Source organism: Hordeum vulgare, chromosome 5H (assembly GCF_904849725.1).
Source record: "Hordeum vulgare subsp. vulgare chromosome 5H, MorexV3_pseudomolecules_assembly, whole genome shotgun sequence".
NCBI lineage: Eukaryota > Viridiplantae > Streptophyta > Magnoliopsida > Poales > Poaceae > Hordeum > Hordeum vulgare.
In genome coordinates, this window is record NC_058522.1 from 140,612,655 (window position 1) to 140,756,833 (window position 144,179).

A 144,179-nucleotide genomic window follows, 5' to 3' on the forward strand; every position below is an offset into this window, starting at 1 on the left:
GGTTCCTCAATACCAGCGGAAGAATCTGTCAAGAAAATCCCTTCACCAAAAGCTTCAATGGTGAAGAAAATGACTCCTCTGCATCAGACGTGAAGAAAACCAGGGCTGCTGAGAAGGAAGCCAAGAAGAGAAAGGCCTCCTCAGCAGAAGAAGAAACAGAGGCCAAGCGCCTCAAAGCACTTGAAGAAACTGCTCCTCTGGACCCTGTGCCACTGAATGTCGCTCCTTCCTATGAAATGGTCATCATTGATGATCCAGCGAAAAAGGCAGATGAGGAAATGAAGGATGCCGCCTCTGAGGAACACACTGATGAGGAGATTCAGATAGACGAAAGTCCTCAGCCTCTCATTCCTCAGAAAGACACTGTTCAAGCATCAGCTGATGAAACAGCATCTGCCACCAAGCCAGCTGAGGAAGAACAAACTGAAAATCCTCAAGCTGATGAAATTCAAAGCTCTGAGCAGAATCCTCAAGATGAGGAACATGCTGACCCAACTCCTCAAACTGAGCAAGAAGAAGCTATTCCTCAGCCTGATGCACAGCCAGAGCAAGCCCCTCAACCTGAAGAACCAGCCGCTGAAATTCCTCACCCTGAGGAAAATGCTGAGGAGAATGCACCTGACCAAGACAATGCATTCATCGTGCTCAACCCAGAGACTGCCATTGTTGTCTCCCCTCCAATTCCTCAGCAAAATCCTAAGCCAGTTCAGCGTCAGCCATTCTCCAAGCGTCCTAAGATTCAAAAGGAAAACTTCTTTGAAGAACGCATGTACTTCATTGGAGAAAACCCATATGACAAGCCTCAAATGAGGCATATGAAGTTTTGGACTAGGACTCAGATGAACTACTATGCCTCTGTGCTCTGTGGACGAAACAAGATATTCCAGCACAGACATATTCCTCATGTTGAACTTGAAGCTATACCGTGCTTAGAGCCAGTCTTTAATGTACTCCATGATGTTGGTTTACTCCCAATGTGCTCCGACATCTCTGACTGGAACAGCGAGCTAATTCTTCAGTTTTATGTCACTCTTCACATATCCGGCAACCCTGAAGACATTAACACTTGGGTGTTTGATTGGATGACACAAAACACTCACTACAAGGCTCCTGCTACTGAACTCCTCAGAGAACTGCCTGTGCCAATTCCCTCAGAAGAGGCTGTGAAGCTTTATGGTGAGCGTGAGCTGCTCAATGGGATGATGGAAGTCCTCATGAAACCTTTGGCTGAAGGAAAATCTCCAAGAACAACCTTCCTCGTCCACGAGCTCGAGTACACACCCAGGTCTGTTTAAAGAATCCTCTACAGTGTGCTCGCACCGATCAAAGGCCATGATGATGAAGAAGACGTTGTAGGCCTCATGAAGAATATCCTCTTCAACATTATCCACGGTATTCCTATCAACATCCATGATTTCTTCTTGAGGACTTTGGTTGACAATGCTATGTGTCCTTTTGATCACAAGATATATGCCCCATGGATCATGAGATTCATCAGGACAAGGACATGCATCAACTTCCACGCTGAGTGCCAAAACCATGTTGGTTATATGCCTCCTATCCGGGTCAACAAGAAGACTTTCGATCCCATTGAAGGAAAAGGCAAATCAGTGATTGAAGAAGGCAGTAGGCCCCTTGATGGCCAGTTCCGAGAGCTAGAAGCTTATTCTTCATGGGATGATACTGAGACTCGTCCGGCAAGCCCCGTTCCTCCTCGCGTGATGAATACAAGAGAGCTCCTCCTCAGTCTTCACCAGAAGGTGGATCGCAATCACAAGTGGGTCAAACGCCTGTTTGGCGCCATTGTGAAAACCCTCACTGAAACACAGAACTATGTGAAGCTCAACCATCACTATCTGCATGAGGTTTTTGATCGCACCTGGGCTACACTTGCACATCTGAAGACTCAGACTAAGCTTGAAGAAATGGACTTTGAGCGAGACTTTGAATGGTCATGGCCTCCCAAGAAGAAGTTCAGGCCTATTCCAGTGCTAGACCTTGAAGACAGCTCCTTTTCTTCATTCCGCACTGCTGAAACTGATGAAGAACAACTCGACACTGCTACCGGTCCAAGGAAGAAGACAATTCCCAAGAAGCATCACGGCTCTTCCTCAACTGCCACGAAGTGAAATCTTCATGGGCGTTAGTCCTCAGTTTGTCCCTTTTTGTCACTTGATGACAAAGGGGGAGAAACTTGAGAGTTAGTCTTCAAGCGGGATATTTTTGGGGCTTATGAACTATATTTAAGTTACAAACTCTTGGCTCTTCTGAAGTTTTTATGAAATGAGTTGTAACTTAAGCCCGATGGTACTCTAACGCTTTTGAACGTTTTTCTTCGCATGCTTATTCCTCAAGTTTTTATGCACGCATGCTGGAATTCGTCAGATACCATTTGTCATCATGCATATTCATTTTCTTCATATGAGATGTTACATGTATGCATGATTTATAAGACTCGGGGGAGATCTCCATGATATAAATCATCAATGTGCATTTGCTGTGAAAAGCAAAATCTTCAAGATATGCACATCTTCAGGGGGAGTCTCTCTGAATCTTGATTTCAAATTCCTCAAATGAGTATTTACACTTCATATTCTTGATCCCTGTTGAAGACTTAACCTAATTGTCATCAACCACCAAAAAGGGGGAGATTGTAAGTGCATCTAGTGCCCCTTAGTGATTTTGGTGGTTTGAAGACTTATAGGTTAAGTATCTAATGTGTTTGTGAGTGTACACAAGATCTATAAGTCATTGAGGAGTTTGAGATATTTGAAGAATATCGACCCCTAAAACTATATGTCTTTAGTTGAAGAATTTGGTCTGAAGCTGAAGAAATGAATCGCGAGGAATCTGCGATGAAATTGATATTCCTCATGAAGATACTGATATTGAGGAATCCGGTGTGTCTTGAAGAAAATCACTCTGAAGAATTTGAAGCATGAAGATTTACACTTTCTGTTTTATTTTCTTTGCATTTGAGTAATAGGAACACCGTACTGTTAAAGGGGGTCGAAGTTACACTATGGAATGAATTTCCTCATGATGCTCAACCCAAGCCTAAATCCCACCAAAAGCCTCAAGTGAGGAATACGAGTGACATGAGGACTCTCACAGTTGAGGGTCCCGACCGTTTCGATAGCCATGCCAAGTCATTGGTCTTATCCACTCCAACGGTCATATTATTAAGGGCATTAGTGTCAAATCATGTCGGGATGCTCGCAGGCTATAAATAGCCACCCCCCACAACCATTAGCTGGTTGGCTGCTCCGTTAGAAACTGACACTTGTCATAAGAGCAACCCAATTCCTCAGAGCTTTCGAGAGTAATTCATTAGTGAGGAAATATACCATACACCGAAACCACAAACCGAACCTAGTGATTGAGCATCACTGTAGAAGTTGTTCCTGTGTGGGACTGAAGCCTTTTACCTTTGAGGACTGTGCATCCTCCAGACTGTTAGGCATCATGGTCTAGAGCTTTCCAGCATTCAATTGTGGATCGCCGGGTGACCAAGATTGTGAGGGTTTGGAAGTCTGCTGTGAAGACTTACCACGAGGGCTGAGCGAGGACTGTGTGTCCTTAGCTCAAGGAGAATACGGTAGGGACTGTGTGTCCTTTGGTTTCAATACCAAGCCGCTCCAAACCAGATGTACGACTGTCACATCAGTTGGAACTGGGTCATCAACGATTGTCTTCACTAAGAAACTGGTTCTAATTCCTCAACTTCTTACTTTCCTCGTATTATGTGTTGATGACTTTCACTGCAACCGTTTGAAGAATTTGCTGAAGACTTTCTCTGAATTTCCTCAACCCCAAATTCTTCACGCCAGTTAATCGACATCTATATTCTGCGTGCCTGCTCAATGTGCAATCTGTTTTCACATTCTTCACTCTGAAAAACTGCTGTTGTGAAACTTTGCACTTCTGATCCTTTACTGTTTCCGCTGTAAGTTAGTCATCAGTGAGGAATTTCCTCAAAAGGAATTTCCCCGGTGATGAAATTCTAAAAATCTCCTATTCACCCCCCTCTAGTCGATATAACGCACTTTCAATTGGTATCAGAGCAAGGTACTCCCTTGTTCTATGTGATTTTGGTTTAACCACGTGGAGTTTTAGTTATGTCGACTGCAGGCATGTTTAAGGTGACTGTAGCATGTCCTACCTACGAAGGAAAGAACTTTCCCTTGTGGAAGAACAAAATGCAAATGCATCTATAAGCAATTGATAATGATGTCTGGTATATTGTGGAACATGGCGTCCCCATCATCTCTGCCAGTGTCTCTGCTGCTGATGTGAAGAAATTCAAGCAACTCGATTCTCAAGCGAAGAACATCATCTGTGGCCATCTGAGCCCAGGCCAGTTTGGAAGAATAAGTGCCTTGGGCTCTGCAACACTGATCTGGGAGAGACTGTGCAAGGTAAATGAAGGAGTATCAACCCAGCGTGACTCTCGTGTTGATATTCTTCGCAATCTCTTCAATCGCTTCAAGAGACATGACAATGAAAGCTGCCAAGACACCTTTGATCGCCTCACTGACATATCAAATGAACTGCAAGCACTGGGAGCTCGAGACATCACTGATCACGAAGTTGTGAAGAAACTGCTGATATCTTCGGATTCTTCATTTGATACTTTAGTTCTGATGATTCAAGAAAGACCAGATTACAAGATGTTTGATCCAGCTGATATACTAGAAAGGCTAAATACTCATGAATTCCAACTAGAAGAAAAGAGAGATCTATATGGACCAAACTATTCCAGACCACGTGCACTGAAGGCTAGATGTTGTTGGTTGTATGTTGTAGTGCTTCTTGGCCTCTTTCGTGTCATGCCTTGGTTGAGCATATTGGGATTGTGTAGCTCATAGTTGTGGGGTGTGGAAAATTCTATGTGGCTGATTTTGGCAGATTGTAGTGATTTCTTGTTTAGCTCGTAGTTGTTGAACCGTAGCTCCGTTTTGATTGTGTCCTATATGACTTGCTTAGAATCTCATGTAGTTTCATTTTATCTTGCTGGTTCTATGTTTTGAGATGTTGTGGTTGCCATTTGCACACATATTACATTCATGCCATCATATCTTGCGGTGCTTGTATCTTTTGACCCGTAGCTCCGTTGGAGATGTTCTCTATGTGTAAATTTCTTGTAACGACGCGTAGAATCACGTGAACGTATTTGTTTTGCTGTTTAACAACTAATTAAACGTGTTAGTTCAGATCTGGACAGAATTGTTAATTAACTTGTGAGGTCGTCTCGGAGATGCTATATGTCATCTCCGACCTCATTTAAAATGCCTAGATAGGTAGATTAATTGCGCTTCACCTCTTGCCATGTTTAACAACATTTAATATTTCCGTGTACCTAATCGGGATAGAACTAAATAACTCGTATGTGGAGTTTCGTCAATATGCAACTCGTTGCATATTGAGCTTCACTTAATGTGTAGTGTTTGAGTGTTGTGAATTGTCATGCCGTGTCTTGCATGTATTCAGCTGCTCATGCATCATTTGTGTTATGCATTGTGTGGTGAATACCGTGTGTTGATTCTTGTTTACGGTTTCCTTCATCTCGGTAGAGTTCCGCAAGCGTGTCGGAAAGTGAGGACTCGTTCGTCTACATCAGTTCGTCTGCTTCACGGAGTCATTCTTCTTCCAAGCAGGATCTCTGGCAAGATGACCATTTCCCCAGATGCCATTACTATCATTGCCATGCTAGTATTGTCGTTTCCGTCGCTATGTCTCGTTGCCTACCACATGTTAAAGATCAGCCTCTGAACAATGCCGTGAAACCTTCAACCGTTCACAACCTAGCAAACCACTGATTGGCTATGTTACTGCTTGCTTAACCATGTGTTAGCGTTGCTAGTTGCAGGTGCAGTTGCTTCCTTGTGTTTACATGGGTTCCTTGTTATATCACCCTATTAAATGTTATAGATTTGTTTTAGATTAAAGCTGGTTTGGCAAGGCCCAACTTTGGTACTACATTTGCCTAATAACCTAATAAAATTGCATAGGGACTTTCCAGACCCCGAGGATAATTAATCGACCCCCGGGCCAGTGCTCCGCATGAGTGTTGGTCCACCCAGCTAGTAGTAGGCGGTGCCACCTCGGGGCAACTCGAGGTTTGGCTACCATCCACTATGCATAGACGGTGTGTCCTGAGAACGAGATACGCGGCTCCTATCGGGTTCGTCGACACACCGGGTGGCCTTGCTGGATTAGTTTTACCTTTGACGAGATATCTTGTGCATCGGGATTCCGATGATGCTTTGGGTAATCTCAGAGTTGAGGTTTTCCACTAAGGAGTCTGACGAGATCGCGAGCTTCGTGATCGAGGATTTCGATGCGGCTTGTGGTAATTTGTGATGGCCTAGTTGGAGAACCCCTGCAGGGTTAAATCTTTTCGGAAAGCCGTGCCCGCGGTTATGTGGCAACGTGGAAACTTTGTTTAACACTGGTTCTAGATAACTTGAAGTTAACTTAATTAAAACTTGCCAACTGTGTGCGTAACTGTCTCTTTCGTGAGCTCCTTCTCCGATCGAGGACACCGTGTGGTTATGTTTGACGTAAGTAGGTGTTCAGGATCATTCATTTGATCATCAGTAGTTCACGTCCTCTATGCGTAGTTCACCCCCTCTTATTTCTTGTACTCGTAAGTTTAGCCACCAAATATATGCTAAGCCGCTGTTGCAACCTCACCACTTAACCTTACCTCACCCATTAAGCTTTGCTAGTCTTGATACCTTTGGAAATGAGATTGTTGAGTCCCGTGTGGCTCATAGATTAGTACAACACCAGTTGCAGGTACATGTAAAGGTTACTTGACGCGAGCGCGTTGATTGTTCATTTCGAGTTGCTTCTTCTTCTTCTTCTTCTTCGATCTAGGATGGGTTCCAGGCCGACACCCTGGGATAGCAAGGATGGATGTCGTTCTTCTTTTCTCTTTTGTTTTTCGTCCGTAGTCGGACCCTGCTCTTCTTCATGATGTTTATGTATTGTACTGTTGTGTCTCTGATGTAGCTTGTGGCGAGTGTAAGCCAATTCTATACATATATCTCTTCTTTTCAGTACATGTACTTGTAACGATATCCATTCTTGCGACACGACGAGATGCGCTTCTATCCCTGACGAGGCCCTCGCGCCACATTGAGGATAGGGTCGCATCTTGGGCGTGACACTGCACCAGTGGGCCACAATCCCGCACGACGCGGCCACCCGCCTCGGCGCGCCCCATGGCTTGTGGGTCCCACGTGGGAGCCCTTCACTTATTCCACCACCCATCCACTTCGTGTTCCTCCAGAAAAAATCCCACCATTGTTCAAATCCGTGTTTTAGCTCATCTTGCTGCCATTTTAGATCTCCTTGTTCAAATCTCCATTTGCAAAACTATTTTAGGGGATTGTTCATCGAAGAAAGAAAATATGAGGAGATTGTTGAGAGGCTCTTCAAGCCGGGGTCCTAAAGAAAATGAAAATGAAAAGCCAAGATACAATATTTCTCGCATCACGGAAGTTCGACCATGTGAATGGCCAAGTGAGTCATTCTTGAGGGCGGCCAGAATTTATGAAGATTTCTACTATCTAGCACAAAATGCAGGCATCACCGACTTCCTCAATGATAAGTGTGTGACATCCTCAACTGTTGCTACAGTAACCTCTGTAATTAAACTACAGTAAACCTATGCAAAGGATGCCACAACACCATGTTTCCTATCGTTGATGTTGCGTTAGTTCAAAACAGTTCGAATTTAAATCTAAATTAAAGTCAAGCGATAAAACTTTTCGAATGTTAAAATAAAAATGTTCGGGTGTGTCGGATATTACCTAGGAAAATTATCCTTTAGGAATTATTAATTTTAGAAGTAATTATTGCACTACAATAAATTAAAACAAAAAACTGTTAATAATAAAAGAAAGTAATTTAAAAAAAACAAAAGGCCCCGGCCCGATTGGGCCAACCTGCCCAGCCGGCCAACCCCACAGCCCACTCTAACCGGGGGGTATACCCCCCCCCCCCTAGAAAAACTAAGGCGCTCCTCTCCCGAGTCCCGCTCGCCCACTCCCTGCCGCCAGACCCCCTGGCCCCGTCACTCCCCCCTCTCTCTCGCTAGCAATCCCACCGCATGCACCGAATCCCCTCGCTCGCTCCCCAGGGCGAGCGCTCCACCCAGCGGCTCCCCATCGCCTCCCCATCGCTCGGTCTCACCTTCACACCTCGCCACGAGCCACGAGCCCCTCGCTGCGCCCCTCCCTCGAGCCAACCATAGAGCCAGCCCCTGGCTCCCTCTCCTCCACCACACCGTGGCACCTCCTCACCCTGCCGCGCCAGCCCTCACCACCCTCGCACCACCACCACCCACCGAGGGCCACCCACCAGCGCCGGCCCGCACCGCCTCGCCCAACATCGCCCGGCGCCCCGTCGTCGCCCTCCGTCGGCCGGCCCTTCGGCCACATTCTTCGAGAGGCTGGGCCCCTCCTCTTCCGACCAGATCTGGTCAGGCTGACCACCGGCCGGCGTCTCCTCCGACGTCCGCCTCGCCGACCGCCCGCCACTGCCTCCTCGCCGGACCCCCTCCTCAACGTTGCCGGCCTCCTCCACCGACGCCTCCGCCGCCACCGGATCCGTCACCTCCACGTCGTCTCCTCCTCGCTGGAGCACCCCCCCACCGGAGCTTCCTCGACGCCGATGCCGACCTCCACCGAGCCCCCCTCGAGCCAACCTTGCACACCTACAAGGCTCGGTGAGAACGCCCCTTCCTTCTTTCCCCCTCTGGTGACCTCCACCTTGCCCGGCACCATTTTCCCTCCTGCTAGTCACGAGGAGGAGGAGGAGTTGCCTCCTGTGAGATGTAGAAGAAAGAACAAAAAAAATGCAATAAATAAAAGAAATGTGTACGTACGTATGTGGGCAGATTTGTATGTATATGTATATATGTAGATGATATGTATATATATATATATATGTGTGGATCTGTGATTTTTTTGGTATATGTGTGTATGTGTGCTTTTTTGTAGAGGTTGTGAGTGTGTGTGTGAGATGTGTGTGCGGCCGAAGGGCCATTGCCATGTGGGGCCAACCTCCCCACTCCGAGTGACAGGGAGGCCCCACACAACCTTGTCTAAAAATATATATTTAATAAATAGTTTAATTAATTAATTAGTGAATTTATTAATTAATGAAGTTATTAGTTAATATATGATTATGAGTAAATAGATAAATTAGTAAATCTGTTAATTTGATAATTAGATGATCCTAACAGAGTATGACACGTGGGTCCCCCCGACTAATTAATCTGATAAATTATTAGTTAATCTAAACATTTAAATTGTGCCTACAACACATGGGACCCACTGGTCAGTTTGACCAGTCAAACTCCGTTGACTCCTGATGTCAGCATGCCATCATGTTGATGTCATAATTACATTTAAATTGATTTAATTTAATCTGTTTTAATTCCAGAATATTAACTAAACTCTGCAAATTAATATAAAATAAACCGTAGCTCACATGAAAATATTTTCAACATGAAAGTTGATCAGCATAACGAGACGAACCCGGATACGTTATCCGTTCGTCTGTCACGCATCCCTAGCATAGAAAACGTGGAACTTTTCCACCATTTTCATCTGACCGGTAGTAGCCATTGACCCGAGAAATATCGTTAGATATTTTTCCGACCCATCAATGACGAGTAGCACTGCAGTAGCTCATGCCTAGCCCTAATTTGACATGTCATGCATAGTGTTTCATCTGTGTTTATATTTTTTGTTTCTCCCCCCCCTCTTCTTACCGGTAGACCCCGAGACTGACGCTACTGCCGGGTACATCTCCCCTCTTGACGACCTGCCCTTTGCCGCAGAGCAACAAGGCAAGCAAACCCCCTTGATCATTCATATATCGCCCATTTGTTTCTCCCTCGTGCTTGCATTAGAATTTTGCTACTATTGTAGTTAGTTCCTATATCTGATGCATAGCCTGTTTTTGATGAACTGCTACTTTCAGTACCGCACTTTTAAACTGTTTAGTATAGGTGGAGCAGTCATCCCCTATGATCCCTTAGTCCAGTTGCCCCGCTTTATTGTCGAGTCTCGATCCATGATCGACGAGCCAAGACCTGACACAAAACTTACACCCCCTTAGTTGTACGAGCTGCACAGCTACTATTGGTACCGAGGGTGACACCTCGCGAAGTTCTCATGATGATATCTCTGTAGTGCAGCTAGTCAGTCATGGTTATCGCGGGTGATTCCTCCTTCATCTTGTTTTTTATCAGAGCATCTGATTATGATACACCAACCTGGAAATCCTAAATTCCTTTGGTATTTAAGTATCGATATTATTCAGATGTTCTATAATCCGATGCCTTGCATATTACCTCCCTCTGATTGAGTATCTATACTCACATCATGTCCATTCTAGACTGCCATACCTATTGTTGGGTTATTATCCGACGACATCCTTTGCTTTCAAAAATTCTTGTGATATTCTTCCCCTGATATCTGATTTCGTTGGTAAATTGTGTTTTCTCCCTCTGATAAATTGTATCCTATGCTTTTGTGGGTCATGCTTTGTTGTCAAGCATGTGTTTATTACTCTTGAAGTTTGCGGTATATGTTCCTAAGATGCCCCGACGGGTTGAACCTATGCCTTCCTAAATCAATGTTATCCTAAGAGTTTTTCACGAGTCTTGCTCTTCTGGTGTTTTGCCAGATAATCTTTCCAAACTACAACGTGGTCAATGGCGAGGAGTAAATGGCAGGTGATGCATTGATGAAGTGGGAGTCGACCTTGAACTTTGTGTCATGCCCATGGAAATGACGTTGATCTTAGCATAGAAACTTCTCGTATCAATAATCATTCATTATGTGGTTTAATATGGTATCTGTGATCTTGTCCTTTGCAATCATGGTTCCGGCCATGTTGTCCTACCTTGATTTCATTCTCACGCAAGTTAAAACACTTGTCTTCTTCAGATCAATATATCAGTCCAAGCCTTAATGTTGATCTAGCTTCGAGTATTACCCTTTGTAGCTCAAGGATATCACGGAGCTATATTACTTCTTGTGAGCTCCTCATCAACTATGATATTTTTATTAATTCCAGTTTTCCGCGTGTTTTGAGTTATTGGACACTCAAGGATACCGATAACTGAATCGAGTACGCATTGCGATCCAACAACTCTTAGTAATCTTCTTTGTTTATGAGTTTGTACTTGATCATGTCATTCCAAACTATTAAGCTACATCATCATCATCATGTTGGAGCTTGACCATGCTATTTATGTCCTCCATCTCTGGAACACATTTCCAACTATGCTTTAAGCTCACTTCGAGCTTTCATATCATATTGGTTGTTTTGAAAGGCAATTTAAATTCTGAGCTAGCAATCTTATTTGTGGTTCCAACAGCCTTTTTCGCTTCACCATTCCTTGCTTGATGTCGTCGCTGAACGATTACATCTTCATGCAACTTCTTGACAAATGTGTCGTGATCATCATCAGCATCCTCAACTCTTTTAGGGTATCAATCGAATGCATGATGAGAAATACAATCATTGCCTCTCAATGATCGGTGTTATCATCGACAATCTTTTTGCTTTTCCTCCAACACAAACTTGATCACATTTTCTGTTGTCCCTTGAGTTCCCTGCTATACAACTTATGTTAATTTCTACCTTGGAGTATTACCATTTATCATGTCAAGAATATTGTGAGCATTGTTGCACCTCTTAAGTAATTCTTGATATAAGTGATACTTCTTGCCATCACCATCCATTTCGTGGTCCCGTGTTCTTTCAAACTCGAATACCGACAAGTGAAATCGGGTGTGATTCCGATACTTCTGACAACCCTATCATTTTGAAGTTAATGATTGATAGTTTCATTCTTAGTGTGTCGGATGTCGACTCACCATTCTAGCAATGGTCGTGCTACCCATTCAGTATTTCTGAGCACACCATTCGACCAGTGTCAAATTGTTGTTGTTCCCTCGAGCATACGTCAATGTATCATTTGATCCCACAAATGCTATCTCCTTGATCTGGTAATTTCATCCCCAAAAAATTCTTGAGGGATTGTTGCGGAGCCCATCGACCACACCCTCAACTTCTCCATGGTTCGTAATAAAGCTTTTGAATCCACTGTCTTTGTGCCTAGCTCATGAAGAATATAATTCATAAGAAGAAGTGTTTTCCCAAGGTTCACGTGCATTCTTGCCGCCATGAATATGTTAAAGTTTTGTTTTGCTTCCTCTAGGATCATACCAACTCATTCACGCATGTGCGAAGTGTTATATGTTTTGAAGATGTGTTATCTTCACTCCATATAATTTCTCTTAGCACCCCAAGCCACTGACTGATTTGATCAGGGAAAATAAGTTCCTTCATAAGAGCTAATCGAGGCTTACACAAGGGCCTTGATATCCTCGATGATGGTTCTTAAATCAGAACTCAGTTGCATGTTGTTGTAAGGATTCCAAGTGGGCACGAATGTCTTGACATTGTGTTCATGTGCTTTACAATCCAACTCATAATCCAATACGTGCTTCCGTAGTTCATATCCCAAGAATCTTGCATTATCATCTCGTCTGTTTTTGGTGGCCCCCTTTTTTCTTCTCAGGCACCCTAAGACTGAGTTATCCTAACACCAATCAGATCTGAATCTCGGGCAGATATTATGGTTGGAACTTTTCGCAATAATTGTAACTTTGGTCTTTATGTAACCTGGTATGGTGATGTATTGTCTAGCACACTAGGCCGATGGACCTATTGTTACAAATTCTTCCATATGTAAGATTCACCATTATTCCATGCGGAAACTATATGACTTATTTCGTAAGTCATTCCTCATGGACCCTCTTTGTATACCCATAGGTCCGACCTTTATCTCGTACTTGATGACCTATCACGTATACCATACCCTATTTTTCCTTGGGAATGGTGTACTCTAATACTTGTGTGTGTGAACACATTTTTCCTTCCCATTGGTGAGTTTAACCTTTCTTGAATCTGAACTTATCTAAGCAGTGCTAATTCCCTGCTTAGGTAAAAACCCTCGGTGCCACCGCTATCAGTAAGGCCCTATTACTATAGAGGGTAACATTCCGGTAGCCGCCGGTGGACGAGAACTTTGCCTATTGGTCCACCTCATTTCAACGAGCAGGAAAATGGTTCTATTCCTCCTCCGCCCTTGGGACGGACGTTGTTGCCAATATAACTGACATGCTATCCACTGACATGTCTTGCTACCAAGAACGTGCAAGATGTCATCGCTGTGGCTACTCTTGGCACACATGGTGGACCCATAACCCAAATTCCATAGGATCGAAACCTGACTCTCCTGGACATCCTTGAGTCTAAAGTATTCTTTACATTTGGCTTCATATGAAATTCCAGAGCCATCGTCCAATGGAACGGTCATCCTTCATTCTGGATATTAGCCAACATGCTAAAGATCAAGCCTGCATTATTCATGACAATCTGAAGGCTGCTTAGTCTCGTCAGAAAAGTCAGTATGGCTGTCATAATCGAGATATGGTCTATCAATCTGGCGAAAAGGCTTATCTTCACTTCACACCAATGAGAGTTGCACACCGTTTTGGGATCAAGGGCAAGTTAGCTCCTCGCTATATTGGTCCATTCACTGTTCTCAAAAGACGTGGAAAAGTTGCTTATAAATTGGAACTACCGGCGGACCTTTCTCAGGTTCACGATGTCTTCCATGTGTCTCAGATCCGCCGCTGCTTCAAGGATCCTATTCAAGCAGTGGATCATGATATGCTTGAGCTGCAACAAGACCTCTCTTACCAAGAGCATCTGGTCTACATTCTCGATCAGGCTGAACGTCAGACTCGTCACAAGGTTACCAAGTTCCTTAATGTGCAGTGGTGAAATTATTCTGAAGATGAAGCCACTTGGGAACGCGAGGATCATCTTCGTGATGAATAACCCGAGCTCTTTCCTTCTACCTCTAAATTCTCGGGACGAGAATTTTATTAGTAGGGGAGAGTTGTGACATCCTCAACTGTTGCTACAGTAACCTCTGTAATTAAACTACAGTAAACCTATGCAAAGGATGCCACATCAAAGTGTTTCCTATCGTTGATCTCGCGTTAGTTCAAAATATTTTGAATTTAAATTTAAAATTAAAGTCAAGCGATAAAAGTTTTCGAATGTTAAAATGAAAATGTTTGGGTGTGTCGGATGTTACCAAGGAGAATTATACTTTAGGAATTATTAATTTTAGAAGTAATTATTGCACTAAAATGAATTAAAGCAAAATACTTTTAATAATAAAAGAAAGTAATTTTTTTTAAAAGGCCCCGGCCCAACTGGGCCAACCGACCCAGCAGGCCAACCCCACAACCCACTCTAACCGGGGGGGGGGTTACCCCCCCCCAGAAACCCTAAGGCGCTCTTCTCCCCACTCCCTGCTACGAGAACCCCCTGGCCTTGTCGCTCCCACCCCTCTATCTCGCTAACGGTCCCACCCCACGCACCGAATCCCCTCGCTCACTCCCTAGCGCGAGTGCTCCACCCAGCGGCTCCGCATCGCCTCCCCCTCGCTCGGCCTCTCCTTCCCACCTCGCGAGGAGCCACGAGCCCCTCGGTGCACCCTCCCTCGAGCCAGCCATCGACCCAGCCCCTGACTCCCTCTCCTCTGCCACCCCGTGACACCTCCTCACCCTGCCGCGCCGGCCCTCCCCACCATCGCGCCACCACCACCCACCGAGGGCCACGCACCAGCGCCGGCCCGCACCGCCTCGCCCCGCATTGCCCGGCACCCTGTCGACTGCCTCCGTAGGCCGGCCCTTCGGCCACCTTCTCCGGGAGGCCGAGCCCCTCCTCTTCCGACCGGATCCGGTCGGGCCGACCACCGACCGGCGCCTTTTCGACGTCCGCCTCGCTGGCCGCCCGCCACCGCCTCCTCGTCGGACCCCCTCCTCAACGTTGTCGGTCTCCTCCACCGGCGCCTCCGCTGCCATCGGATCCGCCACCTCCAAGCCGTCTCCTCCTCGCCAGAGCACCCCCACCCCCACCGAAGCTTCCTCGACACCGACGCCGACCTCCACCGAGCCCTCCTCGAGCCCACGTTGCACACCTAGAGGGCTCGATGAGAACACCCCTTCCGTATTTCCCCCTCTGGTGACCTCCACCTTGCTCGGCACCATTTTCCCTCCTGCTAGTCAGGAGCAGGAGGAGGAGTTGCCTCCTGTGAGATGTAGAAGAAAGAACGAAAAAATGAAATAAATAAAAGAAATGTGTATGTAGGTATGTGGCAGATTTGTATGTATATGTATATATGTATATGTGGATATGTGAAATAAAATTGGTATATGTGTGTATGTGTGGTTTTTTGTACAAGTTGTGAGTGTGTGTGTGAGAGATGTGTGTGCGGCCGAAGGGTCATTGTCATGTCGGGCCAACCCCCCACTCCCACTAACAAGGAGGTCCAACACAAACCTTTGTTAAAAAAATAAGATAAAATAATATTTAATAAATAGTTTAATTAATTAATTAACTAATTAGTGAATTAATTAATTAATGGATTTATTAGTTAATATATGATTAAGAGTAAATAGATAAATTAATAAATCTGTTAATTTGATAATTAGATTATCCTAACAGAGTATGACACGTGGGTCCCCTAGTAATTAATCTGATAAATTATTAGTTAATCTAAACATTTAAATTGTGCCTATGACACATGGGACCCACTGGTTAGTTTGACCAGTCAAACTCTGTTGACTGCCGATGTTGGCATGCCTTCATGCTGATGTCATAATTACATTTAATTGATTTAATTTAATCTGTTTAATTGGAGAATATCAATAAAACTTTGAAAATTAATATAAAATAAACCGTAGCTCACATGAAAATATTTTCAACATGAAAGATGATCAGCATAACGAGACTAACCTCGATACATTATCCGTTCGTGTGTCACGCGTCCCTAGCATAGCAAATGTGGAACTTTTCCACCATTTTTCGTCTGACCGATAGTAGTGAGAGACCAGGGAAATATCGTATGATATTTTCCCGACCCGTCTATGACGGGTAGCACTGCGTTACCTCATGCCTAGCCCTGCTGTGACATGTCATGCATAGTGTTTCATCTGTGTTTATATTTATTGTTCCCCCCTCTTCTTACCAGTAGACCCCGAGACAGACGCTGCTGCCGGGTACATCTCCCCTCCCGACGACCATCCCTTTGCCGCAGAGCAACAAGGCAAGCAAACCCCCTTGATCATTCCTATATCGCCCATTTCTTTCTCCCTCATGCTTGCATTAGAATTTTGCTACTATTGTAGTTAGTTCCTATATCTAATGCATATCCTATTTTTGATGAACTGCTACTTTCAGTACCGCAGTTTTAAACTGTTTAGTATAGGTGGAGCAGTCATCCCCTCTGACCCCTTAGTCTAGTTGCCCCGCTTTATTGTCGAGTCTCGATCCATGATCGACGAGCCAAGACCCGACACAACACTTACACCCCCTTAGTTGTACAAACTGCATAGCAACTATCGGGTACCGAGGGTGACACCTCGCGAAGTACTCGTGATGATATCTCTATAGTGCAACTAGTCGGTCATGGTTATCGAGGGTGATTCCTCCTTCACCACTCCCGACGACGACTCTGTCGTGTAACCCCTCAAGTGTGAGACCCTCAAGGGTGATTCCTCTAAGTCCACCTTGACGGTTACATCGTTCGGAATCAAATGAGGGTGATACCTCGGATTCTCCCTGATGTTACAACCAAACGGTTACTTGACCTTATTACTGGGATCATTGATGGATAAGGTTAGGCGGGTGGATTCCCGCGTGGATATGTCGATGAGTTAATTAAAATGTTAATGGATTTGGGTATTTGATCTGGGTTGGTCGGAGACCTTTGCGCACTAACCGGCTACGCGGGAGAAGTTATGGGTACTTGGCGTCATGGTATCAGCCGAAGCTCTTCAGACGTCAGCAATGGAGCGATGCGTGCCCAAGTGATAGCGAGATGCATCGTGCTTGTATTAAGTGGTGCTAGGACTGACATCGGCCTGTCGGGACCCTATCCTAAGTCATAGGAATCCAGCCTGTTACACATCGCATCTCTTTGCGGTCTCACGCACGGTTAACTCCACGGCTGCAACCTTACCTTAGCCGGGACCGTTTGCGTCATTTGACTCACATATGCAATAGTGTCGCTAGCATTCCAATGTCAAAGAACCCGGATCGACAAGTCTAGTCACAAACCACAGTGGCAGTACCGCACAAGGACATGCATACATGACCCAACAAAGCAGGTGTCGGTCACCAGCGAGTGTAGACGAGTCGTAGCAAGCTACAGGGACTCCATTACATCGCATGACATTTCCCCAGAGGGGACAGACACAGTAGCTAAGAAGGACACATGCCGGTCAACCAATGTGTCCGGAGCAGTAGCGAACTACCAAGGCTCGTTGGATCACAAAGGGGCATTTCCTTGTAAGGAGTGCTACTAAAGTTCACTTCTTGGTAATCGAACCCTATACATATCAAGTACGACAAACGTACGCATGGCATACCAATATGTATAGATACATCGATGGCATCACAACATAACCATAAACATACAAGCTATATTTAAAGGCTCGGAAGAGCCTCACACATAATATTACACATTAAGGGTCTCACGACCCATAATAGCAGTCATTCAATTAAAAGCGAGCGGAAGAGTTTAAAGCTGTCTGAGTACAGACAGGTGCAACTAAAAGGGCACATGGCCTGACTATACTACAGACCCAACCTAGGGCCAGATCGTAGCTGGGACACCAGCTACTCGTCGTCGTCGATGTCTACGAAGAACCCTCCATTAGGGTCATTAGCAACCTCTGCAACATTTATTAAGCAAACATGAGTACGAAGGTCCTCAGCAAGACTTTAGGATAACTAACTACTCATGCAATGTATCAACAAGGTATGGTGGGGTTTCATGCGTAAAGCCAGCATTTGACTTGTGGCTAGACAACTTGCACTTTTTAAATAATTTTGACAACTTGATTTCTCGCACACGAGGCCACTATCACCACAACAATACACCATCGTGGAATCATTCCGTCTCCATACAGAAATGCCGTCCACGACACTCACGCTTATCTTGAAAATTTTATGAGTAGCCATTGAAGTTATCTATGAACAACATATGTCTCCAAGTAGTCCATATCCGCGGACGCGGCTATTCGAATAGATCATAACCCTGCAGGGGCGTACTTCGTCACAAACGCTCTCGCCACTTATCGCCATGTGCACGTCATGCACCTCGGCAACTTTCAAGCGGAAGCCTAGCGAGGGAGTCGGCCACGACCGTTAACCATACTAGTACCTAGTCCAGGTTTATCGCCTATCTGAGAGTAACCCGAACGGAAGTCTGGCCGAGGTTTCCGCCACGGCCTCAAACGATGTGCGCAAGGTTCCCAAGCCCACCATCCGGGTGCCACTTGGTACACCATGCCACTTCCTACCGCATCATAGCCCACCTCTCAGGTCAGCACTATGCACGGCCTGCAGCATGACTATAAACACCAGAAACTACTTGCAACTCCTGGACCGAGTACTAAGCGATTAATAGGCCGAGCGGAGTCATATTTCAGGGCCCAACATGTGGTAGTATCTAGTCTTGGATTACATACACGGAACTCAGTTCCTAAGGACGGTTCCAATGAAACAACCCGCCATGTACTCCTACACAGCCTTTCACCGGTACCTTTACCAAATCTGGTTCAACACACAACCTTTGCTTACCGAACACATTCTCACAATTCTGTTCATCTTCCAGATGACAGACCATACACAACTCTAAGCATAGCATGCATAGTAGGATAAGACACATCATGGCTCAAGCAACTACCAGGTATGCTAGGTTGCAAGGTTCGGCTATTTATTGTGACAAGGATAGGTCATGCAAAGGAAGTGGGTTCAACTAACGTGGCAAAACAGTTGAAGCATTTGATCCTAATGCAATAAACAAGTGCAGGAGCAAGAACATGGGATTTATCGGGATGATCAAAATGGTTGCTTGCCTTGTTGCTCAGAGGAGTGACAATATCCGTCAGACGGATATTCGGTGGAATCCGGGGGTGCGGAGCCTACCGAAATGAATGGCAACAATCAATAACAATCATATGCAAACAAGATGATGCATGAGCATGGCATGAGAATGCAAGGTGATATACTATTATAATCAACATGTATTAGGTTTGAAGTTGATTTGAATTAAATTCAAATATCACCTCAAATGAGGTATTCTCGGATACCGATTTAATTGATTCGACCTAATGCTCAGATCAACTTGATGTTAACATGCATGGGATGTCATGTTAAGTTGCTGGTTTGTTATTATAACAATGTTTGATCATGTCAAACAAAAAGAAATTTAAATACTTTCCATATTCCATTTATAAAGTATTTATAAGAATTGACTTATTCATTAATCTACATGTTTGGGTTCTGTAACTTTTTCAAACATGATTGAAAATAGCATAATCAGATTCCTTGAATTTTTGTGATACTTTTTCATATATAAATTATTTTCATTGGAGTTACAGATTAATTTCTATGAATTTTTGAAATTTTAAACATTTCTGGAATTATTCTTATACTGGAAAATACTTTTACTGCATCAGCATGACATCAGCAGGTCCAACTGGCCGTTGAAAGTCAAACCTGACCAGTGGAACCCACTGGTCAGTGTCTCTGGTCAGTTTTAGATTATAATTAAACTTAATTAGCTGATTAATCCTACTGGACCCACATGTCAGTGTCTTATTAATTTATCTGATTTATTTTTATTATTTCTAAACTATCCAGAGGCTGGCCCCACACGTCAGTGGCTCAGGCCAGCTGAGATCCACCGGCGGCGAGGTCGTCCTCGCCGTTGGGGAGCCTCCGGTGAGCACCAGAACGTCGGGGGGGGGGGGCGAAAACGGCGCACAGAGGGCCAAACGCTGCGCGAAGAGCACCAGAAGAACAACACTTCTCCCGCGGTTCCATTTCTGCACTTAGCCGGGGCTGATCTGGCCGAAGATCACGCCAGCGACGAGCTTGGCGGCGGCCAAGGTTCGGGCGTCATCGAGGTCATCGATACAGAGGGAGTTGCGCACGGGACTTAGCTCCTACGACTTCTACTCGACGGCCTGAAGCTGCTGGTGCCCTCAGAAGGACGAGCTGATCACCGGAGGGTTACGGGCGACGAGCTGCAGCGGAGGATCTTGTCGGGCTCCGGTGGAACTAGGCCTAGAGGAGGGGATCGACGGGGAGATCTTAGGGGAAAGACGCGCAAGCTCACGAGGAGTGCAGTGGTGGCGCTAGTTTGCTCGAGGACGGCCTGGAGAGGGAGAACACCGGCGACGATCTTCGGTGACCCGAGGAAGAAGACGACTGCTTCTCGTCGTTTCACTGCATCTGGGCGTCGGGCTCATGGCTAGGGAGCTTCAGGGGGTTGCGGCGGAGCTAATGCGTGGCTCAGAAGGAAATAGGGGAGGCTAGAACGACGGCGAGCTCGAGCTCTGCTCGGGCTCCAATGGCGGTAGAAGGAGGGAGGAGAGATCCGAGAGGAGGGGGGGAACTGGCGCTGGGAATGGATAGCCACGGGCTCGGGGAGCTTATCCCCGTGGTTGCCAGCGCGAGGCGGCGGCCAGGCAGGCGCACAGGTGCGTGGCCGCGCCGGAGTACGCGGGGGCCACCTCCTCCTGCCCACTGGCGGGGGAGGAAGACGACAGGAAGGAGATGGGTCGGGCCAGGTGAGCGTCAGGTAAGTTTTTCCCATTTTCTTTTCTGTTTTGTTTCTGTTTTTGCTATTTCATTGTTTTACCATTTATTTTAACTCCCAAATAGTTTGTAAAAACTATTTTAAACACACCAGAATATTTGTTGGAATATTTCCAACCATTTTCACAGTTTTCAACATTTTTGAAAGTTTAAAGTTTCTGATTTCAAATTAAAAACTTGAAACCAGTAGCTTTTTGCATTTATTTAAAATGCTTAAAATGTCAAGAAAATGGTTTTCTTCATTGCTCATTTACTTTCATGATTTATCAGAAAGTTTGAACTTTTCTTGAGGCCACTTTGGGTTCACTGATTTTAACTAGTTTGAATTTTCCCTCATTTTGAGAAGTGGCTAGGGTTTTAGCATTTTCCTTCATCATTTGCTTTGTTCTTGTTGAGAATTTCCTAGATGCAATGCAAAGAAAAACATGAGCACAAGCTAACTTGCTTAAGGTGTCAGGGATGTGACACGGCCGCCCACGCATCATGCAGGAGCACAGAGGGCAAGTGGGCCCACGAACCCTTTGTGCTTACGATTTAGACCGGCGGGCTGGCCTCTGTGTTGAGTGTAGGTGGGGCTGCGATGTGTCGATATTCCGAGGTCGGGCATGACCCAGAAAAGTGTGTCCGGCCAGAGTGTTATCGAGCATGACGGGAAACTTGGTGCACCCCTGGAGAGATGAAAATTAACTATCCGGATAGCCGTGTCCACAGTTACACGACGACTTGGAGTTGTGCCCCGATCTTATACAACTACAAATGTTACTTAACTAGAATAGTTGCTCCAGCATTGCGTCCTTGCAGGGGAGTCGAGAGAGAATCTCTGGGCGTGACCTCATATTAATATTGCTGCAATAATATGACTATTTATTTGTGTTACCTGTTCTACTCTCGTCTATTGTTGCAAGACCCGTGAAGATGCTAGTCTTCGATAGGACTAGGCCTTCTCTTTATTCTCGCATTACTGCTTTCAGTCCACATATAAACCCCTTCTTTTGATACTGATGCATACTTAGCATAGTTGTGCTGTGAGTCCTGCAAGTACTTTGGATGAGTACTCATCGTTGCTTTGCTCCCCCTTTGTCCCCTTGATCCGTTGCTGCGACCAGATGATGGAGCCCGGGAGATGGAGTATCCCGCCGACGACGAATGCTACCCCGACGATGCCTACTACTACGTGGAGGTTGCTGAAGACCAGGAGTACTTAGGAGGCTCCCGGGTAGGAGGCCTCGCCTCGTTCGATCGTGTATCTTTTGTGCTAGCCTTCTCTAGGGCACCCCATGTTTAATGTATGTACTCAGATATTGTTGCTTCCGCTGACTCGTGTGTTTATCGAGCTTTTGTATTCTAGCCTTTGAGGCCACTTGCTTGTAATACGAAGCTTGTATGTTTTATTTGTGTCTAGAGTTCTGTTGTGAGATCTTCTCGTGAGTCCTTGAGCTTGGTCGTACGCATTTGCGTGTATGATTAGAGTACGATCAAATCGAGGGCGTCACAAAGTGTGACCAGTATCTTCTACTTACTAATACTTTCGTGCAAAATTTTCACTTTTATCCTAGGAAGAATCCTCCCATGGTAGAATTTCATTTATATGATGTTCCTAAGGAAATATCACTTTACAGTTTTTGCAATGTTTGCAAAATACCTCTTGAGGGCAGCATGGGTGAACCACGTCCTAGAGACATGGAGGATTTTATTTCCGCAATCACTTTAGGGGAAGAAACAGGGTTGGCAAAGGCAAGAGCGACCAGCGTACATTTTCTTGTTCAACGTTATTATTCATTATTTGCAGGGAGATGTTTAGTTGGTTGCGGCGAGAGTGGGAGCCTCAATGCTCCCGACCTCGCTATTCTGTGCCATGCTTTGTTTGCTGATAGAACTTTTAGTCTTGGCGCTATAGTGGCCCAACGGTTGAACTTAAACCGTTCGAAGGGCCCTATATTCGGAGGTATCTATGCATCTCGTTTAGCTACACTTTGAGATACCTTTTAGGCTTGACGAGGAAGAGGAAATGCTACTTCCTATAAGATATTTAGATTATGATGGGATGGTAGCACATGATTTTATTAAGAAAGATAACTATAAGAGGTTGCTTTATAACTTAGTATTTAGTTGGGGTACTTGTGAGATTATTACTTTGCCTGCTTATTCTTTGTTCGATATCCATTCAAGCATGTAAACTATTATGCTCGAGGACATTTACAAATATTGGGGCCTGTCGCAACCCCCATTACGTGAACCTGCACCAGCCCTCGTTCCGTATCACGTTCCAGTTTAACGGTGGGAGCCGCACGAGCTCGCAAACCAATGGAACCCTCAGTATCCTCTAGAGTATCCAGGAGAGGGTTATTTCCAAATATGGCCTTAGACCAACTTAGGCCAAAAGCCTAAGCTTGGGGGAGTACGTATTTCTCACCAACATTACATTCATGTTCACACACTCATTCCAGTTGACGGTGTTCGCACTTTTTCATTTTACCATCCATGGTAGTTTATTTCTTCTTTTTGTTTTCTTCTTGTGTGTTTCATTAACCTTGAGAAAATCCGAAAAAATACTTCTAGCTTTACCTTCTAGTTTGTTCAAGTTTTAGTGTTAAAAGAAAACCCAAAAAGATTTTTCATTCTTCTTTTGCTTGTTGGGGGCTTTCCCGTGTAAATAGTTTTTCTTTCTTCTTTGGATTGTAAGGAGAAGACCACGATGACATGGTGAGTGGCTCTCATATGCATTATCTTTTCTCTATCAGAGATCCCATATTACCTATTGCTTGCATATTCCAGCTTAGTCTAGTGCATGTGCACTCTTATTATTATTATTCACGCCGTTCGTGTCACATCCCTCGATTCCCTGTTAGGGCTTAACAACTTGTGCTCATGTCTTATTTCATTCCATTCAAGAAATGAAAATAAACCCAAAAGAAGTGGTGAAATCCAAAGCAAAACCCTAGCCACTTCTTATTCAAAAGAAATCCAACCATTGTCAAAATCAATGAATCCAAAATGGACATTAGAAAAGTTCATCTTTTCTGATAAATATAGAAAACAAGATATCAGAGATGAAACCTATTTTCAAAATACTTTTGGCATTTTAAATTTAAGCTAAAATCTACTGAAATCAAATATATTTTTGATTTCAAATATTTCAAAGTTTCAAAAATGTTGAAAACTTTATGAGTTGTTGGAAATATTCCAACTAACACTGTGGTATTTTTCAAACTATTTTTAGGAATAGTTTGGAGCCAAAAACAAATGAAACAATATCAGAAAGAATAAAACAGAAATAGAAAAGAAAAGAAATGCAAAAAACCTTACCTGTCGCTCACCTGAGGCCAACCCACCTAGCGTGTGTCGTCTTCTTCCTTGCCAGCGAGCAGCAGGAGGTGGCCGCCGCTCGTTCCGGCGCGGCCACGCACCTATGCGTCTTCCTGGCCGCCGTATCGCGCTGGCGCAACGGGGATAAGCTCCCCGAAGGCCTCCCCGTGCTCATCCCCTCACCATTCGCCCCTGCTCTCTTCTCCTCTTGGCCGCCATGACCGCAAGCTTGAGCTCGAGCTCGCCGTCGTTCTCGCCTCTCTTCCTCTCACCCGAGCTGCGCGTTAGTTTCGCCGTGATCCCCTGAAGCTCTCCAGCCAGTTGCTCGACGTCGAGAAACTCTGAAACGCCGAGACGCCATCATCTTCCTCCTCGGGTCACCGGAGCTCGCCGCCATCGTTCTCCCTCCTCAGGCCATCCCCGAGCCCACTCTCGACGCCTCTGCACTCCCCGTGAGCTCAGGGTCCTTTCCCCCAAGTTTTCCCTTCGATCCCTTCCTCTAGGCCCCGATTCCATCGGAGCCCGACGAGATTCGCCGCAAAACCTCGTCGCTGGTAGCTCTCCGGTGATCGGCTGGTCCATCTGAGGCCACCAATGGCTTCAGTGCATCGTGTAGTAGTCGTAGGAGCCCAACCCCGCGCGAAATGCCCTCTGTTTCGATGATCCCGACATAGCCCGAGCTTCGGCCGCCGCCAAGCTCGTCGCCGGCGTCATCTCCGGCCATTTCATCCCATGCCGCGTGCAAAAATGGAGCCACGGGTGAAGTGTCGTTCGTCTGGTGCCCTCCGCGTTAAGTTTGGTCATCGGAGATGCATTTCCGAGCCCCTCCGCCGTCTCTGTGGTCACCGGAGGCTCACCGTCGGCGAGATCGACCTCACCGCCGGTGGATATGACCCCCCCTGAGCCTATGGGCCAGCTCCTGGCTAATTAAGTTTAGTAAAAATAAAAATAACTTATTTAATTAACTTAAACGGACACTGACAGGTGGGTCCTACTCTGATAATTAACTAATTAAGTTAAATCTAAATTAAAACTGGCCAGAGTCACTGACGAGTGGGTCCCACTGGTCAGGTTTGACTTTTAACGGCCAGTTGGACCTATTGATGTCATGCTGATGCAATAAAGCCTTTTTTGTTTAAAAATAATTCTAGAATAAGTTCAAAACTTTGGAAATTCATAGAAATTTGAATATAACTCCAAATTTGACAAATAATATATGTAAAAGGATCAGAAAAATTCAAGGAATCCGATGGTGCTATTTTCATGCATGAAAAACAAAGTTATGAAACAGAATCACGTCAAATCAATTAAAAGAATTTGATAAGTTATAATTCAAATGATATTTGAATTATGATTTCAAATCAAGATCACCCCAAAGGGTTCTGCTAGTCATCTCAAAACATGCTACATTGCATTTCATGCATAATTTTGTTGCATATCTTTGATATTGATTGATTGTTTTTATTCCGGTAGGCTCCGCCCCTCCGGATACGTCTGATTATCCGACTGACGGATATCACCCCTCTGCTGAGCAACAAGGCAAGCAACCATTTTGATCATCCCGATAAATCCCATGTTCTCGCTCCTACTCTTATTTATTGCATTAGGTCAAAGTGCTTTCAATGCTTTTACCACGTTAGTTGAAGCCACTTCCTTTGCATGACCTGTCCTTGTCACAGTAAATAGCTGAACCTTGCAACCTAGCATACCTGGTAGATGCTTGAGCCATGATGTGCCTTATCCTGCTATGCATGCCATGCTTAGAGTTGTGTATGGTCTGTCATATGGGTGATGAACAGGATCGTGAGAATGTGTTCAGTTGGTAAAGGTCGTGAGTTGAACCTGATTTGGTAAACGTACCGGTGAAAGGCTATGTAGGAGTACATGGCGGGTTGTTTCATTGGAACCGTCCTTAGGAATTGAGTTCCGTGTACGTAATCCAATACTAGATACTACCCCACGTTGGGATACTTAATTTACCCTCTCTACTTATTAATCACTTAGTACTCGGTCCAGGAGTTGGAAGTAGTTTCTAGTGTTTATAGTCATGCTGGAGGCCGTGCGTAGCGCTGACCTTAGAGGAGGGCTATGATGCGGTAGGTAGTGGCACGGTGTACCAAGTGGCACCTGGATCGTGGGCTTGGGAACCCTGCACACATCGTTTGGGGCCGTGGCGGAAACCTCGGCCGGACTTCCGTGTGGGTTACCCTTAGATAGGCGATAAACCTGGACTAAGTATTAGCGTAGTTAACGGTCGTGGCCGACTCCCTCCCTGGGATTCCGCTTGAAGGTTGCCGAGGTGCATGACGTGCACATGGCGATAAGTGGCGAGAGCGTGTGTGAATAAGTACAACCCTGCAGGGTTATGATCTATTCGAATAGCCGCGTCCGTGGATATGGACTACTTGGAAACATATGTTGTTCATAGATAACTATGATGGTTACTCATAAAATTGTCAATATAAGCGTCATTGTCATGGAAGGCATTTCCGTAGGGAGACAGAATGATTCCTCGATGGAGTATTGTTGTGGTGTTAGTGGACTCGTGTGCAAGGAACATAGTTGTCAAAACTATTTAAAAATGCAAGTTATCTAGCTAAGAGTCAAATGATGGCTTTCCGCATGGAACCCCACAACTCCTTGTTGATACATTGCATGAGTAGATAGATTTCCTAAAGTCTTGCTGAGTACTTTTGTACTCATGTTTGCTTAATAAATTGTTGCAGAGGTTATTAATGACCCTAATGGAGGGTTCTATCTAGACGTTGACGACGACAAGTAGCTGGTATCCTAGCTACGATCTGGCCCTAGTATGGGTCGTAGATAGTCAGGCCATGTGCCTTTATCTTTCCATCTGTCTGTACTCAGACAGTTTAACTCTTCCGCTGGTTTGTTAGACTCATGTGTATGAATTGTGATGATGGGTCGTGAGACCCCTGTCTGTGTAATATTATGTGTGTGGCTCGTATGAGCCCTCTAAATAAAGTTTGTATGTTTATGGTTATGTTGTGATTGCATCGATGTATCTATACATATCGGTATGCCATGCGTATGTGTGTTTTACTTGATATGTATGGGGTTCGAATACCTAGTCGTATGCCTTAGTAGCACTCCTTACGGGGAAATGCCCCTTTGTGATCCATCGAGCCATGGTAGTTCGCTACTGCTCCGGACACATAGGTTGACCGACATGTGTCCTTCTTAGCTGTTTTGTTTGTCCCTTTGGGAAATGTTAAGCATTGTAATGGAGTCCTTGTAGATTGCTACGACTCGTCTACATATGATGATGACCGACACCTGCTTTGCTGGGTCATGTATGCCTGTCCCTATACGGAACTGCCACTTTAGTTTGTGACTAGACATGTCGATCCGGGTTCTTTGTCATTGGATTTCTAGCGACACAATTGCATATGCGAGTAAAAAGGCGCAAACGGTCCCGGCTAAGGTAAGGTTGCAGCCGTGGGGATAACCGTGCGTGAGACCGCAAAGAGATGCGATGTGTTACAGGCTGGATTCCTATGGCTTAGGATCGGGGTCCCGACAGCGTTGGTATCAAAGCCTGACTGACTGTAGGATTACTAAGCCAAACTGGTCGCAGTTGAGTCTAGAATTGCTTTAGTTATACATAAGGGAATTGTTTGTGGAAGGGAACGTAAGACTCTTGATTCTCTTCTGAAATTATTCTATTCTGGTCATCCTCGTCATTTCTGCGGGGATTAAGGACTAGGTTACTTATCTTTCTCTTAGGCTCGTGTTTCTGATCGGTAGATGATAGGACAACGAGCTGAGAGTTACTTCGGGTTTCTTTTATTCCAAGGAAAAGAAAGTAAGTTTTGATGACCATGGAATTGAACTTGATAGTTGAGTGGTTATGCTATCCTATCTTGTGGGTTGTCTCAAAATTGTTTTTGAGCATTTACAGCCGTTATGCTGCTCAATTTTTGTCTTGAGAGCTCTAATGCTTTCTGCATTACTCTCTATTTTCAGATGCCTGGCCGTCCTTCTCGTCAGGTGGTCCGTTTGACTAGGTTCATTGATGTGCCACGTCAGGATGATGTCAGTAGCCAGTTACCGCTGGTACCCAGAGTACACAGTGGAGGAGCAGTACTGGGATTTTAATCAGAGTCAGTACGTCTGCACTGTTAGGGTATTCCCAGATTACCCTGGAGCTGAGGAGCCGATCCATTGGTCTTATGGATTGGGGGTCACTGTTGACATGGCAGTACAAGATGCTGCCTATTCAATGCCGACCATCATGAGGGCCAGACATGCACTGTTGCAGAATTCAGAGTTCTGCTATGTTCCTGCCTCTCAGCCAGGAGAAGAAGGATACCTCAGTGGGGTCTACTTTGATTCCTCTATGGAGGATCTGTTGCTGCAGTCCACTGCTGAGATGCTAGAGAATAGAGACAGGGATGCTCGTGCCCTTCGTATGGAGCTCTATGCTACACGTGCCCGTCAGTGGACGACTTTGACACAACTGGCACCTGTAGTCCAGACAGGGTATGGAGATATGGAGATGCTGAACCCTGTTAGGACCCATCTTCCGGCTCATGTTGACTGGCCTGCTATAGGAGGAGTCACCCCTCTTCGGGGACCTCTACTACCACCAGTCAGGGGACCAAGGCCACACCCGTGTCCTTACGGTTCCCAGGGGTCTCAGGCTCGAGTGTTTCCTGATCCGCAGGTTGAGCTTCCAGGCCATGGAGGCAACCTTTATGAGATGTTCTATGCGGATGCCTAAACCCGTGAGTGGAAGGATAGTATGGTAGTAGTTGTACTTCCACAGTCCTGTGTGTCTTGTGGAGTATGCTTATGTCGAGACATGAATTCCGGAGGCATAGGTAACTAATGTATAGGAAGCTTGGAAAGCCTCTGATGAGTTGTGTCATATTTTCAGTAGTTTGCTCTTCGGTTAAGGTTGTACTGAACTATGTAATGGTGTGTATGAACCATGGTGTATATATAGCAGTTGCTTGTTACCATGTTGTTCGGATGTTCATTTCCGCATTCCATGTGTTCAGTGCATTCTTAATCCATAGTTAGTGTTGATGTTGATATTGGTCTAAGCTGTGAGTTTGTTTGTCATGATGGTGTTCACCAGGTTGAACCGTGCCCCTGCTCAAGAGCAGGGTAGTCAAGCATCGCAGGAGGAACTGCCTTACCCGCCCTCTCTGGCGGAAGTTATGCTTGAGGCAGAAAGAAACAAAAGGGAGACCAACCGTCTGTTAGAGCGTATTGAGCAAAATACAGCTCGTGTGCCTAGGAATGATGCAGTGTCCCTCAATGACTTCGTGAAGCTGAATCCTCTGAAGTTCCATCACTCCATCGATCCCCTCGACGCTGATGACTGGTTGTGCAGTATATCACGCAAGATTCGCTCTGCAAATGTTTCTGAGGCCGACAAGGTGACCTTTGCGGCGTACTTTCTAGAAGGACCTGCCAATCTGTGGTGGGAGAATTTGAAGCTACGTGTCCTGTTGAACCAGTAGCCACATGGGCAGACTTTAGTGCAGCCTTCCGTCTGCACCATATTCCATAGGGTCTGATGGATAGAAAGAGAGAGGAGTTATGTGCAATCACCCAGGGAAAATTGACCGTGGATGCCTATTGCCGCGAGTTAGGTAACCTCGCCCGCTATGCTATGGAGGAGGTGTCTACTGATGCCAAGAAGCAAGCAAGATTTCGTAAGGGTCTGAGCCCTGAACTTCGTCGTGATTTGCGCCTCCACGAATGTACAAGCTTTCAAGCTCTTGTCAACAAGGCGATCAGTGTCGAGACTGGTCATACCGACTATGAAGCCACAAAGAAGCACTCCCGTGACTCTGGCTCGTCATCTAGTTCCGCATTCCCAAAACGTAGGTTGTGGGTTCCAAATAGTTCTCTGCCGCCAAGATACACTCTGAGGCCATCCTATGGGGCGCCTCAGACGAATCAAACCAACCCTCCAGCAAAAACCTATGGTGGTCCAGCTAGCAATGCTGCACCACGTGCCAATCAGGTGATATATTACAAGTGTGGAGAACCAGGGCACTACTCCCGAGAGTGTCCTCAGAATATGGGTGCCAAGCAACCCGGAAACTCCGTTGGGCAAGGCAAGTCGAGCAAAGCTTACTATGTGAAGCCAACTCCTACACGTGGCCGTGTGAACTATGTTTCAGCAGAAGAAGCTGCAAAGGATCCCGACGTCATTTTGGGTACGCTCCTTGTTAATCATCACCCAGCGTCTGTTCTTTTTGACACTGGGTCATCTTATTCCTTCATTTCAGAAAGTTACGCACAGTTGCATAGCATGTATTTGTGTGATATGCCAATCCCATTGGTTGTCCAAACCCCTGGTAGTAAGTGGCAAACCTCCAGGATAACCTATGACAATGAAATTCTAGTCGACAGACTAGTTTTTCTAGCATCTTTGATAGCCCTGAAATCTTCAGATATCAATATCATCTTGGGTATGGACTGGATGTCAGCTCATTATGCCAAGATTGATACTCATTCTAGAAATGTTCAGCTTACCCATCCCTCGGGTGAGATAGTCAATGTCTCTACTCGAGTTGCCAAATGTCAACTCTATGCCCTCAATGCCAACCCTCTTCAAGAACTTGAAGACATTCCGGTAGTCCGTGACTTCCCGGATGTTTTTCCAGAGGAACTTCCAGGAATTCCACCTGACAGAGATGTAGAGTTTGTGATAGACCTTGTTCCAGGAACTGTCCCAATAGCCAGAAGACCTTATAAGATGGCACCCCTGGAGCTAGCCGAACTTAATAAGCAACTAGACGAGGCTTTGAATAATGGTTTCATTCGTCCTAGATCTTCACCTTGGGCTTGTCCCGTCCTCTTCGTTAAGAATAAAGACGGAACGGATCGGATGGTTGTAGATTACCGACCAGTTAACCTAGTCACCATAAAGAACAAGTATCCGCTCCCCAGGATCAACGATTTGTATGGTCAGCTCGTTGGATCCTCAGTCTTCTCCAAAATGGATTTGAGGTTGGGATACCATCAAACCAAGATCAAGAATGGGGACATTCCAAAAACGGCTTTTGTCACTCATTTTGGCCAATACGAGTACACCGTCATGTCCTTTGGTTTAACCAATGCCCCAGCCACCTTCTCTCGCTTGATGAATTCAATCTTCAAGGAGTATTTGGACAAATTCGTCGTAGTATACCTCGATGATATTCTCATCTACTCGAAGAACGAACAAGAACATGTCGAGCATCTAAGGCTGGTATTGATGAAACTTCGAGAGCATCGCCTTTATGCCAAGTTTTCAAAATGTGAATTTTGGTTACCAGAAGTGACCTATCTAGGTCACGTAATCTCTGGTAAGGGTATTGCTGTCAATCCCGAGAGAGTTCAAGCTGTCCTTGATTGGACTCAACGTGAATCGGTTAAGCAAGTTAGGAGTTTTCTTGGTCTAGCGAGCTATTGTCGCTGCTTTGTCGAGAATTTCTCCAAGGTTGCAAAGCCTCTAACTGAACTCCTCAAGAAAGATACAAAGTTCGAGTGCACACCACAGTGTGAGCATAGTTTTCAGGAACTGAAAAGACGCCTGACTTCTGCACCTGTGTTGTTACCACCAGATTTCTCTAAGGACTTTGTTATCTACTGCGACGCCTCGCGACAAGGATTAGGTTGCATTCTCATGCAGGATCGTCATGTGATTGCATACGCATCTCGACAATTGCGTCCACATGAGGATAATTATACCACACATGATCTTGAGCTTGCAAAAGTAGTCCATGCACTTAAAACCTGGCGACATTACCTTCTTGGTAATCGTTGCGAAATATTCACTGATCACCAAAGTCTAAAATATATCTTCACCCAGCCGGATTTGAATCTCACGCAAAGACGGTGGGTTGAGTTGATCACGGATTACGACTTAGGGATAACTTACACCCCGGGGAAGGCCAATGTTATGGCTGATGCACTAAGTCGTAAGTCTTATTGTAAGAACCTGATGCTACAACGAGGTCAACAACATCTCTATGAGGAATTTCGGAAGTTAAATCTTCACATTGTTCCTCAAGGATTCCTTTCTACCCTGGTGGCAAAGCCTACTCTTAGGGATCAAATCATAGCCGTGCAGGCATATGATAAGGGTATATTCCGGATCAAGGAGAATATTGCTAGCGGAAACGCTAGGGATTTCTCTATCAAGGAGCAAGGTGTTGTGTTCTTTCAGAACCGTCTAGTGGTTCCTAAGAGCAAACGTCTGCGGCAATTGATCCTTAAGGAGGCTCATGATTCTCCTGTCACCATTCATCCTGGTAGTACTAAGATGTATCAGGACCTATGCCAGAGGTTTTGGTGGACTAGGATGAAGAGAGAAATTGCTGAGTTCGTTGCTAACTGCGAAGTTTGTTGTTGAGTTAAGGTAGAACATCAAAGGCCTGATGGCACCCTTCAACCTTTAGCTATTCCTGAATGGAAATGGGATAAAGTCAGTATGGATTTCATCACCGGTTTTCCAAAGACCAAGAAAGGAAATAATTCTATCTTTGTGGTCATTGACCGTCTTTCCAAAGTAGCTCATTTTCTTCCAGTTCGTGAGAGTATAACAGCTAGCCAGCTAGCAGAGTTATATGTCTCTCGAATAGTGTCTCTTCATGGTGTTCCTCTGGAGATTAACTCAGACTGTGGAAGTATCTTTACTTCTCGCTTCTGGGAGAGTTTTCAGAATGCCATGGGGACTCACTTATCTTTTAGCACTGCTTTCCATCCTCAATCAAGTGGTCAAGTAGAAAGAGTGAATCAAGTCCTAGAAGATATGCTCCGAGCTTGTGTTATATCGTTCGGTATGAATTGGAAGAAGTGCCTTCCATTTGCCGAATTTGCCTATAACAATAGTTATCAATCTAGCTTGGGCAAAGCTCCTTTTGAAGTTCTCTATGGACGAAGTTGTCGAACACCTCTTAATTGGTCAGAAAACGGACAGAGGCAACTCTTTGGTCCGGATATGATCCAGGATGCAAAAGAGCAAGTTCGCATTATTCGTGAAAAGTTGAAAACAGCCCAGTCTTGTCAAAAGAGCCAATATGACCGTCATCATAAGGCTGTGACCTTTGAGGTTGACGAGAAGGCTTACCTTCGGGTTACACCTTTGAAGGGTACCCATCGATTTGGTATCAAGGGCAAGTTGGCTCCTCGTTACATTGGTCCTTTCCGCATTCTTGCCAAACGAGGAGAAGTTGCCTACCAATTGGAACTTCCTCCGCATCTTTCCAAGGTTTATGATGTATTCCACGTCTTGCAACTCAGGTGTTGCTTTTGGGATCCTATCCGCAAAGTGGACCACGAAACGCTTGATCTCCAAGATAACCTTTCATACCGAGAATACCCTGTGCGTATTCTTGATCAAGCTAAGCGTACCACTCGACATCAAAATCTCAAGTTTCTTAAAGTTCAATGGTCAAATCATTCTGAAAAGGAGGCAACATGGGAAAGAGAGGATTGTCTCCGACTTGAGTATCCCGCGCTATTCCCGACGACTTCCAAATCTCGGGACGAGATTCTTTTGAGTGGGGTGAGTTGTCACATCCATGGATTCCCTGTTAGGGTTTAACAACTTGTGCTCATGTCTTCTTTCGTTGCATTCAGGAAATGAAAATAAACCCAAAAGAAGTGGTGAAATCCAAAGCAAAACCCTAGCCACTTCTTATTCAAAAGAAATCCAACCATTGTCAAAATCAATGAATCCAAAATGGCCATTAGAAAAGTTCATCTTTTCTGATAAATATAGAAAACAAGATATTAGAGATGAAACCTATTTTCAAAATACTTTTGGCATTTGAAATTTAAGCTAAAAGCTACTGAAATCAAATATATTTTTGATTTCAAATATTTCAAAGTTTTCAAAAATGTTGAAAACTTTATGAGTGGTTGGAAATATTCCAACTAACACTCTGGTATTTTTCAAACTATTTTTAGGAACAGTTTGGAGCCAAAAACAAATGAAACAATATCAGAAAGAATAAAACAGAAACAGAAAAGAAAAGAAATGCAAAAACCTTACTTGTCGCTCACGTGAGGCCCAGCCCACCTAGCGCATGTCGTCTTCTTCCTTGCAAGCCACTCGTTCCGGCGCGGCCACGCACCTGTGCGTCTGCCTGGCCGCTGTATCGCGCTGGCGCAACGGGGATAAGCTCCCCGAAGGCCTCCCCGTGCTCAACCCCTCGCCATTCGCCCCTGCTCTCTTCTCCTCTCGACCGGCATGACCGCAAGCTTGAGCTCGAGCTCGTCGTCGCTCCCGCCTCTCTTCCTCTCTCCTGAGCTGCGCGTTAGCTTCGCCGTTATCCCCTGAAGCTCTCCAGCCAGTCGCTCGATGCCGAGAAGCTCTGAAATGTCGTGACGCCATCGTCTTCCTCCTTGGGTCACGGGAGCTCGCCGCCGTCGTTCTCCCTCCTCAGGCCATCCCCGAGCCCACTCTCGATGCCTCTGCACTCCCCGTAAGCCCAGGGTCCTTCCCCCAAGTTTTTCCCCTCGATCCCTTCCTCTAGGCCCCGATTCCACCGGAGCCCGACGAAATCCGCCGCGGGACCTCATCGCCGGTAGCTCTCCGGTGATCAGCTGGTCCATCTGAGGCCACCAATGGCTTCAGTGCATCGTGTATATGCCGTAGGAGCCCAGCCCCGCGCGAAATGCCCTCTGTTTCGATGATCCCGACATAGCCCGAGCTTCGGCCGCCGCCAAGCTCGTTGTCGGCGTCATCTCCGGCCATTTCATCCCCTTCTGCATGCAAAAATGGAGCCGCGGGTGAAGTGTTGTTCATCTCGTGCCTTCCGCGTGAATTTTGGTCATCGGAGATGCATTTCGAGCCCCTCCGTCGTCTGTGTGGTCGCCGGAGTATCACAGCCGGCGAGATCGACCTCGCCGCCGGTGGATCTGACTCCCATGAGCCTATGACAGGTGGGGCCAGCCCCTGGCTAATTAAGTTTAGTAAAAATAAAAATAACTTATTTAATTAACTTAAACAGACACTGACAGGTGGGTCCTACTTTGATAATTAACTAATTAAGTTAAATCTAAATTAAAACTGGCCAGAGTCACTAACCAGTGGATCCCACTGGTCAGGTTTGACTTTCAAGGGCGAGTTGGACCTGCTGATGTCATGCTGATGCAATAAAGCCTTTTCTGTTTAAAAATAATTCCAGAATAAGTTCAAAAGTTTGGAAATTCATAGAAATTTGAATATAACTCCAAATTTGACAAATAATATATGTAAAAGTATAAGAAAAATTCAAGGAATCCAATGGTTCTATTTTCATGCATGAAAAACAAAGTTATGAAACAGCATTAGGTCAAATCAATTAAAAGAATTTGATAAATTATAATTCAAATGATATTTGAATTATGATTTCAAATCAAGATCACCCCAAAGGGTTCTGCTAGTCATCTCAAAACATGCTACATTGCATTTCATGCATCGTTTTGTTGCATATGTTTGATATTGATTGATTGTTGTTATTCCGGTAGGCTCCGCCCCTCCGGATATGTCTGATTATCTGACTGACGGATATCACCCCTCTGCTGAGCAACAAGGTAAGCAACCATTTTGATCATCCCGATAAATCCCATGTTCTCGCTCCTGCTCTTATTTATTGCATTAGGTCAAAGTGCTTTCAATGCTTTTACCACGTTAGTTGAACCCACTTCCTTTGCATGACCTGTCCTTGTCATAGTAAATAGTTGAACCTTGCAACCTAGCATACCTGCTAGATGCTTGAGCCATGATGTGCCTTATCCTGCTATGCATGCTATGCTTAGAGTTGTGTATGCTCTGTCATCTGGGTGATGAACATGATCGTGAGAAAGTGTTCAGTTGGAAAAGGTCGTGTGTTGAACCTGATTTGGTAAAGGTACCGGTGAAAGGCTATGTAGGAGTACATGGCGGGTTGTTTCATTGGAACCGTCCTTAGGAACTGAGTTCCGTGTATGTAATCCAAGACTAGAACTACCACACGTTGGGATACTTAGTTGACCCTCTCGACTTAGTAATCGCTTAGTACTCGGTCCAGGAGTTGCAAGTAGTTTCTGGTGTTTATTGTCATGTTGGAGGCCGTGCGTAGCGCTGACCTTAGAGGTGGGCTATGATGCGGTAGGCAGTGGCACGGTGTACCAAGTGGCACCCGGATGGTGGTCTTGGGAACCCTGTGCACATCGTTTGGGGCCGTAGCAGAAACCTCGGCCGGACTTCCGTGCGGGTTACCCTGAGATAGGCGATAAACCTGGACTAAGTATTAGCATGGTTGACGGTCGTGACCGACTCGCTCGCTGCGCTTCCGCTTGAAGGTTGCCCAGGTGCATGACGTGCACATGGCGATAAGTGGCGAGAGCGTGTGTGAAGAAGTACACCCCTGCAGGGTTATGATCTATTCGAATAGCTGCGTCCGCGGATATGGACTACTTGGAAACATATGTTGTTCATAGATAACTATAATGGCTACTCATAAAATTGGCAAGATAAGCGTGAGTGTCGTGGACGGTATTTCCGTAGGGAGATGGAATGATTCCTTGATGGAGTATTGTTGTGGTGTTAGTGGACTCGTGTGCGAGAAACATAGTTGTCAAAACTATTTAAAAATGCAAGTTGTCTAGCCAAGAGTCAAATGCTGGCTTTCCGCATGAAACCCCACAACTCCTTGTTGATACATTGCATGAGTAGATAGATTTCCTAAAGTCTTGCTGAGTACTTTTGTACTCACGCTTGCTTAATAAATTGTTGTAGAGGTTGTTAATGACCCTAATGGAGGGTTCTACCTAGACGTTGACGACGACGAGTAGCTAGTATCCCAGCTACGATCTGGCCCTAGGATGGGTCTGTAGATAGTTAGGCCATGTGCCTTTGTCTTTCCATCTGTCTGTACTCAGACAGATTAACTCTTCCGCTGGTTTGTAAGACTCGTGTGTATGAATTGTGATGATGGGTCGTGAGACCCCTATCTGTGTAATATTATGTGTGTGGCTCGTCTGAGCCCTCTAAATAAAGTTTGTATGTTTATGGTTATGTTGTGATGCCATTGATGTATCTATACATATCGGTATGCCATGCGTACGTGTGTTGTACTTGATATGTATGGGGTTCGAATACCTAGTCGTATGCCTTAGTAGCACTCCTTACGGGGAAATGCCCCTTTGTGATTCCATAGAGCCATGGTAGTTCGCTACTGCTCCAGACACATTGGTTAACCGGCATGTGTCCTTCTTAGCTGTTGTGTCTGTCCCTTTGGAAAATGTCACGCGTTGTAATGGAGTCCTTGTAGCTTGCTACGACTCGTCTACATACGCTGATGACCGACACCTGCTTTGTTGGGTCATGTATGTCAGTCCCTGTAAGAAACTGCCACTTTAGTTTATGACTAGACATGTCGATCCGGGTTCTTTGACATTGGATTGCTAGCGACACAATTGCATACGCGAGTCAAAAGGCGCAAACGGTCCCGGCTAAGGTAAGGCTGCAGCCGTGGGGATAACCGTGCATGAGACCGCAAAGAGATGTGATGTGTTACAGGCTGGATTCCTATGGCTTAGGATCGGGGTCTCCACAGTTCAGTCGTGCAAGTGAAAGGCAATAATGACGATCTATGATGAAGTGACACAGGTGGAGAAAAGCTGGTATGAACTCAACCTATCTTGTTTTTCTGAATATGATTAGCTCATCATTCTGGATTCGGCTTGTTATGGATTGAACATGTTTGCAATGACAATTAGAGATTATAGTTACTTATGCTATGATTAATTAGCTAGGAGTGAATAATGGTTTGTCTTGAGTGCCAACATGCATATTAAAATGGTTGTGATGTAGTATGATAGAATGATATCCTCCTCCGAATGATTCGAGTGCCTTGACTTTGCACATGTTCATGCATGTAGTTGAAACAAAACCAACATAGCCTCCACGATGTTTATGTTCATGGTGATTTATATCCTACTCATGCTTGCATTCAATGTTGGTTAATCTCAACGCATGTTTATGACTGTTGTCGCAGTCTAGTTGGTCGCTTCCCGGTCTCTAGCTAGACTCCACTTGTACTAAGCAGGAATACTGCTTGTGCATCCATTTGCATAAACCCAAAGTTGTTCCATATGAGTCCACCATACCACCTATATGCGGTATTTACCTGTCGTCCCAAGTAAATTTGCATGTGCCATACTCTAAACCTTTAAATAAACATTCTATTTTGTATACCTGAATCGCTCATGTATTGACTAGGGGTTGTCAATATCTTCCATGCTAGGTGGGTTATTCTCAAGATATGTGTTGATTCACTATCATTCATGAGAATGTGACTAGTAATCGTGATGCCCACTTCCATGCTCAAAAGTCAAATCAAAATAATGAAACAAAACTCCCCCAGGATTGTTGTTTGTATGGACGGTACCCGTGGATTCGGCCCGCCGTGGAGTGTGATCGATTGGTGGAGGGCGAGTAAAAACTTTACTATTCTATTTGGGAACCGCCTAAAATGTATCTAGCATGGAAGATATTGAGATCTCTTAGTTTTTATGTTGACAATTAAAGCATACCGCCCAAAATTATGATTCATCCCTGTTTTAAAAGCTTGAGCTCTGGCGCCTCGATAAATCAATGCTTCCCTCTACGAAGGACCTATCTATTTTACTTTACTGTTGAGTCATCATCTTCTTATAAAAGGCACCAGTTAGATAGCACCTCCGTCATTTGTGTGCTTTGTTATTTATTGATATTGAATATGAGTATGGCTTGATCTCTTTTACCATGAATTACAATGTCTAGTCAGTCCTTGTTTTTCAGAGGTGCTCTGCATTTATGTGTTGCGGTCTGAGAAAGGGCTAGCGAGATACCAGTTTATCAAATTGTATTATGATTGTTTTGATAAACTTGTTGTCATACGAGACTTATTATTATTTCTCACTAGTTGATTGTGTCACTGATATAAGTAAATATGAGACCTAAATATTATTTAGGATGTGGTTAGTCTATAATCCTAGCTGAAGATCTGAAAATCAGTTAGGCATATTTACAATAGCAAGATCAAACACAGTTTGTAAAAGTTTTTCTTTATCACTTTCAATTTATCAACTGAATTGCTTGAGGGCAAACAAAGGTTTAAGCTTGGGGGAGTTGATACGACTCCAACGTATCTACTTTTCCAAACTCTTTTGCCCTTGTTTTGGACTCTAATTTGCAAGATTTGAATGGAAATAACCCGGAGTTGACGCTATTTTCAACAGAATTTCCTTAGTGTTATTTTTGTGTAGAAATAAAAGTTCTCGGATTGACCTGAAAATTTACGATGAATACTTTTTGAATTAATAAAAAGAATTGGAGAAAGAATCAACCGGAGAGGGGCCACCACCAGGCCACAAGCCTGTAGGGTGCCCCCCTAGGGTGCGCCCCCTTTCTTGTGCGGCCCATGTGGCTCCACCGACCTCGTTTCCACTTATATATATTCCTATTCGGGGGGGGGCAAGTTCATGGAGAAGATTTCATCATGTTTTATGATATGGAGCCTCCGCCACCTCATGTTCTTCCTCGGGAGGGCAGATCTGGAGTGTGATTTGGGCTCCGGAGAGGGGAAATCGACGTCGTCGTCATCACCAACCATCCTTCATCACCAATTTAATGATGTTCTTCATCATCCATGAGTAATTCAATCGTAGGCTTCCTAAATGGTGATGGGTTGGATGAGATGTATCATATAATCGAGTTAGTTTCGTTAGGGTTTGATCATTAGTATCCACTATGTTCTGAGATTAATGTTGCTATGACTTTGATATGCTTAATGCTTGTCACTAGGGCCTGAGTGCCATGATTTCAGATTTCAACCTATTATGTTTTCATGAATATATATGTGTTCTTGATCCTATCTTGCAAGTTGTAGACACCTATTACGAGTTATGATCCGCATCCCCAAGGGTGACAATAAATGGGATTCTTTTCGATCGTTACCGTAGTTTGAGGAGTTCATGTATTCACTAAGTGGTAATGCTTTGGTCCGGTTCTCTATTAAAAGGAGGCCTTAATATCCCTTAGTTTCCATTAGGACCGTGTTCCCACGGGAGGGTAGGACAAAACATGGCATGCAAGTTCTTTTCCATAAGCATGTATGGCTATATATGGAATACATGCCTACATTACATTGATGAATTGGAGCTAGTTCTATATCACCCTATGTTATGACTGTTGCATGATGAATGCCATCCGATATAATTATCCATCACTGATCCATTGCCTACGAGCTTTCCACTTACTGATCTTTGCTAAGTTACTTTTCTGTTGCTATTGTTACAATCACTAAACAACTGCTACTATCACGTTTTCCACCGTCTTCCACATTACTTTGCTACTAAATACTTTGCTGCAGATATTAAGTCTTTTAGGTGTGGTTGAATTGAAAAATCAGCTGCTAATACTCGAGAATATTCTTTGGCTCCCCTTGAGTCGAATCAATAAATTTGGGTTGAATACTCTACCCTCGAAAACTGTTGTGATCCACTGTACTTGTGGGTTATCACTCGCGATGACCCCCTCGTCCTTCAAATGTAGTTGGTCGGTTGTTCATTTGGATGTGTCACCGTAGAGTGTTGTGTATCCCTTTAGATTCTTCAAGACCAAAGCTTTGACATGAACAACTACCGTCGACCTCCGAAGATCGTGGATTCGTCAAGTTCCTCTCCAATAGTGTACGACTATCGTCGCCGAAGACCCGTGTACCACTACTTCAACTACCGTTGCGGGAAGGACTACTTCCACGATGCCCACGACAACCCTTGTACATCTACGCCGCAACGACTCGGTCCACCCCGAACGCACACTTCAAAGGTATAACCTGCAAGACGGTCACCTGTGGACCGAATGCATTCTTGTATGAGAGGCGTTGTTGTCCGTTTCGTAGATGCCATGTTAGTTGCAGGTACCACGTATTCATGCTCTAACACATGGGAACCTGGGAACCCGGATCACCCCATCATTCTTTGGCATGACACGCACACGCTCACAATTCGTTGGCACCGGTATCTCGTCGAGTTATCGGGACCGGAACATTGCCGAGGCATCGCTTCCGTTTTGCCGCCATGGTTCCCTTTCTTTCGCCGTGAAGACACATGCTTCATATCCTTCTTGCCATGTTTTCATAAAATTGCATGCATGTTGCATTCATGGCATAATATCTTGTGTTGCTCATATCTTTTAGACCGTAACTCTGTTGAAAATGAGCTATATATGTAAACTGACTAGTATGACGTGTAGAATCACATGCTTCACCTTTTTCCATGTTTAAAACAACATTTAATATTGTTCTGTACCTAAACAGAAGTGAACTAAATAATTCGAATGTGGAGTTTCATCAATATGTAACTCATTGCATATTGAGCTTCACTATATGTGTAGTGTTTGATTGTTGTGAACTGCCATGCCATGCCTCACATAATTGAAATGGACATGCATCATAATTGGTTGTACATCATATCGGGCATGTGCCGTGGTGAATATGGGGTGTTGATTCTATTTTCCGGTTTCCTTCTTCTCGATGGAGTTCTGCAAGCGTGTCGGAATGTGAGGATCCGTTCGACTATGTTGGTTCGTCTGCTTCACAGATTCGTTCTTCTTCCAAGCGGGATCACGGGCAAGATGACCATTTCCCGAGATAACACTACTATGATTGCCATGCTAGTTGTTTCATTTCTATCGCCGTGTCTTGCTGCCTACCAATTAATTGTCAGCCTCCCAACATTGCCATGAAAAGCCCCTAACATTTCGACAACCCAACAAACCACTGTTTGGCTATGTTACCGCTTGCTCAGCCTTTTGATAGCATTGCCAGTTGCAGGTGCAGTTGCTTCCATGTGCCAACATGGGTACCTTGTTATATCACCATACTATTGCTAATTAAATTAATGCACCTATATACTTGGTAAAAGGTGGAAGGCTTGGCCTTCTAGCCTGGTGTTTTGTTCCACCTTTTTCGCCTTAGTTTAGGCTACCGGTGTTATGTTCCATCAATGAGCACTCCTAACATGCTTGGGGTTGTTATGGGGACCCCCTTGACTTTCCTTTTGGGATAAAACTGGTGTGGCAAGACCCAACATTGGTATTATATTTTCTCAACATAATAATACTGATATTAATCTGACGCATCGGGAGTTACCGCTACCCGAGGAGTAATTCAACATAATACACGGGGGTCCACTCTGATGGTGTTGGTCCCAAACAAGAGCACCGTGCGGGCTACCTCGGGCAACCCGGGACTTCAGTTATTGTATGCTTAGCTCATATGTCATGTCCTGAGAACGAGATACGCGTCTCCTATCGGGATCGTCGACACGCCGGGCGGCCTTGCTGGACTTGTTTTACCTTTCTCGAGCGTCTCGTGCATGGGATTCCGAGGAAAATTTGGGCTATCTCGAGGTTGAGGTTTTCCAATAAGAACCCGAGGAGACAACGGGTTTTCCCTGATCGAGATCATTCCTGCACAGCGTGTGGTAGTTTGTGATGGACTAGTTTGTGGGGACCCCGACTTACTAGTCGAGAATCGCCATGCTCAGTGATCCCAGAGATCGATGCTCACCGAACACAGATACCGAATAAAAGAGTCTTACATCCAATTACCGATTATTACATCACATGACCGAAGGGTCAAGTTCACAAGATAGGGCCTAAGGCCAAATCACTCGGATACACTAATAGCGGAAAGCAAAGGGCTAAGCGGGTGCCCATGCCATCAAGCCTACACCGACAGGCATTCTGACTTGGAAGCGTCCTAGTTCGGAGGGGTGTCTCCGAAGATAAACTCATCTCCAAACTACGATCCTTCCATGTCTGGTCAATAACATAACCAGTGACAAGCCAATGAGTACTTTGAATGTACTCGCAAACGGCCTATGATATAATCAACGAAAGTGAAGGATAACAATATCATGCATCTTTATTGTAACTCATATGGGTGGAATGATCACGAATATGCATCAAGTTAAAGAATTAGTCTTGAAGAACACGTTACATATATCAATATATCTGTCGAGCGCTGAACCATCCGGGTTCACCCTATATGCCAAGTCACCAAACTTGGTCATGTCATTGCTATCATAGCAACACCTTTCTCATCACCACACACACACACACACTCACACACACTTGGTTTATGCAGAAACAACTGGACGTAGTTTAAGAAGGATTACCCAACTTTCCTTGACCGTGGACATGGCTATTCGAATAGTTTACACTCTGCAGAGGTAGTACACTGGACCCACGAGATCCGGGAAACTTCCGTGTCATCCACGACTCGCGGTATATCACATACCTGAGGTAAGTACCCGATCAATGCCTTTCCCCTGACGATACTAGACAAAGAGATCCACTCGATTGGTACCCAGCCCACATGTTGTACGTCTTACGAGCACCAACTCTGGACAGCACCAACCATGCGGGGACCAACGGTGTGACTGGAACTCATAAAAATGGCATAGTCGTCCTACCCAGCACGACCCCATCACGAGAGTGACCACACATCACTCCCGCCACTAGTAATGTGGCTCTTTGCGAGCACCGACCAGAGTAGTTAACATAGCCCCGTCCATAAGGGGTAACGTGGTCGTACCGGTAAGGTTGGGATGGTCGACACATCATAAATCTCATCCCATTTCCGAAACTATACTCACACAAATACCGGGTGCATCACTTCACCAAAAGTGACCACCTAACTCATCATCACCCTCGGGCATTAGTGGCACCCGACGGGGTTTTCATAAACTCTTGCTTTATGTCAACAACATGCTCATCATGAATCTACATCTATCTTTACTTGTCAACATGGTATTAGCAGGACCCTCAAGGGTAGGGTCAAGCTCAATGCATGTGCTCCGGGGGAGCCTTCGGTAAAATCATATCAAATGATTACCGGCACTTATGATCATATGCAACGGGAATACTTGCTAGTTTAACATGCAAAGTAACATATGCTAAGTCATGGTCAAAGGGCTGCTTGCCATGGTCAGCTAAGTATCTGGGGTCATCGAGGTCTTCCGCTCGATTCCCTCGTCACACAGATTTTCTATCGTCGATAAAACAGTAAATAAGAAATAGCTCACACAGAAACAGTCCACAAAGTTATTTTAAAAAATGTTCTCCATTACTGATAAATCTAAGGTATCATTTAAAAAATATTTGCCTTAGTATTCCTTGAAGGAATATTTTTTAAATCAACCAAACAGAAGCAAAACTATTCCAATTTAGTCCTATTTATTAATATAAAATAGAATAGTTGTTGGAAAAATTCATCTAAGCACAACATTAAATACTACACATTTTTTTAGATGAATAACAGTAAAGGAATTATATTTTTACACTGGTTAAATGTTTTTATAAAAATCTTACAAATGAGGGTTTAAAATTAAAAGAAAAACAGGCTAATTCCCGGCCTGGCTCGGCCTAGAGCTGGGCTGGCCCATGGCCAACCGACAGCCTGCCCAGGCGCGCGTTCCCTCAGGATTGAACCTGACGCGCGGGGCCCTGCGGTCAGTGGCCGAGGTCAACGCGGGGGAGGAGGCTGGGCCACCGAAAGGTGGGGCACACCTGTCGGGGTCGTCTCCTACCTCCGGCCAAAGAAGAGGAGGAGGACGCCGACGAGGTTGCCGACGCGCTCATGTCCCAACGAGCACAGGAATGGGTTCGCCTTGCTGTCGCCTACCTGCTGGTGGTCGAAACAACGTCGGGGAGGCAGGGGTTTGCCGGCGACGAGGAGGCCGTGGCGGAGGAGTTTCGGGAGGTGGTCGAGGGGGTGGCTAGTGACACGGAAAAGCTCGGGCGAGTTGGGGGAACGCTTCCTGGGATCGAGGGGGTTAGTTTGGTGGGTCGAGGGGCGCAGGAACCATCGTGTAGCCGGAGATCGACCGGAGCTCCGAGGCGGAGGGGCCTCGGTCGATCTCGAGCACCGGGGCTCTGCTGGTTTGCTGGGGTGGCTAGGGAGGTACTAGTGATCGTGGTGAAGCTATCTGAGGGGTGCTGGAGCGAAAAGGAGGGCTATTTATAGGCCCGCGACAGTGAGCAGATTCGGGAGCACCGGTGACTCACCGTGGCGCGCATGGGGGTGCACAAAGAGGTTGGGGTCGAAACCACGGTCTCAGGACGTGGTTTTGGACTGCCCGAACCATCTGCAGCAGAGAGAGAGAGAAGTCGAGCATTCGTGGATGTGCAACCTTGGCCGGTTCTGGTGAGCGCAGGCACGCGTCGCGCGAGCTCTAGCGCGGGAGAGGAGGGGCCCTGAGGCTTGCTCGACACAGAAGGGTTGTCGGAGAAGAGGTTGGACATCTCGGGGGAAGCTGGAACTGGCCGAGGGGGTCGCCCCCACCTCGGTGACTCCTTGTAGCGCGCCGAGAGCATAGTTTTGGCATGCCACAGCATGCTGGTGCGCTCTGAGGCAGTTTGGACGTGTCTAGCATGTCCTGGCACTGGTTGGGGGTGTGGCTAGCCGTTTTTTTCTTGTGGGAGCTTCGACTGGTCAAGGGAGGCAAGAAATATCGGTGCTGTCAGTCATGAACTGAGATCTAAATTTGGGTTTTTTGCCTTTCCACTTTGAACCAGTGAGGGGCCAGTTGACTGGAGTAAGGCACATGTGCTGGCCACTTAATCTAAGAGTTTGAAGCAAAGGAGTTTGGTTTAGCTGTGGCTAAGGTGGCTTTTTCCTACCTGTCAGAAGGTGTTCGACAGTGGGTTTAGGGTGTTGCACCTCACCACTGGTGCTGCAACTTAACAAGTTCGGGTTTGGTGGTAAACCATAGAGTTTCACCAAATTTGAGCTCCAAAGGACAAGTTTAGCTTTGTAAACTTGAAAACACTCCAATATGACCAGATCTGTTCCTTCCAAAGCGAGTGTGGGCAAACTAAGTCCCACAAATCCCATTTTTGGTGTGGAACCCACATTTGAAGTATTAGGCACTCCTGCGAAGTTTTAGCATTATTGGATAAACTTTGTTATGAAGAGTTGCTCTAACTTGATTCTGGACAGACAGGGTTTTAGGGTTATTTGGGGTCCTTATTCACCTTTGATCAAGGTGAAACTTTATGTGGACACCAAACAAGGCTTAGGGATATCACTGGAATTTTCTAGGAATTTATTGAGAATATTTCCTTTGGAAATATTTCAAAATGCCAAAACAGACAGAAATAGCTTTTATAGTTTTATCAATAAATACAATATAAAATGGGGTTTGAAATCCTATGTATGGAAAATATATGTCCTTGTGATCCTCTCTAAATTTAATCAGATTTTTCTAAAGCAGAAAAGTATTTTTCCATGATGGAATACCAATTCTGGCCTTAGAAATGGACAGGTTATTTAATTAGGAAAATAATCACAAAAATAATTATTTTTGTGGTTTTGAAATATAAAGATAGGTAAATATCAGATTACCAAATATGAGTAGAAGCACTGCTTGCTATCAAGGACATGTAGTGCAACTCAAGGTGGTTTTACATTGGTCAGAAATAAGCAAGGATTTTTGGAAATCATTATAATACCAAAGACTTTTAGGGTTTTAAAACCTCACATGATCAAGCATACAAGCATACAATGTCAATCAGGGCACTCACAACATTAGTTTTGAAAAAGTTTTTAACAAGCTCAGATTTTTACAATACAGACAAGTAATAGCAAAAAGAGGTTGTGACAGACCTATCCCCCTTACTAGAATCTCGTCCCCAAAATTCCTAAGCTAGGTGCTAAAAAGGTCTCAAAACTTAGATCGGAGATAGTCTTCAATCTCCCATGTAGCTTCGGCTTCGATGTGGTTGCTCCACTGAACCTTGAAATACTTGATAGTGCGGCTCCTGGTGCATCTCTCTGCTTCATCCAGAATGCGGATTGGCCTCTCGCGGTAGGTGAGATGAGGCTGAAGGTTAATGGCTTCATGGTCAATGCCCTTGTAAGGATCGGAACGACATGGCGCTTGGAGACACTTTTGAAGTTGTGACACGTGGAAAACGTTGTGCACACCCGAAAGTTCCGGAGGTAACTCCAACTGATAAGCAACCTCTCCATGCCTTGTCGTGATCTTAAATGGACCAATGAACCTGGGTGCGAGTTTCCCCTTAACGTGGAAACGCTTGGCTCCCTTGAGAGGTGAGACACGTAGGTACACCAGATCTCCGGGAATGAACTCCAGAGTCCTGCAGCGAGAGTCCGCATAACTCTTTTGTCGTGACTTGGCTACCTTCAGATTTTCTCGGACTAGTTGCACCTTCTCTTCTGCCTTGTGCAAGACTTCTGGTCCGAAAATCAGCCCATCACCGGTTTCAGACCAGTTGAGCGGGGTGCGACACTTTCGTCCGTAGAATACTTCGAACGGGGCCATCTGGAGACTGGACTGGTAGTTGTTGTTGTATGAAAACTCAGCGAATAGCAGACAGTCTTCCCATTTGGCTCCGTGTGCTAGGACGCATGCGCGGAGCATATCTTCGAGTATCTGATTCACCCTTTCCGTTTGTCCTCCCGTTTGCGGGTGGAAGGCGGTGCTAAAAGAGAGCTTGGTACCGAGGGCCTCTTGAAGTTTCCTCCAAAACCTTGAGGTGAACTGCGTGCCTCGGTTAGATACAATCTCCTTGGGAACTCCATGAAGGCTTACTATGTGCTCGATATAGAGACTAGCCAACTTGTTCCCTTCGTAAGTGGTGTTGACAGGGATGAAATGGGCCACTTTGGTCAAATGGTCGACAACAACCCATATCGAGTTATGGCCCTTGCTAGACCTTGGTAAGCCGGTAACAAAATCCATGCCTACCTTGTCCCACTTCCATTCCAGCACCTTGAGAGGTTGTAGCAGCCCTGCGGGTCGCTGATGCTCAGCCTTAACTTGCTGACACACAACGCACTTGGCCACATATATATCTTGGTGCCGTGCCACCAGAATCTTTCTCGGAGATCTTTATATATCTTGGTACCACCGGGGTGAATGGAGTAGGGTGTATCATGTGCTTCCCGCAGGATCAGATCCATAAGTTCAGCCTTGTTGGGTACGCATAAACGTTTCCCAAACCACACCACTCCTTGATCATCCTCCAAGAATCCTGGGGCCTTGCCTTCTGGAATCTTCTTCTTGATACCTTCAATGCTTTTGTGACCCTTCTGGGCTCCCTTGATGTCGTCTTCTAGCGTTGGTTTGACTTCGAGGTTGTCTAGGAATCCAGATTCCACTAGTTCCAATATGAAGTTTTCCAATTCTTCATATAAGGCGGGCTGCCTTTCCTTAAGCATGACGTTTAAGGTGCTGGTCTTCCGGCTCAAGGCACCGGCCACCATGTTAGCCTTACGGGGGTGATATTGAATGTTGAGGTCGTAGTCCTTGATTAACTCCAACCATCTCTGTTGCCTTATATTCAATTCCCTTTGGGTGAATATATACTTCAGACTCTTGTGGTTGGTGTATATTTCACATCGCTTCCCCACAAGGTAATGTCGCCATGTCTTCAGGGCATGCACTACTGGTGCCAACTCGATATCATGGGTGGCATAATTCTCCTCATGCGGGCGCAGTTGCCGTGACAAGTATGCCACGACTCTACCATACTGCATTAGAACCCCACCTAGCCCGGTCCTTGAGGCATCGCAATATATCACGAACTCCTTGATGATATGTGGAGTGGCCAATACTGGGGCGGTTGTTAGCCTCTTCTTGAACTCTTGGAAGCTTGCCTCACATTCCGTCGTCCATTCGAACTTCTTGCCTTTCTTCAAGAGCTGAGTCATAGGTCGCGCGATGCGGGAGAATACTTCTACAAACTTGCGGTAATAACCCGCGAGTCCGAGGAAGCTCCTGACTTCCTTCACGTCGATTGGCAATTCCCAGTTGGTTGCCATGGTAATTTTAGACGGATCAACTGCCAATCTCTTGTTGTCATGGTATGACCCAGGAATCCAACTTCGTTCAGCCAAAACTGGCATTTGCTGAACTTGGCATACAGTTGGTGCTCTCGAAGCTTTTCCAATACTAACCTCAAGTGTTGCTCATGCTCTTCTTCAGACTTGGAAAAGATTAATATGTCGTCAATGAATACGACGACAAACTTGTCCACGTATTCCATGAAGACCTTATTCATGAGGTACATGAAGTAAGTTGGGGCATTCGTCAATCCAAAGGACATGACAGTGCATTCGTACAGACCATATCGAGTCACAAATGTCGTCTTCGGAATGTCTTCGGGTCAAATCTTTAGTTGGTAATATCCATATCAGAGGTCGATCTTGGAGAATACCTTGGCTCCATTTAGTTGGTCGAAAAAGTCTTCGATCTTTGGGGGTGGATACTTGTTCTTGATCGTGACCTCCTTGAGAGAACGGTAATCGACGCAAAGTCGGATCGTCCCATCCTTCTTGGACACGAAGAGAATAGGTGATCCCCAAGGTGACACACTTGGACGAATAAACCCTTTCCTGAGTTGCTCATCCAGTTTCTTCTTCAACTCCGCTAGCTCTTCGAATCCCATCATATAAGGCTTCTTATAGATAGGCCTTGATCCGGGCATGAGTTCGATGATGAACTTGATGTCTCGGTCAGGAGGCATCTGTTGATGCAACAAAAGACCTTCCAACGGCGCTAGAAACACGTGCTGACGGGAGACTATTCTTCTCTTGATTCTCCTCAGCAACGGCACCAGGAATCCTTCTGCTACGGCTACGCCTTTAGGGACTTCCTAGGCAAATATGCAAAGGATTTCCCCGTGGCCTTGGAGCCTTGCGGTGGTGTTCCCTCAAAGCGGAAAGGGTGATGTAGCACAGCGGTGGTAAGTATTTCCCTCAGTTTTGGGAACCAAGGTATCGATCCAGTGAAGGAGTATCACAAGTGCCTGCACAAACACAAAAAGCTTGCTCCCAACGCTATGAAGGGGTTGTCAATCCCTTATAGATTGTTTGCCAAGTGAGAACTGAAAGCAACAAAGTAACAAAGCAAAGTAAAAGCGGAGGTGTAAACGATAGGTGTGAATAGACCCGGGGGCCGTAGTGTTTACTAGTGGCTTCTCTCATGAAAGCAAGTAGACGGTGGGTGAACGAATTACTCTCGTACAATTGATAGAACCGCGCAAAGTCGTCACGTCATCTATGGCAATGATTATATCTACAGGCATCACGTCCGAAACAAGTAGACCGATACTTTCTGCATCTACTACTATTACTCCACACGTCGACCGCTATCCAGCATGCATCTAGTGTATTAAGTTCAAAAGAACAGAGTAACGCCTTAAGCAAGATGACATGATGTAGATGGACAATCTCATATCTACGACAAAGCCCACCTTGTTACCCTTGATGGCAACAAGACGATGTGTTCCTTGCTGCCCCTACTGTCATTGGGAAAGGTCAGCACACGGTAAGAACCCAAAACCAAGCACTTCTCCCATTGCAAGAATCATAGATCTAGTTGGCCAAACAAAACCCAAGACTCGGAGAGACTTACGAGGATATCAAATCATGCATATAAGAAATCAGAAAACACTCAAATATATATCATAGATAATCTGATCACAAATCCACAATTCATCGGATCTCGACAAACACACTGCCAAAGAGGATTACATCGGATATATCTCCATGAAGATCATGGAGAACTTTGTATTGAAGATCCAAGAGAGAGAAGAAGCCATCTATCTACTAACTACGGACCCATAGGTCTGAAGTGAACTACTCACGAGTCATTGGAGGGGCGATGATGTTGATGAAGAAGCCCTCCGACTCCAAAGTTCCCTCCGGCAGGGCACCGGGAAGGGTCTCCACATGATATCTCGCGGAAACGGAAGCTTGCGGCGGCGGAAAAGTGTTTTCGTGGACGCCCTAATTTTTTCTGGATTTTTAGGGAATATATAGGCGAAAGACCTAGGGCAGGGGAGCGCCAGGGAGGCCACAAGCTTGGTTGCCGCGGCCTCCCCCCTGGTCGCGGCAACAGGGCTTGTGGGTTCCCCGTGGGCCCACTTGCTTGGCCCTCAAGCCTCCTGATCTTCTTCCGTTCTGCAAAAAATCATTTTGGGGATTTTATTCCGTTTGGACTCCGTTCGAAAATCAGATCTGAAAAGAGTCAAAAACACAGAAAAACAGGAACTGGCGCTTGGCACTGAGTTAATAAGTTAGTCCCAAAAAAGATATAAAAGGTAAACAAAACATCCAAAGTTGACAAGAGAACAGCGTGAAACCATCAAAAATTATAGATACGTTTGAGACGTATCAAGCATCCCCAAGCTTAACTCCTGCTCGTCCTCGAGTAGGGAAGTGATAAAGAATCATTTTTTGATGATTTCATGCTACCTAGCATAGATGTCCTTTGTAACTCCTCTTATGTGATGTGACTGTTCAGATCCATTAGATTCAAAACAATAGTTTGCTATTGACGTGGAAACAATAATACTTCAAGGAAACTAGCAAAGTAATCATGAACATTCAACATAACAAGGCCAAAAGAAAGTTATCCCTACAAAATCATATAGTCTGGATATGCTCTATCATCATTGCACAACGAATTTAAATCATGCACAACTACGGTATTGGCCAAGTAATTGTTTTCACACCTTTACTTTCTCAAACTTGTTCAACTCTCACGCAATACATGAGCGTGAGCCATGGTTTTAGCACTATAAGTGGTGTGGAGTGTGGTGGAGGTTGCAAGACAAGAAATGAGAAGATGATCACATTAACTAGGCATATCAATGAGCTGTGGAGATGCTCATCAATAGATATCAATGTGAATGAGTAGGGATTGCCATACAAATGATGCACTAGAGCTATGAGTATGTGAAAGCTCTTCAAGAAAACTAGTGGGTGTGCATCCAACTTGCTTGCTCACGAAGACCTAAGGAAATTTTGAGGAAGCCTATCATTGGAATATACAAGCCAAGTTATATAATGAAAATTTCCCACTAGCTATATGGTGGTGACAAAACAAAAGACTCTCAATCATGAAGATCATGGTGCTTAATATGCACAAGTGTGGAAAAATGGTAGCATTGTCCCTTCTCTCTTTTTCTCTCATTTTTTTAATGGGCTCTTTGGCCTCCTTTTTTTGGGTGGGCATCTTTGGCCTCTTTATTTCCTCACATGGGACAATGCTCCATCAATGATGATCATCACACTTACAACTCAAAACTTAGAGCAATGATGACTATATATGGAATGCCTTCGGTAGTGTACCGTGACAATGATCTAGCATGGCATAGACATAAATGGAAACATCATGCTAGCTAATTATGATCATGCAATGGAAATGTAGACGTGGTGGCACATGTCATGGTGGTAGTTGCATGGCAATATATCTCGGAATGACTTTGAAAAAGCCATAGTAGGTAGGTATGGTGGTTGTTTTGAGGGAGGCTAATGGTGGGTTTTGTGCACCGGCGAAAGTTGCACGACACTAAAGAAGATAGTGATGGTGGAAGGTGAAAGTGCATCTAAACCATGGACTCAACATTAGTCATGAAGAACTCATATACTTGTTGCAAAAGTTTTATTAGTAATCGAAACAAAGCATTCAACGCATACTCCTAGGGGAAGGGTTGGTAGGTATAAACCATCGCGCGATCCCGACCGCCACACAAAGGATGACAATCAATAGACTAATCATGCTCAGACTTCATCACATAGCGGTTCACCATACGTGCATGCTACGGGAGTCACTAACTTCAACACAAGTATTTCTAGATTCACAACACCTTACTAATATAACTTCAATATTACCATAACCACAACTCAAAACTAGTTGAGATGAATCAAACTTCTCTAACTATTCAATGCACATGAAGGTGGAAGTTTTTGTATCCCTTTGGATAACTACCCCTTTTGAGACTACTTTCATAGCATAGATCAACTACCAAGCCACGCACCGCCGTGATCTAAAAGATATAAGTGAAGCACATAGAGCAAAATCAACTAGCTCAAAAGATATAAGTGAAGCATATGTGAGCTGAATTGTCTACCAAAGGATATAAGTGAAGCTCGACAAAATCACGGTGAGTGCACGTCTTTCTCTCTCTAGGTGTGCAGAAAGGATGATTGTGACACAACAAAAATAAAAGACTCCTACGATACAAGACGCTCCAAGAAAAACACATAACATGTGGTGAATAAAAATATAGCCCCAAGTAACGTTACCGATGGATTGAAGACGAAAGAGGGGATGCCTTCCTGGGGCATCCCCAAGCTTAGGCTTTTACAGCATCCTTGAATCTCTTGGGGTGCCTTGGGCATCCCCAAGCTTGAGCTCTTGCCACTCTTTATCTTTTTGTCCATAAGAACTTCACCCAAAATTTGAAAACTTCACAACACGAAACTTAAACATAAACTCGTGATAACATTAGTATAAGAAAGCAAACCACCACTTCCGTAGGTACTGTAGCAAACTTGAATTATACTTATGCTGATGTTAGGTTACTGTGTTTTCAATCTACCATGGCTAATACCCCCCGATACTATCCATAGTTTCATCAAAATAAGCAACCAACACAACAAAAACAGAATCTGTTAACAGCACACCAGTCTGTAGCAATATGTATACTTCGTATACTTCTGGTACTTCCAAAATTCTGAAAAATTACGAAGGTCTGAATAATTTGCGTAGCAATCAGCATAAAAAAGAATCAACTCAAAATATCTTACATAAAAAAATGAAAATGCTTTTCGTGAGTAGAAAGTTTCTGTCTTTTCCAGCATGACCAAACGATCATCCCCAAGACTAATCATAACGGTTTTGCTTGGCACAAACACAAAAATAAACTCAAAAAACACAATCATAAGAGAATTATGAAAGTGTGGAAAACACAAAACAGAAGGAAAAAGGATATTCGTTAGGTTGCCTCCCAACAAGCGCTTTTGTTTAACGCCCTTAGCTAGGCATCAATGATGCTCACACAAAAGACAAGAATTGAAGCACAACGAGAGCATCATAAAGCATGTGAAAATCACATCTAAGTCTATCATACTTCCTATGCATAGGCATTTTATAGGAAAACAAATTGGCAAGACAACCAATAGTTACCAAATGCAAGGAAAAAGAAAGAGACAATATCAATCTCAACATAACGAGAGGTAATTTGGTAACATGAAAGTTTCTACCACAATATTTTCCTCTCTCATAGAAATTACATGTGGGATCATATTCAAATTCAACAATATAGCTATCCAATAGGAAATTATTTTCATGATCCACATGCATGCAAAGTTGACGCTCTTAAAAAATTGTGGGATTATTATCAACTAAAGTCATGACTTCTCCAAACCCACTTTCAATATTATTGCAAATATCATATTCATCATGAGGTTTGAAGAAATTTTCAAGATCATAAGAAAGATCATCACCCCAATCATGATTATTGCAACAAGTAGTCGACATAGCAAAACAAGCATCCCCAAGCTTAGGGTTTTGCATATTTTTAGCATGATTGTCACTAATAGGATTTATAGTGAAACCATTGCAATCATGATTTCATTCAAGGAGCCCTCGTGAATCACTTCATAAGTTTCTTCATCACGATTTTCAGATTCACACATCTCAAGCAAAACTCCATAGAAAAAGTCAAGTGCACTCAACTTACTAGCAATTGGATCAACATAATTGGATCTCTTAAAGAGATTAGAATGTGGGTGAGGATCCATATCACTAGATTTTCAGCAAGCGAAGATGCAAGCAAATTGAAGGCACATGGCACACAAGCGAACAGAAAGCAAGAGAGAGAAAGGGGCGAACGAAAAGGCGAACGAAAAAGGCACCCGAAAAAGGCAAAGGAGAAAGGCAAATGAAAACGGCAAATGTGAAGTGGGGGAGAGGAAAACGAGAGACAACTGGCGAAAAAAAAGTAAATGCAAGAGATGAGTTTCTGAGACCTACTTGGATAGATCTCTCCTTCCCCGGCAACGGCACCAGAAATACTTCTGCTCATGCAACAAAAGACCTTCGAACGGCGCCAGAAACACGTGCTAACGGGAGACTGTTCTTGTCTTGATTCTCCTCAGCAACGGCACCAGGAATCCTTCTGCTACGGCTACGCCTTTAGGGACTTCCTAGGCAAATATGCAAAGGATTTCCCCGTGGCCTTGGAGCCTTGCGGTGGTGTTCCCTCAAAGCGGAAAGGGTGATGTAGCACAGCGGTGGTAAGTATTTCCCTCAGTTTTGGGAACCAAGGTATCGATCCAGTGAAGGAGTATCACAAGTGCCTGCACAAACACAAAAAGCTTGCTCCCAACGCTATGAAGGGGTTGTCAATCCCTTATAGATTGTTTGCCAAGTGAGAACTGAAAGCAACAAAGTAACAAAGCAAAGTAAAAGCGGAGGTGTAAACGATAGGTGTGAATAGACCCGGGGGCCGTAGTGTTTACTAGTGGCTTCTCTCATGAAAGCAAGTAGACGGTGGGTGAACGAATTACTGTCGAGCAATTTATAGAACCGCGCAAAGTCGTGACGTCATCTATGGAAATGATTATATCTACAGGCATCACGTCCGAAACAAGTAGACCGATACTTTCTGCATCTACTACTATTACTCCACACGTCGACCGCTATCCAGCATGCATCTAGTGTATTAAGTTCAAAAGAACAGAGTAACGCCTTAAGCAAGATGACATGATGTAGATGGACAATCTCATATCTACGACAAAGCCCACCTTGTTACCCTTGATGGCAACAAGACGATGTGTTCCTTGCTGCCCCTACTGTCATTGGGAAAGGTCAGCACACGGTAAGAACCCAAAACCAAGCACTTCTCCCATTGCAAGAATCATAGATCTAGTTGGCCAAACAAAACCCAAGACTCGGAGAGACTTACGAGGATATCAAATCATGCATATAAGAAATCAGAAAACACTCAAATATATATCATAGATAATCTGATCACAAATCCACAATTCATCGGATCTCGACAAACACACTGCCAAAGAGGATTACATCGGATATATCTCCATGAAGATCATGGAGAACTTTGTATTGAAGATCCAAGAGAGAGAAGAAGCCATCTATCTACTAACTACGGACCCATAGGTCTGAAGTGAACTACTCACGAGTCATTGGAGGGGCGATGATGTTGATGAAGAAGCCCTCCGACTCCAAAGTTCCCTCCGGCAGGGCACCGGGAAGGGTCTCCACATGATATCTCGCGGAAACGGAAGCTTGCGGCGGCGGAAAAGTGTTTTCGTGGACGCCCTAATTTTTTCTGGATTTTTAGGGAATATATAGGCGAAAGACCTAGGGCAGGGGAGCGCCAGGGAGGCCACAAGCTTGGTTGCCGCGGCCTCCCCCCTGGTCGCGGCAACAGGGCTTGTGGGTTCCCCGTGGGCCCACTTGCTTGGCCCTCAAGCCTCCTGATCTTCTTCCGTTCTGCAAAAAATCATTTTGGGGATTTTATTCCGTTTGGACTCCGTTCGAAAATCAGATCTGAAAAGAGTCAAAAACACAGAAAAACAGGAACTGGCGCTTGGCACTGAGTTAATAAGTTAGTCCCAAAAAAGATATAAAAGGTAAACAAAACATCCAAAGTTGACAAGAGAACAGCGTGAAACCATCAAAAATTATAGATACGTTTGAGACGTATCAGCATCCCTGGTGGCTCATCGGGAAATACGTCTGGGTATTCACAGACTACTGGCACTCGGTCGAGTCCTTCCTCTGACAGCCTGTTGATTCGAGGTACTCGAGTGGGTACTGGCTCAGAGACATACTTGACTTTGACCCCTTGGTCACTTGTCATGGTAATGGCCCTGTTGGCAAAGTCCAAGATGCTTTGATGCTTGGCCAACCAGTCCATGCCGAGAATTACTTCTAGGCCTTGCGACTTAAGCACAATGAGATCCGCTGAGAAGCTCGTCCCATTGATAACTATCCCGACCTTCCTACACCCTAGGTTGGTCCTCAAAACTGCTCCCCGGTTTGAATTGCCATATGCCCATGAAGCAAGGTTGGTTCTAGACCACACTTTTCTGCAAACTTTTGCGTTACAAAAGAATGCGAAGCACCACAATCAAACAATACTGTTGCTGGGGTAGACTTGACGAGGAACATACCCAGAATGCAGTCCGGGTCTTCATGTGCCTCTTCTGTGGAAATGTGATTAATCCGCCCCTTGCTGTGATACTGCTGATTGCGGGGAGCCTGGTTCCTGCCTGGTGCTCCTTGGCCTGGATTTGGCGCATTGGGGCGCGGAGCATCGGGTTTCTTGTTGGGGCATTTCCTGGAATAGTGCCCTGGTTGTCCACACCCAAAACAGGTAACTTGCGCTGGAAGATTTGTCTTGCCCCCATCGTTGTTTGTCGGAGTGCTTGCTGGCTTGGCGTTGACTTGCTGCTGAGGTTGGTAATTCTGGCGGAATGTTGGATGCTTGTATTGCTGCTGCTGATAGTTGGGTCTTGCTGGGGCTGACTACCATGGTCGTGGTTTCGAGCTAATCGGTCCTCCACTACCCATTAGCTTGCGCTTACGGGTGTCGTCCATTGCATGACGCTTGTCTTCCAACATAAGAGCCTTATCAACCAGGTCAGTGAAGGTCCGACATTCACAAACAACCAGCTGATACTGGAGTGACTGATGCAGTCCTTCCATAAAGCGTTCCACTTTGGCAGCCTCAATGCTCACGTCTTCAGGTGCATATCTTCATAGGAGGTTGAACTTCTGCAAATACTCCTTGACAGATCCACTGCCTCGCTTTAAGGCTCAGAATTCTCCCTTCTTAATGGTCCTCATTCCCGGAGGTATGTGAGCGGCGCGGAATCCATCCTTGAACACGGCCCAAGTGATAACTTGCCCGGCTCGCATGATCTGAAATCCATCCCACTAGGCTCTGGATGTGCCTCCGAGATAGTGAGTTGCATAGAGGACTTTCTCATTGTCATCGGTGCACTTGACCAGCGCGAGAAGGTCTTCAATAGTGCAGATCCAATCATCGGCATCCAAGGGTTCGGTTGTCTCCGTGAATATGGGTGGCGTAGTCCGCATAAACTCAGAGAGAGTTGAGCGACCATTGCCATTCCCGTTCTGCGGTGGGTGGTTCGCCAAACTTTGAGCCAGTTGCCGGATAGCGGCATTGTTGGCTTGACGCTCCTCTCGAAGAGCTTGAAGGAACTGAGCCATGGTCAAGCTTTCGGGGGGAGGCGGTGGCGGTGGAACATCGTCTTGCTGCGCGTGGTGATCTCCAGCTTGAGCTTCCCCTCCGGTTCCTTGTTGCTGTCCTGAAGAAGCAGAGCCGGGGTTGCCGAAGGTGCTGTTGCGAGTTGCATTCACCATCCTATCAGGGGAGTAGACATGTCAATTTTTTGCCGAACTGGTTGCACTTGAAAGGGATGACATTCTAGTAAAGAGGGGGTCTGGTGTTGTGCTAGTGTGCAAGATTTTTATGACAATGGTTTTGAAAAGATCTACTGCATTAAATTTAGAACAAGTGATGTAGTCGCTCACAAGCTACCTAAGGCAGAATGCGACTTGCATCTGACCAGTTTACACAACATCCGGGGTCATAAAATCCTGATACAAGAACTCCTATGCTCGGAATCCTACGCTGCTAAGCGATTGACTAGACGGTCTCATAAGCCGACTCTGTGGGATCTTCGTCTTCATCTTCCTCTCTATCTTCATCTTCATGAGTGCTTCCCCTCCTTGAGGGAGTAGGGGAAGGAAGCGGACCATCTCGACGTCTCTTGGTTGGCGAGGTAGCGAAGAGTTCGGTGTACTCTTCTGTGGTTAAACGACGACTCTGAAGAGGAACGGCCTAAAGCGGGGGTATTCCTCCTCGGAAAGCAAAGCCTGGTGATATTACGGGTTCTCCTTCTTTCTTCACCTTGCGGTTCTTCATCTTCTCCATACGAAGTAGGTCCTTGACTTGGTTCAGCTCTTGGCGGATCCTAGTCGACTCCTTGATCAAAAGATGCGTCAAGGTGTCTGAGGACAGGCTGAAGTAGGTCTGAAACCTCAATGGCGTCCCGTCCTCGGATGAGGGGTTGAGTGTCCAACTCCCGTCTACCTTATCCTTAACAAAAGGTAGGTGACGAGTAGCTGGCTCATCCGCCATCTCAGGAAGGATGTCACGGAGTCGCACGAGTACCTCTCGTGCTGTAGTCTCCACGGCCAACATCAGATCCTCCATCTATGGCCCTTCAAAGAACCATCTAGTTGGTGAGTCGTTAGCCTTCACTATCACGTCCACGTGATACTCCTTGGTGTCGGCATTGACCCAGTGTTCGTGGTAGAGAAAGACGGGCGTGCGAAGCACTTGACACTTCTCGAGGCTATCACTCAAAAGCAGAGGAAAGCCCGTTTCCAAAAGCATCTCGGGTACGGCGGCCATCTACAAGGTGTAGAGGAGAGGGTTAGAAATATTTAGTGGGTGCGGTTCTCAGGTCAATCTATGTGCACTAATCGTTTCGGCTATCGCCCATGCTACCTAAGGCTTCCTATAGTTAGGATGGCTCTGATACCAGCTCTGTGGGTACCCCGACTTACTAGTCGAGAATCGCCGTGCTCAGTGATCCCAGAGATCAATGCTCACCGAACACAGATACCGAATAAAAGAGTCTTACATCCGATTACCGATTATTACATCACATGACCGAAGGGTCAAGTTCACAAGACAGGGCCTAAGGCAAAATCACTCGGATACACTAATAGCGGAAAGCAAAGGGCTAAGCGGGTGCCCATGCCATCAAGCCTACACCAACAGGCATTCTGACTTGGAAGCGTCCTAGTTCACAGGGGTGTCTCCGAAGACGTACTCATCTGCAAACTCCGGTCCTTCCATGTGTGGTCAATAACATAACCAGTGGCAAGCCAATGAGTAGTTTGAATGTAGTCGCAAATGGCCCATGATATAATCAACGATAGTGAAGGATAACAATATCATGCATCTTTATTGTAACTCATATGGGTGCAATGATCATGAATATGCATCAAGTTAAAGAATTACTCTTGAAGAACAGGTTATAGATATCAATATATCTGTCGAGGGCTAAACCATTCGGGTTCACCCTATATGCCAAGTCACCGAACTTGGTCATATCATTGCTATCATAGCAACACCTTTCTCATCACCACACACACACACACTCACACACACTTGGTTTATGCGGAAACAATTGGACGTAGTTTAAGTAGGATTACCCAACTATCCTTGACCGTGGACACGGCTATTCGAATAGTTTACACTCTGCAGAGGTACTACGTTGGACCCACAAGATCCGGGAAACTTCCGTGTCATCCACAACTCGCGGTATATCACATACCCGAGGTAAGTACCCGATCAATGCCTTTCCCCTGAAGATACTAGACAAAGAGATCCACTCGATTGGTACCCAGCCCACAGGTTGTACGTCTTACGAGCACCAATTCTAGACAACACCAACCATGCGGGGACCAAGGGTGTGACTGGAACTCATAAAAATGGCATAGTCGTCCTACCCGGCACTGCCCCATCACTAGAGTGACCACACATCACTCTCGCCACTAGTAATGTGGCTCTTTGCTAGCACCGACCAGAGTAGTTAACATAGCCCCATCCCATAAGGGGCAACATGGCTGTACTGGTAAGGTTGGGACGGTCGACACATCATAAATCTAATCCCATTTCTGAAACCATACTCACACAAATACCGGGTGCATCACTTCACCAAAAGTGACCACCTAACGCATCATCACCCTCGGGCATTAGTGGCACCTGACGGGGTTTTCATAAACTCTTGCTTTATGTCAACAACATGCTCATGATGAATCTACATCTATCTTTACTTGTCAACATGGTACTAGCAGGACCCTCAAGGGTAGGGTCAAGCTCAATGCATGTGCTCCGGGGGAGCCTTCGGTAAAATCATATCAAATGATTACCGACACTTATGATCATATGCAACGGGAGTACTTGCTAGTTTAACATGCAAAGTAACATATGCTCAGTCATGGTCAAAGGGTTGCTTGCCTTGGTCAGCTAAGTATCCGGGGTCTTCGAGGTCTTCCGCTCTGATTCCCTCGTCACACGGATTTTCTATCGTCGATAAAATAGTAAATAAGAAATAGCTCACACAGAAACAGTCCACAAAGTTATTTTAAAAAATGTTCTCTATTACTGATAAATCTAAGGTATCATTTAAAAAATATTTGCCTTAGTTTTCCTTGAAGGAATATTTTTGAAATCAACCAAACAGAAGCAAAACTATTCCAATTTAGTCCTTTTTATTAATATAAAATAGAATAGTTGTTGGAAAAATTCATCTAAGCACTTCATTAAATACTACACATTTTTAGATGAATAACAGTGAAGGAATTATATTTTTACACTGGTTAAATATTTTTATAAAAATCTTTGAAACCAGGGTTTAAAATTAAAAGAAAAATATGCTAACTCCCGGCCTGGCTCGGCCCAGAGCTGGGCTGGCCCATGGCCAGCCGACAGCCTGCACAGGCGCGCGCGCCGTCAGGTTTGAACCTGACGCGCGGGGCCCTGCGGTCACTGGCCGAGGTCAGCACCGGGGAGGAGGCTGGGCCACCGACAGGTGGGGCACACCTGTCGGGGTCGTCTCCTACCTCCGGCCAGAGAAGAGGAGGAGGACGCTGACGAGGTTGCCAACGCGCTCATGCCCCCAACGAGCACAGGAATGGGTTCGCCTTGCTGTCGCCTACCTGCTGGTGGTCGAAACAACCTCGGGGAAGCAGGGGTTCACCGGCGACGAGGAGGCCGTGGCGGAGGAGTTTCGGGAGGTGGTCGAGGGGGTGGCTAGAGACATGAAAAAGCTCAGGCGAGTTGGGGGAATGCTTCCTCGGATCGAGGGGGTTAGTTTGGTGGGTCGAGGGGCGCAGGAGCCGTCGTGTAGCCGGAGAGCGACCGGAGCTCCGAGGCGGAGGGGCCTCGGTCGATCTCGAGCACCGGGGCTCTGCTGATTTGCTGGGGTAGCTAGGGAGGTACTAGTGATCGTGGTGAAGCTATCTGAGCGGTGCTGGAGCGAGGGGGAGGGCTATTTATAGGCCCGCGACGGTGAGCAAATTCGGGAGCGCTGGTGACTCACCGTGGCGCGCATGGGGTGCAGAGAGAGGTTGGGGTCGAAACCAAGGCCTCAAGACGTGGTTTTGGACTACCCGAACCATTTGCAGCACACAGAGAGAGAGAGAAGTCGAGCATTCGTGGCCAAGCAACCTTGGCCGGTTCTGGTGCGCACGGGCACGCGTCGCGCGAGCTCTAGCACGGGAGAGGAGGGGCCCTGAGGCTTGCTCGACGTAGAAGGGTTGTCGGGGAAGAGGTTGGACATCTCGGGGTAGGCTGGAACTGGCCAAGGGTGTCGCCCCCACCTCGGTGACTCCCTGTAGCGCACTAGAGCGCAGTTTTGGCATGCCACGGCATGCTGGTGCGCTCTGAGGCACTTTGGACGTGTCTCACATGTCCTGGCACCGGCTGGGGGTGTGGCTAGCCGTTTGGTTCTTGTGGGAGCTTCGGCTGGTCAAGGGAGCCAAGAAATACTGGTGCTACCAGTCATGAACTGAGATCTAAATTGGGCTTTTTGGCCTTTCCATTTTGAACTGGTGAGGGGCCAGTTGACTGGGGTTAGGCACATGTGTTGGCCACTTCATCTAAGAGTTTGAAGCAAAGGAGTTTGATTTAGCTCTGGCTAAGGTGGCTTTTTCCTATCTGTCAGAAGGTGCTCGACAGTGGGTTTAGGGGCTTGCACCCCACCACTGGTGTTGCAACTTAACAGGTTTGGGTTTGGTGGTAAACCATAGAGTTTCACCAAATTTGAGCTCCAAAGGACAAGTTTAGCTTTGTAAACTTGAAAACACTCCAATATGACCAGATCTGTTCCTTCCAAAGGGAGTGTGGGCAAACTAAGTCCCACAAATCCCATTTTTGGTGTGGAACCCTCATTTGAGGTATTAGGCACTCGTGCAAAGTCTTAGCATTATTGGATAAACTTTGTCATGAAGAGTTGCTCTAACTTGATTCTGGACAGACAGGGTTTTAGGGTTATTTGGGGTGCTTATCCACCTTTGATCAAGGTGAAACTTTATGTGGACACCAAACAAGGCTTAGGGATATCACTGGAAGTTTCTAGGAATTTATTGAGAATATTTTCTTTGGAAATATTTCAAAATGCCAAAACAGACAGAAATAGCTTTTATAGTTTTATCAATAAATATAATATAAAATGGGGTTTAAAATCCTATGTATGGAAAATATATGTCCTTCTGATCCTCTCTAAATTTAATCAGATTTTTCTAACGCAGAAAAGTATTTTTCCATGATGGAATACTAATTCTGGCCTTAGAAATGGACACGTTATTTAATTTGGAAAATAATCACAAAAATAATTATTTTTGTGGTTTTGAAATATAAAGATAGGTAAAAATCAGATTACCAAATATGAGTAGAAGCACTCCTTGCTATCAAGGACATGTAGTGCAACTCAAGGTGGTTTTACTTTGGTCAGAAATAAGCAAGGGTTTTTGGAAATTAGTATAATACCAAAGACTCTTAGGGTTTTAAAACCTCACATGATGAAGCATACGAGCATACAATGTCAATCAGGGTACTCACAACATTAGTTTTGAAAAAGTTTTTAACAAGCTCAGATTTTTACAATACAGACAAGTGATAGCAAAAAAAGGGTGTGACATAGTTGGAGCACCCCTGCAGGGTTAAATCTTTCAGAAAGTCGTGCCCACGGTTATGTGGCAAACTTGGAAACTTTGTTTAACATCCGGTTCTAGATAGCTTGAAGTAAACTTAATTAAAATATGCCAACTGTGTGCGTAACCGTGACTGTCTCTTCTCGTGAGTTTTGTATTCGGAAGAGGACATGATGGGGTTATGTATGACGTAAGTAGGTGTTCAGGATCATTCATTTGATCATTATTAGTTCATGTCCTCTATGCGTAGATAATCACCCTCTTTTATTCTTGTACTCGTAAGTTAGCCACCTCAAATAAATGCATAGTCGCTTGCTGCAACCTAACCACTTAACCATACCTCGCCCATTAAGCTTTGCTAGTCTTGATACCTTTTGAAATGAGATTGCTGATTCCATGTGGCTCACAGATCACTACAACAACAGTTGTAGGTATAGGTAAAGCAATACTTTGACGTGAGCGCAATGATTGTTCTATTTGTATTTTCTTCTTCTTCTTCTTCATCGATCTACGATGGGTTCCAGGCCGACAGCCTAGGATAGCAAAGATGGCGTCATTCTTTTATCGTTAGTTTTCGTCTGTATCTAGTCCCTGCTCTTCTACATGATGATTGACTATGTTGATGTATTGACGTGATATTGTTCTATCTTGTGGCGAGTGTAAGCCAATTCCATATACTCATCTCTTCTGTACATGTACTTGTAACGATATACATTCTTGTGAAACGACGAGATGCGCTTCTATCCCCATCGAGGCCCTTGTGCCAAAATAAGGATAGGATTGCATCTTGGGTGTTACAGATGGGCCGCAAGTGATGCGAGGCTAGGCTGGCAGGCCGGCTCGGGGGGCGCGCTAGGCCTTGCGCTCGGCTGGGCTCACCTCGTGGTTGGGCCGCACGAGAGGGGTTCGTCGACCTCCCGTCAGCCGTTGGGATGAGGCGAGGAGGCCATGGCGGCGCCTCCGGCGAGGCGCAAGAGACCGGCGGAAGGGGGTCTTCGGGCCGGCCAGATCCGACCGAGATCCGGGCGACGGCTCGGGTGGAGAGCACCCACGATCACCGGCGGGCACAGGACGGCAAGGATGCGGCGGCGCAGCAACTCCATGGAAGGAGAGCTTCGACTGCCCCGGCATGGATAGCGTCGGGAGAGAGTTAGAGATAGGAGAAGTAAGTAAGGAAGAAAAAAAGAGACAGCGCGGGGCTCGCCACCGGCAACTCCGGTGGGGCTCGCCTCCGGCAACTCCGGCGAGGCTCTTCGGCGGCACTGCGGCGAAAGGCTGGAGGGGCGGACCGCACGACGGCTAGGGTGCGGCTGCGTGCGATGGCGCGCGCATGACTGCGGTTGCTGTGTAGTCGCCCGGACGTGTCTGGTTTGACCGCGGACATGTGCGGTAGGTGGAGATTTGGGCTAATCCGAGCCCTAGATCAAGATCCAAGGGGTGAAAATGGCTGGGGAGGCTAGGGCTGACGGATTTGGAGGTTGTGGGTTGCAGGTGGGGTTTTCTAGTGGGGTGGCTGCAATTTTGGCTAGGGGAAACCCTAGTGGAGTGAGAGGCTCTCTCCAAGGGGTGGGTTTTGTTGGAAATATGCCCTAGAGGCAATGATAAATAGTTATTATTATATTAATTATTTTCAGCGTGTCAAGTATTTATTCCTATGACCATGAGATCATATAACTTACTGGCACCGGAGGAATACCTTGTGTGCATCAAATGTCACAATGTAACTGGGTGACTATAAAGGTGCTCTACAGGTATCTCCGAAGGTGTCCGTTGAGTTAGTATGGATCAAGACTGGGATTTGTCGCTCCGTGTGACGGAGAGGTATCTCGAGGCCCACTCGGTAATACAACATCACACACAACCTTGCAAGCAATGTTACTAAGTGTAAGTCACGGGATCTTGTATTACGAAACGAGTAAAGATACTTGTCGGTAACGATATTGAAATAGGTATGCGGATACCGACGATTGAATCTCGGGCAAGTAACATACCGAAGGACAAAGGGAATGACATACGGGATTATATGAGTCCTAGACACTGAGGTTCAACCGATAAGATCTTTGGAGAATATGTAGGATCCAATATGGGCATCTAGGTCTCGCTATTGGATATTGACCGAGGAGTACCTCGGGGCATGTCTACATAGTTCTCGGACCTGCAGGGTCTGCACACTTAAGGTTCGATGATGTTTTAGTATAGTTGAGTTATATGTGTGGTTACCGAATGTTGTTCGAAGTCCCGGATGAGATCACAGACATCACGAGGGTTTACGGAATAGTCGGAAAACGAAGATTGATATATAGGACGACTTCATTTGGTTACCGGAAGGTTTTTGGGCATTACCGGGATTGTACTCGGAGTGACGAATGGGTTCCAGAAGTTCACCGGGAGGGGGCAACCCACTCGCGGGAAGCCCAATGGCCTTAGGGGTGGCGCATCAGCCCTTAGTGGGCTGGTGAGTGATACGTCTATTTTGTTGTTGTAAATATGCCCTAGAGGCAATAATAAATTAGTTATCATTATATTTCTTTGTTCATGATAATCGCTTATTATCCATGTTATAATTGTATTGATTGGAAACACAATGCATGTGTGGATACATAGACAAAACACTGTCCCTAGGAAGCCTCTAGTTGACTAGCTCGTTGATCAAAGATGGTCAAGGTTTCCTGACCATAGGCAAGTGTTGTCACTTGATAACGGGATCACATCATTAGGAGAATCATGTGATGGACTAGACCCAAACTAATAGACGTAGCATGTTGATCGTGTCATTTTGTTGCTACTGTTTTCTGCGTGTCAAGTATTTGTTCCTATGACCATCAGATCATATAACTCACTGACACCGGAGGAATGCTTTATGTGTATCAAACGTCGCAACGTAACTTGGTGACTATAAAGATGCTCTACAGGTATCTCCGAAGGTGTTCGTTGAGTTAGTATGGATCGAGACTGGGATTTGTCACTCCGTGTGACGGAGAGGTATCTCGGGGCCCACTCGATAATACAACATCACACACAAGCCTTGCAAGCAATGTGACTTAGTGTAAGTTGCGGGATCTTGTATTACGGAACGAGTAAAGAGACTTGCCGGTAAACGAGATTGAAATAGGTATGCGGATACTAACGATCGAATCTCGGGCAAGTAACATACCGAAGGACAAAGGGAATGACATACGGGATTATATGAATCCTTGACACTGAGGTTCAACCGATAAGATCTTCGGAGAATATGTAGGATCCAATATGGGCATCCAGGTCCCGCTATTGGATATTGACCGAGGAGTCACTCGGGTCATGTCTACATAGTTCTCGAACCCGCAGGGTCTGCACACTTAAGGTTCGACGTGCTTTTATGCGTATTTGAGTTATATGGTTGGTTACCGAATGTTGTTCGGAGTCCCGGATGAGATCCAGGACGTCACGAGGAGCTCCGGAATGGTCCGGAGGTAAAGATTGATATATAGGAAGTCCTGTTTTGGTCACCGGAAAAGTTTCGGGCTCATCGGTAGTGTACCGGGAGTGCCGGGGACCATTGGGAGGGGTGTCACGCCCCAAGGGGTCTCATGGGCTATGGGAAGAGATAAACCAGCCCCTAGTGGGCTGGAATAAGTTCCCACTAAGGCCCATAAGGTTTGAGAAGGAAAAAACACAAGGTGGAAAGAGTCTCCAAGTGGGAAGGTGGAATCCTACTCCAAGTAGGATTGGAGTAGGACTCCTCCACCTCCAATTTCGGCCAAACCTTGAGGGTTTGAGGCTGCCTCTTCCCTCCCCCTCCCTCCTATATATACTAAGGTATTAGGGCTGATTTGAGACAACTTTTGCCACGACAGCCAGACCACATACCTCCACGGTTTTTCCTCTAGATCGCGTTTTTGCGGAGCTCGGGCGGAGCCCTGCTGAGATTAGATCACCACCAACCTCCGAAGCGCCGTCACCCTGCCGGAGAACTCATCTACCTCTCCGTCTCTCTTGCTGGATCAAGAAGGCCGAGATCATCGTCGAGCTGTACGTGTGCTGAACGCGGAGGTGCCGTCCGTTCGGCACTAGATCGGAGCGGATCGTGGGACGGATCGCGGGACGGTTCACGGGGCGGATCGAGGGACGTCAGGACGTTCCACTACATCAACCGCATTCACTAACGCTTCTGCTGTGCGATCTACAAGGGTACGTAGATCGGAAATCCCCTCTCGTAGATGAACATCACGATGATAGGTCTTCGTGCGCGTAGGCAAATTTTTGTTTCCCATGCGACGTTCCCCATCGGTGGCATCATGAGCTAGGTTCATGCGTAGATGTCTTCTCGAGTAGAACACAAAAGTTTTTGTGGGCGGTGATGTGCGTTTTGCTGCCCTCCTTATTCTTTTCTTGATTCCGCGGTATTGTTGGATCGAAGCGGCTTGGACCGACATTACTCGTACGCTTACAAGAGACTGGTTTCATCGCTACGAGTAACTCCGTTGCTCAAAGATGACCGGCAAGTGTTGGTTTCTCCAACTTTAGTTGAATCAGATTTGACCGAGGTGGTCCTTGGATGAGGTTAAATAGCAATTCATATATCTCCGTTGTGGTGTTTGCGTAAGTAAGATGCGATCCTACTAGATACCCATGGTCACCACGTAAAACATGCAACAACAATTAGAGGACGTCTAACTTGTTTTTGCAGGGTATGCTTGTGATGTGATATGGCCAACGATGTGGTGTGATATATTGGATATATGAGATGATCATGTTGTAATAGTTAATATCGACTTGCACGTGATGGTACGGCAACCGGCAGGAGCCATAGGGTTGTCTTTAGACTAACGTTTGTGCTTGTAGATGCGTTTACTATATTGCTAGGACGTAGCTTTAGTAGTAATAGCATGAGTGGCACGACAACCCCAATGGCGACACGTTGATGGAGATCATGATGATGGAGATCATGGTGTGACACCGGTGACAAGAAGATCGTGCCGGTGCTTTGTGATGGAGATCAAGAAGCACATGATGATGGCCATATCATGTCACTTATGAATTGCATGTGATGTTAATCCTTTATGCACCTTATCTTGCTTAGAACGACGGTAGCATTATGAGGTGATCTCTCACTAAAATTTCAAGACAAAATTGTGTTCTCCCCGACTATGCATTGTTGCGACAGTTCTTCGTTTTGAGACACCACGTGATGATGGGGTGTGATAGACTCAACGTTCACATACAACGGGTGCAAAACAGTTGCACACGCGGAACACTCGGGTTAAGCTTGACGAGCCTAGCATGTGCATACATGGCCTCGGAACACATGAGACCGAAAGGTCGAGCAAGAATCGTATAATTGATATGATTAGCATAGAGATGCTTACCACTGAAACTATTCTCGACTCACGTGATGATCGGACTGGAGATAGTGGATTTGGATCATGTACCACTCAAATGACTAGAGAGATGTACTTTTTGAGTGGGAGTTCTTAAGTACTATGATTAATTGAACTAATTGTCATGAACATAGTCTAATGGTCTTTGCGAATTACGATGTAGCTTGCGCTATAGCTCTACTGCTTTTACATGTTCCTAGAGAAAATTTAGTTGAAAGTTGATAGTAGCAAACTTTGCAGACTGAGTCTGTAAAACCGAGGATTGTCCTCGTTGTTGCGCAGAAGGCTTATGTACTTAATGCACCACTCGGTGTGCTGCACCTCGAACGTCGTCTGTAGATGTTGTGAACATCCGACATACATGTTTCTGATGACTACACGATAGTTCAGTACAAAATACTTAATGGCTTAGAAGCAAGGCGCCGAAGACGTTTTGAAACGTCACGGAACATAAGAGATGTTCTAAAGAGATGAAATTGTGATTTCATGCTTGTGCCCTTGTTAAGAGGTATGAGACCTCCGACAAGATTCTTTGTCCACGAAGTAAAGGAGAAAAGCTCAATCGTTGAGCATGTGCTCAGATTATCTGAGTACGACAATCGCTTGAATCAAGTGGGAGTTGATCTTCCAGATAAGATAGTGATGGTTCTCCAAAGTCACTGCCACCAAGCTGTGAGAGCTTCGTGATGAACTATAACATATCAAGGATAGATACAATGATCCTTGAGCGATTCGCGATGTTTGACACTGCGAAAGTAGAAATCAAGAAGGAGCATCAATAGTTGATGGTTAGTAAAACCACTAAGTTTCGAGAAAGGCAAGGGCTAGAAGGGATACTTCGTGAAACGGCAAAGCAGTTGCTGCACTAATGAAGAGACCCGAGATTAAACCCAAGCCCGGGATTAAGTGCTTCTGTTATGAGGGGAACGGTCACTGAGGCGGAGCAACTCTAGATACTTGGTAGATAAGAAGGCTGGCAAAAGTCAAAAGAAGTATATTTGATACACATGATGTTGATGTGTACTTTACTAGTACTCCTAGTAGCACGAGGGTATTGGATACCGGTTCGGTTGCTAAGTGATTAGTAACACGAAATGAAAGCTACGGCATAAACGGAGACTAGCTAAAGGCGAGGTGACGATACGTGTTGGAAGTGTTTCCAAGGTTGATATGATCAAACGTCGCACACTCCCTCTACCATCGAGATTGGTGTTAAACCTAAATAATTGTTATTTGGTGCTTGCGTTAAGCATGAACATGATTGGATCGTGTTTATTGCAATACGATTATTCATTTAAAGAGAATAATGGTTACTCTATTTGCTTGAATAATCACCTTCAATGGTTTATTGAAACTCGGTCCTAGTATTACACATGTTCATGATATTGGTGCCAAAAGATACGAGGTAATGATGATAGTACCACTTACTTGTGGCACTGCCGCTTGAGTCATGTTGGTATAAATTGCATGAAGAGGCTCCATGCTGATGGATCTTTATACTCACTTGATTTCGAATCACTAGTGACATGCAAATCATACCACATGAGCAAGGCCTTGTTTTCATTGAGATGAAACAAGATAGTAACTTATTGGAAGTGATACATTTTCATGTATGCAGTCCAATGGGTGCTGAGGCACGCAGTGGATATCATTATGTTCTTACTTCAATGACGATTTGAGTAGATACAAGAGTATTTACTTAATGAATCACAAGTCTGAAATATTGAAAAGTTCAATTCTGTTTCAGCAGTGAAGTTCGTCGTAACAAGAGGATAAACTGTCTACGATATGATCATAGAAATGAATATCTGAGTTACGAGTTTTGGTACGGAGTTAAGACAATGTGGAAATTGTTTCACAGTTCATGCCACCTGGAACATCATAGTGTGATGATGTGTCTGAACGTCATAGCCACGCACTATTTGGTATGGTGCATGCTATGATGTCTCTTATCGAATTACCACTATCGTTTATGGGTTATGCGTTAGAGACAACCGCATTCACTTTAAATAGGGCACCGCGTATTTTCGTTGAGATGACACAGTATAGACTGAGGTTTAGAGAAATCTAAACTGTCGTTTCTTGAAAGTTTGGGGCTTCGACACTTGTGTGAAAAAGTTTCAATCGAATAAGCTCAAACCCAAAGCGGATAAATGCATCTTCATAGGATATCCAAAACAGTTGGGTAAATCTCCTATCTCAGATCCGAAAGCAAAGTGTTTGTTTCTAGAAACGGATCCTTTCTCGAGGAAATGTTTCTCTTGAAAGAATTGAGTGGGAGGGTGGTAGAACTTGATGAGGTTATTGAACCATCATTCAACCAGTGTGTAGCAGGGCGCAGGAAGTTGTTCCCGTGGCGCCTACACCAACTGAAGTGAAAGCTGATGATGGTGATCATCGAGCATCGGATCAAGTTACTACAAACCTCGTAGGTTGACAAGGTCGTGTACTACTGCAGAGTGGTACGGTAACCCTGTCTTGGAGGTCATGTTGTTGAGCAACAGTGAACCTACGAGTTATGGAGAAAGCAATGGTGGGCTCGGATTCCGACAAATGGCTGGAAGCCATGAAATCCGAGAGAGGATCCATGTATGAAAACAAAGTGTAGACTTTGGAAGAACTACTTGATGGTCATAGGACTATTGAGTAAAGATGGATCTTCAAAAGGAAGACAGATGATGATGGTGATAAGTCACTATTAAGAAAAGCTCGACTTGTCGCAAAGATGTTTCCGACAAGATCAAACAGTTGATTATGATGAGACTTTCTCACTTGTAGCGATGCTGAAAGTCTGTTAGAATTATGTTAGTAGTTGTTGCATTATTTATGAAATATTGCACATAGGATGTCAAAACATTGTTTCCTCGACAGTTTCCTTGAGCAAACAGTGTATGTGATACAACCAGGTGGTTTTGTCGATCCTAAAGATACTAGCAAGTATGCAAGCTCCAGCGATCCTTCAATGGACTGGTGCAAGCATCTCAGAGTTGGAATATACACTTCAATGAGATGATCAAAGATTTTGGGTTTGTACAAGGTTTATGAGAAACTTGTATTTCCAAAGAAGTGAGTGGGAGCACTATAGAATTTCTGATAAGTATATGTGGTTGACATATTGTGGATCAGAAGTAATGTAGAATTTCTGTAAAGCATACAAGGTTGTTTGAAAGGAGTTTTTCAAAGGAATACCTAGATTGCGCTACTTGAACGTTGAGCATCAAAGATCTATGGAGATAGATCGAAAGCGCTTAATAGAAGTTTCAACAAGATGCATGCCTTGACAAGTTTTTGAAGGAGTTCAAAATAGATCAGCAAAGAAGGAGTTCTTGGTTGCGTTGTGAGGTGTGAATTTGAGTAAGACTCAAAACCCGACCCCGGCAGAATAAAGAGAATAGACGAAGGTCGTCTTCTATGCCTTGGCCGTAGAATCTGAAGTATGCCATGCTGGGTACCGCACCTGATGTGTGCCTTAACTCAAAGTCTGTTGAGAGGTACAGAGAGTGATCCATGATTGAATCACTGATCAGCGGTCAAAGTTATCCTTAGTAACTAAATAGAATAAGGAATTTTTCTCGATTATGGAGGTGGTTAAAGAGTTCGTCGTAAAGGGTTACGTTGATGCAAGCTTTGACACTAATCTGAATAACTATGAGTAGTGAAACGGATTCGTATAGTAGAGTAGATATTTGGAGCATTTCCGAATAGCACGTAGTAGCAGCATCTATAAGATGACATAAAGATTTGTAAAGAACGCACGGATCTGAAAGTTTCAGAACCGTTGACTAAAACCTCTCTCACGAGCAAGACGTGATCAGACCCCAGAACTATATAGGTGTTGGATTTGTTGAAATCACATGGTGATGTGAACTAGATAATTGACTCTAGTGCAAGTGGGAGACTGTTGGAAATATGCCCTAGAGGCAATAATAAATTAGTTATTATTATATTTCTTTGTTCATGATAATCGCTTATTATCCATGCTATAATTGTATTGATTGGAAACATAGTGCATGTGTGGATACATAGACAAAACACTGTTCCTAGTAAGCCTCTAGTTGACTAGCTCGTTGATCAAAGATGGTCAAGGTTTCCTGACCATAGGCAAGTGTTGTCACTTGATAACGGGATCACATCATTAGGAGAATCATGTGATGGACTAGACCCAAACTAATAGACGTAGCATGTTTATCGTGTCATTTTGTTGCTACTGTTTTCTGCGTGTCAAGTATTTGTTCCTATGACCATGAGATCATATAACTCACTGACACCGGAGGAATGCTTTGTGTGTATCAAACGTCGCAACGTAACTGGGTGACTATAAAGATGCTCTACATGTATCTCCGAAGGTGTTCGTTGAGTTAGTATGGATCGAGACTGGGATTTGTCACTCCATGTGACGGAGAGGTATCTCGGGGCCCACTCGGTAATACAAGATCACACACAAGCCTTGCAAGCAACGTGACTTAGTGTAAGTTGCGGGATCTTGTATTACGGAACGAGTAAAGAGACTTGCTGGTAAACGAGATTGAAATAGGTATGCGGATACTGACGATCGAATCTCGGGCAAGTAACATACCGAAGGACAAAGGGAATGACATACGGGATTATATGAATCCTTGACACTGAGGTTCAACCGATAAGATCTTCGGAGAATATGTAGGATCCAATATGGGCATCCAGGTCCCGCTATTTGATATTGACCGAGGAGTCACTCGGGTCATGTCTACATAGTTCTCGAACCCGCAGGGTCTGCACACTTAAGGTTCGACGTGCTTTTATGCGTATTTGAGTTATATGGTTGGTTAACGAATGTTGTTCAGAGTCCCGGATGAGATGCAGGACGTCACGAGGAGCTCCGGAATGGTCCGGAGGTAGAGATTGATATATTGGAAGTCCTGTTTTGGTCACCGGAAAAGTTTCGGGCTCATCGGTAGTGTACCGGGAGTGCCGGGAGGGGTGTCGGGGACCATCGGGAGGGGTGTCACGCCCCAAGGGGTCTCATGGGCTATGGGAAGAGATAAACCAGCCCCTAGTGGGCTGGAATATGTTCCCACTAAGGCCCATAAGGTTTGAGAAGGAAAAAACACAAGGTGGAAAGAGTTTCCAAGTGGGAAGGTGGAATCCTACTCCAAGTAGGATTGGAGTAGGACTCCTCCACCTCCAATTTCGGCCAAACCTTGAGGGTTTGAGGCTGCCTCTTCCCTCCCCCTCCCTCCTATATATACTGAGGTATTAGGGCTGATTTGAGACAACTTTTGTCACGGCAGCTCGACCACATACCTCCACGGTTTTTCTTCTAGATCGCGTTTCTGCGGAGCTCGGGCGGAGCCCTGCTGAGATTAGATCACCACCAACCTCCGGAGCGCCGTCACGCTGCCGGAGAACTCATCTACCTCTCCGTCTCTCTTGCTGGATCAAGAAGGCCGAGATCATCGTCGAGCTGTACGAGTGCTGAACGCGGAGGTGCCGTCCGTTCGGCACTGGATCGGAGCGGATCGTCGGACGTCAGGACGTTCCACTACATCAACCACGTTCACTAACGCTTCTGCTGTGCGATCTACAAGGGTACATAGATCGGAAATCCCCTGTCGTAGATGAACATCACCATGATAGGTCTTCGTGCGCGTAGGAAAAATTTTGTTTCCCATGCGACGTTCCCCATCAGTGGCACCATGAGCTAGGTTCATGCGTAGATGTCTTCTCGAGTAGAACACAAAAGTTTTTGTGGGCGATGATGTGTGTTTTGCTGCCCTCCTTAGTCTTTTCTTGATTCCGCGGTATTGTTGGATCGAAGCGGCTCGGACCGACATTACTCGTACGCTTACGAGAGACTGGTTTCATCGCTACGAGTAACTCCGTTGCTCAATGATGACCAGCGAGTGTTGGTTTCTCCAACTTTAGTTGAATCGGATTTGACCGAGGTGGTCCTTGGATTAGGTTAAATAGCAATTCATATATCTCCGTTGTGGTGTTTGCGTAAGTAAGATGCGATCCTACTAGATACCCATGGTCACCACGTAAAACATGCAACAACAATTTGAGGACGTCCAACTTGTTTTTGCAGGGTATGCTTGTGATGTGATATGGCCAATGATGTGATGTGATATAGTGGATGTATGAGATGATCATGTTGTAATAGTTAATATCGACTTGCACATGATGGTACGGCAACCGGCAGGAGCCATAGGGTTGTCTTTAAACTAACGTTTGTGCTTGCAGATGCGTTTACTATATTGCTAGGACGTAGCTTTAGTAGTAATAGCATGAGTAGCACGACGACCCCAATGGCGACACGTTGATGGAGATCATGATGATGGATATCATGGTGTGACACCGGTGACAAGAAGATCGTGCCGGTGCTTTGTGATGGAGATCAAGAAGCACATGATGATGGCCATATCATGTCACTTATGAATTGCATGTGATGTTAATCCTTTATGCACCTTATCTTGCTTAGAACGACGGTAGCATTATGAGGTGATCTTTCACTAAAATTTCAAGATGAAATTGTGTTCTCCCCGACTGTGCACCATTGCGACAGTTCTTCGTTTCGAGACACCACGTGATGATCGGGTGTGATAGACTCAACGTTCACATACAACGGGTGCAAAACAGTTGCACACGCGGAACACTCGGGTTAAGCTTGACGAGCCTAGCATGTGCAGACATGGCCTCGGAACACATGAGACCGAAAGGTCGAGCATGAATCGTATAATTGATATGATTAGCATAGAGATGCTTACCACTGAAACTATTCTCGACTCACGTGATGATCGGACTGGAGATAGTGGATTTGGATCATCACATCCAGACTTGCATCTAATCTATGTAGATGATGTTTGTGCTTTATTTAAGCTTGCAGGTGTGCACGAGGATGAGGTCAAGAAGAATTTATTTCCTTTATCTTTGAAGGATAAGGCATTGACATGGTATAGGCTATGTGATGATACTGGATCATGGGACTACAATCGGTTGAAGTTGGAATTTCATCAGAAGTTTTATCCTATGCATTTAGTACATCGTGATCGAAATTATATTTACAATTTTTGGCCTCGTGCCAGAGAAAGCATCACTCAAGATTGGGGGAGGCTTAAATCAATTCTATATTCATGCCCCAATCATGAGCTCTCGAGAGAAATTATCATTCAGAACTTTTATTCTTGGCTTTCTCATGATGATCGCACCATGCTTGATACTTCCTGTACCGGTTCTTTTATGAAGAGAGATATTGACTTCAAATGGAATATATTGGAGAGAATTAAACGCAACTCTGAAGATTGGAGCTTGAAGAAGGTAAGGAGTCAGGTATGGATTTCACTTTTGATTGCATTAAATCCTTTGTTGAGACAAATACTTTTTGTGACTTTAGCGCTAAGTATGGACTTGACTCTGAGATAGTAGCTTCATTGTGTGAATCTTTTGCTGCCCATATTGATCTCCCCAAAGAGAAGTGGTTTAAATATCATCCTCCTTTAGAAGTCAATGTAGTCAAACCCACTCCAGTTGAAGAGAAAGTCATTGCCTATAATGATCATGTGGTACCCAGTGCTTACATTGAGAAACCACCTTTCCCTGTTAGGATAAAGGATCATTCTAAATCTTCAATTGTGATACGTAGAGGCTATATTAGAAGACCTACACCCCCTGAGAAAATTAGAGTTGAACCTAGCATTGCTATTATCAAAGATCTTTTGTCTGAAGAAGTTGAGGGACACAATATTCACTTTTGTGAAGATGCTGCTAGAATTGCTAAACCTCACGTTAGCGACAAACATAGGCCTGTTGTTGGCATGCATGTGGTTTCTGTTAAGATATGAGATCATTGTTATCATGGTTTATGTGACTTGGGTGCTAGTGTTAGTGCAATACCTCAATCCTTATACGATGAAGTCAAAGATGAGATTGCACCTGTTGAGATAGAACCTATAGATGTCACTATTCAGCTTGCCAATAGAGATACTATCTGCCGTGTGGGAATTGTTAGGGATGTTGAAGTCTTGTGTGGTAAAACAAAGTATTCTGCTGATTTCCTCATTCTTGCTACCGCACAAGATAGCTTTTGTCCCATCATATTTGGTAGACCTCTTCTTAACACTGTCAATGCTCATATTGATTGTGAGAAGCAAAATGTCACTGTTGGCTTTGAAGGTGTGTCACATGAGTTCAATTTCTCTAAGTTTGGTAGACAACCTCATGAAAAGGAGTTGCCTAGTAGGGATGAAACTATTGCCTTAGCTTCTATTGCCATACCTCCTACTAATCCCTTAGAGCAATACTTGCTTGAGCATGAAAATGATATGCATATGGATGAAAGGGATGAGATAGATAGAGTTGTCTTAGAACAATATCATATCCTTAAGAATAACTTGTCTGTTGAACTGCTTGGGGATCCACCCCCACCAAAGGGTGATCCTGTGTTCGAACTTAAACAGTTGCCTGATACTCTTAAGTATGCCTATCTTGATGAAAAGAAGATATATCGTGTTATTATTAGTGCTAGCCTCTCAGAGCAGGAAGAAAAGAAGTTACTAAAAACTCTGAGGAAGCACCGTGCTGCTATAGGATATACTCTTGATGATCTTAAGGGCATTAGTCCCACTCTATGCCAGCACAAGATCAAAACTGATCCTGAATTCAAACCAGTTGCTGATCATCAAAGGAGATTGAATCCTAAGATCAAAGAAGTAGTAAGAAAAGAAATACTAAAGCTCCTGGAAGAGGGTATTATCTATCATGTTGCTCATAGCAATTGGGTGAGTCCGGTGCATTGCGTTCCTAAGAAGGGAGGCATCACCGTTGTCCCTAATGATAAGGATGAGTTGATCCCACAGAGGATTATTACTCGCTATAGGATGGTGATTGATTTTAGGATGTTGAATAAGGCCACTAGGAAAGATCATTACCCTTTGCCTTTTATCGACCAAATGCTAGAAAGACTATCCAAACACACACACTTTTGCTTTCTAGACGGTTATTCTGGTTTCTCCCAAATACCAGTTGCACAATCTGATTAGGAGAAAACCACTTTCACCTGCCCTTTCGGTACCTTTGCCTATAGACGTATGCCTTTTGATTTATGTAATGCACCTGCCACCTTTCAAGGATGTATGATGGCTATATTCTCTGACTTTTGTGAAACGATTGTCGAGGTTTTCATGGATGACTTCTCCGTTTACGGGTCTTCTTTTGATGATTGCCTCAGCAACCTTGATCGAGTCTTGCAGAGATGTAAAGACACCAATCTTGTCTTGAATTGGGAGAAGTGCCACTTTATGGTTAATGAAGGCGTCGTCTTAGGACATAAAATTTCTGAAAGAGGTATTGAAGTCGATAAATCTAAGGTTGATGCAATCGGGAAAATGCCATACCCCACAGATATCAAGGGTATAAGAAGTTTCCTTGGTCACGCTGGTTTCTATAGAAGGTTCACTAAAGACTTCTCTAAGATTTCTAGGCCTCTTACCAATCTCTTGCAAAAGGATATTCCTTTTGTCTTTGACGATGATTGTGAGGAAGCCTTCGAAATACTTAAGAGGGCTTTGATAACTGCACCTATTGTTCAACCACCTGATTGGAACTTGCCTTTTGGGATCATGTGTGACGCTAGCGATTATGTTGTTGGTGTTGTCCTAGGGCAAGGAGTTGATAAGAAGTTGAATGTTATTCACTACGCTAATAAAACTCTAGACAGTACCCAGAGAAACTATGCTACTACGGAGAAATAATTATTAGCAGTCGTGTTTGCGTGTGAAAAGTTCATGTCTTACATTGTAGATTCCAAAGTCATTATTCACACTGATCACGCTGCTATTAAGTACCTCATGGAGAAGAAGGACGCTAAACCTAGACATATCAGATGGGTTCTATTGCTACAAGAATTTGATCTGCTCGTTGTTGACATAAAGGGTGTTGATAACCCAGTAGCAGATAACTTGTCTAGGTTGGAGAATGTTCTTGATGACCCACAACCTATTGATGATAGCTTTCCCGGTGAGCAACTGAATGTCATCAATGCTTCATGTAGTGCACCGTGGTATGCTGATTATGCAAACTATATCGTTGCCAAATACATACCACCTAGTTTCACATACCAGCAAAAGAAGAAATTCTTCTTTGACTTGAGACACTACTTTTGGGATGATCCTCACCTTTATAAGGAAGGAGTAGATGGTGTTATTAGACGTTGTGTACCTGAACATGAACAGGGACAAATCCTATAGAAGTGTCACTCCGAGGCCTACGGAGGACACTGATGGGGTCATAGTCCTAGGGTAGGGTCATAGGCCTGTCATATAGGTCCTACCCAAGGACTACCCCTCACAAAGGACAAGGCCCTAGTCAGTCCTGACTGAATTAAGAGGTCCCCATCATCCAGTCGGTAACAGGTCCTCAACCATCCAGTCGGAGACTAGCATTCGGAGGATACCAAGCTAACCGACTGGCTACACTCGGTACATCGTAACCTCTCTGGAGGGAAACTACCGTATGTTTCCGGGTGCATTTATTAGCATTTGGAGCATACGTTACCTGTAACGTACGCATTCAATCCCCACTACTCCACCCCTGTACCGGAACCGTTGTTGAGGGCAGTGCACTCTATATAAGCCGCCCTCCCCCACTGGTAGAGGGGTTAGCAAATCATTGTATTCCATATTCCACTCGACAGCAAGCTCCGAGAGCACTGAGACGTAGGGCTGTTACCTCCACCGCTGAGGGGCCTCAACTCATACAACCTCGCCGTAGCTAGGACTCTGCCCATCTCATTCGTACCCTACACATCTACTGTCAGGCTTATACCCGCGACAGTTGGCGCCCACCGTGGGGCAGGCGTCTAAGCGACTTCCGGCGAGTTTGCGACTACTTCCTTTCGTCATGTCGTCCGGTGGAGATTCGAGCATGGGTCACCAGATCTTCTTCGGCGCTCTCTCCTTCATCGTCGACGATTCGGCGTGGCTTCGGGATGCGGCCCTCGACATCGAGGCGCTTCCCCGTCGCGGGGCTATGCACTTCCTTGCCGGCGCCCGCGGCATTCTTCTTCTCCAGCGGTCGGCTCCGGTGTCGACCAACACCGCCGTCACGTGCCGCGTGAAGCGGTCCCGCCGTCCGCGGCTCCAGCGTTGGGTGCAACACGCCCAAGCGCGCCAGAACGCATCTTCCCAAGTGGCGGTTCTTGAGTCCGTTGTGGTTGCCCCGTCGTCCCAGCACTCGGACTCGGTTCCGACTGAGTTTCCTTCCGAGTATGCGGGTCACGGGCCCGCGGCAGAAGTATACATGGCCAACTCCCATGAAAATCCCCATCAGACTGGCCGGAACGAGCACGAGATCGGTGAAGCGTCCGGCGCACGTCGTCCACCTCGCCGTTCTGCTAGTCGGCACACTCGGCGGAGCAACGTGGAGTTGTTCCGCACACCACTCCTCAACTTGGCTGCAGGTGCCAAGATATCCGATTCCCTTCAGCCGACTGATTCAGAGGCTGGTAGAGGGATCGAGCAGATCCGAGCCCTGTTGCACACGGCGCAGCAACAGAATTCGGCGGTCTCCCAGTCGCACAACCGGATCTATAATAGTTCCCTCCACGCGAATACGCATCGGTCGGTTCACAGCCCTGGTTCCCATCAGCGCCACAGGGGAGGCAGCCGTTCCATGATTCATGAAGATCGCCGCCGCTCATGCACCCCTCCGCGGGGTGGGCCATATGGGTCCCGACACTTACGACCCAAGACCCGACGAAAGAGGACATATCGCCCAGCGGAGAGTCGACAGAGGTCGAGCCCACCGCGATGGTCGCGATACCAACCGTCCGAGTGGAAGCAGGGCCACCGTGTCTGGTCCCGAGTGTTTCAGTCGAGCCATCCGTTCGGCTGACATCCCTCCCAACTTCCGATTGGCGACAGGAATTAGCAAGTTCACAGGAGAGTCCAAGCCAGAAACGTGGCTGGATGACTACCGAGTGGCGGTCTAGATCGGAGGAGGGGACGACCATGTCGCCATGAAGCACCTCCCTCTGATGCTCGACGGCTCGGCGCGAGCGTGGCTAAACCAGTTGGCCCCCTCAAGCATCTACAGTTGGGCAGATCTGGCCCGAGTGTTCATCAGGACCTTCGAAGGGACGTGCAAACGCCCTGCTGGCCTTGTGGAGCTCCAGCACTGCGTCCAGAAGCAGAATGAGCCCCTGCGTGACTTCATCCAGCAGTGGACAACTCTCTATCACACGGTGGAGAACGTCACCGAGCATCAAGCAGTCTGCGCTTTCAGGGCAGGCGTGCGGTACAGGGATCTGTACCTGAAGTTCGGCCGAATAGGCGACATCTCCATGAGCAAGATGATGGAGATAGCAACACGCTACGCAAATGGCGAAGAAGAGGACCGCATCCGGAGCGGCAAGCACAAAACAGTCGCTGATGGCGATGGGGGCAACACTCGGAAGCAGAAGCAGAAAGCTCCGACCGCTCCGCAAGCGGAGGCTGCAGCCGTAACCAATGCCAAGTTCAAGGGTAAAGGGAAGGCTCAGTTCACCCCCAAGAAGAAGCAGTTCAATAACCCCATCCTGGACCAGCCATGTCCGGCTCATACGAAGATGGGCGAAGAAGGCAACCCCATATATGCGAAGCATACCACTCGACAGTGTCGCCTCCTGATCCAAGGGTTCAGCGAAGGGCAACCGAGCGAGAAGGACCATGAACAGGATGAGGAGGATAAGGAGGATCCGTTCCCCCAAGTCCATGCAACCCTGATGATCTTTGCTGACGTCGAGAGCAAGAGCCGACTGAAGCCGGTGAACAGAGAGGTGAACATGGCCACCCCTTCCAACCCCGAGTTCCTCAAATGGTCTCAGACTGCGATCACCTTCGACCAGTCGGATCATCCGGCACATGTACCCACCCCAGGGAGACAGGCCCTGGTCATCGACCCGGTGGTAGAAGGAGTTCGACTGCGCAAAGTCCTCATGGATGGCGGCAGCGGCTTGAACATCATGTACGCCGACACCCTCAAGGGGATGGACATCCCGATGTCCAAACTCAGCGAGAGCAGCATGCAGTTCCACGGAGTCGTCCCTGGACAGAAGGCCAAGTCACTCGGCCAGATCGCGTTGGACGTCGTTTTCGGCTCCGACAAGAACTTCCGCAAGGAAAAGCTGACGTTCGAAGTGGTGGACTTCCAGAGCGCTTATCACGCAATTCTGGGTCGCCCAGCGTATGCGCACTTCATGGCCCATCCATGTTACGTGTACCTGAAGCTGAAGATGCCAGGCCCGAAGGTGTGATGACCATCACAGGCAATCGGCAGCGGGCTGAAGAGTGTCTGCAACAGGGATCAAGAATCGCCGACCAGCAGATGGCCGTCCTCGAGCTGGACGAGTACAAGAAAACAGTCGACCCCGCTGACCTGATGCGCTCGAAGAAGCCGGCTTCAGAGTCTGCATTTCAGTCAGCGAGAGAGACGAAGAAGGTCAGCATCCACCCGACGGACGCCACTGCTGCCCCGACGAACATCTCCACCACCCTCGATCCTAAATAGGAAGCCGAGCTCACCCAATTCCTCCGTGAGAACTGGGACATCTTCGCATGGAAACCCTCTGACATGCCAGGTGTACCCAAGGAGTTGGCTGAGCACCGACTGCACGTGGATTCCACGGCTCGGCCTGTCCGAGAGCGCCTACGTCGGTCCGCCGCGCACAAGAGGAAGGCAATCGGGGAAGAGGTGGCCAAGCTGCTGGCAGCCAACTTCATTCGCGAGGTTCACCACTCCGAGTGGCTTGCCAATGTTGTCATGGTGCCCAAGAAGGACAAGTCGCTCCGAATGTGCATCGACTTCAAGCATCTCAATAAGATCTGCCCGAAAGACCATTTTCCGCTCCCCCGCATAGATCAAATTGTCAATTCGACTGCGGGCTGCGAGCGCCTGCCATTTCTCGATGCCTACTCGGGCTATCATCAGATCCGTCTGTATGGCCCCGATGAGTTAAAAACAGCCTTCATCACCCCATTCGGGTGCTTCTGCTACATCACTATGCCATTCGGTCTGAAGAATGCAGGAGCTACCTTTATGCGCATGATCCAAAAATGTCTCCTCGATCAGATCGGTCGGAATGTGGAGGCATATATGGATGATATCGTAGTCAAGTCACGCAAAGGTTCCGACCTGCTGACTGACTTGGCAGAAACATTCGCCAAACTTCGTAGGTACGATATCAAGCTCAACCCAGCCAAATGTTCATTCGGTGTTCCCAGCGGGAAGTTACTCGGTTTCTTCGTTTCCGAACGAGGGATCGACGTCAACCCCGAAAAGATCGGGACCATCGTCCGAATGGAGAGGCCGGTCAGAATACATGATGTTCAACGGCTCACAGGTTGCCTAGCGGCTTTGAGCAGGTTCATCAGTCGACTCGGCGAAAAAGCACTTCCTCTGTACCGACTCATGAAGAAATCAGATACTTTCCAGTGGACAGATGAAGCCCAAGTCGCATTCGACGACCTCAAAGTCCTGCTTTCCACCCAGCCGGTTCTTACTGCTCCGCTCAGTAAAGAGCCCCTTCTTCTGTATATCGCGGCTACAAATCAAGTCATCAGTACTGTTCTTACAGTTGAACGAGAAGAAGAAGGCAAAGCATACAAAGTTCAGCGGCCAGTGTACTACGTCTCCGAAGTCTTGACCCCTTCCAAGCAGACGTATCCCCATTATCAAAAACTTATCTACGGGATTTACATGACTCCGAAGAAGGTGGCCCATTATTTCCAACACCACTCGCTGTCTGTCGTTTCTGATGCTCCATTGTCGGAAATTCTCCACAATCGAGATGCGTCAGGCCAAGTGGCGAAGTGGGCGATGGAGATGCTGTACTGTGACATCAAGTTCGAGGCCAAGAAAGCTATTAAGTCTCAAGCTCTGGCTGACTTCATAGCAGAATGGGTAGAACAACAGAAACCGACCCACATCTGCTCGGCCCATTGGACAATGTTCTTCGATGGGTCCAAGATGTTGAATGGCTCCGGCGCTGGCGTTGTGATCATATCACCAAAGGGCGACAAGCTCAAGTACGTGCTACAGATACACTTCGATTCCTCCAACAATGAGGCGGAGTATGAAGCTCTCCTCTACGGGTTGCGTATGGCCATCTCACTCGGCGTCCGTCGCCTGATGGTCTACGGCGATTCAGATCTGGTGGTCAATCAAGTGATGAAAGAGTGGGACGTCAGAAACCCCACCATGACTACATACTGCAATGCAGTGAGGAAGCTTGAGAAGAAGTTTGAAGGTCTAGAACTTCACCATGTTCCAAGACTGAAGAACCAAGCAGCTGACGAGTTAGCAAAACTCGGATCCACTCGGAGACCAGTCCCGAGTGACGTCTGCCTCGAGCACCTCCACCTCCCCTCAGTCAAAGAAGATCCTTTCACAGAGGAACCAGTACAACCCAAGAGCACAACAGATCCGATTGAAGTCGATGTACCTGCTGTGGTTGATCTGGTCTTGGAGATTCTGGCTGTCATTCCCGATTGGACTGTGCCGAGCATGGCATATATCTTGAGGCAAGAACTTCCAGAAGACGAAGTACAAGCCAGGCAGATAGTCCGCAGGTCGAAGTCATTCACCGTCATTGATGGCCAATTGTACAAGGAAAGTACCTCAGGCGTTCTTCAACGATGCATCTCCCCAGAGGAGGGGCACCTGATTCTGGAGGATAGTCACTCGGGGACCTGCGGTCATCACGCTTCTTCGAGAGCAATCGTCGCCAAGGCATTCAGGGCTGGCTTCTTTTGGCTGCAGGCTAACGAGATGGCTAAGGATATGGTTGATCGATGTGAGGGCTGCCAGTTCTACTCCAACAAGTCCCACAAGCCAACGTATGCGTTGAAGACGATCCCTCTGGTGTGGCCGTTTGTAGTGTAGGGATTAGATACAGTCGGCCCATTCAAGACAGGCCAAGGTGGATACACACATCTGTTGGTGGCAGTCGACAAGTTCACGAAATGGATCGAAGCGAAGCCCATCAAGAAGCTCGACGCCTCAACAGCCGTCAAGTTTGTCAGGGACATCATCTTCAGATTCGGTGTACCTCACAGTATAATCACGGACAACGGGACAAATTTGACTCGGACAGATTCAAAGGTTTCTGTACAAGCCAAGGCATCCGAGTGGATTTTGCTTCCGTAGCACATCCTCAGTCCAATGGACAAGCAGAGCGGGCAAACGAACTTATTTTGCAAGGTTTGAAGCCCCAACTCCTGCGAGAGATAGGACATGCCGCTGGCGCTTGGGTTACCGAGATACCTTCAGTGCTTTGGGGACTTCGCACAACCGCGAACAGATCTACAGGGCGATCACCGTTCTTCCTCGTTTATGGAGCAGAAGCAGTCCTTCCGAGTGACTTGCTTCACAATGCGCCACGAGTCGAACTATTCTCCGAAGTCGAAGCAGAACAAGCAAGGCAAGACAGAGTGGATCTTCTGGAGGAGGAGCGCGAGATGGCATTAACTCGCTCGACCATTTATCAACAAAATCTGCGGCATTTTCATGCACGCCACGTCAGAAGTAGCACGTTCCAGGCAGGCGATCTGGTGCTCCGAGTGGATCAGCAAAGACCTCACAAGTTGGCTCCGGCCTAGGAAGGACCCTTCATCATCTCCAAGGTGCTGAACAACGGAGCATACAGACTCTACAACATCGAGAGGGAGACAGACGAGCCGCGTGCATGGAACGGAGATCTCCTGAACCGCTTCTACACGTGACCGTCGACTGAAGCAATGTAAAGAACAAGTGTTGGCGAAATAATATAAAGCAGATTGAGTTTTTTGCAGGTTCAAAGTTCTTCTGCGGTCGCAGACATCGGTCTCAAAAAAAAGGGGGAGCTTAGCTGCGATCCAGAATCGCCTAACTATTAACCTTCTCCGAGTGTGCGCTACACGTCACACTCGGGGGCTTAGCTGCGATCCAGAATCGCCTAAGTATTAACCTTCTCCGAGTGTGCACTACACGTCACACTCGGGGGCTTAGCTGCGATCCAGAATCGCCTAAGTATTAATCTCCTCCGAGTGTGCACTACACGTCACACTCGGGGGCTTAGCTGCGATCCAGAATCGCCTAAGTATTAACATTCTCCGAGTGTGCACTACACGTCACACTCGGGGGCTTAGCTGCGATCCAGAATCGCCTAAGTATTAACCATCTCCGAGTGTGCACTACACGTCACACTCGGGGGCTTAGCTGTGATCCTGAATAGCCTAAGTTTTAACCTTCTCCGAGTGTGCACTACACGTCACACTCGGGGGCTTAGCTGTGATCCAGAATCGCCTAAGTATTAACCTTCTCCGAGTGTGCACTACATGTCACACTCGGGGGCTTAGCTGCGATCCAAAATCGCCTAAGTATTAACCTTCTCCGAGTGTGCACTACACGTCACACTCGGGGGCTTAGCTGTGATCCTGAATAGCCTAAGTATTAACCTTCTCCGAGTGTGCACTACACGTCACACTCGGGGGCTTAGCTGTGATCCAGAATCGCCTAAGTATTAACCTTCTCCGAGTGTGCACTACACGTCACACTCGGGGGCTTAGCTGCGATCCAGAATCGCCTAAGTATTAACCTTCTCCGAGTGTGCACTACACGTCACACTCGGGAGCTTACCTGCGATCCAGAATCGCCTAAGTATTAACCTTCTCCGAGTGTGCACTACACGTCACACTCGGGGGCTTAGCTGCGATCCAGAATCGCCTAAGTATTAACCATCTCTGAGTGTGCACTACACGTCACACTCGGGGGCTTAGCTGTGATCCTGAATCGCCTAAGTATTAACCTTCTCCGAGTGTGCACTACACGTCACACTCGGGGGCTTAGTTGTGATCCAGAATCGCCTAAGTATTAACCTTCTCCGAGTGTGCACTACACGTCACACTCGGGGGCTTAGCTGCGATCTAGAATCGCCTAAGTATTAACCTTCTCCGAGTGTGCACTACACGTCACACTCGGGAGCTTAGCTGCGATCCAGAATCGCCTAAGTATTAACCTTCTCCGAGTGTGCACTACACGTCACACTCGGGGGCTTAGCTGCGATCCAGAATCGCCTAAGTATTAACCTTCTCCGAGTGTGCACTACACGTCACACTCGGGGGCTTAGCTGCGATCCAGAATCGCCTAAGTATTAACCTTCTCCGAGTGCGCACTACACGTCACACTCGGGGGCTTAGCTGCGATCCAGAATCGCCTAAGTACTAACTATCTCCAAGTGTGCACTACACGTCACACTTGGGAGCTTAGCTGCGATCCAGAATCGCCTAAGTATTAACCTTCTCCGAGTGTGCACTACACGTCACACTCGGGGGGCTTAGCTGCGATCCCGAATCGCCTAAGTATTAACCTTCTCCGAGTGTGCGCTAAACGTCACACTCGGGAGCTTAGCTGCGATCAAGAATCGCCTAAGTATTAACCTTCTCCGAGTGTACTCTTAACATCACACTCGGAGACTTAGAGAATTCCACGAACTCTCAATGAGGCTCACGCAGATGTCAAAACAACTGACATGTTCCGAATGTTTGCCTTTGGCTTCACCAAGAAACGCCAAACAAAAACTCGAATCAAAATTGCAACAGAAGAGCAAAAATTCGATTCAAAGCTCTAGCAAAGATAGTTTACTCGGTGCGGATCAAGTTTACCTGCACCTATCTAAGAATGTGACGGCCAACAGCAGTGGCCAAAGTTTCTTACAGATTAACACTCGGCATACCGAGGATAAAGTTTTTTCATGCGTCAGCTGGGTCGGCGCCAGGACTGGAGGGCTCCACGAAGGTGTCCAAGTCGATTCCGTCGGCGATGCGGGTAGCACTCTGAAGGAACGTCTCCATGAAGTCTTCGAATCGAAGCTTCTTCGTGTTGGTGACCTTCAGTGTCTTCAACTTCTCCTCGCGCACCTCCTCGCAATGGACTCGGACCAGGGACAGAGCAAAATCTGCACCACAACGAGCTACAGATTTCTTCCACGACTGCACTCGGTTGGGAATCTCCTCCAGTCGGGCCATCAGGTTCTCCATCTCGTGCCGCGACTCATCCTCTGGCCAAAGTTCCTTCTCGATTCGGCCGACGACTTCTCTCAGTCGACCGATGAAAGGACCCACTTTGCCTACGCGGATATGCGCCCGGAGCAGATCCCGATTGGGTCCTCGCTGAGTGGCACGTTGTCGCGAATGGACCGCTCCACGTCCATCGCTTCAGCTTCAGCATCAACGCAAAAGTCTGCAACAAAAGGGCAAGCATATAATAAACGCCGAGTGTCACGCACACAGTACAAGCACTCTGCAAAACATAAGACTTACCAGCCAGACGCGTCATCATCTGCCCAGCCCAGTCGCTGACATACTTCTCCTGAGCGGTGCATCGCTTATTCAGGACGACCATCTGATTCGTGAGAACAGTCCTCTGTTTCTTCATCTTTCCCACTTCCTCAGTCAACACCTTGTTCGCTTCACGCGCCTCCTCCAAGGACTTCTCTCGTCCCTCCAGAGCATCCTTCATGCCGGCCATTGCGAGCATAGCCGCATCAAGCTCCCTAGCGAAGTGGTTCCTCTCCGCTCTGAGAGCCTCATAGGTCGTCCCCATTTCACAAGTTTTCTGCCACCAAGAACCAAGGAACAATCAGAAAGTTCAACAATTAAAAGTCTAAGTTCTTCAGACCACTGCCGACGCAAGCAGTCCACAGCGGTCTCGGGGACTACACCCAGTGGGTTCACTAAGAGTGACCCCACTGGCATGCAGCTCAAGCAGGTCTGCCCTATTGAGATGCATGTTATCACCTACGCCTACGAGGCCAATAATACCCGACCTGAGTACAAATTACTCTCGGGGACTCTTACAGTAAGTGCACTCCGAGTGCCACAACTACGCGCACTCGGACATGTTATTTACAGACCTGACCAAAGCACAGACAATATGTATAAAGACAATTGCCGGTGCAAGCACTCGACAGAAGTCTCGGGGACTACACCCACTGGGTTCACTCAGAGTGAACCCATTGCGAACAACAGATGCTATTCAAAAACACCCAGTGGGTTACAAGAGAAAAGTAAATACTTACTAGCCCACTTACTCGGATATCATCCCGCAGCTCCAGGCTCCGCTAGTACAAGGACGCGACGGAGTCGTAGGCCCTCTTGGCCTCCCCAGCCATCAGCTCCGCCTGCACCATGGCTCCCTTGGCCGCTCCCACCTGCTCCTCCGGGAGACGCCGGATGTTGAATTCGGCATTCGACGAGCCTGGCATCGTCGGAAGCTCCTGAGGCATCCCGAGGTCCGCTCCAGTCGGCACCTCAACCACCGGCACCGGTTCAGTCGGCGGCAGCGCCTCAGTCGGCAGCACGTCGGCGGCGAGAGCGGCAGCGGGAGGAGCAGCCTCAAGAACAGGCTCCACGGCTAGGTCGGCTCTCCTCTGGTCCCCCTCGTCCAGGCAAATCACCCCTGACATGCCGAATGACACGAGGTCTCAGAAAAAGAAAGATGCAGAACCTATGGTAGAATAAAACACTCGGAGTCACTACAACGCACCTGGCTGGGACGAGACGACGTTGTCCGTGTCCATGGGGTCATCTTCTTGACGCGTCGGAGAGGTGGCAGAAGTAGCGACTCTGTCGAGTAAAATCCATTCGACCAATGAACAAGAATTCACTCGGATATCAGAAGAAATTAGAGGATCGATACACTTACGTTGAGGTGACGGGGACAGCAACCCTCATCCTCGGCAGAGCCTTCCGAGGTTTGGACCCACTCGGTCTGGCCGCCTTGGAAGACTGACCCGCAGGCTCAGCGGCAGCATCCCTGGCCCTTTTGGTGCTCCGAGCACTCGGGACCACCGGGGCAGTAGGTGGAGCACTCGAAGATGCTGGAGGGGCCGAGGGAACGACAGGCTCGTGTCGGCGCTTAGTCCGATGCTCTGTTTGTGGAGGCGGAGAGTCCTGCTCTTCGTCTTCCACCTCTTCCTCGCTGGTCTCTTCCTCCGACTCCCCGCTTTTGGAGACATATTCAGCGCTCTCCACGCTGCCCTCCTGGCTGCCTTCCTCCTCCTCGGCCGGGTTCCTGTTCGAGACGGGGGAGAACCAGTTGGTCCACTCCTGCATAAAATTCAGTCGGCGGCATCAGACATCACGCAGAGATATAGACAAACGACAAGAATTAAGACAGTTCAGTGCACTCGACAAGTGTCACTCACCTGATTCGGTGGAGGATGATCCGCGTTGTAAGGCTTCACTCGCCGAGATCCTTTGGGATTCTCGCAAGGGCCCGTGATTTGGAGCACCCACGAGGTCACCCTCTCCTCAGTCACGCCCACCACGTTGGTCCGAGTGGAATCTTCGGGCCCCGTGTAATGCCACATGGCATGGTCGCGAGCCTGCAGAGGCTGGATCCGCCGACCAAGGAAGACCTCCAGCAAGTCTATGCCGATGACCGCCCTCCTGACGATGTCCATGAGTGCCTCGACCAAGGGCTGAATGTCGATCTTCTCCGCCTTCGAGAGCGCGAGTTGCTTAGGCGGAGCGGGCCGATCTAAACTAAAAGGAGGCAGCCCAGTCGACGCATTCGGACAAGCGATATCCTGGCAGTAGAACCACGTCGACTGCCAGTTCCTGACCGACTCACTTAACTGAAGAGCAGGATAACTACTCTGACTCTTCTTCTGAAAACCTAAACCCCTGTAGAGCTGGAGGAGATGCATCTTGTCATCCGACTGGCTAAGTCGTTTGATGGTTTGGGATCTGGCGGAAAAGATGTGTTTGAACAAACCCCAATGGGGAGGGCAGCCGATGAAACACTCGCACAAAACTATAAAGGCAGAAAGATGGGCGATGGCATTCGGAGGAAAATGGTGAAGTTGGGCCCCGAAGTGATTCATGATGCCCTTGAAGAAAGGATGCGGGGGCAAAGAAAAACCTCGGTGGACGTGGCTGAGGAGCAGGACGCGCTCCCCCTCCCGAGGCGCTGGCTCGACCTCGTCCTCCGCCGGCAGCCTCCAGGACTTATGCACGATTTTTCTGTGCTCCACCAGCTGCAGCAGATCCCCCTCCGTCACCGTGGAGGGGAGGAAGTTGCCCTGAATCCACCCTGCCGGCAGCGGCCGCTGCCGCCGCTGAGCAGGCGCCGCCGCCTTGCCCTTCTTCTTCCTCGCCTCCATCTTGCTGGTCTGATCCTTGGTCATGGAGGCGACGGCGAACCGTCGGGAGGAAGGAGAAGGAAGGACTGTAGGAGCGTTGGAGGTGGCGAGGAAGACGAAGCAGGCGAGAGCGAAAGATTCGGCGAGCGTAACGAAGAAGCCTCGCCACCGAGATTTAAATAGGGTTCTGACTGGGTCGCTGGCGGGTGGCCCCGAAACCTTATCCACCCGACCGGCCGCGGCGATATAAGTGGAGGAGTTGAAGGCGCGAGAATCGAGGCGTCAGGCGCTACTCGAGCGCCGGCGTCATCCCCGCTGGACGCGCGGAAACCGAAATTTGAAGATCCCGGAAAATCCGCCGCTGTCAGTTGACCGGTCGCGTCAAAAGATGCCGCAGAAGCACTCGGCTTCCGATAGTCTGTTTCGCGAATACTTCCACTCGGATCATTGGTCAGAAAAGATAAAATGGATCGAGGCAAGCAACGCCCAAGCCAAATCTCTTCCAGTCGGATCCAAACTTCAAGCACCGCTTCGTCGTTTCAACCCCAATCCATTCGTGGACTAATGATGGGGTCATAGTCCTAGGGTAGGGTCATAGGCCTGTCATATAGGTCCTACCCAAGGACTACCCCTCACGAAGGACAAGGCCCTAGTCAGTCCCGACTGAATTAAGAGGTCCCCATCATCTAGTCGGTAGCAGGTCCTCAACCATCCAGTCAGAGACTAGCATTCGGAGGATACCAAGCTAACCGACTGGCTACACTCGGTACATCGTAACCTCTCTGGAGGGAAACTGCCGTACGTTTCCGGGTGCATTTATTAGCATTTAGAGCATACGTTACCTGTAACGTACGCATTCAATCCCCACTACTTCACCCCTGTACCGGAACCGTTGTGGAGGGCAGCGCACTCTATATAAGCCGCCCTCCCCCACTGGTAGAGGGGTTAGCAAATCATTGTATTCCATATTCCACTCGACAGCAAGCTCCGAGAGCACTGAGACGTAGGGCTGTTACCTCCACCGCTGAGGGGCCTGAACTCATACAACCTCGCCGTAGCTAGGACTCTGCCCATCTCATTCCTACCCTACACATCTACTGTCAGGCTTATACCCGCGACAGACACCATGCGGGAGATAGAACTGCACACAAGGTATTGCAATCAGGTTTCTATTGGCCCACTCTCTTCAAGGATGCCCGTAAGTTTGTCCTGTCTTGTGACGAATGTCAGAGAATAGGCAATATTAGCAAACGTCAGGAAATGCCTATGAACTATTCACTTGTCATTGAACCATTTGATGTATGGGGCTTTGATTACATGGGACCTTTTCCAAAATCCAATGGGTATACACATATCTTAGTTCATGTTGATTACGTCACTAAGTGGGTAGAAGCTATCCCCACTATTAGTGCTGATCACAACACCTCTATCAAGATGCTGAAAGAAGTTATCTTCCCTAGATTTGGAGTCCCTAGATATCTAATGACCGACGGTGGTTCACACTTCATTCATGGTGCTTTCCGTAAAACGCTTGCTAAGTACGCTGTCAACCATAGAATTGCATCTCCCTACCACCCTCAGTCCAGTGGTCAGGTAGAGCTAAGCAACAGAGAGATTAAACTAATTCTGCAAAAGACTGTCAACAGATCTAGAAAGAATTGGTCTAAGAAGCTCGATGATGCACTGTGGGCTTATACAACTGCCTATAAGAATCCCATGGGCATGTCTCCGTACAAAATGGTGTACGGTAAAGCATGTCACTTACCTCTTGAGCTAAAGCATAAAGCTTATTAGGCAATCAAAGAGCTCAACTTTGATTTCAAACTTGCCAGTGAGAAGAGGTCATTTGACATTAGCTCGCTTGATAAGTGGAGAACTCAAGCATATGAGAGTGCCAAGCTTTTCAAAGAGAAGGTTAAGAGGTGGCATGATAAGAGGATACAAAAGCGTGAGTACAATATAGGTTATTATGTCTTGCTTTATAACTCTCGTTTAAGATTTTTTGCACGCAAGCTTCTCTCTAAATGGGAAGGTCCCTATGTTGTTGAGGAAGTATATCATTCCGGTGCTATCAAGATCAACAACACGGAAGGTAATTGTCCGAGAGTGGTAAATGGGCAGAGAATCAAGCATTATATCTCAGGTACTCCCATAAATGTTGAAAGCAATATCATCAATACCATAACTCCGGAAGAATACCTAAGGGACATTTATCAGCCTGTTTCATACTCTGAAAACGAAGAGGTATGAGATTCGGTAAGAAAACACAGTCCAAAACTTTTCCAATAGGAAATTTTCTCCGTTTTGGAATATTTGAAAAAATACAAAAATTGGAACTAGTCCGGAAAGTGCGCGAGGAGGCGACAAGCCTACACGGCGCGGGCCCACCCCCTGGCCACGCCCTGAGGGCTTGTGGCCACCTCATGCACCTCCCGGACTCCGTTTTCGTGCAGGGTACTCCTTCTGGTCTGGAAAAAATCATGATATATACTTTCGTTTGGTCTGACCCCTGCATCACGCAGATTTCCTCTATTTTTCGTTTCGAGCCTGTTTTCTGCCACAGATCTAGGTCAAGATGTCTTCCCAGGATTCAAAAGGGGAGAGCTATGTGGCAGATTACCTTGCTAACCCCAACGTCTATGGGGACTTGGAACCATATGGCTGGACCACTGATGAGGAAGAGGACTATGATCCCAAGGGGAATGAACAAACGAGTTCCGATGAAAAGGAGGCTCCTCTACCTCAACCTAGACGCACTCATGTGGAGTTCAAGAAGTCGAGCCTCCCTGACTCAAGGAATAAGCCTAAGAACTTGTTTAACCCTTCTCGTTTCTTGGAGGTGAGTAAGCAGAAACTATGTCAAAGGGTGTTGAAGCTTGAGGAGGAAAATGATGATCTGAGAGAGCAGAATTTTATGCTCAAGTGGAAATTAGACAAGCTCAAGACCTCTGCAACAACTCCTCCATCACCACAAAACGAAGACAACTGAGCATTGGTATGGCCAATCCCCTTGGCTTGTGCCAAGCTTGGGGGAGTTGCCCCCGGTATCGTATCACCATCACATCTTTTGCCTTTACCTTTGTTTTAGTTTTCCTTTTCAGTTTTCTTTTTTTCTAGTAGAGTAAAAGTCTTAGTGTTTTAGTCTTGAGTTTTGCCTCGTGTCACCCCCGATGTATTCTTGCTCATGATCCATATAATAAAGAGTGTCTTAGTTGAAGGGCTTTGCCTCTTGCCATGATCAAAAGAGTGAGAATAGAACAGAAGCATGAAAGATCATGTAATGATCTTATGGGAAGTGATGGCTTCACATATAAAAAGAATGAGGATTGAAACTTGTTGAGGGTAGGTAAACGTAGACCTTGGTCATTGTTGCAATTAATAGGAAGTGATAAGGAAGGAGAGGTTCACATATAAATATATCATCTCTGACACCATCTATGATTGTGAACACTCACCAAACTATTGCATGCCTAGAAGTACATGTTGGACAAGGAAGACAACGTAATGGATTGTGTTTGCTTGGCTCTGAACAATGTTATATGATTAGAGATCCCTTAGCATGTGACGATTGTTTCCACCTCATATTAGCCAAAATTCCCGCACCAAGTAGAGATACTACTTGTGCATCCATAAACCTTCAAACCAGTTTTACCATGAGTGTCCACCATACCTACTATGGATTGAATAAGATCCCTCAAGTAAGTTGTCATCGGTGCAAGCAATAAAAATTGCTCCCTAATATGTATGATCTATTAGTGTGTGGAAAATAAGCTTTATACGAACCTGTGATGAGGAAGACATAAAAGCGACGGACTGCATAATAAAGTTCTTTATCACAGGGGGCAAAATAAAGTGATGTTCCTCCGCACTAAGAGGACACACATCCAAACCTCAAAAGCGCATGACAACCTCTGCTTCCCTCTGCGAAGGGCCTATCTTGTACCTTTACTTTTTGCCCTTGAAAGAGTCATGGTGATCTTCACCAATTCCTTGTTTTGCCTTTGTCTTGGCTACCGTCACATTCTTGGGAAAGATCTATATTCATATGTCAACTTGGAGGTAAGTATTCATGAATTATTATTGTTGACATTACCCTTGAGGTAAGCAGTTGGGAGGCAAAACTACAAGCCCCCTATCTTTCTCTGTGTCCAGCTGAAACTTTGATCTCATGAGTACCACGTGAGTTTTAGCAATTGTAGAGAACGAAAGAATGATTGAGTATGTGGATTTGCTTTACAAGCTCTTATTTGACTCTTTCTGATGTTGTGATAAATTGGAATTGCTTCAATGACTAAAGGCTATCCATTGTTACTTCTCGGTAAGGTTATTGATCCATGCTTTACTTTGTGAGGGAATTATCACTTTAGCATGAGAGATTATATGTTGGTATGTTGTTCTGATCATGATCATGATGCATGCATGTTCGTATCTTGTTTTGTCGACACCTCTCTCCCTAAACGTGTGGACATATTTATTGAGCTCGGCTTTCGCGAGGTCTAAGCTTGGGGGAGTTGGTACGTCCATTTTGCATCATGTTTTCATGTTGATATTTATCGCTTCTTTTGCTATTATTTCACTTCACGGTACTATTCTTATGCCTTTTCTCTCTTATTTTGCAAGGTTTACATGAAGAGGGAGAATACCGGCAACTCGAATTCTGGCCTGAAAGTGGAGCAAAGTTGAGATACCTATTCTGTGCAACTCCAAACGCCGTGAAAATCAACGGAGATTTTTTTCCCAATATATAAAAAAATATTGGGCCGAAGAAGTACCGGAGGAGCGCCAGGGGGTGGCCACAAGCCTGCACGGCGCGGACACCCCCCAGGCCGCGCCATGGGGGCTTGTGGGCACCCTGCTGGCCCACTTGCGCCCCTCTTTTGCTATATGGAGGGTTTCGTCCATGAAAAAATCAGAAGGGAGCTTTTTCGTGGTTTCCCCGCCGCCACGAGGCGGAACTTGAGCAGAACCAATCTAGAGCTCCGGCAGGACGATCCTGCCGGGGAAACTTCCCTCCCGGAGGGGGAAATCGTTTCCATCGTCATCACCAACACTCCTCTCATTGGTGGGGACTCATCTCCATCAACAACTTCATCAGCACCATCTCATCTCCAAACCCTAGTTCATCACTTGTAACCAATCTCCGTCTCGCGACTCCGATTGGTACTTGTAAGGTTGCTAGTAGTGTTGATTACTCTTTGTAGTTGATGCTAGTTGGATTACTTGGTGGAATAGTTTATGTTCAGATCCTCGATGATACTCATTACACCTCTGATCATGATTATGATTATGCTTTGTGAGTAGTTACTTTTGTTCCTGAGGACATGGGATAAGTCATGCTAATAATAGTCATGTCAATTTGGTATTCGTTCGGTATTTTGATATGTTGTATGTTGTTTCTCCTCTAGTGGTGTTATGTGAACGTCGACTACATAACACTTCACCATTATTTGGGCCTAGAGGAAGGCATTGGGAAGTAGTAAGTAGATGATGGGTTGCTAGAGTGACAGAAGCTTAAACCCTAGTTTATGCGTTGCTTCGTAAGGGGCTGATTTGGATCCACTAGTTTAATGCTATGGTTAGACTTTGTCTTAATTCTTCTTTCGTAGTTGCGGATGCTTGAGAGAGGGGTTAATCATAACTGGGATGCTTGTCCAAGTAAGGGCAGAACCCAAGCGCCGGTCCACCCACATATCAAACTATCAAAGTAACGAACGTGAATCATATGAACATGATGAAACTAGCATGACAGAAATTCCATGTGTCCTCGGGAGCATTTTTCTTCTTATAAGACTTTGTCCAGTCTTGTCCCTTTCTACAAAAGGGATTGGGCCACTTTGCTGCATCGTTGCTACTTTTGTTACTTGTTGCTCGCTATGAATCATCTCACCACACAATCACTTGTTACCAACAATTTCAGTGCTTGCAGATTTTTCCTTGCTGAAAACCACTTGTCAGATCCTTCTGCTCCTCCTTCGGTTCGACACTGTTACTTATCGAAAGGACTATGATTTATCCCCTATACTTGTGGGTCATCAGTGGGACAGCCCAAGAGGGCCTTGGCGCCATAAGAAGAAAATCAAAGAAAGAAAGAAAAAGGGGAGGTGGGAAGGAAGAGAAGGACTCCAGTTTCCAATCCTAATTGGAGTAGGACTCCTCCTTCTCCCTAGTCAGCGCACCCTTGAGGGCTTGGCTCTCAAGGCAAGCCTCCTCCCCCTCCCTCCTATATATAGTGGTGGTCTAGGGCTGATTTGAGACAACTTTTGCCACGTGCAACTCAGATCTAGACACCATAGTTTTACCTCTACATCGTATTTCTGCGAAGCTCGAGCGGAGCCCTGCAGAAGTAGATCCTCACCACCACCGGAGCGCCGTCACATTGCCGGAGAACTCATCTACTTCCCCGTCTTGCTTGCTGGATCAAGAAGGCCGAGATCATCGTCGAGTTGTACATGTGTTGAACGCGGAGGTGTCGTTCATTCGACACTAGATCGGAACGGAACGTGGGACGGATCGCGGGACGGTTCGTGGGACGGTTCATGGGGATGATCGAGGGATGTGAAGACGTTCCACTACATCAACCGTGTTTCTTAACGTTTCTGCTGTGCGATCTACAAGGATACGTAGATCCAAATCTCCTCTCGTAGATGTACATCACCATGATAGGTCTTCGTGTGCTTAGGAAAATTTTTGTTTCCCATGCAACGTTCCCCAGCAGTGGTATTAGAGCTAGGTTCATGCGTACATGTTATCTCGAGTAGAACACAAAGGGTTTTGTGGACGGTGATGTTCAATTTGCTTCCCTCCTTAGTGTTTTCTCGATTCGGCGGTATTGTTGGATTGAAGCGGCGAGGACCGACATTATTCGTACGGTTACGAAAGACTGGTTTCATCGCTTGACATGCAACCTCGTTGCATAAAGATGACTGGCGGGTGTTGGTTTCTTCAACTTTAGTTGAATTGGTTTTGACCGAGGCGGTCCTTGGAGAGGTTAAATAGCAATTTGCACATCTCCGTTGTGGCTTTTGCGTAAGTAAGATGTGATCATTCTAGATACCCATAGCAGCCACGTAAAACATGCAACAACAAATTAGAGGACGTCTAACTTGTTTTTGCAGGGTATGCTTGTGATATGATATAGCCAATGACGTGATGTGATATATTGGATGTATGAGATGATCATGTTGTAATAGTTAATATCGACTTGCACGTCGATGGTACGGCAACCGGGAGGAGCCATAGGGTTGTCTTTAAACTAACGTTTGTGTTTGCAGATGCGTTTTCTATATTGCTCGGACCTAGCTTTATTATTAATAGCATAAGTAGCACGGCAACCCCGATGGCGACACGTTGATGGAGATCATGGTGTGGCGCCGGTGACAAGAAGATCGTGTCAGTGTTTTGGTGATGGAGATCAAGAAGCACAAGATGATGGTCATAGAATGTCACTATGAATTGCTTGTGATGTTAATCCTTTTGTGCACCTTATTTTGCTTAGAACGACGGTAGAATTATAAGGTGATCTCTCACTAAAATTTCAAGACGAAATTGTGTTCTCCCCGACTTTGCGCCGTTGCTACAGTTCATCGTTTCGAGACACCACATGATAATCGGCTGTGATAGACTCAATGTTCACAAACAACGGGTGCAAAATAGTCGCACACGCGGAACACTCGGGTTAAGCTTGATGAGCCTAGCATGTGCAGACATGGACTCAGAACACATGAGACCGAAAGGTCTAGCATGAATCGTATAGTTGATATGATTAGCATAGAGATGCTTACCACTGAAACTATTCTCAACTCATGTGATGATCGGACTTGAGTTAGTGAATTTGGATCATGTACCACTCAAATGACTAGAGAGATGTACTTTTTGAGTGGGAGTTTAGCAAGTAATTTGATTATTTAAATTCTAATTATCTTGAACATAGTCTAAGTCCACTTTGAAAATATTTGTGTTGTAGATCAATGGCTCACGCGACAATCACCCTGAATTTTAATACGTTCCTAGAGAAAGCTAAGTTGAAAGATGATGGAAGCAACTTTATAGACTCGGCTCGTAATCTTAAGTTGCTCCTGCAAGATGGGAAGAAGGATTATGTACTTAATGTTGTGCTAGGAGATGAACCACCCGCCGCGGCTGACCAGGATGTTAAGAACACTTGGTTAGCACGCAAGGAGGACTAATCAGTAGTTCAATGTGCAGTCTTGTATAGCTTAGAGACGGGACTTGAACATCGCTTTGAGCATCATGGAGCATTTGAGATGTTCCAGGAGTTGAAGTTTATCTTTCAGAAGAACGCCCGGATCGAGAGGTATGAGACCTCCGATAAATTCTATGCTTGCAAGATGGAGGAGAATTCGTATGTCAGTGAACATGTACTCAAAATGTCTGGGTACTCAAACCGTCTAGCTGAGTTGGGGATTGAACTCCCGCAAAAGGCTATCACTGACAGAATTCTTCAATCACTGCCACCAAGCTACAAGAGCTTTGTGTTGAACTATAACATGCAAGGGATGAACAAGTCACCCGGCGAGTTATTCGCGATGCTAAAAGTCACAGAGTCAGAACTCCGTAAAGAGCATAAAGTGTTTATGGTGAATAAGACCACTAGTTTCAAGAGAAATGGCAAAGGAAAGAAGGGTAATTCCAAGAAGAGCGGCAAGCTTGTTGCCAATCCAACGAAGAAACCCAAAGATGGACCTAAGCCTGAAACGGAGTGTTATTATTGCAAGGGTATGGGTCACTGGAAGCGCAACTGCCCCAAGTATCTGGCTGATAAGAAGGCGGCCAAGGAAAAATGAGGTATATTCGATGTACATGTTATTGATGTGTACTTAACCAGCTCTTGTAGTAGTGCCTGGGTATTCGATACCGGTTATGTTGCTCATATTTGCAACTCGAAACAGGAACTACAGAATAAGCGAACGCTGGCGAAAGATGAAGTGACGATGTGTGTGGGAAATGGTTCCAAGGTTGATGCAATCGTCGTCGGCACAGTTTCACTTCAGTTACCATCAGGATTAGTTATGAACTTAAATAATTGTTATTTAGTGCCTGCGTTAAGCATGAACATTATATCTGGATCTTGTTTATTGCGAGACAGTTACTCGTTTAAGTCAGAGAATAATGGTTGTTCTATTTCTATGAGTACTATCTCTTATGGTCATGCACCCAATGTGAGAGGATTGTTCATATTGAATCTTGATAGCGATGATACACATTTACATAACATTGAGACCAAAAGAGTTAGAGTTAACAATGATAGCGCCATGTTTTTATGGCACTACCGATTAGGTCATATTGGTGTAAAGCGCATGAAGAAACTCCATTCCGATGGACTTTCGGACTCACCTGACTTTGATTCACTTGACACGTGCGAACAATGCCTCATGGGCAAGATGACTAAGACTTCGTTCTCCGGAACAATGGAGCGTGCAAGTGACTTGTTGGAAATAATACATACTGATGTATGCGGTCCGATGAGTGTGGAGGCGCGTGGCGGATATCGTCATTTTCTCACCTTCACTAACAATTTGAGTAGATATGGTTATGTCTACTTGATGAAGCACAAGCCTGAAACGTTTGACAAGTTCAAGCAATTTCAGAGTTAAGTTGAAAATCATCATAACAAGAAGATCAAGTTCCTATGGTCTTATCGTGGGGATGAATATCTGAATTTCGAGTTTGGTGCTCACTTAAGACAATGCGGAATTGTTTCACAGTTGACACCGCCTGGAACACCACAGCGTAATGGTGTGTCCGAACGTCGTAATCGTACTTTATTAGAGATGGTGCGATCTATGATGTCTCTTACCGATTTGCCATTATCGTTTTGGGGTTATGCATTAGAGACAACTGCATTCACTTTAAATAGGGCACCATCAAAATCCGTTGAGATGACACCATACAAACTGTGGTATGGCAAAAGACCAAAGTTGTCGTTTCTTAAAGTTTGGGGATGTGATGCTTATGTCAAAAAGCTTTAGCCTGAAAAGCTGGAACCCAAAGCGGAAAAGTGCTTCTTCATAGGTTACCAAAAGAGACAGTTGGGTATACCTTCTATCTCAAATCCAAGGGCAAAGTGTTTGTTGCTAAAAACGGAGATTTTCTTGAGAAAGAGTTTCTCTCGAAAGAATTGAGTGGGAGGAAGATAGAACTTGATGAGGTTGTCGAACCTATAACCCCTCTAGATGGTGGCGCAGGGCAAGGGGAAACCCATGTTGCTGCGGTGCCGGTTGAGGATCAAGTTGATGATGATGATCATGAAACTTCGGATCAAGTTGCTATCGGACCTCGCAGGTCGACAAGATGACGTACTGCTCCTGAGTGGTACGGTAATCATGTCTTAACAATTATGTTGTTGGACAACAATGAACCTGCGAATTATGAAGAAGCAATGGTGGGCCCGGATTCCAACAAATGGTTGGAGGCCATGAAGTCCGAGATAGGATACATGTACGAGAACGAAGTGTGGACTTTGGAAGTACTACCTGAAGGCCGCAAGGCTATTCAGAACAAATGGATCTATAAGAAGAAGACGGATGCAGATGGTAATGTGACCGTTTATAAAGCTCGACTTGTGGCAAAGGGTTTTTCACAAGTTCAAGGAGTTGACTACGATGAGACTTTCTCACCGGTAGCGATGCTTAAGACCGTCTGAATCATGTTAGCAATAGCTGCCTTTTGCGATTATGAAATCTAGCAAATGGATGTCAAAACGGCGTTCCTTAACGGTTTTCTTAAGGAAGAGTTGTATATGATGCAACCCGAACGTTTTGTCGATCCAAAGAATACTAACAAAGTATGCAAGCTCCAGCGATCCATTTATGGACTGGTGCAAGGATCTCGGAGTTTGAATAAGCGCTTTGATGAGGTGATCAAAGCATTTGGGTTTATACAAGTGGTTGGAGAATCTTGTATTTACAAGAAAGTGAGTGGGAGCTCTGTGGCGTTTCTAATATTGTATGTGCATGACATATTGCTGATTGGAAACAACGTGGAGCTTTTGGAGAGCATAAAGGATTACTTGAATAAAAGTTTCTCTATGAAGGACCTAGGAGAAGCTGCTTACATTCTAGGCATTAAGATCTATAGGGATAGACCGAGAATCCTGATAGGACTTTCACAAAGCACATACCTTGATAAAGTTTTGAGATGTTCAAAATGGATCAGTCCAAGAAAGGGTTCTTGCTAGTATTACAAAGTATAAATTGAGTAAGACTCGGTGCCTAGCAACTGCGGAAGATAGAGAGCAAATGAGTTCCGTACCCTACGCTTCAGCCGTAGGTTCTATCATGTATGCGATGTTGTACACTAGACAAGACGTCGGCTTGGCCATAAGTATGGCAGGCAGGTTTGAAAGTAATGCAGGAGCGGATCACTGGGCGGCGGTCAAGAATATTCTGAAGTACCTGAAAAGGACTAAGGAAATGTTTCTCATTTATGTAGGTGACAGAGAGCTCGTCATAAAAGGTTACGTCGACGCAAGTTTTGACACCGATTCGGATGACTCTAATTCACAAACCGGATACATATTTATTCTTAATGGGGGTGCAGTAAGCTGGTGTAGTTCCAAGCAGAGCGTCATAGCAGATTCTACATGTGAAGCGGAGTACATGGCTGCCTCGGAGGCAGCAAAGGAGGGTGTCTGGATGAAGCAGTTCATGACACATCTTGGAGTTGTGCCGAGCGCACTAGATCCATTAACTCTGTTATGTGACAACACTGGTGCCATTGCCTTAGCAAAGGAACCAAGGTTTCACAAGAAGACCAGACACATCAAATGACGCTTCAACCTCATCCGCGACTACGTCGAAGGAGAGGACGTGAATATTTGCAAAGTGCACACGGATCTGAATGTAGCAGACCCGCTGACTAAACATATTCCATGGGCAAAACATGATCAACAACAGAACTGTATGGGTGTTCGATTTATTACAATGTAAATCGCATGGCGATGTGAGGACTAGATTATTGACTCTAGTGCAAGTGGGAGATTGTTGGAAATATGCCCTAGAGGCAATGATAAATAGTTATTATTATATTTCCTGTTTAAAGATAATCGTTTATTATCCATGCTATAATTGTATTAAATGAAAACATAGATACATGTGTGGATACATAGACAAAACAATGTCCCTAGCAAGCCTCTAGTTGGCTAGCCAGTTGATCAATGATAGTCAAGGTTTTCTGACTATGTGCAAGTGTTGTCACTTGATAACTGGATCACATCATTAGGTGAATCATGTGATGGACTAGACCCAAACTGTGAATGTAGCATATTGATCGCGTTGTTTTATTGCTATTGTTTTTTGCGTGCCAAGTATTTGTTCCTATGACCATGAGATCATATAACTCACTGGCACCGGAGGAATACCTTGTGTGCATCAAACGTCACAATGTAACTGGGTGACTATAAAGGTGCTCTACAGGTATCTCCGAAGGTGTCCATTGAGTTAGTATGGATCAAGACTGGGATTTGTCACTCCGTGTGACGGAGAGGTATCTCAGGGCCCACTCGGTAATACAACATCACACACAAGCCTTGCAAGCAATGTGACTAAGTGTAAGTCACGGGATCTTGTATTACGGAACGAGTAAAGAGACTTGCCGGTAACGAGATTGAAATAGGTATGCGGATACCGACGAGCGAATCTCGGGCAAGTAACATACCGAAGGACAAAGGGAATGACATACAGGATTATATGAATCCTTGACACTGAGGTTCAACCGATAAGATCTTCGAGAATACGTAGGATCCAATATGGGCATCTAGGTCCCTCTATTGGATATTGACCAAGGAGTACCTCAGGGCATGTCTACATAGTTCTCGAACCTGCGGGGTATGCACACTTAAGGTTCGATGATGTTTTAGTATAGTTGAGTTATATGTGTGCTTACTGGATGTTGTTCGGAGTCCCGGATGAGATCACGAATGTCACGAGGGTTTCCGGAATAGTCGGGAAATGAAGATAGATATATAGGATGACTTCATTTGGTTACCGGAAGGTTTTCGGGCATTACCGGGATTGTACCGGGAGTGACGAATGGGTCCCGGAAGTTCACCGGGAGGGGGGCAACCCACCCGGGGGAAGCCCAATGGCCTTAGGGGTGGCGCACCACCCCTTCGTGGGATGGTGGGATATCCCAAGAGGGCCTTGGCGCCATAAGAAGAAAACCAAAGAAAAAAAGGGGAGGTGGGAAGGAAGAGAATGACTCCACTTTCCAATCCTAATTGGAGTAGGACTCCTCCTTCTCCCTAGCCGGCGCACCCTTGAGGGCTTGGCCCTCAAGGCAAGCCTCCTCCCCCTCCCTCTTATATATAGTGGTGGTCTAGGACTGATTTGAGACAACTTTTTCCACGTGCAACTCAGATCTAGACACCATAGTTTTACCTCTAGATCGTATTTCTGCGGAGCTCGGGCGGAGCCCTGTAGGAGTAGATCCTCACAACCACCGCAGTATCGTCACGCTGCCGGAGAACTCATCTACTTCTCCGTCTTGCTTGCTGGATCAAGAAGGCCGAGATCATCGTCGAGCTGTACGTGTGCTGAACGCAAAGGTGTCGTCCGTTCGGCACTAGATCGGAACTGATCGTGGGACGGATCGCGGGACGGTTCGTAGGATGGTTCGTGGGGTTGATCGAGGGACGTGAAGACGTTCCACTACATCAACCGCGCTTCTTAACGCTTCCTCCTGTGCAATCTACAAGGGTACGCAGATCCAAATCTCCTCTCGTAGATGGACATCACCATGATAGGTCTTCGTTTCCATAGGAAAAAATTTGTTTCCCATGCAACGTTCCCCAACAGGTTTATATAGGGAATGGTCCATGGTGGGTTGGACCTTGTCCGTCCGATCGCGATCCGACGGCCACGAACGGAGGGAGGGACTAGGTGGGTCTTGTGGACTGTGTAGATGGGCTATGTGGGGATGAGAGGGATGTGGTGTGGCCCGTCACAGGGTTTTAAAACGCGAAAGCGTCCGACAATTAAACCGGCTATAGTGTCGCTACATATTTAATGGTTCTGGTGTCAAACAAACTCCGATTGAGACAAAATTTCGCACACGGCCTACCTACATCGAAACAAGACCGCACGCCAAGTTTAAATCCAATCCGAGAATATTTATTGCATACTTTTAAAACCAATATTTTACCAGTGTCGCGGGCGCGTGCGTGTGTGATTGGGCTTAAAACGGTCAACGGGAAAAACGAAGAGAACCGACAACTAATAACGGATGCAAGTTTTGAAAAATGACCTCAACGGAGTGCCGACGCTATGCAGATGATGCGAGCGATGCAATGATGAATGCGACAAACAATTAAATCACACGACGACAATGAAATAAAAGGGGAATCTTCTGGAGCGTTGGTTTCGAGCTGTTACAACTCTCCTACACTAACAAGAGATCTCGCCCCGAGATCTAAGAATGAAAAGTGGAACAGGAAGAGGAGAGGACGAGGTAAATTTTAGTTGCTTCTTTGAAAAACGAGTGAAACCAACGATCCTTGAAGGATGGGAGATTTGAAGAATGATATGAGAAACAAACAAGAATTCAATAGAAATTCCGGCAGCACTTCGGTACGAAAATGAGGCAACACTTGATAAGATAGAAAGAAATTGAAAAGATTCAAAACAACCCAACTAAACTGATAAGCAAGGAAAGAATATGATCTTGATAAGACGAGATAATGAATAAAAGAAAGCAACATCACAACACCTCCGGAACCAGAATAGAAACTAGATCATCTACAAGAAAAGAACGGAGAAGAGAATGACACCTTCTACCACAATTGAACTGACAAGCACCTTTAGTAAGAAGAATTGAACGAAGTTGTTGGACAATCAACAACAAAAAGAACAAGCTTGTAGTTGACTTATGGAAATCATTTCAAAATTACGAGGTGACAATCGGCCACTAACAAAACAAGGATTGCTTGGAAGGAACAAGATATGAAACACTCCTTTCACCAAGAGGGTACATTGAAAACTTGGATCAACAATAATCACCATAGTAGCAACAATCCTTAGGAAAAGCTTTAGGTGAAACCCAATCCAAGATACTTCAATGAAGAAATCATGGGTTGAAAATATCTCATGACCCAAGGGTTTGGTGGGTTTACATATTTCATTTTTGATTAAATTGTCTTTGAGACTCCTCCACTAACAAGAATGCTATAACACCACCTCAAAGGAAAAATGGAGTAAGAATTGCACTTTGAAATCAAGAGAAAGAATACTTGAGGTTATCCAACAAGAATCTTGGAGAAACCATTGGGAATGAATTAAATTCTTGAAGAACCACCATGAAGAACCCTTGGAAGAACTCCGGGATGAAAGGATGATAGAACAGAATTGAAGGTTGCAAAAGAATAAGATTATGACCTTGCAAGGATTTAGATGAAGCTTCATGAAGAGATGCTTGAAAAAACTTTGAACTCTGGAAAAGGACAAGATGAAGCACTTGGTATAAGAATTGATATCATGAGCCACTTCGGAAGAAGAATTGAAATCATTTGATGAAACAAGAATAGGAATTATGTTATGCTTACCCTTCATCAAGTTAAATTGATGACAATCAACGGATTTTCATATGACTTATTCTTCTTGAAAAAGATTAGAGAGAGAGATAGAGCACAAACTTGAAGAAGTCTTCAACGGAACACCAGTAAGAATTTGGAATGAAAGGGCATAATACAAATGAACTGGGCTACATGAGGACAAGGAGAGCATGATTCGATTAGAGAATGCTTGAACAAGACACTGGTAAGAATTCACAAATAAATGAGGATGCCAAGAATAATGGAGATACATGAGAATGAAGAGATCATGATCCACCTAGCAGAAAATTTTAGCAAGGCATCTGAATAATTGAGATAACAAAAGCTGAAAGCTGAGAACGAAGAAATCTTATGAAATTATGGCCTTCGATGGAACGAGAAAAGAACACAACTCTACAATGCACCGGATAGATATGGAAGGAATTACTTGCAATTGGAAACAATTGAGAGGATATCATGAAGCTGAGATGACAATCTTCAAAAGACTAGACAAAGATTTAAGAGAAACACTTCTTCGGTCTTCCAAACTGAGAATGATGGCAAGAAACACATCAAGAATTACTAAGACACCCTGGAACAATGAATAAGGAACAATTGAGCGAATGATGAAAATAATTTGTAAACAATCTTGGAGAAGGAATATGACTGATGGAATCCATACTTACGTCATAATTGCAAAGAACTTGATATCTCCAAAAAAGATTAGAAGAGCCACGCAAGATCATGGGAAAACCTGTGGGTTATGGTCCCACTCAAAAGAAACTACCCTTGAAAAGACTGCTTAGAAGAGATATTAAACCGGTACAAAATAAGAACTTGATGAGATGAAAGCCTCGAAATAATTGAAAGGATTGGAAACAAGAAACTTTTGAGATATCTTCAAACCTCCGGCTAGAACAGATATGGATGAATAAACAAGAGAGTTTTGAATAAGAATTTCCAACACAGGAATCATTTAAAGGATTAAAAGGATATGATGAACACTGAAAGCTTGAATTGAATCCACCGGAGAAGAAAACAAGAATGAAGAAATGACGAACCCAAACTCGTGAGAATCATCACAATGAATCACCGGATACGACACAGAGGAGAAGATAGCAGAAGCATCAATGAGAAGAAAGGCACTAACATGATAAACTAATCACTTGAAGAAAAGGGCGGGAGGGTGGGGAAAACTAAGACAACTTGGGGCAGATGAGAAAAACTCCTGAAAGAAATGAGAGATTGATCTTACAAATATTGGAAGGCTTGAATTACTTGCAGAGAAGCACACCGGTTGAAAAAGGATTGATATGATAATTGGATTGAGCAAAATGAATAGCACTCTCATATAAATATGAGAACACCACTTAGAAAAGATATAAAATCACCACTTGACATCAAAGCAAGTTGAACTACCACACTCCAACAAAACAAAGAATGAGGCTTACGAAACAAGCAAAGAACAAATATATGATAGAGATTCCGTTGATATTTCTGTGGTAAGGTTCGCATGGGCTTGATCGTACATTGGTTTGTCACATTGAAATGACGCTCGAATATGCTCCCTAGGAGTAGCGAACTACAAGGCTTGTGGAAGCATACTGATGACATATATCGAGGCTTCCTCTGTAAAAACGACCGCCAACCTCACATCATGAATTTGTTGGAAGATTGCCCTATAGCTAACTACTTGAATTCCGACCTAAGAACTCCTAAAATTTCTGGTTATGCAATTCGGTCCACGGATACAAGGAGTAAAATCCATCACTCAACTCCTAGCAATAACACTACCCGTCCACTGTATCACATCCGTCAACACATAATCACAGATCTCGGAAACTCATCTACTTCATACCCTCATAATCACAATGATACCAAGTATGGAAGTACATCCGGACGTTCTCCACCAGTACTGGGGATGCCACATTCCTCTCGCCACTACTAGTATTGAAGAAATTTCGAACATCCTCTGTCTTGAGATACTAAGAAATCTGAATGATAACAATGTGCTCAAGAATCCGCTGGAGCTCTACTCCCCGGAAGAAATCAAGTCAGACAAGAGGCACCAAGACAGAACTTCGTCACATCGACATCATATAGATTCCAAAATACCTGCGTGATCTGGAAAAAAATTGAGTGAGAAGAGGAGTAGAATTAAAATTCTTACGTGAAGATTCCTCACCAGAGCATAGAAGAGGAGTAAAAGAATCCTACTCTCCGATATATAAGTAGACTCAAAGCAATTTTTCACTAGACTTGACTCGGCCAAGTTCGCTCAATCAAGGGGCTCCCTCGTCGGTACTGCTCTGGTACCAACTTGTAAAGTCCAAGATGTGATCCTATCCTTATTTTAGTCGAGGGCCTCGACGGGGATAGAAGCGCATATCATCATTTCGCAAGACTGAATATAATTACAAATACATGTACAGGATAGATGAGTATATGGAATTGGCTTACACTCGCCACAAGCTAGATGAAGATCATAACAATAAAACACCATGTTCAAACATCATCCATAAGAGCAAGGTCCGACTATGGACGAAACCAAACGATAAAATTACATCCATCCTTGCTATCCCAGGTTGCCGGCATGGAACCCATCCTAGATCGATGAAGAAGAAGAAGAAACTCAAAACAAAACAATCATCGCACTTACGTCAAAGTATTGCTTTACGTGTTCCTGCAACTGTTGTTGTAGTAATCTGTGAGCCACAGGGACACACCAATCTCATTTCCAAAGGTATCAAGACTAGCAAAGCTTAATGTGTGAGGTATGGTTAAGTGGTGAGGCCGCAGCAAGCGACTAAGCATTTATTTGAGTGGCTAACTTACAAGTACAAGAATAAAAGGGGGTGATCTATGCATAACAGACGTGAACTAATAATGATCAAATGAATGATCCTGAACACCTACTTACGTCAGACATAACCCCACCGTGTCCCCTTCCGGATGAAGAACTCGCGAGAAGAGACAGTCACAGTTACGCACACAGTTGGCATATTTTAATTAAGTATACTTCAAGTTATCTAGAAGCGGATGTTAACCAAAGTTTCCAAGTTTGCCACATAACCGCGGGCACGGCTTTCCAAAATATTTAACCCTGCAGGGGTGTTCCAACTAGTCCATCACAAACTACCACACGTTGAGCCGGAATAATCCTAAACCACGAAAAACCCAGGATCTCCTCGGGTTCCTATTGGAAAACCTCAACCTCGAGATAGCCCAAAGTATCCTTGGAATCCCTCGCACAAGATGCTCGAGAAAGGTAAAACAAATCCAGCAAGGCCACCCGGCATGCGATGACCCCGATAGGAGCCACGTATCTCATTCTGAGGACACGACGGATGAGCAATACGTATGGTGGCCGAATAGAATTCCCCGAGTTGCACCTGGCGGCCCCGCAAGTGGATCTGTTTTGGACCAGCACCAGCAGGACTGCCCTCCTGTTTTATGTTGAATTACTCCTCGGGTTCATGGCGCCCTATGCTTTTTTACGGTGTTCACTATTATTATGTTGGGCAAATATAGTGTAACGCCCAAGATGCAACCATATCTTTATTTTGGCATGAGGGCCTCGAGAGGGATAGAAGCGCATCTCGTCGTTTCGCAAGAATGGATATCGTTACAAGTACATGTACTGAAAAGAAGAGATATATGGAATTGTCTTACACTCACCACAGGCTACATCAGAGTCACATCAGTACAATACATAAACATCATGTGGAAGAGCAGGGTCCGACTACGGACGAAAACAAACAATAAAAGAACGACGTCCATCCTTGCTATCCCAGGCTGCCGGCCTGGAACCCATCCTAGATCGATGAAGAAGAAGAAGAAACTCCAAAAGAACAATCATCGCACTCAAGTCATAATATCACCTTACATGTACCTGCAACTGGTGTTGTAGTAATCTGTGAGCCACAGGGGACTCGGCAATCTCATTTCCAAAGGTATCAAGACTAGTAAAGCTTAATGGGTGAGGTATGGTTAAGTGGTGAGGCTGCAGCAAGCGACTAAGTATTTATGTGGTGTCTAACTTACGAGTACAAGAAACAAGAGGGAGATGATCTACGCAACAGCGGACGTGAACTAATAATGTTCAAATGGATAATCATGAACACCTACTTACGTCAGACATAACCCCATCGTGTCTTCGATCGGAGAAGGAGCTCATGAAAGAGACAGTCACGGTTAGGCACTCAGTTGGCAAGTTTTAATTAAGTTTACTTCAGGTCATCTAGAACCGTATGTTAAACAAAGTTTCCACGTTGCCACATAACCGCGGGAACGACTTTCCGAAAGATTTAACCTTGCAGGGGTGCTTCAACTATTCCATCACAAATTACCACAAGCCGCATAGAAATCCTCGATTACGTAACTCGCGATCTCGTCAGACTCCTTAGTGGAAAACCTCAACTCTGGGATTACCCAAAGCATCACCAGAATCCCGATGCACAAGATATTTCATAAAAGGTAAAACTAATCCAGCAAGGCCGTCTGACGTGTCAACGATCCCGATAGGAGCCGCGTATCTCATTCTCAGGACACGGTGGATGAGCTAGACGTCGGGTTGGCTAAACCCTGGGTGACCAGGGGGCGCCGGACATCGCTCAGTTCGGACCAACACTCATGGGGAGCACTGGCCCGGGAGTTGATTAATTACTCCGCGGGTGCCGGCGTGTCCCGATGCATCTTTATTAGATTATTAGGCAAATGTAGTACCAAAGTTGGCCCTTGCCAGACCAGTTTTATTCTAAGACGAATTATCAAGGGGTCCCCATAACAACCCCGATCGTGTTAGGAGCGCTCATTTATGGAATATAACACCGGTAGCCGAAAACTAAGGCAGCATAGGTGGAACAAAACACCAGGCTATAAAGGCCGAGCCTTCCACCTTTTACCAATTATATAGGTGCACTAAATTAAAAAACATTTAATAGGGTGATATAACAAGGAACCCATGTTATCACATGGAAGCAACCGCACTTGCAACTAGCAACACTAACACATGGTTAAGCAACCGGTAACATAGCCAATTAGTGGTTTGCTAGGTTGTCAGCAAGTTGAAGGTTATCATGGCAATGTTGAGAGGTTGATATTTAACAGGTGGTAGGCAGCGAGACATAACGATAGAAACGAAACACTAGCATGGCAATGATAGTAATGGTATCCAGGGAAATGATCATCTTGCGTGAGATCCTGCTTGGAAGAAGAATGACTCCGTGAAGCAGACGAACCGATGTAGTCGAATGGGTCCTCACATTCTGACACGCTTTCGGAACTCTATCGAGACGAAGCAAACCGGAAACAAGAATCAACACACGATATTCACCACACGATGCACAACACGTATGATGCATGAACAGTATCAATTATGCACGGTAAGACATGGCAATTCACACTATCAAACCTACACATTAAATGAAGTTTAATATGCAACGAGTTGCATATCGACGAAACTCCACAAATAAATATTTACTTCACTCCCGTTTATTTACACGGCAATATTAATGTTGTTAAACATGGCAAGAGGTGAAGCGTAATTAAACTACCTATCTAGACATTTTAAATGAGGTCGGAAACGATTTATAGCATCTCCGAACTGACCCCATACGTTAATTTATAGTTCTGTACAGATCTGAACTAACACATTTTAATATTTTTTAAACAGCAAAATAAAGTGGTTCACGTAAAACTACACGTCGTGCTAGTCCATTTACATACATGGAACATCTCCAACGGAGCTACGGTTCAAAAGATATGATCACCGCAAGATATGATGGCATGAATGCCTTATGTATGCAATGACAGTCACAAGCATTCCAAACCAAGATGTCAGCAACATAATATGAAACTACACGAGATTCTAAGAAAGTTTCATATAGGACACAATCAACACGAAGCAACGGTTCAACAAATACAAGTTACACAGGAAATAGTTATAATCTGCCCAAAACAGCAACATGGCATTTCCTACACCTCAAAACAACAAGCTACAAAATTTTAAAATGCTTAAACAGGACATGAGGCAGTAGTGGTCAATATGCACAAAAACACCCTACTAAAAACATCTATCATATTAGCATGGATCACTAGGAAAATAACTCACAAAATGGCATCTCACACACAGTTTTAGACTTAGAGAAAACAACAGTTTTTGACAGTGCAGTTTTCGATCTGAAGGCATATTGACAACAGCAAAATTATATTATGAAGGGCTTCGAATGGCATGAAAATTTACAGCAAGCCATAGAATCTTAAGGAATACAATTAACTCCATTGCACCAACCCCAAAGGAGATGTAGATCACTAGGAAAACCCATGGCAAGACAGTAACAAAATATAACAGATCTCAGACTTAGAAATATTTCAGCATCTCCAAATGAGCACTATTTTCTAGCATGTTGACAATAAGCAAACAACACATAAACATGGATTTCTATTGCAACCAAAATTACCAGGGGCTAGCATACATATCCAAGGGCATATCTCTAGTTCACAACTCATGCATATCACGCACGGAATAACTCCCACAAAATAGACAAGAGGGCAACATGGCAAAATATCATGCACGCTAACTTACTCAAAAGACAAAACTAAATTTACATTTAAATTCTACGTATTTTTCTACCCCGAAAACATATATAATATGTGGGGTTCAAAAAATAAAACTAGCGCCACGATTAAATGCGGGAATAGGCCTAAATGCGACATAGCAAACTAATGACGGAACCTATATGCAAAAATACAAACAACTACTCTAAAATACATGGCAAAGAGTCACGAACATCGTGAACATTTTTTTATCTATGGGATTTGAGCAATCCGGACGCGCACGAAAATAACTACGCAACAATTAACCTATTAGGACAGCACGCGAATCTAGGCAAACGGCGGATCAAACCACTTCAAACATGCATGCAAGTTGCAAAATATTAATCTACGCAAAAATCTGATCAAGTTACATACCTAAATCATCGCCGTTTGATGCATGGTTTAATATCTACGGACGTTTGAAAAAATAGGCGTTCTCCTAAAATTGGATTAATTCGCAGGAAAAAATAAATACGGGCCGCATCTACCGGGCACAGGTTGCTATATGTCGCACATGGGCGAGAAACAGTGCGGTGGGGCGCTCACCTAGCTGGGCTTCAGCCCACGTCGGTGATGGGGCACAGCAGGGCTAGGCACCGGCTGTGAAATGGGCCGGCTGGCTTGTTGGGCCTGGACCGGCTGTTGGGCCACGTGGAGGCGAGGCCCACCACGGCTACCTTCTCGTCCCCAACCAGAGGCGAGGCGAGGTGTCAGAGGCCATGGCGCAGGGAACTTGGCGGGGCGCCGGCGGCGACAGGGTGGTACGAGGGAGGCCGGATCCGCGGCGGCAGGCCGGATCTATGCCACGGCTGGTGGGGCAGCGGGCTCCGGTGTGGATCTGGCGGAGACACGGCTCTGATGGCTGGCGGGGGGCGGCGGCGCGGGGTGAGGCGCGGGGAGGCACGGTTGGCACTCCGGCCGGCACGGACTGGCGGCAGCGGGAGGCGGCCGGGGCCGGAGGTAAGGCGCAGGTGCAGCAGCTCGGGGGTTGAGGAGCTAATGGCGGCAGCAAGGCTCTCGGAAGGAGCTCGCGGCGCATGAGGAGAGGAACCGCTCGGGGAGGAGGGGAGGCTCGGCCCCCAGGCGACGGCGCGATGGGCTCGCCCGGGCCCTATCTCGGCTCGGCGGGTCGACAGCTGAGGAGAGAGGAGGGGTTGGTTGGTTGCACGGAAAATGAGATGGAGAAGACTAGGGTTTGCCTAAATAGGGAGGGGAGGTGTTTAAATAGGGAAAGGGGCTAGGGTTAGAAGTTTTTCGCCCCGGTTTCAACCGCGTTGTTGGGGATGTTACCTACTGTATGACCCGCCCTATTGGGCCGGGTCAGGAAAACGGCGACTCATATATACATGACCAATATAAGCCTTGGTTTGGGCGTGGGGCGTGTTGAGAGATTTTGTCAGAAGGCCGCTAGAGCCCATGATCTGGATGGCGGTTTAAGATTGACGAAGAAGATAAGTCGCCAAGGAGTCTTCCTTGGCTTGGTGAACATGGCAACTTAGAGATAAGGAAGGCCACGATTTGTAATGTGGCCAGGACTTTGTAAACCCTGGGGCCCCGACCTGTATATAAAGGCGAGTTTGTGGGGCAGATAGATCAGGTTAGAAATCATCGAGAGCTAGGTCAGGCGAGTTACGCCCTCCTTGTAATCGAATCCACCATCAATATACATAAAGCAAGACGTAGGTTTTACCTCCACACGAGGGGCCGAACCTGGGTAAATCCGAGTCTCGCTTCCGCTCACCCCCTTTGAGTCGCCACCAAGGTGTGATGGCTCCTTCACTAAGTCCTTTCACGAGGACATCTGTCGTGACAAAACCACGACAGTTAGCGCCCACCATGGGGCCCGCACACGATGGAGTTGAGTTCTCAAAGGGAGCCCTTCCAGGGTCATGAAGATATGCGGTCGACATCATGACGAAAAGCCGCCGTGGAAAATACTACATCGATAACTCGCAGTGGGGGCCTGAGGCCGATTCAATCAAATTTGGATACATGGTCCCCTTCGGCAAGATCCACGTCTTCATCGACAAGATTGGGGCGCCCATACCTGAGCTGTACACCTTCACCAACATCGTCGAGCCGGCCCGGTACGCCCATCCCACCAAACATCAGGTCAGGGGACGCCACGTTCTCATTGGTTTTACGCAGGGAACAGACATACCGGACGGGCCGGTAATCCAGGAGATCACCCCCGTCAACTCGGATGACAAGTCATCCATGGGTGACACAAATTCAATCTACCCTCTCCACGAGGGACAACACGGAGGGTTATCTCAAGCAGTAACTTCTGAGGACTTCACGGGGCCACACCGACAAGTCGCCATCTACATCGCGGGGGCAGCGCTGCCTCAACCAAACCCGGCGGGTAACAATGAAGTTGGCACGTCGGGGAAGACTCTGGCTCAAGCCATAGCTGACCTGGTCGCTAATGTCTACTACGCAACCTTCTTCTTGTAGACATTGTTGGGCCTCCAAGTGCACAGGTTTGTAGGACAGTAGCAATTTTCCCTCAAGTGGGCGACCTAAGGTTTATCAATCCGTGGGAGGCGTAGTATGAAGATGGTCTCTCTCAAGCAACCCTGCAACCAAATAACAAAGAGTCTCTTGTGTCCCCAACACACCCAATACAATGGTAAATTGTATAGGTGCACTAGTTCGGCGAAGAGATGGTTAAACAAGTGCAATATGGATGGTAGATATAGGTTTTTGTAATCTGAAATTACAAAAACAGCAAGGTAACAAATGGTAAAAGTGAGCACGAACGGTATTGCAATGCGTGGAAACAAGGCATAGGGTTCATACTTTCACTAGTGAAGTTCTCTCAACAATGATAACATAATTGGATCATATAACTAGCCCTCAACATGCAACAAAGAGTCCCTCCAAAGTCACTAATAGCGGGGAACAAACGAAGAGATTATTGTCGGGTACGAAACCACCACAAAGTTATTCTTTCTGATCGATCTATTCAAAAGTTCGTACTAGAATAACACCTTAAGATAAATATCAACCAAGACCCTAATGTCACATAGATACTCCATTGTCACCTCAAGTATCCGTGGGCATGATTATACGATATGCATCACACAATCTCAGAATCATCTATTCAACCAACACATAGAACTTCAAAGAGTGCCCCAAAGTTTCTACCGGAGAGTCAAAACGTGTGCCAACCCATATGCATAGGTTCCTAATGTCACGAACCCGCAAGTTGATCACCAAAACATACATCGAGTACTCACATGAATCCACGTGTGCCAACCCATATGCATAGGTTCCCAATTGTCACAAACGCAAGTTGATCACAGCAGATAGACACGTGCAAGACATACATCAAGTGTTCTCAAAGACTCAATCCTATAAGATAACTCCAAAGGGGAAACTCAATTCATTACAAGAAGGGAGAGGGGGAAGAACATCATAAGATCCAACTATAGTAGCAAAGCCCACGGTACATCGAGATCAAGACATCTCAAGAACACGAGAGAGAGAGAGAGAGAGATCAAACACATAGCTACTCATACATACCCTCAACACCGAGGGAGAACTACTCCCTCCTCATCATGGAGATCGTCGGGATGATGAAGATGGCCACCGGAGATGGATTCCCTCTCCGGCAGGGTGCTGGAACGAGCTCCAGATTGGTTTTTGGTGGCTACGGAGGCTTGCGGCGGCGGAACTCCCGACCTAGGTTTCTTTTTGGGGGTTTCTGAATTTATAGGAATTTATGGTGGTGGAATTACGTCGGTTGGTCCCACGAGGAGGTCACAAGCCTGCCCTGTGCCACCTAGGGGGGTGGTGGTGGCGTCAGGGCTTGTGACTCCCTCGTGGCTCTTCTGGCCTTCTTCCAAAGCTTCGGGGGTCTCTTTTGGTCCAAAAAAATCATCGTAAAGTTTCATTCCATTTGGGCTCCGTCTGAAAAAGGGCCAAAAACACGGAAAAAACATAAACTGGCACTTGGCACTGAGTTAATAGGTTAGTCCCAAAAAAGATATAAAATAGCATATTCATGCATATAAAACATCCAAAGTTGACAAGATAATAGCATGGAACCATCAAAAATTATAGATACGTTGGAGACGTATCAAGCATCCCCAAGCTTAACTCCTGCTCGTCCTCGAGTAGGGAAGTGATAAAGAATGAATTTTTGATGCTTTCATGCTACCTAGCATAGATGTCCTTTGTAACTCCTCTTATGTGACGTGAATGTTCAGATCCGTTAGATTCAAAACAATAGTTTGCTATTGATGTGGAGACAATAATACTTCAAGCAAACTAGCAAGGTAATCATGAACTTTCAAAATAACAAGGCCAAAAGAAAGTTATCCCTACAAAATCATATAGTCTGGCTATGCTCTATCATCCTTGCACAACAAATTTAAGTCATGCACAACCCCGGTATTGGCCAAGTAATTGTTTTCACACCTTTACTTTCTCAAACTTTTTTGACTCTCACGCAATACATGAGCGTGAGCCATGGTTTTAGCACTATAAGTGGTGTGGAGTGTGGTGGAGGTTGCAAGGCAAACAAGGAGAAGATGGTCACATTGACTAGGCATATCAATGAGCTATGGAGATGCTCATCAATAGATATCAACGTGAATGAGTAGGGATTGCCATACAAATGATGCACTAGAGCTAGGAGTATGTGAAAGCTCATAAAGAAAACTAGTGGGTGTGCATCCAACTTGCTTGCTCACGAAGACCTAAGGCAATTTTGAGGAAGCCCATCATAGGAATATACAAGCCAAGTTATATAATGAAAATTTCCCACTAGCTATATGGTGGTGACAAAACGAGAGACTCTCAATCATGAAGATCATGGTGCTTAATATGCACAAGTGTGGAAAGGTGGTAGCATTGTCCCTTCTCTCTTTTTCTCTCATATTTTTTTTGGTGGGCTCTTTGGCCTCTTTTTTTATTTTATTTTATTTGGTGGGCATCTTTGGCCTCTTTTATTTCCTCACATGGGACAATGCTCCATCAATGATGATCATCACACTTTCAACTCAAAACTTAGAGCAACAATGACTCTATATGGAATGCCTTTGGTAGTGTACTGTGGCAATGATCTAGCATGGCATAGACATTAATGGAAACATCATGCTAGCTATCTTACGATCATGCAATGGCAATGTAGACGTGGTGGCACATGTCATGGTGGTAGTTGCATGGAAATATATCTCGGAATGACTTTGAAAAAGCCATAGTAGGTAGGTATGGTGGTTGTTTTGAGGAAGGCTAATAGTGGGTTTTGTGCACCGGCGAAAGTTGCACGGCACTAAGAAGATAGTGATGGTGGAAGGTGAAAGTGCATCTAAACCATGGACTCAACATTAGTCATGAAGAACTCATATACTTGTTGCAAAAGTTTTATTAGTAATCGAAACAAAGCATTCAACGCATACTCCTAGGAGAAGGGTTGGTAGGTATAAACCATCGCACGATCCCGACCGCCACACAAAGGATGAAAATCAATAGACTAATCATGCTCAGACTTCATCACATAGCGGTTCACCATACGTGCATGCTACGGGAATTACTAACTTCAACACAAGTATTTCTAGATCCACAACACCTTACTAGCATAACTTCAATATTACCACAACCATATCTCAAAACTAATTGAGAGGAATCAAACTTCTCTAACTATTCAATGCACATGAAGGTGGAAGTTTTTGTATCCCTTTGGATAATTACCCCTTTTGAGACTACTTTCAAAGCATAGATCAACTACCAAGTCATGCACCGCTGTGCTCTAAAAGATATAAGTGAAGCACATGTGACCTGAATTGTCTACCAAAGGATATAAGTGAAGCTCGACAAAATCACGGTGAGTGCATGTCTCTCTCTCTAGGTGTGCAGCAAGTAAGATTTTGGCACAACAAAAATAAAGACTCATACGATACAAGACGCTCCAAGCAAAAACACAAACATGTGGTGAATAAAAATATAGCCCCAAGTAACGTTACCGATGGATTGAAGACGAAAGCGGGGATGCCTTCCTGGGGCATCCCCAAGCTTAGGCTTTTACGGCATCCTTGAATCTCTTGGTGTGACTTGGGCATCCCCAAGCTTGAGCTCTTGCCACTCTTTATCTCTTTGTCCATAAGAACTTCACCCAAAACTTGAAAACTTCACAACACGAAACTTAAACAGAAACTCGTGATAACATTAGTATGAGAAAGCAAACCACCACTTCCTTAAGTACTGTAGCAAACTTAAATTCTACTTATGCTCATGTTGGGTTACTGTATTTTCAATCTTCCATGGCTAATACCCCCGATACTATCCATAGTTTCATCAAAATAAGCAACCAACACAACAAAAACAAAATCTGTTAACAGCAGACCAGTCTGTAGCAATCTGTATATTTCGTATACTTATGATACTTCAAAACTTCTGACAAATTACGACAGACGGAAGAATTTGCGTATCAATCAGCAGCAAAAATAATCAACTCAAAAGCTCTTACAGAAAAAAAAATGAAAATTCTTTTCGTGAGCAGAAAGTTTCTGTCTTTTCTAGCATGACCAAACGATCATCCCCAAGACTAATCATAACGGTTTTGCTTGGCACAAACGCAAAAATAAACACAAAAAACACAATCATAACAGAATTATGAAAGTGTGGAAAACACAAAACAGAAAGAAAAAGGATAGATTCGTTGGGTTGCCTCCCAACAAGCGCTTTTGTTTAACGCCCTTAGCTAGGCATTGCTTTCAATGATGCTCACATAAAAGCTAAGGATTGAAACACAACGAGAGCATCATGGAGCAAATGGCTAGCACATTTAAGTCTAACCCACTTCCTATGCATAGGGATTTTGTGATCAAACAATTTATTGGAGCATGAATCAACTAGCATAGGAAGGCAAAACAAGCATAGCTTCAAAAATTTCAACATATGGAGAGGAAGCTTGATACTATTGCAATAAGTAGAAGCATATGATCCTCTCTCATAGTAATTTTTAGTAACATCATGAATGAATTCAACAATATAACCAGCACATAAAACATTCTTTTCATGATCTACAAGCATAGAAATTTTACTACTCTCCACATAAGGAAATCTATTCTCAAGAGTAGTAGTGAGAGCATCATAAAAGAGTTGAGCACTACAAATTGTGTCCACAATGAAAAAGCAAGGTTTAGCAAAGGGGTTTTCGAAAGTATGACAAGTTTTATCATCCTTCTTCTTCAAAGCATAAGTATCCTCACAATAATCATCATAGATAGGGGGCATGCTTTCATCAAAATAATTTTGATCATTCAAAGTGGAAGAACTAAAAAGATCATCTTCATCAAATATAGCATCCCCAAGCTTGTGGCTTTGCATATCATTAGCATCATGGGTATTCAAAGAATTCATGCTAAGAACATTGCAATCATGCTCATCATTCATGTATTCTATGCCAAGCATTCTATGTAATTCTTCTTTCAGCACTTGAGCACAATTTTCCTTCCCATGATGCTCACGAAAGACATTGAAAAGATGGAGCATATGAGGCATCCTCAATTCCATTTTTGTTGTAGTTTTCTAGCGAAATAACAAGAAACAAAAAGATTCGATTGCAAGATCTAAAGATATACCTTCAAGCGCTAACCTTCCCGGCAACGGCGCCAGAAAAGAGCTTGATGTCTACTATGCAACCTTCTTCTTGTAGACGTTGTTCGGCCTCCAAGTGCAAAGGTTTGTAGGACAGTAGCAATTTTCCCTCAAGTGGGTGACCTAAGGTTTATCAATCCGTGGGAGGCGTAGGATGAAGATGGTCTCTCTCAAGCAACCCTGCAACCAAATAACAAAGAGTCTCTTGTGTCCCCAACACACCCAATACAATGGTAAATTGTATAGGTGCACTAGTTCGGCGAAGAGATGGTGAAACAAGTGCAATATGGATGGTAGATATAGGTTTTTGTAATCTGAAATTACAAAAACAGCAAGATAACAAATGGTAAAAGTGAGCACGAACGGTATTGCAATGCGTGGAAACAAGGCCTAGGGTTCATACTTTCACTAGTGAAGTTCTCTCAACAATGATAACATAATTAGGTCATATAACTAGCCCTCAACATGCAACAAAGAGTCAATCCAAAGTCACTAATAGCGGGGAACAAACGAAGAGATTATTGTCGGGTACGAAACCACCACAAAGTTATTCTTTCTGATCGATCTATTCAAGAGTTCGTACTAGAATAACACCTTAAGATACATATCTACCAAGACCCTAATGTCACCTAGATACTCCATTGTCACCTCAAGTATCCGTGGGCATGATTATACGATATGCATCACACAATCTCAGACTCATCTATTCAACCAACACATAAAACTTCAAAGAGTGCACCAAAGTTTCTACCGGAGAGTCAAAACCTATGCCAACCCCTATGCATAGGTTCCTAATGTCACGAACCCGCAAGTTGATCACCAAAACATACATCGAGTACTCACATGAATCCACGTGTGCCAACCCATATGCATAGGTTCCCAATTGTCACAAACCCGCAAGTTGATCACAGCAGATAGACACGTGCAAGACATACATCAAGTGTTCTCAAACACTCAATCCGATAAGATAACTCCAAAGGGGAAACTCAATTCATTACAAGAAGGGAGAGGGGGAAGAACATCATAAGATCCAACTATAGTAGCAAAGCCCACGGTACATCAAGATCAAGACATCTCAAGAACACGAGAGAGAGAGAGAGAGAGAGAGAGAGAGAGAGATCAAACACATAGCTACTCGTACATACCCTCATCCCCGAGGGAGAACTACTCCCTCCTCGTCATGGAGATCATCGGGATGATGAAGATGGCCACCGGAGATGGATTCCCCCTCCGGCAGGGTGCTGGAACGGGCTCCAGATTGGTTTTTGGTGACTACAGAGGCTTGCGGAGGCGGAACTCCCGATCTAGGTTTCTTTTTGGGGGTTCCTGAATTTATAGGAATTTATGGTGGTGGAATTACGTCGGTTGGGCCCACAAGGAGGTCACAAGCCTGCCCTGCGCCACCAAGGGGGGTGGTGGCGGAGTCAGGGCTTGTGACTCCCTCGTGGCTCTTCTGGCCTTCTTCCAAAGCTTCGGGGGTCTCTTTTGGTCCAAAAAAATCATCGTAAAGTTTCATTCCATTTGGGCTCCGTCTAAAAAAGGGCCAAAAACACGGAAAAAACAGAAACTGACACTTGGGACTGAATTAATTGGTTAGTCCCAAAAAAGATATAAAATAGCATATTCATGCATATAAAACATCCAAAGTTGACAAGATAATAGCATGGAACCATCAAAAATTATAGATACGTTGGAGACGTATCAGCCGCAGAGACGGCCAAACTCATGGCAATCACCGTGACGGCGGAGAACCAGGAAACGGTCAACGCCGAACTAACAAAGCTAAGGGAGGAGATGGTTAAAATTCAGCGGGACATAGAAGAGGAAGCCGCCAGGATAGCAACACAGTAGTCCCAGATTGCCGCGGAGATAGAGCGTTTGAATACTGAAGGCTGGCGGCTTGAGCGACAGCTGCGCGCCTCCGATGTGATCCATTAGAGGAGACATCGCGGCTGCCTTCTAGCCGATTTAAACCCAACTCGCCTCTTCGATAGCCCACATACCCCCGGGATGGAACCTGGTCGGCCTTGGCAGGTCACCCTAGGAGGCGACCCGGCTCGGCCACCGCCTAACCCGCAGCCGCCTCAACCAATGGAGGCCCGTGCGCCCCATTTTCAAACACCACGGGGTCACTTCTCGAACCCCGTGGATAATGTATTGGCGGCAACCCGCCACCTGGAATCTCTCCCGATTCACGGAAACTCCTCGGCTGAGGTGGAGGCAAGGAACGCCATCGAGATGCTGAAAACAGAGTGGTGCATCATGCGCAGTATTCACATAGCCGCGACCGGCTACACTCCACGCCTCAGGCAAGTCACACCAGGAGTCGCCATGATGACCTGCATGCGGTGACCAGCGAGCAACGGCGCTTGCCGCAGACCAATCCGCCCGAGATGCTCGATACACGGGCTCAAAATCTTGTGGATGCGGCGCGAGCTGCCCGCTTGATGGAAACAGCAGCTGCGGCGGGTCAGGGCTATCCGGTTTATGTCGTGCCTCCTCCCACGTTGACCGAGACAGGCGGTAGGCACGTCGAGGTGCCCTGTCTAACGCCCGCCCTTCATAACGTGCGTATGCCGAAGGATTTTAAAGGACCACGGAAGGTACCCAATTACACACCAGACCTCGATCCAGGGTCGTGGATTGAAAGTTACGAGCTTGCAATGGACATGCTTGATGTGAATGAGGCGGTGTGCGCTAAGTATTTCACCATGATGCTTGCGGGAACGGCGCGCACGTGGCTGAAAAACCTACCGCCCAATTCCATCAACACCTGGGCCGAGTTAAAGGAACGCTTCATCAAAAATTTCCAAGGAACCTGTAAACGCCCGATGACCATCGTTGACCTATAGCATTGCGTCCAACGCCCGAATGAGTTGGCCCATCATTGGACGCAGCGGGTTGCAGAATTCATTCATTCATCAGATGGCATCTCGGCGGCTCAGGCAGTGCTAATTCTGTAGAAAAAATTTCATTACGAGCCTTTGGTGCTAAAGCTTGGGCGACTCAAGCGTAAGGTGCAAGACATGGGTGAGCTGATGGACACCCTGACCAGGTACACCGAGTCAGACGACACTAAAGATCCCGGGGAAGATGACGACAAAGTTAGCACCTCCAGGAGAAGCGAGTCATCCAAAGCCCACTCCCAGTTCCAAGGGCGGAGCAACCACAATCACGTGGGACAAAGTAAGAGGAGACAGCAGGAAGGCGTCACAGACTTCGTCGCTAACACTAACGCTGGCAACGGGAACCAACCCGAGAAGAAGAGGGGCTTCAGTGGAAAGAAACCACGCAACTAGCATGAGATGCTCAAAGGCCCCTGCCCGCAGCACGCTACAGCCGAAGGTCCGTCTACCCACTCATGGGAGGATTGCTATGTGATGCAGGAATTCCGCGCGGAGGCGCTCAAAAAAGGTCAGGGAGGTAACCAAGGTGGACATCAGGAATAGTTCAGCACGCCCGGGCCACATCGAAGCCCGTTGGATTTCCTAACCCGGGCCCGCAGGGTGGGTCACAGTCTAATGTCGGGCAGTACCAGGTTCACAGCAATCAGTGGTACAACACACAGGGTGTGTTTCAGCAACCGCCCCCGCAAGGTGATCCCCAGCGGCAGGATGACAACGGCGGCTTTCAGAATAACCCTAAGCAGTTGAACAGCGGGCAAGATCACGTGTTCATCACCAGCACTTGCAAACGGGACCGGAAGGTGAAACACAGAGCTTTTAGCGTGGTTGAGCCTGCGCTCCCTAGGTACCTCAATTGGTCTGAACAGCCTATTATCTGGAGTAGGGAGGATCACCCACCCAGGGTTGATAATCCCGGTGACTTGGCTCTGATTGTAGCTCCCCAGGTCAGAGGCTACACCCTTTCCAAAGTCCTTATGGACTGCGGCAGCAGCATTAACATCTTATATTTCGACACCTTTCAACGGATGAATTCCTCAAAAAGCGACTTGATGCCATCTTCCACGGTCTTTCACGGCATTGTTCCGGGTAAGTCGGCTTACCCTGTTGGGAGAATCAAACTTAATGTTGCTTTTGGCACGGAGTCCAATTACAGTAGCGAATCCCTCATGTTTGAGGTGGTCAAGATCAAGAGCCCTTACCACGCGATGTTCGGAAGGCTGGCTTACGCTCGTTTCATGGCCCACCCATGTTATGTCTACCTCAAGCTCAAAATGCCTGGCCCTAAGGGGACCATCACAATTAATGGGGACAGAAAGATAGTTCAAGAATGTGAGGAAGGAGACGCGGCTTATGCCGAGTCGCCTTGCGCGACCGAGGAGCTCAAGTTTCACCAAGCCAATGTTGACCCGGCAGATATGACACCGCTCAAAAGACCCACAATCGATTCAGAGCCACCCCTCAAGTTTAAACCGAGGGATGATACGAAGGTGATAGAGTTCACGCCTGGCGACTCATCCAAGCAGTTCACCATTGGGATGGGCCTAGATCCCAAATAGGAAAGCGCGCTCATCGAATTCATCCGTGAGAATCGGGACATCTTCGCATGGAAACCTTCAGACATGCCAGATGTACCGAGAGAATTCGCTAAGCACCATCTTAATATTGATCCTAAAATAAAGCCGGTTCGGACGAAGAACGACGTAAGGAAATTGGGGAGGAAGTCGCCCGGCTTTTGGCCGCTGGGTTCATCATTGAGGTTTTCCATCCTGAATGGTTGGCTAACCCGGTCTTGGTGCTCAAGACGAATGGCACTTTCCGCATGTGCATCGATTACACCGACCTCAACAGGGCCTGCCCAAAGGACCCTTTCGCCCTCCCTTGCATTGATCAAATCATTGACTCTACGGCGGGTTGCGAGCGATTGTGTTTTCTGGATGCTTACTCAGGATACCACGAGATCAAGATGGTTGTGGCAGATCAGGAGAAAACTTCATTCATAACCCCCTTTGGAGCCTTTTGCTATGTATCCATGCCGTTCAGGCTCAAGAGCGCGGGGGCGACTTATCAGCGTAGCATCGAGAACTGCTTGCACAGCAAGATCGGGCACAATGTTCACGCCTATGTTGACGATATCGTGGTCAGATCCCAGAAGAAATAATCGCTTTTGGACGACCTGAGGGAGACTTTTGATAATTTGCGCGTGTACCAGATGAAACTCAACCCTACCAAGTGTGTTTTTGCTGTTCTTGCAGGAAAGTTATTGGGTTTCCTGGTGTCAGAACGAGGCATCGAAGCTAACCCGGATAAAATTGAAGCGATCACTTCGCTAGGCAAGCCGGCCAATATCAATCAAGTTCAACGCATGGCGGGTCGCATTGCGGCTTTAAGTCGGTTCATAAGTCACCTTGGGGAGAAAGCCATCCCTCTTTATCAGCTGCTCAAGAAGACTGATCGCTTTGTTTGGACGGATGAAGCCAATGAAGCTTTTGAAGCCTTGAAGCAACAACTAGCTAAGCCGCCCGTATTGGCTGCTCCAACTGACAAAGAGCCTATGCTCCTATACATCGCGGCCAATTATAAGGTGATAAGCGTGCCAGTGGTCGTCGAGTGCAAGAAGAAGGAAAGGAATACCCAGTTCAACGACCAGTTTACTTTATCAGTGAAGTCCTAACCCTCTCCAAACACCGCTATCCACATTGGCAGAAGTTGGTCTTCGGGGTGTTTATGGCAAGTCAGAAGTTGAAGCACTACTTTCAAGAGCATCCTATCACGGTGGTCAGTTCTGCCCCCCTCGGCGATATCATACAGAATCGGGAGGCGACTGGACGGATTGCTAAGTGGGCCATTGAGCTAGGTCCTCACCATGTGCGATATACCCCTCGCACAGCCATTAAGTCTCAGGAACTAGTGGATTTCATCAACGATTGGACCGAGTAACATATTCCAGAAGACAGACCTGATCACACATATTGGACTATCCATTTTGACGGGTCTAGGCAGCTGGAAGGCTCGGGGGCTGGCGTGGTGTTGACTTCGCCTCAGGGTGACAAGTTTTGCTATGTCCTCCGACTCATGTTCCCATGTACCAACAATGCGGCGGAGTATGAAGCCTTTCTCCATGGGTTGAGAATTGCCAAAGAGATGAACCTTAGTCGGGTCAGATGTTTGGGCGACTCAGATCTAGTGGCACAGCAAGTTTCTGGCACATGGGATTCCACAGATCCTCTGATGGCGGCCTACAGGCGTGCTGTGTCAGACGTGGCGGGACATTTCCATGGCTATCAAGTTGATCACATTGATCGGCGGCTCAACGAGGCAGCAGATGCTCTCTCACGACTTGGCTCGCAATGTAAGCCGGTTCCTCCTAACATATTTTTGGATGTATTGCATAACCCATCGGTAAAATTACCTTGAGAGGAAGACTTGGCAGTTCCTGATCCTGAGTCTCAACTTGTGGCGGCTCTCCGTGCTACCCCGGATTGGGCGATCCCCTACATGGCGTATCTGGTGTGAGGCGAGTTACCCATCGACGAGTTTTTGTCCCGCCCAATCGTCCGCCGATGCAAATCCATGATCATCTATAAAGGCGAGTTACACAGGCGAAGCACTTCTGGAGTTTGTCAAAGGTGTGTCTCTTCTGAGGAGGGATGTGATATTCTTAATGAGATTCATGCAGGTGACTGTGGTCATCACGCCGGGTCATGCTCTCTCGTATCCAAAGCCTTTAGGCATGGGTTTTACTAGTTGACATCTCATGCAAATGTTGAGGATATAGTTCACCGATGTGATGGCTGTCAAAAATTTGGACGTCGGATGCATGTGCCGGCTCAGGAATTACAGATGATCCCAATTACATGGCCGTTTGCGGTCTGGGGGATGGACATGGTTGGTCCTTTCGGGATGTCGTCCAATAAATAGACTCACCTATTGGTGGCTGTTGACAAGTTTACCAAGTGGGTTGAAGCAGAGCCGGTTAGCAGTTGTGATGCAGACACGTCCGTCAAGTTCGTGAAGAAGTTCATTTTCCGCTTCGGGTATCCTCACAGTATTATCACTCATAATGGTACTAACTTGTCAAAGGGAGCCATGCAAGAGTTTTGCGCCAAGCAGCACATCCGGCTTGATGTTTCTGTAGTTGCACACCCCCAGTCCAATGGACAGGTTGAAAGGGCGAATCAAGAAATATTACAAGGAATCAAGCCCCGGCTTACAGTGCCTTTGGAACACACCCCAGGATGTTGGGTTGAAGAACTGCCTTCAGTTTTATGGAGCATCAAAACCACCCCAAATCGATCTACTGGTTGCATGCCCTTTTTCCTGGTCTATGTGATAGAGGCAGTATTGCCAAGTGACATCAGACATGATTCACCGTGAGTCACCGCCTATGTGGAACAAGACAACGCGTTAGCACGTCAAGATTCGTTGGACGCCTTGGAGGAGGAGCGTGATTTGGCCGCGCCACGATCTGTGATTTATCAACAAGACTTGTGACGTTATCACAGCCGCCGAGTCAAGAGCCGAGCTTTTCAAGAGGGCGACTTAGTGCTCCGGCTGATTCAAGATCATACTAGTATGCATAAGTTATCCCCTCCATGGGAAGGACCTTTTGTTATCAGCAAGAATCTCCATAATGGTTCATAGTACTTGGTGGATCTTCGCCCGGATAGGCCAACAACACAGGTTGAGACAACCCGCCCATGGAACATCGCCCACTTGCGGCCATACTACACTTAGAGCCATTGGCTCCTTACTTATGTTTACAATTTCGAATTTGTAATCTTTTATTTTATTTATAAAGCAAGAAAGCCGGGGCCCATGAACTTCGGGGTCTTTTGCCGTTTCAGCTTCTTGAAAGCATGAGCCTTTATTGTTCTATAAGTCGTCCAAGCATGGACGCTATCAGCATCAAAGAGCATAAGTCACCACGTTGCGCTTTTTTCATAACTGGATGTTGATACGCCAAAGAGGACCAAAGTTGCCACGGTGCACGGTTCAAACATGGGCACCTTATATGGTTTTGAGGATTAAGCCGTCTTACTTGGGGTCTACTAGCTCCCAAGTCGTTTTGCACTAAGAGCGTATATGCTTTTGCAATCCTATGTCTGGCTTTTCCCTAATCATAGGTCACTTGGGGGCTTCCACTCACTGAGTTCATCCTGAATACCCTCTTGGCTAGCGAAAAATTAACGCATTACAAATGGTTATACTGGACTGTGTGTTTGACAAATCGCCCTATGGTCCCATGTACTCTTGGCGAGTCAATCCGCTTTTGGACCCTGAACTTGCCTAGGTTAAAACATGAAAGGTACTCGCGAGAGCCAACACATGGAAAATAGACAAACCATGGGTTCACTGAACCTGCTTCACTGAAGCCTGACTCACGCCTGATCAGCCGGTCTAAACAACTAGGGTTGTTACAAAAGCCTGCTTGGGGTAGCACTAGAATTTTGCAAACTTGTCCTATCATGTCGCAACTCATCGAGCCGACGAATTTTATGACTATCTTTGTGGCATTAACACAAGGTTTAATAAAAGTTTTATAACCCGCCGCGACTCACTAAGTCGGCTTGTTGTTTATAACCCATCGCGACTCACTGAGCCGGCTTATTACCCGCTGCGACTCACTGAGCCGTCTTATTGTGTTTCCTCTGATAAATAGGTCGAAGAACATTCTTGTCAAAATATGACAAAGCTTTGGGAAAGGTGATTCACATTAATGAAGGTTGAAACTTCCAAACATAAATCGCAAGGTACGGTTGTCATATTGTTTTCCTGAATCCTAAGACTATTACATGGCTCACTAGGCCATACCGGGCGTCATATCCCGGTCAGAAAGGGATCAAAATATTCTTGGAGAATCAATTTCATGACAAGTCAGTTCAAGCCGCCTCCGGGTCACCCTCTTCGAGCTTTCACCGTCTTCGATCTATAAGTCGCCCAGTTTCCAAATGCAATTGGTCAAGGCGATGAACTCGTCTTCATCACTCAAGATGGCAGACAGATCAACGTCAAAGTCAAAGGGATTCTTACAGCATCATGGAGTCAGGCTGGTGACTTCATACGAAGGAGGAGTCACCTTTTTGTTGCTTTCATCATAAGCCACCTGGTATTTGCCTAAGTCCAGGATGGCTGCTAGCTGAGTCGCCGCGGAGCGAGACTCTTTCACGCAACAATGATAGTCCTCCTCGATGAACTCCGAGGCATCATTCTTTAACTCTGGAAAGCCAGCAGGTACTTCCTCCGGCTTAAGTTCGGGAGCATAAGCCAGACACCGGCTTAGGGTGGTCAGTGCTCCTTTGCGGTCGGCTGACCTTTTTAATTCTTCTACATGAGGCGGCAATGTTGACACGCAACCCAGCATGTGCTTGATGGATTTTATGGGCTCCCTGTTTCCCATTACGGCCTTCATAGTCATCATGCCTCCTGTGTATAACTGCTCTGTGAAAGTATAAATTGCCTTCAGCTTCAGAATACAGTCATTCTGCAGGGTGGCGGCTCGTGGACCTACGAATGGCAAAGTGAGATAATTAGCATTTGCACTATGCTTTGCAACATTTTTCAGAAGAAGGGAATTGACCCTTACCAAATATGGCTTGGGTCATGTTGGAGATATGATGCTTTAAGCCGGAGAGTTCTTGAAGAGCGGCTTTTAGCTTTTCTTCGGCTTGTTCCGCCCGTTTCAAGATGGCGGCTTGTTCAGCATGGGCCTTCTCTTCAAACTTTTGGTGTTCGGCTTTCATCTTCTCCATATCAGCAAGGGCTAGACGAATGTTTTCTTCAGACTTAGCCCGAGCATCCTTCTGTTCGGCTAAGCTTTGTTTTAAACCGGCCAAGGATGAGTCGGACCGAGTCAAGGATTCTTGCAAACAAAAATTGGGGAAGCAAGTTTCAGGACCATTGCAAGCAACATCCCTGACACTTGGGGGCTAATGTATGACTTAATTCTTTTCAAGTGATACCTTCATTCAAGACACGACCCATCTTTCAAAAGATGATCCGGCCCTTGGGGGCTACAGGTTGAAGAAATTTTATATTCAAAGACCTAGCTCATCTTCCCAAAGATGACCCGGCCCTTGGGGGCTATAGGTTGAAGAAATTTTATATTCAAAGACCTGGCTCATCTTTCAAATAGATGACCCGTCCCTTGGGGGCTACAGGTTGAAGAAATTTTATATTCAAAGACCTGACTCATCTTTCAAAAGACGACCTAGCCCTTGGGGCTACAGGTTGAAGAAATTTTACAAGACCGGGCTCATCTTTCAAAAGACGACCCGGCCCTTGGGGGCTACAGGTTGAAGAAATTTTACAAGACCCGACTCGTCTTTCGAAAAGACGACCCGGCCCTTGGGGGCTACACGTTGAATAAATTTTACAAGACTCGGCTCATCTTTCGAAAAGATGACCCGGCCCTTGGGGGCTACACATTGCTGAGTGATGCAAAAGTATGATTCATCATGGATGACCCGCCCTTTCGAGGGCTAATGGGAGGATATATTCACAAAGATAAAGATGACATACCTCATGTTTGACACGCATCAAGTTGGTCAGGCTTTTCTCCATCTCACGGCTTGCTTCTAGGCGGCTCACAAAACCGGAATATAACTCTTCAAACTCCAATTCTTCATAATGAGGAAGCTTCAGCTTGATGATATCCTTCTCTGCAAATGTTTGGGCATCTTTTAGCGTATGTCTGGTTAACACCGCGGTTGTAGGCTTAGAGTAACCAGTACCAGTAACAATGAATGCGTCTGGATCTTCATGCGTCTTAGCAGAACTAGGCGGGTCGATGTTTTCAATCACCTCCTTCTGAGGGCTTGAAGGCTCGACCCGAATATCAGGAATATCATCAAAAGTATCGCCTTGGATTTCAGTTGGATCTTCTGGAGCCTCTGGGATGGAGGCGCCTTTACAAGACATTTCAGCCACTTTGGGAGCTGAAGATGAGTCGCATGTCTTCCTCTTCTTTGCTTGCACTCTGAGAAACAAATGTACCAATGTTGGAGAAAAAGACATTGAAGATTGAAAGAACATGTTAGTAAAGATATTTACCCCTGAACACGAATCATCGGGGGAGAGTCGACATTGCTGAGTCGCCGGACGAAGGAGGTGAAACCTGATGAACAATAATTCAAGGATTGAATAAATTGCAAGAATATCTTACACAAGAAGGAAAAGATACTCGCGAAAACATACCTCGCTTTGTCATTTTCGACCAGTTGCTCTTTCAGATAAGCCGGACACTAGGTCTCCAGAATGGCTTCGAGTATGGCGTTTAGGTGTGTAACTCGCCTTCTTCAAAAGGAAATTGCGGTCCAGATGAGCATCCGGGTGAGACATGGGAACTTTCTTACAAATTCGCCTGGCCGGCTTGGAGGGGGAAGAAGTTGAGTCGGAAGAAATGGAAATTACCTCAATATCTTCATCCTAGCTCTCATAGTCATCATCATATAAACGAAAGGCGGTAAAGCATAAGTACAAGTCAAAATGAAGCAATAAAGATGAGGTATTTTACCTCTGACTGCTCCTCAATAGCACGAGACTCACCAAAGACAGATGACTCTTTGGTTGCAGCTTTGCCTTTGCTCTTCTTCTTCTTCTTCTTGGAGGGAGGTTTGGTTGTCTTCTTGACGATAGTCTTGGTTATCCTGGTCCAGAACGCCGAATCCCTCTGATTAAACATGATGAAAGGCTCAGGACCAGAAATACATATGATTACATGAAAGAGTTACATTTTGGAGCCGGGTTGGTGATGCAGAAGGGTTTGAGCCCGATTTGGGAGCAATTTTCAATAGGCTCGCCACATAGCGTCTTTATGATATTGACAATGTCTTCTTCTGAGAGCCTCACATTGTAAAAGCATTGGGGGTGGTTCAAGTCGCCATCATACTCACACATCAAACCATTTCGGCGGCTTAAGGGCAGAATCCTCCATTCTACCCAACAGCGGATCAAGTCGATGTCGGTAAGACCGTTGGTGGTAAGAGCCCTCAGCTTTCCAAAGATGGGAACTAATGTGGCTTCTTCTTCTTCAGTCAACTTTTCAGGCAACTCGAAGTCCATAGGTAGGTGATCTTCCCTGAAGCCTGGCAAAGGCTTCTCGTTGGGTGGAGAAGTGTGACGGCAGTAGAACCGAGTCTTTGCCTAGCCATTGGGATCACTAGGCAAAGTGACTACCGGAAACCCGCATTCACGACGCCGCTCAATATTGAGTCCCCCTAATTCTAAGCTAGGTCCATGGGCAAATTCTGTTTGGCGGTTCAGATAGAAAAATTTCCGGAACAATAGCACGGTGGGCTCGATTTGCAGATAAGCTTCACAGAAAACTTGAAACTGGGAAAGATTACTGATGGAATTTGGTCCCAAATCTTGAGGATGAAGGTTGAAGAAATGCAGGGCGTCTCCAAAAAACTTTGAGCCGGGTGGCTTGAAACCTCGCTCCAAGTGATCAGCAAACACGACTATCTCTCCTTCGGCGGGTTGGGGAATTGTTTCCCCGAAGGCAGTCCACCACCCAATAACTTCCTTGGGATCTAGATTACCCATTTTTATAAAATTGTCAAGATAGGCATCATTGACCTCTGTTGGCAGCCAGTTGCATTTCGAGATAGTACCCATAACTACAAAAGGAAAGAGAAGTGTGGGTTGTCAGGAACTATGGAACGGCGACTCGCCAGCCAAAATGAGCTATGGTATATCTACCGGGATATTACAACTCGCCAGCTAAATAATCAATGATGTATCTACCGGGATATTCTAACTCGCCATGGCAAAAGGATACGGATTACGGTTCTAAAAGGGTTTCTCCTTAGGGATATTCTCGATTGGAGGACAAACATGTTTCTAATGTCAAGCGATAATCTACGGATCTACGTGCCTTTTCAATGGAGAAAATAATGATGGCTGAAGGATCGAACACCGCAGAACGACACTATGAAAAATGGTGCGTAGACCTATGAACGATGGAGGAACAACAGATTGATAAGGGAAATGACGAAAACTACCACTATTATCATTTCATATATGGGTCTATGATACCGCATCAAGATGGGCTAAAAGTTAGAGAATGCGGTATTCATGGAGTTCGGGTGCTGACCTAAGAAGTACAACGATTCGAATCTACTCCTAATGGGAGATGGGGATTTACCTGAAGGAAGGAGATGCCAGGCGAGGATCGAGGAAGTCCCGCGACGGCGACCACGCCCTCGACTGGCTCGGGAAGCGACTGGACGGCGACGACACGCGATGAGGCTTCGGCCGACGAAGTGGTCGAGCTGCGGCTAGAGAAGACGATGCGTATGAAAGGAGGAAGTGGGGGTAGGTGGCGTTGCCTTCCCACTCCCCCACGGATATTTAAAGGCCCAAGGCAAGACAAGGAAAAAATGGCAGGCGCGGGAATCGAGGCAATGGATTGAAACCTGGAGATGATGGCGCCTAAATTTTCGCGATGACAAAATAAGGACGAAAAAGGATCCGTTGGGAAGGGATCTCATCAGAATTCCTGGAATATTGGAGAAGGTGACGTCGACGACAAATGACCTGGCGACTCAAGCAAATTGAGGAAGATGGTGGCTTGTCATTCATTGAAGGAAAGATGGAAGTGAGATGAGGCACCGAGGATAAGAGTGAATATTTGTTGGCATGAAAATTTCAAGTCAAACTGGGGCCTAATGTTGGGGATATTACCTGCGGTATGACCCGCCCTATTGAGTCGGGTCAGGAAAATGGCGACTCATATATACATGACCAATATAAGTCTTGGTTTGGGCTTGGGCGTGTTGAGATATTTTGTCAGAAGGCTGCCAGAGCCCATGAGCCGGATGGCGGTTCAAGATTGACGAAGAAGATAAGTCACCAAGGAGTCTTCCTTGGCTTGGTGAACACGATGACTTAGAGATAAGGAAGGCCATGATTTGTAATGTGGCCAGGACTTTGTAAACCCTGGGGCCTCGACCTGTATATAAAGGTGAGTCTCGGGGGCAGATAGATCATCAGGTTAGAAATCATCGAGAGCTAGGCCAGGCGAGTTACGCCCTCCTTGTAATCGAATCCACCATCAATATACACAAAGCAGGACGTACGCTTTTACCTCCACGCGAGGGGTCGTACCTGGGTAAATCTGTGTCTCGCTTCCGCTCACCCCCTTTGAGTTGCCACCAAGGTGCGATGGCTCCTTCACTAAGTCATTTCACAAGGACATCTGCCGTGACAAAACCACGACATGCGCGGTCTAAATCGGACGGTCTCGGACGCGGGGACGGGCTAAGTGGCTATGTAGAGTAGGCTAGCCGGAGAAGAGAGGGTAAACGGGCACCCAACAACGTGATTTAAAAATACCGAAAAACGTCCGACGAATAACCGAAGACGGTGCCGCTACGTTCGATCGTTCGGGTACCAGACGGATTCCGATTGCGACGAAAATTGACAGGCAGCCTACTATATTAAAATAAGGCTGCACGCCAAGTTTCAACCCAATCAGAGAATATTTTATACACACTTTTAAAAACAAGATTTTGACGATGTCGCGGACGCATGCGAGTGTGGTCGGGCTCAGAACGTGCAACGACGAACACGGAGAGAACCGGCAACTAATGACGGATGCAGCTTTTGAAAACTGGTGACAACGGAGTGCCGATGCAATGCGAATGATGCGAATGATGCGATGATGAATACGGCAAACAAAAATAATAACACTGCGACAACGGAAAAGAGGGGAATCTTCTTGAGCGTCGGTCTCGGGCTGTCACATATAGTAGCAATGTTGGGCCTTGCTAGACGAGTTTTATCCCAAAAGGAAAGTCAAGGGGGTCCCCATAACAACCCCAAGCATGTTAGGAGCGCTCAATATGGAACTTAACACCGGTAGCCGAAACTAAGGCAGCAAAGATGGAACAAAACACCAGGCTAGAAGGTCAAGCCTTGGACCTTTTACCAAGTATATAGGTGCATTATTTAAATAGCAATAATATGGTGATATAACAAGGAACCCATGTTTTCACATGGAAGCAACTGCACCTGCAACTAGCAACGCTATCAAAAGGCTGAGCGGTAACATAGCCAAACAATGGTTTGTTGGATTGTAAAAAGGTTAGAGCCTCTTCATGGCAATGTTCGGAGGCTAACATTTAAGTGGTAGGCAGCGAGACATAGCAAAAGAAACGATACAACTAGCATCGCATTGATAGTAATGGTATCTAGGGGAACGGTCATCTTACGTGTGATCCCGCTTGAAAGAAGAACGAATCCGTGTTATTGTGAAACTACAGAATGTTCTAAGCATTTCTCATGTTGAAATCATTTTAATCCGGTGCACGGTTATTTAGCAATGAGTTAATTCATTTTAATATGGTATCTACGCAAAATTAATTCAACGGCACATTAAATATTTTAACATGCATGAAAGTGGCTTATTGTGAATCTACATGAAATTCTCGACATTTTAAATATCTATATTATTTTCATACGAAGCACGGATAATTAATTATTAGCATTTTAAAATTGTGGTATTATCTGAAAAAATAGAAATTCCTTGGTTAATATGAAAATCGCAAATCTAAAAAAAACGAAATCGGGTCGAATCTAAATCTGGCCCGGATCTGAATTAAGCGCATCGTAGCTATCCTACGCACAAGGCAACGGATAGCAGAAGGGGAACATGCATGGGCTAGCTGACCTCATGGCCTTGGCCCGGTCAATGATGGGCCGCGGGCGAGGCTGGGCTGGGCTGGCAGCCGACTCGGGGGCGCACTCGGCCAGGCGCTGGCCTGGGCTCACCTTGCAGTTGGGCCGCGCTTGGCCAGATTCTTGTTGGCCCGCACGAGGGGGGTTCGACGACCTCTCGTCGGCCGCTCAGATGAGGCCAGGAGGCCATGGAGGTGGCTCTGGCGAGGCACAAGAAACCGACGGGGAGGGGGTCTTCGGGGCGGCCGAATCCGGTCGGGATCCCGGTGGCAGCACGGATGGAGAGCACGAGCGGTCGTCGGCGGGCAGAGGGCGGCAAGGATGCGACGGTGCAGCAGATCCATGGACGGCGAGCTTCGGCTCCCTCGGCATGGACAAAGGCGGGAGAGAGTTAGAGAGAGGAGAAGGAATGAAGGAAGAAAAAAGAGAGCGCGGGGATGGCCTCTAGCAACTCCGGTGAGGCTTTCCGACGACGCCCCGGTGACAGGCTGCAGGGGCGGACAACACGATGGCTCAGATGCGGCTGTGCGCGGCGACGCGGGCATGGCTGCGGTTGCTGTGTGGTTGCCCGGACGTGTCCGGTTTGACCGTGGACATGTCCGATAGGTGGGGATTTTGGCTAATATGAGCCCCTAGTTCAAGATCCAAGGGGTGAAAATGGCTGGGGAGGTTAATGTTGCGGGATTTGGAGGGTGTGGGCTTGCATGTGTGGTTTTCTAAGGGGATGGCAGCAATTTTGACTAGGGGAAACCCTAGTGGAGTGAGAGGCTCTCTCGAAGGGGTGAGTTTATATAGGGAATGGTCTATAGTGGGTTGGACCTCGTCCGTCCGATCGCGATCTGACGACCATGAACGAAGGGAGGGCTAGGTGGTGGGCTGTGTAGATGGGCTATGTGGGGATGAGGGGGAAGTGGTGCGGCCCGTCATATGGTTTGAAAACGCGAAAACATCCGACAACTAAACTGGCTCTGGCGCCGCTATATATTTAACGGTTCGGGTATCAAACGAACTCCGATTGCGACGAAATTTCGTAGGCGGTCTACCTACATCAAAACAAGACCGCACACCAAGTTTCAACCCAATCTGAGAATATTTTATGGCTTTTAAAACCAATATTTTACGAGTGTCGTGGGCACGTGCGTGTGTGTTTGGGCTCAAAATGGTCAACGACAAAAACAGAGAGAACCGGCAACTAATAACGGATGCAAGTTTTGAAAAATGACTGAAACGGAGTGCCGACGCTATACAGATGATGCAATGATGAATGAGACAAACAATTAAATCACACGACGACAACGAAATAAAAGGGGAATCTTCTGGAGCGTCGGTTCCGGGATGTTACTTGGAGGCACAATGCTCCCCAAAAGCCACTAAGGCCACCGTAATATCCTCATGCCCTCGCACAATGCAAGATGTCGTGATTCCACTAAGGGACCCTTGAGGACGGTCATTGAACCCGTACAAACAAAGTTGGGGCAATCTCCACAACTTAATTGGAGGCTCCCAAAAACACCATCAAGCTTCAGCACAATGGAATATGGCTTCGAGGTAACCAGAAATGCTCGGGGCAATCTCCACAACCTAATTGGAGACCCCGATGCTTGCCCGGAGCTTTACACCACAATGTTTGTGCTCTGAGGCACCACCAAGCTTCTAGGACGCCAAAGCATCCACGAAGAACAGTCTCTCGGGTACCAAGCACCCAAGGGTAATAAGCTTCTCAAACTTCACTTCCACGTATCACCGTGGAGAACTCAAACCTATGCACCAAATGCAATGGCAAGGGCACACGGAGTGCCCAAGTCCTTCTCTCCCAAATCCCTCCATAACAACTAATGCTATGGAAGCAAATGAGAGGAAGAACGAAGAAGAACACAAAGAACTCCAAGATCTAGATCCAAGGGGTTCCCCTCACACACAGGAGAAAGTGATTAGTGAAAATGTGGATCTAGATCTCCTCTCTCTTTTCCTTCAAGAACTAGCAAGAACCATTGGAGGGGTTGAGAGTTAGCAAGCTCGAAGAAGGTCAATAATGGAGGAAGAACACAAGCTCAATAGATATGGAACTTTGGGGAAGAAGGGGCCCTTAAATAGGAAGAGAAAAATCCAACCGTTACCCCCTCAACGCGAGTCGGAGCAGTACTACCGCTCTTGAGCGAGGTACAACCGCTTAGGCAGAGGGAGGCCGAACTGAGAGGGGGCACGGCCAATAGTACCACCAGGAGAGGTAGTAGCAAGCGGTAGTATCGCCCTACGGGCGGTACTACCGCCCATCACTACCACAAAGTCCGACCAAAAAAGGTTTCAAACTTATGTGCCGCGTTACTAGCGAGCGGTACAATCTGGGCCACTACCGCCGGCCCGGGCAGTACTACCGATGATAAGAGGTAGTAACGCTTGAGGGAGCAGTTATACGCTTGGATCATTCCAGGTAGACCACACGCAACAGAAGAAAGCCAGAACTACCATATCTTTAGCATACGATCTCCGAGTTGAGAAAACTCAAGCTTGTTGAATTCAAGATGACAAGAGCTAGCCAACACGCAAAACGGAAATCTTAAGAACATGTAGTATGAAAATGCCAATGATATAGAGATGTGAAACCTCTATGAACGAATAACCGGCAAAAACTCCAACATCGAAAACATCATAGAAGATGCACATGAACTCTGTTTTCAATGAACTCGAGCTTTGTCATAAAGATGACCATAAGCTCTAAAACTCACAAAGAGAACTACCAAACAAGAACCAAGAAAGATGATGCAAGGATGCAAATGGTTTTAGCTGTCAACGAATGATACAATCAAGCTACTCACTTAAGAGCCCCCCTTGACAGTACGGCAATCTATCCTAAAATAGAAAACTTATCAAGGACAAACCTATACCTTGCACATAGTCCACTTGAGCTAGATGATGACGATCTTGACTTCCTCAAGATGGACCACCTTTCTTGATTGCGCTGGCTCGATGAGGACTTGTAAATTGCTCCCCCATACTCCACTATGGGTGAGCCACTCTTCAGCAGATCTTCGCAAGTCCATTGTCACCACAACGGATGGCAAGCATCAAGCAAGATATCTTTGTGATGCTCCACTTGATCTTGCACACCGCAATCTTGATGACGATCACCACTTGACGTCATCCTCCATGGGTTGTATGAGATCTTCCTCTTGACTCAAGCCCATGAAAACACACCTAACCCCACATAGAACTCTCACAAAGACCATGGGTTAGTACACAAAAGCGTAATGGACAATGCTTACCATATCATGGAATCACTTGATCCCTCATGGTACATCTTGTACGATTTGTGCGTTGATCAACTTGATTTATTCTTTGACTTAGTCTTGATCAACCTTGTGTCTCTATGACCATTCTTTGGATAATACCTTGAATACCACCTTGGTCATCATATAAACTCCTTGAAACCAATACATGGACTTCAAGAAGTGCCTATGGACAAATCCTTCGAACATAACTTAAGGCAACCATTAGTCCATAGGGATTGTCATCAATTACCAAAACCACATATGGATAAATATGCTCTAACACCAAGTTTATATTTGCAACTAGGAATCTCCGACTAAGAAATTTAGGCGTCACCTATATAGCAACTACATTGCATATTGCTTCTTTGGTACAACCGACTTGAAACCATTATGTGCCACTGAGATTCCTCAGAAGCTTAATACTCTTTTGGGTCTTACCGATCAAAATTGCTTCAGAGTATCTGACTTTTTCTGCTCTTTGTGTTCATTGCCAAATCTTAAACTTTTCAAACAAAAACTGCTCCATGACCCTTTTTCTCTAGGATCTCTTATGTAACAGCCCAGATGTAATCCTTTCCATTTTTAGATCCTTTCCTATTTTGTGGAACCATATTTTGGATATTATTAAGATTATCATTTCATGTGGCTCATTGCATGTCATCATCTTGCATCATGGCATCCCTTTCAAGTGCATTGTGTTCAACTCCATATTGGTTGTGATAGATTGCTTTGGAGTGATGTGATGTTGTGGTGTCTTCAAATTTGGTTTCCAAACATGCTTTCAACTACTATGCCTTTCACAACTATGCAAAGCCCTTCCCCCTTTTGTTATTTTTAACTTGTGTATTAAACTTTGTTGGATCCTGTTTTAAAAAACGTTAAACATTCAGAGTATTAACTTGTGGTTGAGGGGGTAATTGTCTTGTTGTTTTTAAGCTTTAAGTCATTTGTGGTTTTATGAAAACAGCAGTGTAAATCCCTGTTTTTAGGTATAATTTAATTGCTCTAAAAATCAGGTTTGCATTTTATTTAAATAGGGCATAAATCCCTCATGCCCTAGGTGTTTCTATTTTATTTTCAAAAAACATGTGTTGCTCTGGGTATTTTATTTGTTGTTTTGGTTATTTAAAAAGAAAAACCATTTTTCTTTTCTGTTTTAGTCAGCTCCAAAGAAGCCCAGGTGGGTCGGCCTACTCCTCCTCCACCTGGGCCTCGCCTCTCCCCTTCGCTAGTGCAGCCCGCTCGGCGTCTCTCTTCTTCCTCTTGATGTCGTCCCCCTCTTGGCTGCTTTCCGTCGAAGACAGACAAAGAGATGTGAGAGAGAGGGGTCGACGTCGTGGATTCATGGACGTCGAGGCCGCTCCCCCTCCCTGGCATCTCCTCCACGTCGACGTCGATGGAGCAGAGCAGCGGGTCATCGCAGGCTCCCCTCCCCTTCTTCCTCTTCTCGGTAGCGAGCTCTTCTCCGAGAACCCCAGGGTGAGCGCCTCCTCCTCCCCTTCTTTTCCCGCGCAGCAGCCCCCTCTGTCGCCGGAATTGCGTCGGCGTCGATGTCCTGCGTGTCCGGTTGCGCCGCCCCGTAGCGCCGCCGTCGTAGAGCTCCTCCGCATGGATTAGCCACGGGAATGGAGTCCCCATAGATCCTGCGTCCCGCACCGTAGCCGCCGTTCCGAGTAGTTCGTCGGATGGTCGCCGGAGCGTCTCCCCTGTTCCGGCCGCCGTGGTAGGATAGTAGCAGAGGGGCTGCTCAAAGAGCACGCTCCCCCTCTCTGGTAAGATCTCTTACCGTAGCGAAGTGGCAACCGAGCCTGGCGCGTCGCCATGCATCGCGGGTTCGATCCCTCGCGGGCGCCTTTTCTTTTTGCTTTGTTTTGCCAGTAGTTGCACGTGCCAGGGAGGGCTTAGCTTGCTTATAGCCGCTCTCTGGGTAAGCACCGAAGCCGTAGCCCAGTGGTGTTGTGCCTGTGTTGGCACCACGGGGTTGTGGGTTCGCACCCCACACTCTCCCCTTTTTTTTTGTTGATTTCTTTTTTTTCTTTTGCTGCATAGTATTGTGTTGTTTCTATTTAAAACCAGGGGGTGTGTTGATGTTGTTTTATTATTTTGAGGCCTAGTGTGTGTGTGCACATGTGTGTGTGTGTGTGTGCACATGAGTGTGTGCGTGTGCACATGAGTGTATGTGTGTAGACATGTGAGTGTGTGTGTGTGTGCATGAGGGTGCACATACACTTCAGCAAGGGGACCTAACCCCTCATGTTGCACCTAGTCATGTGGTGTTGTGTGAGTAGTGCGTATGTGTGTGCATGTGTAGGTGTAGATGGTGTGGTGTGAGTCCATATACACATGTGCATGTGTATGTGAGTGCACATGTATGTGTGTGTGTGGATAACCACATTTCTATATGATAGTGTGACATGTTAGTGGACCCATGTTATGCCTAGATAGGTTGTTCTTGTCCTAGTGCATGTGCATGTGGAGGTGATGCAATATGTGCTAGTTTTCACATGTGATGATAGTCATTTGTAGTTTATAGGATTCTATGTGATATTTTCGAGCTAGCTTTGTGCAATGTTGTTACATGCAAGTACCCATGTATGATATATGATTTTGGGGTAGAACCATCCCAGGAATCCATTGGTGCAATCATATTTCAATTTAGAGCAACTTCATAAAACTGTTATTTTCTGATATGATATCATGTTTAGTGCTTTACATTAGGTGTTGCCTTGACCCTTTGAGGATGATTCCTTGACGTAGTGGTAGTGGGTGAACCCCTGTATAGTATGGGAGTTTCATTTTGATCTTAGGAATTTGTATGCACCTATTGTGCCCTGTCAAAGTGGACACTTGGCTGAAACTGACAGATTTGTGAAAATCTGTGATTTTCACTAAGTCTGAGAAACTGGAGTTATTTTCTTCCCATGTTGTCTTGTGTGAATTAGCTCCTGTGTTGGGCATTAGCCCATGCAACAAACTAATGTTTGTGATCTTTTATGATTTTTAAGCTCCTTGTTAAATTTCATGCTTATGCACTTCATGTAGATATCATTTTGGAGGTTGCCAAAATGCTTCAGAGCATAAGCAGCTAGTGAAAATCTGTGATTTTCACTAAGTCCCAGAATCTGTGATATTTTGTCCAAGTTAGTGTCTATAGATCTGCTCATGGGTGATTCCTTTATAGTAGCTTCTTGTTCAGGGTTGTAGATTTTTTGGATGGCTTCTGTCTCATATCTTGTGTGATTCATTTAGATGGTTGTAGCTACTTTAAATATTGTAGACAAACTGCCATGTTGCTGTTAAAACAGATTGAGTGTTCGCGTTGTTTTGAAGCTTGTGTGGGCATTGTTGTTGGTGTGGTGTGTTCCCATGCACCACCCCACCTATAATTTGTTGTTTGATCATGTGGCAACCTGGTAACACCAGGGAGTGCCCATTAGAGTGTGTTTGTGGCTGTTTTGAACCGTAGGCCTTCGAAACTTGTTTTGTAGTTTCTGGATGACCCGTGACTCTGTTCTCTACGTTGTTTATATGTTTTTGCTTCATTTTCTCAGGATGCACATGCTCATGCCATATTCATGCATGTCAAGATAACTTAATATGAGGTTCTCTCAAGAATTCAATTAACTCAACTAATGCATATGAAAGTGACAAGAATAGTGATGCATGCTTCCTTCTTCACACATGCATCATATTGATTGTTGCATTATGTTTTGCCGGTGTCCATTGGCTGTTATCTTATCTTGGGTAGCATCGGGAATGGAGAGCGAGTACATGAATTCTTGAGAATACGTGCAGGAGGATCAAGAGCAGTTCCAAGCTGAAGACATCACAGGCAAGATGACCGTGACCTTGACACTGTATCTAGCTTTTTTATGCTTAGAATCATGTTCCTTCGTTACATGCTCGCCGCCTACCACTTGATATAAATGCCACCTGTCTTTGCCATGAACCCCAAACACCTCCCTCTCCTAGCAAATGTTGTTTGGCTAAGTAGGCTTGCTCAACCTCTAATGAGTAGCTTTGCTAGCTGCAGGTGCCAGCTGTCTCATGTGATAACATGGGTATTTTGATATCATTATGTTTAAACTGCTATTTAATTAATGCACCTATATACTTGGTAAATAATGGAAGGCCTAGCCTTTTGCCGGGTGATTTGTTCCGTTGTTGCCGCCTTAGTTTCGGCTACCGGTGTTTGATTCCATAACTGATCGCTCCTAACACATTCGGGGTTGGTATGGGGACCCCCCTTGATAAATCGTGTAGTGTTAAGGCTTGTCCAGAAGGACCCAACCTTGGTTTTAATCTGCTAATAACCTAATAACAATTTTGATAGGGAATAGCTACCCCGAGGTATTAATCAACAACCCGGGCCAGTGCTCCTCGTGAGTGTTGGTCCAAACT